The following is a 134,130-nucleotide window of genomic DNA, read 5'->3' on the forward strand; positions in this document are numbered from 1 at the left end:
TTAAAAAAAAAACAGCTTTGTGGTTTGAGTACGCCAAGTTTTAAGTATTTAGATTCAACTTCTACCAAAAATAGAACCATTCATTTTCTGAGGGCCACGGGGGTTCAAATGATTTTTAACTTGTAAGCACCCAGGTCAGTACGCAGGAGAGAGTTACCAACGATTGCAGTGATTATGACTGCCACCAGTATGACCTTAGGACAAATACGGTCTGGAGCGGGTGTGACCTTTTTTTTTTTCTCTAGACTTTGTTGACCTTGGCTAGTAATTAGAACAGAAAATTACTTTGGACACTGACCTTGTTAATAAATATAGACTTAACGAGCTTGAGTTGAAACTGTTGGCTTTTGTATATCATAATTTTCTTTTTATTTTCATAGATTTTAATCTGTTTTCTTTCTCTTTCACTTTATCTCTCCCTATTTATCTCTCTTTCCATTTATCTCTCTGAAACTCTCTCTAGATTTATCTCTTTCCATTTGTGTCTTTCTCACTTTATCTCTCTCTCCTTTATCTCTGTCTATCCTTCTATATCTCACTTTATATCTGGCTTTATATTTCTCTCTAATTATCCTGAGTCAAGGTCTAGATATGGTCTGCGTCTAGGTCCGGATATTGTCCGTGGCGTCAAGGTCCGGACATCATCAGCGCTAGAGACCACAAGGTCTGAAAGGGGAACTTTACTTTTTTTTTCCCCTTTGTGTATCACGTGATACGAGTAGACACTTAGATCCACCAGTGCAGTTTTTTCTTTGGAGTCACCAGCGATGTTTGATGCCTCTTCTCGTCTGCCGTCAGCTGGTTTTCAGGTCCCCACGATGATGCGACCATTGCAGAGGATTCGAAACAGGATTCACAACGGTCGTCAGAACAGGCGAAGACCTGCTGACCACTGTACAGAAACGCAAACTAAAACTTTATGGCCACATCACAAGGTCCTCACTGCTCGTAAAGACCTTCCTGCAGGGAACAGTACCAGGAAAAATAAGAGGGAGACAGAGAAAGCGATGGGAAAATAGCAAAAAAATTGACGGGCAGGTCATTGAAAGAGATTCAAGGCATGAGACAGAGAAGAAATGGGGCAAGATGGCCGACAAATGAGTTGTTGTGCCGAAACGTCTCTTCAGACTAAGACAGTGGTTCCCAAACTTTTTCCTTAACGCACCCCTTCGCACATTCTGATTATTTAGCGGAACACTTCGCACATTCTGATTATTTAGCGGAACACTTCACATATTCTGATTATTTAGCGGAACACTTCACACATTCTGATTATTTAGCGGAACACTTCGCACATTCTGATTATTTAGCGGAACATTTTACACATTCTGATTATTTAGCGGAACACTTCGCACATTCTGATTATTTAGCGGAACACTTCGCACATTCTGATTATTCAGCGGAACACTTCGCACATTCTGATTAATTAGCGGAGCACTTTGCTTATTCTTTTCAACGAGAATGATTCACGCAGTGGTCTACTAGTTGATTATTCCAGATGCTCGTGGAATACATATTCAGGCCTCGAGGAGCACTAGGGTCCCACGGAACACAGTTTGGGAAGCATCGGACTGATGAATAGCTGAAGGTGAAGGTAATGAAGGCACCATGTTCATGAAGACTGCCCGATTCAAGCTCTCCGTGCCAGGACATCTATGAGAGAAAAAAAAATTATAGATCTAGTAAAAGTTATAGGAAAGATGAAAGTTTAAAAAAAAAAAGAAGAAAATGCGTTTTAAAAGAAATGAGAATTTTTTTTTTGTAACCTAATTTTTTTGTTATCACGTCTGGACGTCTGGCTAGTTCTAAGTTTATTTGAGTCTTTTTTTTTTATTTCGTATTTCTGTTAGTCTCAACTGCAACAAAAAAAAACAAAAAAAAAATGTTGGCCAGATTTTTCGTTAAAATGAAACCAAAAAAAAAAACGAGGTTGAAAGTTTGTTTTAATCTTCATTCCTCGTCGTCACAGTTCTGGCTCGAAAACTTAAAGATTTTAATAACCTGGAGAAATACTTCAAAGCGAAGTGTGCCTTCAAGAACCTCCACCACCCCCCGTCTTTTCCCCCCAGTGCCCCCCCCCCAACCCTGCAACAACAAACCACGCTCATGTACTTGAATAGAAATCTTGGTGAATACTCTCCAGTCACAAAGACTCCACTCATTTCGTGTACTCACCCTCCCCTCAGGATACAACCACCTCTGTACTACCTCCCTCAACCAAAGCCTCCCCCTGTATCTACCCCTCCCCCCCCCCCCAAGATACAACCACCTCTGCACTCACCCCTTTAACTACAATCTCCCACTGAAACTTCCACCCCCTCCGAAAGATACAATCTCTACTCGCCCTTTCAACTAGTATCCCCCTGTACTCACCCCTCTAAGATACGACCTCCTCCGGACTAGTCCTCCTCATCTACCCCCCCCCCTACTCCTCTCACCCCCCCCCCTCAAATACTGCCTCCCACTGTCCTGTCCTCACGCCCACTTGTAGTTTGCGTCACAGCGCGCGCTGTCTCTCTCTCTACCTCTCGACAACTTGACACTACAGCCATCCACAGAAGATGTTGGGGTTTTTTTTTCATCATGTTGGGTTTTTTTTGCCATCGTGTTTCATCACTGTGCGGATTCCTAAGGGCAGGCAATCAGCCACGAGACTTTCTAACGGTTTGAACCTATGTCCTCTAGACTATGTATTCTGGCTCTAGTGGGGAAGTGAAGCATAAATTCAAAATGACCCTTCAGGACATAGAGGAGCAGCTTATGAAGGTCAGTGCCAGAAAATTTTACAACTTCTCGGTATCTTCTGTCTTTGAAGTTTTGGATTAAGACTTTCAATATTTGAGGTTTTGTATTCTTTGCATTAGAGAGTTTCAATATTTGAGGTTTTGTATTCTTTGCTATTAGAGAGTTTCAATATTTGAGGTTTTGTATTCTTTGCCATTAGAGAGTTTCAATATTTGAGGTTTTGTATTCTTTACCATTAGAGAGTTAATAAAAAAACATTTTTACAGTAGATCTGACAGCGAAATTATTATCTAAACTAAGCTAAGGAATTTAATGCGATGGGAGGGAGCCTGGTTTCTTTATCGGAAGGGTCAGGAGTTCGAATCCCTGTGATTGTAAAATGTTTCTGGAGATCTGAAATTATTTGGGATAATAATAATAATAATAGTAATAATCTTTATTATCCATAAGGAAATTTTTCTTATAATTTGTGCATTACACCAAACAAAGCATTATAACTACAGAAAATCAAAATGTACATTCACACCAGACCCACTCGAAATTTACATATGAAAGGGGGTTGGTCGTTGTGCCGGCCACGTGACACCCTCGTTAACCATCGAACATAGTAGCAGATAGGCATAAGATTATCTCACCCTGGGACCACAAGAGTCTCTGTTTTTAGTAGAAAATAAACTTCTCGAGTTAAATTTACTTTTAAATATAGTTTACACATGCTATATAGGTATGTGAAACCTTATTATAAACGCTAAAACGCTAAATGACCATTATGATAAGTAACGTATAAGAGAGGCGAATAAGATAAGCGCAGAATAAAGCAATAGGCTATCCGGAAACAAAATTACCATAAACTGTAGGATGTATGGTTAAGCATGATACACTGCTTAGCTACCGAGAGAGGCGTGAGTTTGAATCCAGTGTAGACTGGGATTTTTAGGGGTGTCAGCACACTCACCTCCCGACACACACACACACTCATGACTGATCTAAACTATTTGATATGATAAATAATAACACTTAATCTAAGGAGTGTATTTTTTTATTGCAATTTTTTATGGTAATTCCGTTTACCGTTTATAATTTTGAATGGCGTCTAATTCTAATGATGCGGATATTCATCTTTAAACAGGTGTGCCTAAACGTACAAATGCAAAAAAAAAAACATTGAAAAGACGAATAGGACGGATGCCGCTAAATTTCCTTGTAGCATGCATCTTGAAATAGCCAGGAAAGCCAATGACTTAGCAAAGTGTAAGCCTAGAATTAACATGTAAGACTAGATTAGCACGTGAATACATGGATGGCGTTATTATCTTCTCTTTGGAGGGAAACTTATCTTATCTTATATAATACAGACGTTACTTTAAAAAAAAGAAGATGATTACGTTTTACACGTCATGCATTCAGTCATGCATATTAACCAATGACTTAAATTCTGCCAAGTCACTGGTTTTCCTGGCTAAACTGTAATTTATAAGACATAAAACTTTTTTTCCGATCGTCTGCTCAAGATTACCTTCATTCTTATGGTGTTCATTTTTTTAAATACAACTTTTTAAAGCTCCCGTGTAAATCTAGATATAGTCATGTGCTGTGTCAAAAGTCCCACGTGACCTTTTCTGTGCAAGCAGAAGTAAGATGGCGTCTAGGCTAGTCTTTGAAGAAATTCTTTTATAGAAGTTGTTTTTATTTTACAGCTTTAATACTGTATACAAACAGTGGCGTAACTAAGGGGGGGGGAGGGGGGGGGAGAAATTTAAAATCCCCCCGGGCCCCCACCTAGGGGGGGCCCCCAAATGGGTGTCCGAAATTTATTTGTAAATACATAAATTAATATATTTGATTGACAAATAGTGTCAACGGGTGTCTTTTTTTTCAACATTTATGGATTTAAAATTTATCACAAAGACTAAATCTAGATCTAGGTCTATCAGTACGTTGACTTTGTTGACATTTTAAAAATATTTTTTCCCACAGAGATCAAAGTTTTTTTTTAAAGTTAGTTTTACATTTTTAACTTTGTTGCCACGAATAAAACTGCATGATATACAGCGAATTCCAGGTATCTTGTTACCTTTACTAATAATAGATCTAAATGGCGAGTATTTTATGGCTATACTAATTAACCTTGAAGCAAAATTTACAGAATCGAGTAGCCTATAACAGATCCAAAAGTTATTCTTAATAATGCTAGAATAGTCCATTATTCGGGTTTGGTGTCTATAATTTCAGAATTAAACTTCACACTCGAGTTATTACCCCTCTATTCATCTTTCCTCAATCCAATGGAAACTCTATTTTTATTTCCATCTAATCCTTTTGCTTTCGCACAAAACATAAACAACAAACAATAACGTAATATCATATAATATTAGCACATCCTTCCTTTTGAAGTTATTATCACGCCCTTCCTTTTAAAGTTCTTAAGAGTGATATCTACCATTTGCGGGGCCCTATGCAAAGCGGAGCGCGCGGGGCCTAGTCTGGGTAGGGATGAGCATAATGTCAATATTATTTTTTTTTAATTAGAAAATAGGCCTACTTTCGTCTTTGCAATATATTTTTATCAAATGAAAGCTCGCAATGCCACTTTTTATTTATTGGCACCCCAAAATGTAAATTTCGTCTATTCTTCAGGAGATTTGAATAAATTCAAAAAAAGTTCAGGACTTTATCGTATATTTTGCCTTTTTATGAGATTTCCTGGAGGCCCTGGAAAATCAGGAGGTCACGAAAACCCTGTTATTTTATATACGTTATAATGGTTTAATTTAATAATGTACACTTAGAATTAGCGCGTGTCCTATGAAAGCGCGGGGCCCACTGCGACCGCATAGGCTGCAGTGGCCTAAGGCCGGCCCTGTCTACTAGGAACTTTAACAATTCGTCCACTTCTGGTTGTCTTGACTGGCACAACAAGTTCTCTAGACGTTGGTCTATAACTGTCTGTTTCGTTTGTTCCAACAGTTTGCAGTTCATTGTCTCCATCGGTATCATAGTACCCAGAGATGCCTTCATCGAAACTCTTATTCAAAAAGCGTTGATTTCTTCTGTATGTTTTTCCGTTTGTCTTTATGATGTAAAATCTGGGTGCTGAATGTTTTTTATAACTGCTTTCTGCCATGTTTGACCTAGACGAACTCTCCGACAGAATTATCTTTAGGTAGTCTTGCTTTTGCATTGTATTTCACTTTGCTTTTCATCTGTCGTTCGTTGAGTAATGTCTCTGCATTTTCAGCTACCGATGGTTTCAATAGTTTGGGATCAGTTCGAATGATTCCCTGAGTCTTCTACTCGTCACCAGTTGTGATGGTGAATACGGCAGTCCACTTATCGGAGTATTTCTATACTCGAGCATAACGAGATATGGATCTTTCCCACTTTTGTATGCTCTGAATCCTTTTGCTTGCGCACAAAACATAAACGTAGTACCATATAATATTAGGACAGAATCTTCTTCATGCAGTGGAAAATTAAGAATTTTTTGCCTATCTGAAATTCTGGTCAAAGCTCTTGCTCCCAATTAATATAGTTCGGAAGAAACTACAAAAGTCTGGACTGCATATACGGAAAGCTGCTAAAGAAATTAAAACCCTTTCATGCTTTCTGCAAAATGATGAGAAACTGACAAAAACCCAATCCATCAAAAAAGCAAAAGAAGGTAGTGAATACTATGGATTCCGTGTAATCCCTGTGGGAAGCGTGGTTGAGAGGCTAAGTGCGCTTGAACTTGGCTTGTCTTGGCTACCTAGAAGGGGACTCGAGGTTCGACACCCGACTCGGGCAGAGTTGCGTTTACTGAGCGCCTAAAGGCAGAACGGAAAATTCCTAGATTGGACCAAAGCGCTCTGAGCATGCTATAAGCATGAAAGTAACGCTATATAAAAGCTATAATAATAATAATCAAAACAACCAGAAGAAAGAAAAGACTTGATGGGAAGTTGAGTTCTAATGTAGGACTGTCAATAGAACTGGAATTCAAACGTGTTGCGACAGAAGTGCTGGACAGATTTCATATGGAGATGAAGGGCAGATTTCAAAGGCTGGAAAGAAAATGGATACCTTTGGGTTTCTTCTTGAACCAAGACACCTGTTAGATGAAGACCCGCTTATGACAAACTGTGCTACTTTTCCTGTTTGTATGATGAAATAAATGGAAAATCGCTTTTTCAATGATGTCATTGATGCACGAGCACTTTTCATCAACAAACCAGTAATACAATCACCAATAGACATATTGAGGAAACAGGCTTCATATGGTAATTACGTGTGCTCAAACTTTGCAACCTCCTCCGAATACTGCTAGCTCAGGCCACTTCCATTCATTCATGTGAGAGATCATTCTCAAAGCTCAAGTTCATCAAAAGCTATCTCAGGAGCACAATGACACAAGAAAGGCTTATCATGGCTTTAATGTCAGTGAAGTCACAAATACTAGAAAGTATCGATGTAGTTGATGTTATAGATGTCTTTGCTGCACAGAATGCACGACGTGAAGCGATATCAATTGAGATTTGTCACTTGTGCATTATTTAACTAATAAACAAAGCTTTTATTCATTAAAAGAGTCTTGATTACTTTTTGTTAAGTTTACTGATATACTGAACCAATTTGATTTGGGGCTTATATATTTTTGCGTACATTAGTCCATGTCATATGTCGAATGTCAAAATGCAAGGGGCCCCCAAAGAGGTCAATCCCCCCGGGCCCCCAAATCCCTAGTTACGCCCCTGTATACAAATGAGGCCTATATGATATTATATGATAAATTAGGGGCAGAGTTTGACGCTCTTAGGTTAGGCTAATCTCGGTGAAGTAAAATCGGGTTATCAGTAAACCCTTAAAGTGCTGAGCTGTTTTAGAATGAGTGCATACAAAATGAAATTACAATTCTGATGTTTAGCGGCTAAACTACCACCAGCGTTTTAAGGGTTAATCATTTAATCAATCTGATCAGTCAAACTATGCCTAAGTAATGAACTTAAAAATAAAATTGATTTGGAACAGAGTTGATGAACTTTTTAGAGGTAGTTCATGTAGACCATTGTGGGGAGTGGTGGTTGAGTGCTATAGCGCTTGGCTTCCGAACCGAGGGGTCCGGGTTTCGAACCCTGATGATGACTGAACTTTTTAACTTCGGGATCATTAGGGCACCTACGAGTCCGCCTGGCTCTAATAGGTACCGGAAATTATTTGGAGAAACGTGAAAGCGGTAGGTCATTGTGCTGGCCACATGACACCCTCGTTAACCGTGAGCCACAGGAGCTAATAGCCTTTACATCATCTGCCCTAAAGATCGCAATTTCTGAAAAAGGGAACTTTACTTTTTTAACATGTGGACTGACCATCACCTTGTTTGTAATGTTGCCGCACACAAAATGGGTGAAAAGGTCACCGCTGTTACCTGGCCATCGATCGCTAGTGAGTGGACTTCAATCGTGATTGATGGGAATATTGATTCTAAACATCGTCATGGATAGAATGGAAGGTCAAGGTTGCTTTTGTCTGCCGGAACATCGGATTTACCTCAGGGATTTTTCGTTTCATCAAAGTAAAGAGAATATTTTTTTTAACGTTAGCATGTGTACTGTGTCAGGTGTGTACTGTGTAAGGTGTGTACTGTGTAAGGTGTGTACTTTGTCAAAGTGTGTACTGTGTAAAATGTGTACTGTGTAAGGTGGCTACTGTGTAAGTTGTGTACTGTGTCAAAGTGTACTCTATGTGTAAATTGTGCACTATGTAAAGTATGTACTGTGTAAAGTGTGTACTGTGTAAAGTGTACACTATGTGAAAGTATGTATTGTGTAAAATGTGTACTGTGTAAGGTGTATACTGCGTAAATTGTGTACTGTGTAAAGTGTACACCATGTGTAAATTGGGCACTGTTTAAAGTGTGTACTGTGTAAAGTGTGTACTGTGTAAATTGAGCGTCGCGTAAAGTGTGTACTGTGTAAAGTGTACACTATGTGTAAATTGTGCACTATGTAAAGTGTGTACTGTGTAAAGTGTGTACTGTGTAAATTGAGCGTCGCGTAAAGTATGTACTGTGTAAAGTGTGCACTATGTGTAAAGTGTGCACTATGTGTAAAGTGTGTACTGTCCAGTATAATCTTAAAGTTTAGAATCATGATGATACACTTGTAAAACGTTTACAATAATATGTCACATATATTATATCTTACCAAAAGCACCGATGTGATTATTTTCAATTAGTTTGCAGACAGTTTATCTGTTAGAGTTGAGTTCAATCACCATAAAATCCTTTAGCTCTATTATTGTAGAATTTAATTTGATTTTTCGGTCCATTGCTATCACTGCTGTATGTATATGCCTATGGCAGAAGCCAATAAGAATTAGGCGTCTGCATGGTCACCAGGAAGTTAGCGTTACTTTTATGGTGTGGGAAATGTTTATCTAGGAGCTTGATCAATGTCGGCTTTTTTCTGGCAAGCCAAGATCCGATACACCCTAGACCAGCGGTTCTCAACCTTTTAGTCTCGGTCGGCGACCACTTTTGAACCCCCCCCCCCCCACTCTGCCTCGACCCCCCCCCCGCACACACACACACAGCAATAGAAGAGTAGACAATAACAATCCATTTTTCGAGAGCCTTAGGCGACCCCTGGCAAATCGCCAATTGACCCCCAAAGAGGTCGCGACCCACAGGTTGAGAACCCCTGCCCTAGACTGAACATGCTTAATGGTACTGGTAATCCCACTTCTGCTAGTGTAGGACTACTGTGTTTACGAAACCGCTTTAAACCGGATTTGACCATTCGGGACTTTCACAATAAAATTATTTAAGTAATCTCTTTCAAATCTCTCGGTAATCTCTTTGTCCTGTTTTCCATTTTTGTAAGATCTTGTTTACATGCTTTAAGCAATGTGACACAGTGACAGAAAAAGAAGAGAAAGAGATGTAGGTAAATGTGGGGGCGAAACACTGCTGATGCCAAATAAATAATGTAAAATCGTTTACGCTTCAAGAGAAAGAGATGAGATATTTTTTACAGAGCTGAAAATATTTTTACAAAATTTAAGTTACCTTTTAAAATTCACCAGAAATATATCTAACCATATAGAGTTATGGTCTATAGTTGTAATTCTTTAATATTGACGAACAATAAAAAGAAACATTTTAAAGAAACTAGAACAGACACAAAAGACGCCTATTGTGGACGTGAGATTTATAACAAGTAAAATATTCATATTGGACTAGAGTAAATTCATTAGTTAAATCACTAAATTTAGAGAAACTTCAGGACAGAAAACTACAAAGCAAAGTGGCAATACTACATAAAATACTAAACTATAACTTACAAATACATTAACACAACCTGATAAAATATTCAGAAATGTATGTAAATTAACACAACCTAATAAAATATTCAGAAATGTATGTTAGCCTCCTTCAGACGTAGAACAACCATGACTCACAAATCGTTTACTCTCATGTGACTGTGGGGCCCTATTTTAACACTTTTTCATGTGACCGTAGGGCCCTATTTTAACACTTTTTCATGTGACTGTGGGGCCCTATTTAAACAATTTTTCATGTGACTGTGGGGCCCTATTTTAACACTTTTTCATGTGACTGTGGGGCCCTATTTTAACACTTTTTCATGTGACTGTGGGGCCCTATTTTAACACTTTTTCATGTGACTGTGGGGCCCTATTTTAACACTTTTTCATGTGACTGTGGGGCCCTATTTTAACACTTTTTCATGTGACTGTGGGGCCCTATTTTAACAATTTTTCATGTGACTGTGGGGCCCTATTTTAACACTTTTTCATGTGACTGTGGGGCCCTATTTTAACACTTTTCCATGTGACTGTGGGGCCCTACTTTGAAGAGACACTCCCGTCCACATATATCGCTGGATATGCTGGCTTTCGCTTTGGTGGTAGATGAACCAACCATATTTCGTTTGGCACGCTTTTCTTCCACAGCTTTTATTGCTGTCCATATTTTTCTTGGACACCATCACGTGGTCTAGGACTATGTCTTCTCAGTGGTCATCATTGATGTCCACTGCTTTGAGGTCCTGTTTGATTACATCCACTTATTGGAGGTGGTGACGACCAGTATATTTTTTAGCCAGTCAAGAGTTGACCATAAAGTATGACTTTCAGGATACCATTCCGCTCCATACGTCCGACTTGACCAAATCTCTCTCTCTCTCTCTATCTCTCTCTATCTCTCTCTCACTCCATCTCTCTATCTATCTCTCTCTCTATCTCTTTCTCTCTCTATCTCTCTCTATATCTCTATCTCTCTTTCTATCTATCTCTATCTCTATCTCTCTCTATCTCTTTCTCTCTCTATCTCTCTCTCTCTCTCTCTCTATCTCTCTCTATATCTCTATCTCTCTTTCTATCTATCTCTATCTCTCTCTATCTCTCTTTCTATCTCTCTCTATCTCTCTCTCTTTATATCTCTCTCTGTCTCTATCTCTCTCTCTATCTTTCTATCTCTCTCTCTCTCTCGCCATGTGATTTTCAAGATCCTGCGGAGACAACGCAAAAGGAATGAACTTGGTCATTTGCTTTGCGTAGGTAGTCCATGCTTCACTGCCTTGCAGTAGCGTGCTTAAAACAAATACAGTGTACACCTCCATTTTTTATCATTGTTGTAAGCTTTCAGTTTTCCCAAACACTAGGCCTGAGTCTAGCGAAGGTCGTGGCAGACTTCCCTATTCTTTTTTTTTATCTTTCTTTCTAGGGACAGGAGGCGCGGTGGCTGAGCGATAAAGCTCTTGGATTCTGAACTGGGGTTCACGGATTCGAATCCTGTTGAAGATTCGGGTTTTTAATCCTGAGATCTTTGCTGGCCTCTGAGTCCCCCCAGCTCTATTGGGTACCTGACATTAGTTGGGGAAAAGTAAAGGCGGTTGGTCGTTGTGCTGGCCACATGACACCCTCGTTAACCGTAGGCAACAGAAACAGATGACCTTTACATCATCTGTCCTATAGATCACAAGGTCTGAAAGGGGAACTTTACTTTTTTTTTTCCCTCTAGGGACAAGTCGTCATGAATTGTGGATTTTTGAAAAAATACTCAGAAAAACACAAAGATAAAGGTGCGTTTCTTTTATCTTATTGTTACGATCTTCTCAACCAGGCCTTCTGCAAACACTACTTAACAACACAACAGCACATCTAACACAAGAACTTGACAACAAGAGCTTCAAAGTGGCGGTTTAATGACAATTACATCAAATTCTTTCTTGAACTTAACAGAACTGCCTAAGTAAACATTACTAGTCTCTCTAGCTCGTACAGCTACATTTTCGAGGACTCAAAAGTACCACAAGTCCTTACGCCTTGCTGTTCTGGACTCAACTGTCTCTTGTTACACACTGTCGCTAGTCCGTGAAGGCTCTCGATCACATGACCACAACAGGATGGCTGCCTGGTCGTGTGGTTTGCACGCAAGACTCTCGTTCAGATTCATCGATGGTCCCGGGTTCAAACCCTGCCCGCTCCCATCCCCCGTCGTCCTGCGGGAGGTTTTGACTAGGAAGTAAACTATCTTCAACTCTGAAGGAACATCCGAAAATTATAAAACATTTTACAAACAAACATGGTGGAGTGATCGTTAAATGAACTTGTGTGTTACCCGTGCTTGTAATCGTGCTAGTATTTGTAATCGTGTTCGCATTATCGTAGTCTGTGAATCGTGACCAGTCTGTACTGTGTTATTGTGTGTATCAGTCGTGTTTTATTGAAATAAAGCCTTGTTTCTAAGGTTATGAATTGACTTAGTATATTACAATTTATTTCAATATTACCATTCTTAAATGGACAAGTTTTTGCGTCCCAATAGACTGGATGCTGATCCTAGTTCAACTAATGCTTCAGTTACATGGAAACATTGGATTTCTCGTTTTGACAGATTCGCAATGAAGGTAGGGGCTAGTGAAAGCGAACAGTTTGACCTGCTATGCAACTTTGTGTCTCCATCCTTATATCAGTATATTTCTACCTGTTCTAAATACTCAGAAGCAAAATCTATTCTTGAGAATTTATTTGTGAAGGCCCCTAATGAAACATTGGCCAGACATTTGCTTGCAACTTGCAAACAAGAAGTCGATCAAAGTCTTGATCAATTTGTACACAAGCTGAGAGTGATGGCCAGAGATTGTCAGTTCCGAGCTGTCAGTGCTGACAAAAATGAAGAGGACGCCATTCGTGATGCCTTTGTTAGCGGCATGCGTTCGAGTGTAATTAGACAGAGGCTACTTGAGAAAAGATCCCTTGACTTGAAAATGGCTTTAGATATTGCCAAGACACTCGACATGGCCCAAAAAGAATCCAGTTCGTTTAGTATTCCTTCTCAATTGGTAGAGTCATCTCTTTCGTCATCGGCAATCTTAACCGAAGAAATGGTGGACTCAGAAACAATCGCAACAGTGAATACTAAATGTTTCTTTTGCGGAGTGTGATGTTGCTTATTCAGGCTGTCTTGAAGTCAACCAATTACTCTGCAGGCGTTTGGGTGTAATTGTTCGGGTGTATTCCGTGTAGTTGAACAACAGTACATACAGAATAAAACAACACCTGTTTTAACAAGTGAAGAGATGTAGTCAACACTGATGAACAAGTTTACATGGATTTATTCTGATAAAAGGCCACAGTAGAAGTCTCTGTCACTAAACACGTCGTTACCCTGGAGTGTTCTATCGCTAACTGATTTTCCGGTCTCTAACCCAACATATCCCAAACGTCACTAGTCCCGTTCAATATGCGTCTTCTATGGTGCGTCGCTAAATAACTAACCTATATAAATAAGGTGTCTAACAGATTCCTCCCCCCCTTGAAAAAAAAAAATGTCAATATTTTTCCACTACTGTCAAGTCTTACAAGGGCATTTTCAATTTAAGGGGAAGACAACAAACATAAAATCTTGACATCTTCATCTTGACTTGACAGTTCCTCATATTCATGTCAATGTTCATAACAGTTCATAACATTCCAGAATCATCTTCATTAGTACACAGTTCATCATGGAGGAAAATGTGGCATCTTATGGGCATGTCATACACTCACAAATGTTCTTCACTGGCAGTAATCTGATAAAATACAATATTTCAAAAAACAATTATAGACTTTATTTACACATTCAATAAATTTTTATTTTTTTCTTACCACCCTTTTATGCGCTTTTGTCCATTTTTCTTTTATACTCACCCTTTTCCATAGAACTAACTTTCGTCAATGATATATGAAATGATTCACACAAAAAAAAAAAATATCCATACTTACTTTCAAATGCTTAACATCAAATTTACTTATCTCCCTTTTCTATAACATATAAATTGTGCCAATATATTAATATATATTACATAATCAATATAATCATAGTTTATTTACAAAATTATTTCATTTCAATGTCATTCTAGACAATAGATCAGCTACAATATTCACAGATCCACTAATAGCTTTCACTTCAAATTTATACTCATGTAGTGCTAAGAACCATCTATAAACACGACTGTTTTTCATGCTCTTTTGCTGTATATACTGAATAGGTTTATGATCAGTTAATAGAATGAATTTCCTTCCTATTAGATAGCTCTCTAGCTTAGTAATTACCCATATTACAGCTAAGGCTTCTCTTTCAATGACACTATATTTTTTCTCTGCCTCTGACAATTTTCTACTTACATATAATATAGGATGTAAGGTATCATAGTTCTGCATTAAACAACCACCAATAGCATTACCAGATGCATCAGTTGTGACATAAAATATTTTGTCTTTATCGGGTAGTCTTAATATTAATTCATGACTAAAAACATCTTTAATTCTGTCAATAGCTTTCACACATTCCTCATTACAGACTACTTTTTGAGGTTTTCCTTTTTTAAGTAAGTCATTTAGTGGATTCACTATTTCTGCTAAATTCTTTATGAACTTTCTGTAATAATTTACTATTCCCAATATACTTTTAATTTGTCTTTTTGTTGTAGGTATTTCAATATTAAGTACTTTCTTTATGTTATCTTCAATAGGGCTAATCATGTTGTTATTTACTTTATGTCCTAAGAAAATTATTTCCTCCAATCCTATTTCTACTTTTTCTGCTTGAATTGTAAGTCCACTTTCTTTTATTATTTTGAATACTTCTTTTACATCTACCAAATGTTCCTCCCAACTATTATTAAAAATACATATGTCATCCAAATAGCAAATAACATTTTCTTTGTTTCCAATTATCATGTTCATCATTCTATTAAATGTGGCAGGTGCATTTACTAATCCAAAACTCATATAATTCCATTGAAAAATACCATATGGTGTTACAAATGCTGTGTAAGGTTTTGCATTTTCCGTTAAAGGTATTTGCCAATAACCTTTAGTTAAATCCAATTTAGTAAAAAATTTTGCTCCATTTAATTTATGTAAAATATCCTCTATATTTGGCACTGGATATGGGTCAAATTCTGTGATGTTGTTAAGTTTCCTATAATCAATACATAAACGTATATCTCCATTCTTCTTTTTGGCTATCACAATTGGTGAAGCATAAGGAGATGTTGATGGTTCAATTATACCTGATTCTAGTAAATTGTCTATTTCTTTCTTTACTTTGTCTTGTAAATGTAGCGGTATTCTATATGGCTTAAGCTTGATAGGTTTTGGGTCTGTTACTTTAATGTCATGTTTAATAATATTTGTTTTTCCTGGTATGCTGGAAAAAATTTCTTTGTATTCCTGTATTATTTTAGTTATATCTTTTGACTTTTCCTTAGTTAAATTATTAAGATTAATCTTTTGCCAAGTTTGATTCTCTTTTGTTTCTATTACAGGTATTTCCTTAATATCATTTTCATTATGATTTTCATTTGTTATTATCATCAAGCATTCTTCTCTTTCTGAAAATGTATTTTCTATTTCCTCCTGAATGTTTTGTATCAACTCATCTTTTCTATCATGATATAGTTTCAAATTATTTATGTGATATGTTTTAATTTTCCCATTTATTTCAATTTGATAATTCACATCATTAATTTGTTTTATCACTTTAAATGGACCTTTCCATTGTTTACCAATTTTATTTTTCAGGTCATTTATCAATATTAATACATTGTTTCCTACTTCTAGTGTTTTCAATTGTCTTTTCTTATTTAGATTCTCATGAGTACTTTGTTTGTACTTCTTATTGTTGTTATATGCTTGAGTCCATATTTCTTTCAATTCTGTTGTGATTGTTGTTTCACTGTCATTATTTAATTTATTCTCATTGTCTATTAGATTTTCTTTAAAAACATCTAATTCATCTCTGGGTTTTCTTCCATGTATTATTTCATATGGTGAAAATTGTGTTGCTTCATGGATGTTGTTTCTATGAGCAAATAGTACATAGTTAATGTAATGATCCCACTTGTTCTGATTATTCTGAATTATTTTTGTTAGTGATCTTTTTAATGAACCACCATATCGTTCACATAAACCGTTACTCTCTGAAGAGTATATGTGTTGTATATTGTATTGTTTAGTCCATTTCTTAAATTGTTCTGACTTAAACTGAGATCCCTGATCACTCAATATAATTTTAGGTATACCATGTCTTGTAATTACTTTTTGAGTTATGGCATTAATGATATTTTCTGCACTTGTATTTGATAATGGGATTGCCTCTGGGTATCTACTAAACATGTCTATTACTGTTAGAATGTATTTGTTATTATTTTCAGTTTGAATTAAAGGACCTATTAAATCAATAGATACTTTCTGAAATGGTTTTGTAGGTTCATCCATTTCTTGAATAGGTGCTTTATTCACTAGGCTTTTGTTAGATCTCTTTTGACATATGTCACATGAGTTTATGTATTTGTTTATTGTTGCTTTCATTTTGGGCCAAAATACTTGTTTTGACAAATTCCTATAACATTTCTTTATTCCCCTATGTGCTGCTAAATTATTATCATGTGTCATGATTAAAACATCTTTCCAATATTTCTGTGGTAAGACAAGTTGTTTTATTTTCTTGTTATCATTACTTGTTTGTCTAAATAGTATTTTATTCTCTATACAAAATTTCTCCATTGGATTATTATTGTTTTTATCTGATATTCTTGAATATATTTTCCCAATAATATTGTCATTCATTTGTTCTAATGCAAATTTGGGTATTGTTTCTTTTTCACTTTGAGATATTTGTGTTTCAAGACTATTTTGTGTTTCATTTTCTATCTCTCTTTCCTTAACATCTGTATTTTCTATTTGTATTACATTACTGGTTTCTTTTTCTTTATCATTACTTATTACATTTATTGTATTTTCCTGTTTCTCATCTTGTTTATCCATTGATCTTGTTATTATCATACTTGTTATATTTTGTGTTTCTATGTTTTCATGATTTTGTCTTATGTTTTTGTATTTGTTTTGCCAGTCTTCTAATTCTTTTCTTGAACATTCTTTAACTCCTTTTATGTTTCCTACTAACATATCATATCTCATTTCTGGTATTGCAATGCCATCACAATAACCAGTGAAAAATGGAGTTTCAATGTATACCCTTATAGCTTTAAATTCCCTTACGGTGCCATCTGCTAATTCTACTTTCTTAGTAAACCCTTTATACCAATGAGGTTTGACAAATTTAGTTTTTACTGCCAAAGTGTTACAACCTGAATCCCTGATTAATTCCACCGGAATTCTATCTACAAACCCTGGATACACTGCAAAATTGTTCCTATTTCCTTCCATGAAATATACCCTATCTGTACCTTTATTTTTGTATTCCCTACTGTAACTCCTATTTCTATAATTTCCCCTGTCATTCCTATCTCTACTCCTATATCTACTGTTATTTTGTTCATTGTATCTATTTCTACTTCCAGACCTACTATTCCCTCTTCTACAGTTAGCTGCTATATGACCTTTTCCTTGACATTTAAAACAGGTTATTTCACTATATTTTCTATTTCCACTATTTGATCTGCTTCTATTTTTACTTCTATCAACATTTTCTTTGGTGTATCCTATTAAATCTACTTTGCTCTTATCCCTATCAGAAAATGGTTTATTTGGATATGCATTTTTGTATACTCTCATTATCTCTGTTATTTCATCTATAGTTTTTGGGTTTCTTTCTCTAATAAAAGATTGTAATTGAGGATCACATTTATTTACAAAGTTGTCCACTAGAATAAAATTTTTTAATCCCTCATAAGAGTTATTCACTTTTTCTAATTTTACCCACTTATTGAAAAAATCCTTTTCCATATTAATGGTAGTTTGAGGTTCTATTTCTACTGATGGTATATTGTCAAAATATTTCTTTCTGAAAGTTGTAGCATTATGACCATATACATTCAATAACTCTCTTTTTAAAACCTGATAGCTATCATCAATATGATGGTCATGATTTTGGCATATTGTTAGAGCTTGACCATGAACAAAGTCTATCAGTATTTCAGACCATTCTTCTTCAGGCATATTAAATGTAGACATTTTTGCCTCATATCTTTTCAGAAAATCACCAATGTCATCCTTCTGTTCATCAAAACTTTGTATTTTTCTCTTTAGCCATGTTTGTGAATTAGGATTGTCTCTTTGAGTGGCATAATTATTTGAGTTATTTGTGTTATTTCCTTGTTCAGTTTGGGCTCTGGCTTGTGCTGCATCCAATCTCATCTTCTCCATTTTAGCTTCATGTTCTCTAATTTTTTCTCTCTCTTTGTCTTGCCTTTCTTGGTCCTCTTTTCTGATCCTTTCTTGTCTTTCTATCTCTTGTCTTTTTTCGTCTTTCTGTCTCTCCATTTCTTCCCTCACAACTTGCTGTACATAAGCTGCTAAGTCCTTTCCTTTTAACTCCATGGCCTTTCCATCCTGCATAGCTGCTTCCTTAACCTCCTTAAGGTCCACATATGATGATGTAGCCATTGTGTTTTATATTTTATATATATTTTTACTTAGCCTATATTGGTTATGGCTATACTTTAAACTTATTTTATATTTAAGTTTTTACAAACTTTTATACAAGTTTTAAGTGTTATGTCTCTATCTATAGATTTAGTAAATGTGTAAATCTAGTCTGAGTTATTATGGTTATATTCAAATCTGTATATTAGGTCTAGTATCACACAAATTTAAATCTAGTATATTATAGTATATATAATAATACTATTTAGATCTATAGTTATCAAGAGCACTATGACTATTAGTATGAATAACTATGATCACTTTTAAAATTTTGGTATGACTGAAGTGTCTAGAGTAAATTCAAAGACTGTCTAGAGTCTAGATCTAGAGTAGATTATGGTTCTATTTAACCATATGAAACAAATATGTTTATACAATGTCAAATATATCTTCAACAAGATATATATATCTAGAATGTACTACCTTCATTCATCTTTCAATTAATAATATTTCAAATTAGAGTCTAGATGATTTAATTGTACCAAAGAGATGTACAAAATTTGTAGATCTATATTTAGCCAGACGACAGTGTTTGACTACATAGCCAGTTTCGGCATTATTCTCATGGCAAAATCATATTTGATTTTAACCGCTCAAACTAAAATTATTTTAGTCTGATTCACAGTAAAAGAATCCTACCTGCACTTTCTATCATTAAGTGAAAAAAAATACAGATCTAATTAAATTAATAAAAATAAATAATTTAAAATAATATAAACAAATGAAATAATTAAATGAGACTATCGCTATGGGTTGGGATATGACAATATGGCACACAATGATAACGTCACGAAGTAACTAGGCAACAACGGATATGACGTTTACACAAACAAAACAAATTACAATCCTAAATGTATAATATAGCTTTTCATCTAAATTATGTCTTCTTCCCCGAACGGGTTTAAGGCTTCAGCACCACCTGAATTTACTCAGGCTAACATACCAAATTTAGACAAAATCTATTTCTAAGGGCAATCTAAACATATACTAATAAGAAAAATGGCACTTAGCTTTTGATAAGAAAGATCCCTTTGTTCGGACTCCCGAATATGTTAGATCACAACAAATTCCACTGCCCCTCTTCCAGTTCTGACTCTGTTCTCCGGTGCTACCAGTATCCCACGTAATGCCACAGATGTCCTGATATGCCACAGCAAAATGTTCTAGTTTCTTCGACGACTGTTGATGACTGTATGTGTAGTTCCGACGACTTTGTGTACACAGTTACTGACGAATAGGTTAACGGTTCTTCTGGCGATGACTTGACTTGTGTAGACGACTACTGACAAATAACAGTCTCTTGACGGCAACTTGATCTGGACGACTGACGAATAACGAATTTCTTGACGATGACTTGATCTGGGCTGACGAATAACGACTTTCTTGACGATGACTTGATCTGGGCTGACGAATAACGGTTCTCTAAAATAGTTCACTGCTTCTGCTGCTACTCTGGTAGTACGACGAAGTTTGCTGTTGTACGTTGCTTCACTAGACCAAACTGTCCAATGTAGACTAGGTGAAACCAAGGTCACCTCCGACGACGTTCCGTTATACGATTAACGGTTTTCTACGAAATTAAGTGGATGTAGCTGTTTCCACGATTTCAATATCAGCAAGTCTAGATATCGTCTAGACCAACGAATACTAAATATCAATGTTCAGTACTGATAAATATTACTTCACTAACCTTCCAAAGGTTAAACACAGTGACCGTTATAAAAGTGGCAAGCAACCGGTTCGATGAGCAAACTGCTCCACAAGAATCTCTCAAAGGGTAAGACGACAGAGCGATTTAGTTAGCTACCAAACTTGTAGTACTCACAATACTTCTGACAGCGGGCAAACTGTCCTTCTCGAAACTGACGAGGTAAAACTTGATACTCGATGTGGCTCCTATGACGAAGAAAAAATATGTCCAACAGGTTCACCAACGATCTCTCACCCGTTATGAACGAACGGTTTCTCTGGTTGTAGGTCGATTCAGCATATGACGATCAGGCGTTGCGATGATTACGGTCCTGACGAAGGTCACCCTGAGTTAACGGCTCGTTGAACGTGCGATCAAACAGGCGACGACTGCTTGTAGATCCAGAACAAAGTCACTCTGCGATGATGCTGTGTTCAGCCGTACTCCGATGAAACTTTATAACTTCGAGTGTACGACCCTCACCTGAGTAAACGTTCAGCTTCGATGTCCGGTACGATGTTCGGTTCAATGTTCGGCTTCGAGGTTCGGGGTCCGGCTTCGAGGTTCGGGCTTCGAGGTTCGGGGTCGCCACTGTGATGTTGCTTATTCAGGCTGTCTTGAAGTCAACCAATTACTCTGCAGGCGTTTGGGTGTAATTGTTCGGGTGTATTCCGTGTAGTTGAACAACAGTACATACAGAATAAAACAACACCTGTTTTAACAAGTGAAGAGATGTAGTCAACACTGATGAACAAGTTTACATGGATTTATTCTGATAAAAGGCCACAGTAGAAGTCTCTGTCACTAAACACGTCGTTACCCTGGAGTGTTCTATCGCTAACTGATTTTCCGGTCTCTAACCCAACATATCCCAAACGTCACTAGTCCCGTTCAATATGCGTCTTCTATGGTGCGTCGCTAAATAACTAACCTATATAAATAAGGTGTCTAACAGGAGGTAGTCGGCATCTCAGAGCGAAATGCCCTGCCAAAGACTGCATGTGTCATTCGTGCGGGAAAAATGGACATTTTTCGAAGGTTTGCAGGTCTCGCAACACTCCTATAACCAAAACAAAAGTCAAAACATCTCCTAGCCACTAGATTAAAAGACAATCTTGTAAAGATTGTAGCTGCATTAAGGACTCTACACATCTAACATCACTAATTGCTACTTCGTCGGTACCTGGTTTAACTAAATCAACAGTACACATCTCTGTAAATGGCGTGAACCTAAAAGCCCTAATTGATACAGGTAGCGGGGAAAGCTACATTTCTTCAAACATACCAAGAGAGTACGATTGGTCAGTGACACGTTCAAAGCACAAAATTTCTATGGCGTCATCTCAACTGTCAAGCGTCACAAGAGGCCACATGCTTGCATCGCTAAAATACAAAGGGGAAGTTTACAATCAATTCAAACTTTCGTTACTAGATGAACTTTGCACTGATGTAGTGCTTGGGTTAGATTTCCTCGCATTACACAAAGAACTGATAATTCCATTCAACGGTGGTCGACCTGCATTTCATGTTTGCTCGCTCAATGCTGTGAAGGTAGAGGCAGCACAATTGTTTGCAAATTTATCCCCTGATTGCAGACCTATTGCTACTAAATCTCGTCGTTACTCCTTCCAAGACACACAATTTATTAAAGCTGAAGTTGAAAAATTGATACGAAACGGTATCATTGAACCTTCCAAATCACCTTGGAGAGCTCAAGTCCTTGTCACGACCAATGAGAGGCACAAAAAGCGAATGGTCGTTGATTATAGCCAAACTATAAATAGATTTACTTACCTGGACGCTTACCCCATGCCTAGAGTGGATGAAATGGTGGAGAAAATTTCCAGGTATGAAATCTTTAGCACATTGGATCTGGAGAGTGCTTATCACCAAATACCTATCCAACAGAGCGAAAAGAAATACACAGCCTTCGAAGCTTGTGGTAAACTCTACCAGTTTTGCAGAATACCCTTTGGGGTCACTAACGGTGTAGCTTGCTTCCAGAAAACCATAGACACTATTATAGAAAAAGAAAAGTTGTCTGACACGTTTGCCTATGTCGACAATGTAACAATATGTGGTACAGATGTAGACTCCCATAACAAAAATCTGTTGCATTTTCAGAAGGTAGCTCTGGAATACGGAATAACTTTCAACGAAAGTAAAAGTGTATTTGCTACTAAGAAGGTAAAGCTGCTTGGATATGAAATATCCAAAGGGCATTTGAAGCCGGACCCTGATAGATTTCAAGCTCTGCGAGATTTGCCACCTCCAAAAGATCTGAAGTCTCAGAAAAGGATTGTAGGACTTTTGGCATATTATGCTAACTGGATATCAAATTTCTCCGACAAAATGTATCCTATAATGAAAAATCTAATTTTTCCTGTACCTACAGAAGTAAAAACAGCGTTGGAAGACTTGAAAGAAGAATTGCAGAAAGCAGCAATTTTCACCATAAAGTATGACCATCCTCTAATGGTGGAAACTGACGCTTCTGACATCGCAGTAGCTGCCACTTTAAATCAGGATGGAAGACCTATTGCATTCTTCTCTAGAACTCTTTCACCTAGTGAAAGGCATCAATCTGCCATAGAGAAAGAAGCAACTGCAATAATTGAAGCTATACGCAAATGGAAGCATTATTTGTGTGGCAATTATTTTACCCTTATTACGGACCAGCGGTCTATTTCATACATATTTAAAGACACTCATGACAAGAAAATTAAAAACGATAAGATACAAAGGTGGAAATTGGAACTGGCAAGCTTCAAGTTTGATATACAGTATAGACCTGGGAACGCCAACACAGCAGCAGACACCTTGTCTAGAGGGCACTGTGCAACCATGACGAAACAAAGTAGCCTGAAGACGTACCATGACTACCTGTGTCATCCAGGTGTCACTAGACTTCTACATTATGTCAGGTCAAAGAACTTACCCTTCTCGGTTGAAGAGGTCAGGCAGACCATTCAACAATGCAGAACCTGCAATAGAATTAAACCGCAATTCTATAAGGAATTTGCAGGTACGCTCATCAAGGCCACACAGCCGTTTGAAAGAATAAGTGTTGACTTTAAAGGTCCTTTGCCATCAGCTACTCGCAACAAGTACTTGTTAACAATGATTGACGAATATTCGCGGTTTCCATTCGCTTTTCCCTGTCCTGATATGACATCTAAGACAGTAATAAAGTGCTTCGACCAGTTATTTTTCCTCTTTGGAACACCCAGTTACATCCACTCTGATCGTGGCTCATCATTTATGTCCACAGAAACTACAGAATATCTACATTCTAAGGGCATAGCCACTAGCAGGACAACGTCCTATAACGCAAAAGGAAATGGTCAAATAGAAAAGCTGAATAAAACATTGTGGCAGGCTATTTTATTAGCATTGGACTCAGGGAAGTTGGAACTATCACAGTGGGAATCTGTGTTGCCCCAGGCACTTCACTCCATTCGATCATTACTGTGTACTTCTACTAATGAAACTCCACACGAACGGATCTTCAAATTCAACAGAAGATCGCCAACGGGAACATCCTTGCCTACTTGGCTACAGAACCCAGGCAAAGTATTACTAAAATCACCTGTAAGATCTTCAAAATTTGACCCATTGGTACAAGAGGTTGAACTTATTAGCTGCAACCCACAGTACGCCCATATACGATTTCCAAATGGCCGGGAGGAGACAGTGTCGCTTAGGCAGCTGGCGCCGAAGGAAAGTTTTTCGAACGACTATTTCGAACCAGAGAACGGTATTCTGCCTCAAGAGGTCGGTGACTCTTTGGATCTCTCACCAGGGAGTCGCTACGTGCCTGAAACTATCAGTAATTCACAGAGTCCCACCCCAATGATGTACAACCAGCCAGAAGTCATCAGTGACTCACAGGGGAGCCACCCAATGCCAGAGGCTAATATTGACTCGAGTCCCGTACAGGACAGTTACGACTTGCAAGGAGAAAAGTCTACGCCAGAGATACCTCCGGATCCTTCCCTTCATACGCATGGCTATAACCTAAGACCCAGAAAGAAATGAAGGAGGGGTGAATGGAGTGATCGTTAAATGAACTTGTGTGTTACCCGTGCTTGTAATCGTGCTAGTATTTGTAATCGTGTTCGCATTATCGTAGTCTGTGAATCGTGACCAGTCTGTACTGTGTTATTGTGTGTATCAGTCGTGTTTTATTGAAATAAAGCCTTGTTTCTAAGGTTATGAATTGACTTAGTATATTACACATGGGTCATATTTGCGTGAACTAGCAGTACTGTCCCTTGTCTATCGACAGCCGTTGACCCCTTGACCTGTGTGATTGGCCTGAGTGATGTGTATCAGTAGGCCGCGCACATATTAACCCTCTCAGTCCGCCACTGGAGTTACAACAATATTCTAGAAAAAAATTCTTGCAAGAGCTTCTTGTTCCATAATGCTATTAGAGCATGGAATGGGTTGCTCGAGTCAGCCAGGAAAACAAACGACATAGCAGAGTTGAAAACACTGGTTAAGATGTATGACTTGACACATGAAATGCGTAGGACGTAATTATCTTCTCTTTTTTGAAGGAACTTCTGTAACTTATAAGATAGGAAGAAAAGAAAAAGTTAGTTTTGAAATAAAAAATTCTCTATCTATCGAAGTGCGCGCGGCGACATTATAAACTTTTTATGTTGTAGTTTTATTAAGTGCAATATGGCCTCTTTCTGAAAACGAGGCTTGTCCTAAAACTAATCACCATATTTAATAAAAATGTGCATAAACTCAATTCTGCTCCACAAAGAGTAAATCAAATCTTGTTGGCAAAGCAAAGCCAAACAAAGCCCAAGCAATTATTGACCTTTAAATAAACATCTTTTATTTCAATCCTTATTCATTTCATTCTCACAAATACTTGCTCACACACACTCACACAACTACAAACTATAAACAATATTTTAATCTTTAATGTCGTATCTCCATTTCAACGGTTAAAAAAATGAAATGGATTGAAATTCCAGTCTTCGCTTCTGCTTCGTGACGCATTAGCGTCACGTGATCTCATTAACCAATCGTTGCAGCTACTAAATAATATCGCATGTACTCTACAGGATGTGACATCAGAAAACTAAGAGACTCTAGGGATTTCTGGGTAGAAATTGCGACACGATTGAAGTGACTTGTGTAAAATGCCTTTATTAAAAAAAATGTAATTATCTCGGCATCCACAAAAAATGTATTTGCTTACATTGTGGTAGCCTGAATTTTTAAATCAATCTCTGAGTGCTGATTCTTTTGTAGTGCAGGTACTTTTTCAAGCTGGACAATTACTTTATGACTAAACTACACTACTACACATAGAACTAATTACTATTCCAATCTAAATTTCGTAATTAAAGAAGCAGACACATTCCCGTTTGTGAACATTATTCATAGGGTTGATCGGCGGTGGCTAAACGGTAAAGCGCTTGGCTTTCGAATCAGAGGTCCCGGGTTCGAATCCTGGTGAAGACTGGGATTTTTAATTTCGGGATCTTCGGGCGCCTCTGAGTCCACCCAGCTCTAATGGGTACCTGACATTAGTTTGGGGAAAAGTAAAGGCGGTTGGTCGTTGTGCTGGCCACATGACACCCTCGTTAACCGTAGGCCACAGAAACAGATGACCTTTGCATCATCTGCACTAAAGACCACAAGGTTTGAAAGGGGAACTTTGATCGCCTGGTTATAAAATAGAAGGGTGCGCGACGTTTTTGTCGCAGATGGTTTGGTGCAGACGTTTTTGACCAATTAGATAATCGATGATTTGAACTGAATTATTTTGTTTGGTATCGAAAAAGGGAAATAAATGCTACTTATTGAGATAGGAGTTTGTATATTTAGAGTTATTCCTTGTTTTTAATGCAATGGCCACGTTTTTTCTTCCACATCCCATTCTTGGATCAAGTTAAAAGCTTGCATGTTAATTCATAGTCGATGACAATACAGGAATCAATGAAAAAAATTAAACAATTAGTTCGGCAATTAGTGTTAATTATGATTATGGTTTACATTGGAAAAAGGGAGCTAATTCATGCTGTTTTGATATATACGGCTATGATTTTGCGATTCTTCCCATTAAATGCGCCATTTAATTTTTTTAATCAAAAAGATTTTTTTTATCTGCATGTTCAGTTATAGATTTTAACAGGAAGAGTTGTTTTTTTTTTAAAAATGATTATTTGGTTGTCGTTAAGATTTTACTGACTTTTCTATGTTCTAAAGATCTATCTCTTTTAAAAGAGATCATCTGGTAGAGATATAACATCCTAAAGCATCTATACTACATAGTATTGACACCTCTTGACTTTATTGGGGTTTTAAAGAAGCATGACCCTAAGCTTCAAATAAATTCAACAATCGTAAGTACATTCTAAAAGTTTGGATACTGTGACTGCATTCAATCTTAAGGCTTTTAAAAATCAATAGCTCACTTTCTGAAAGCAGTTATCTACCGTGGCTCTCAAAAAAAAAAAAAATTTAAATATTTTTAATGGAGCGAAATGAGCGTCCATATTGAAGTCTGTTCCTATCATTCTTGAGTCTGTAGTCAACCGTGATGTAAAAGGCATTAAAAAAAATTGGTAAGGGAAAGTAGAAAAAAGTAGCATTTATCGTATTCAGTAGCTGGAGAGAATATTAAAATCGTCCGAACTTCTGAAAACCTCGGACAACGAAGATTAAAGGGAAACTCCGATGGTTTTGACAATTTTTGATATAATGCGTGTTTTGATTTACAGATAATGAATATATATTCTTTTTTTTTTCTTTGCAATTATAACTTAGTAATTGATGTTTTTCCGACGTAATTTTTCTGCGCATTCAAAACAGTCAGACTTTGACCTGGTTTCTATGTGACTTCACAAACGCGTTTTAATCTATTGACTTATTGTATAATAGGAGACCATACAGCAAAGTTTACATTCGCGTAAAAGAAATATATCTTGGTCTATGCAGTTAGATCTAGATCTTGTAAGCAAAGAAAAAATGCGTATTAAAAGTAGATTTACATGCTTGACTAACCACGGCAGTGTGTATTTTCTCACCTGACCACTCAACACACAACAAACACTATCGCTTGGTTGTCTTGTCATGACCGACTACACGTAGTCTCGACTAGCCTTACACTGACCAGTTTGTTCAAATCAGTCAGACCTGCGATCTATTTTCTTCTTGGGACAGGGAGGGGCTTAGATGAAAATGTTACTTTTTTTCTCGAGTTAATTATCCTAATGCTTTTAGATCTATCTATACATGTATATATATAACTGCATCATAGCTCTGGACTAGGCCGTCACTAAGCCTAACAGCCTAACATCTACTGTAAGAATGAAGCGATACGATTGGTCAAATCTAGTTTCTCTTTCAGTATTGTTGAGGGGAAGTGACGTATGAACTAGCTTAAAACAAAATCTCATAGAACCCCGTTTTTTTTTTTTAGATGTGAAGAATTTACTGACTAATTTATTAAATATAAATGTTTCTAAACATTTAAATAAAAAATGGTAAAATGTTTACTATTACAACTTTTTACGCAGAATTTAAATATGTCAATAACTCAAATTTGAAAAACCATCGGAGTTTCCCTTTAAGGTTACGTGAGAAAAGCAAAAAAAAACAAAAAAAAAACACATTTACAACATTGTTTTTTTGCTTTGTTTTTTTGCTTTGTTTTTTTGCTTTGTTTTTTTGCTTTGTTTTTTTGCTTTGTTATTTTTATTTTTATTTTTTTTTTTGTAGTTTGTAGACAATATCTCCTTTATACAGTTTATAGAGCGATTTCTTTTCTCTTAATAATAAGGGTTGTCTTCCAGTTCGAAGATCAATGAGGAATGCAGTATTTCCCGTGGCAACGCAGCCCCAGCTGTGGCCTACATATTTTGCCACAATCAAGCAAGCATAACCTTTGTCCGACTGTGGTCGATTAAGATTTTATTTTCGCCGTCTGCGTCTGTCCTCGGCAGCGGATTTTCTTTTGGTCTCAAATGTGTATCCTGCGGCCTTTGTGAGTGACCTCCAGCTGTCTCGTTCTGAGGCCGCATGCAACCAGGTTCTCTCTGCTATGTCAGCTAAGGCAAGTTGGCGCCTAAGCTGGTCTTTAAAGCGTTTTCGTGGGGCACCTCTGTTACGTCGACCACCTTTTAGCTCACCAAAAAGAACTGCTTTTGGCATACCTTCCTCCCCCTTACCGGATACGTGCCCTGTCCAGCGTCACTGTCGGACCATACGAAGTTTCATACAGAAAGCAACTGAGACTACTTGAGCGCTTTCACCAAAGATGCTTGCGCTCCATCATGGACACACGGTGGCAGGACCGCACTACAACCGCGATATCCTTGCGAACTTCGTATTGCACAGTATAGAGCAGCGGTTCTCAACCTTTTAAGCTCGTCGACCCCTTTTTACAATCCCCCACTCTGACGCGACCCTCCTCCCACACACAGATACAGCAATATAGGAATAGACAATACAAATCCATAGTTTCGATGGTCTTAGGCGACCCCTGGCAAATCTTCAATCGAACCCTTAGGGGGTCGCGACCCACAGGTTGAGAACCCCTAGTATAGAGGGACTTCTTTCCATTAATAAATAATGAATATTAGGTTATTTTAAAATTCAACCTTTTTTTACCCAGTGCCACTAGTAATTCTTTTCCCAACTATAATCAGCAGTCCAATTTCAACGAAAATCGTTAGAGCCGTTGTCGAGACACGTTTCCACCGACCCTTTGCACAGGTTCCAAGAAGTAGAGATTTAAAACAGAAGTATACCACTAAAAAAAAAACGCTTAACAATGTTTTATCAAGTTTACAACTGTAGCATTTGAGCTTTGAACATCACTGTCTTGTTCGCTCCAGTGTTATCCGACAATTTCAAGGTGACCTTCCCAACGTAGTCTGTTCTTTTTTTTTATTTCAGTCACTATCGGTGGGTCTTCATACAATTGATATATCTCATGGTTAGTGCGTGTCCTCCACCCTGTTTCATCTTGTATGGCACCATAGATTTTCCTAAGAATTTTTCGTTCCCCAGTATTTAGTAGATTGTCAGTTGTTTTTATCAGTGTCAAGGTCTCACTTGCATACATTGCTGCTGTTTTTACGCTTATGTAAATAAACCTGTACGACATTGACGCCTGCAGACGTGTGACGTAACAAACACTTTTCCCGCCATGTTCTGAAAACATGAAGTCATCATATTTTAACGTTTACTCGTTACGTGAAATTTCTTGGCCCTAATTTTAGCCGATGACATTTCAGCGGAGACGTCCAGGGGCAGACGACCGTGTTAGTGTATGCTCAAAAGTTCGACGGCCAGTTTGGACATCATAATTAGAGTAAATTACTTGGTCTCTCGTGCTCGGGGCCATTTCAACTAGCTAGACTGCAGCCAGACAGGAAACGACTCGGTCAATAGTAACAGAAACATAATACTAGTTCTCTCCCTTTGAGACGTCGGCAAATCTTTGAGCTTCTTACAATTTTTTTTTCAAGGGAAGTAATTTTTTAATGGGGAAAAAAATAATCTCTGAAATAACAAAATAAGTAACGATGTTGGGTGTAGCTTCTTTAGAGAAACGGCGATAAAAATGTTACCTCTAAACAACTTTATTCATAATATTGTCACCTATTTTAAACCTGTAAGATCATAAAATAATTCATCATCATTGAGCAATCTTTTCAGTTTCAAAATTTTGCAATTATAAAGTAAAACATATGAATAAATGAAAGACTCTTGCATTCGGAGGAACTCATACATAATCAGTACACGTAACTACAACAGAACAATACAGCCAAGATGTGTAGAGAATAGGATAACCAATGAACAATGATCTAATTCTGGGGAAGCATGATATCACTTGTCGTGAGAGACCATGAAATTTGTTATTTTTTTGTTTTTGAAAATGTAAAACCTTTTGAACTACTGTAAAAAAAAAAAGTTCCCCTTTCAGACCTTGTGGTCTATAGGGATGATGATTCTGTGGCCTACGGTTAACGAGGGTGTCATGTGGCCAGCACAACGACCACGACCGGCCTTTACTTTTCCCCAACTAATGTCAGGTACACCCATTAGAGCTGGGTGGACTCAGAGGCGCCTAAGGATTCCGAAATAAAAACCCCAGTCTTCACCAGGATTCGAACCCGGGACCACCGGTTCAGAAGCCAAGCGCTTTACCGCCCAGCCACCGCTGAATTTAACTGAATTAAAAAACAACAACAAAAGCAAGTGATCACATTCATAATCGGGCGACAACATACGACATTTCAAGACATAATACCTACTACCTGGAAATCAATATGGGCAACGCTCAAATGGCATACAATACCAATATATTACTTACAATCAATTACGTTTCGCAAAGGCCGTAGAAGTCTGCATAATGTATACTCTAGAGAACTCTATCATGATACTTATCACAAGCCTCGCCCACAGCTTATCTGGAACATTAACACCTTTGACTATTGAATTCTCGGACATCTTATCTTATCTTATCAAAGGTTTGGAACTCACTCCCCATTGATCTCAGACAGACAACACGCTACACCACTTTTGAGAAGAACATTAAGACCTATCTGTTTAAAACTTTTTTTTAGATTAATTGTCAGTTTAGTTATCATGTTTATGTTTGTAAACCCTAACCCTATCACAGCGCCTTGAGCCTACATTTTGTTTGTTAACAGCGCTTTATAACTAAAATGATTATTATTATTATCTTATCTTATAAAATACAGACGTTAAAAGATCGGTTCGTTTTGTTTGCCATGTTGTGTGTATAGGTCTACATCTTATGATCTTTCATCTTGGTACGTGCTTTGACCCCGGGAGGGGGGGGGCGGGGGCAAGCAGGACGGAGGTGAAGGGATTATTCCATTCTGTTTCTGTAGGGGTGCAAGCCTACACGTTTAGAAGGACGAGCAGATATTTAGAGCATCAGATTAGAACCCATGATGACCTGCTAACTACTGTTTTGTTTTACATGTTTCGGATATTCCTTCAGAGTTGAAGATAGTTTACTTCCTAGTCCAAACCTCCCGCAGGACGACGGGGGATGGGAGCGGGCAGGGTTTGAACCCGGGACTATCGATAAATCCAAAGGACAGTCCAGCGCGCAAACCGCACCACCAGGCAGCCATCTGTTACTGTCAAAACAACGCAAACTCAAACTCTGTGGCCATATCACAAGGTCTTCAAGTCTCGCAAAAACGTTTCTACAAGAGACAGTACCAGGAAAAAGAAGAAGACAGACGTAGGAAGACAACATAAAAAAAAAGAATGGACAGACCTGTCATTGAACGAGGCTCTATCCAAGTCAAAGGACAGAGAGGAATAGAGAAAGACGCTCGACAAATCGTGTGTGGTGCCCCAACTTTCCAACAGACTTAAGGATAGTTGAAGTCGAAGGTTATAGACTTTGATGAAGTTGAATCACTGGTGCCTAACCATAAGGGATTACTTTACACGAGTATGTGTATTGTCTAGAAATATGAATGCTGCTTATTTTTTTTACAATACCTCTAATCAAATCAGAATTTCATGGAAGAACGTTGGTTCGTGGAACCTGGGTGGACACGGATATCAAAAACGACTCTAACGGTTTTCCTATACATTTATAGTCCATGTATATTGTTGGAAAAAAAAAATTCAAGCTCGTTAGCCAAAACGTAAAATTATTTAGACTTTTATCACTTTTCAAAGTATACATATAAATACATTTTAATTTGTTTTTTTGAACTAGGTCTAGAACTAGATCCAACATCGGTTTTCAAAGAACTATCGCGTTCGGGAATTTCCAAATGTATGGCACTATTGATTCTACAGTGTAAATCATGCAACTAATAAATTCAAGAATAATTTTACGCACTGTGACAAGAGGGACAATAAGGGTGGCTACCTTTATTTTTTTTAAATTAGAGTTAGTCCCCTTTAAGTCCATGTTTACTGTGAACAATGGCCACTTCCTCTTTGAGTCTTTGAGCTGACCACTGTATATTATTGTGAACTAAATCTCCATAATGTTTATATAATAGTTTTGTTGTTCTGCTGTAACTGTGTTAATCAAGAGGAGTGTGCCACTTTATGGGAATGTATCTTTCAATAACGAGCTAAGTAGACTTTATTTATTTGTTGTTACTAAGTTGGTTGATGTAAATATTATGTCTACTTAGTCTCTTATCCTTTCCTGTATGTGTTTTTTTTTTATAAAGACCAGATTTTTGGTTCGTATAGTATGTAAAAGACCAACTTTTGTCTTGATACGAGACAGTTGTGTGTCTCATGGACTGTTAGGACCTGTATTATATCATTGTAATCCATTGTTTGTTTTGAGCTGAGACACTCTTGTGCCTCTGTGATGGCAGTTCTATGATTATGTTGAACTGAACCGGCCCTACTATTTTGATTTTTTTTTTCATTATTTGACTTGCCTTTGTTGGCCATTTTCTTTTAATGATCTTTTTCTTTTGTTCCTTAATAAACTCTTTATTAGTTGTACTGAAATCTCAAAGTTATTATTTGTATGTCTTAGTAAGTTATATATCTAGAGGTTATAATTAATAGCCTGGGTAGTGTAATTTGGGACCAGAAAATATCACTAGACTAACTTGCCAGTACAGCAGGGGTCACTGGTCTTATGACCTATCCTAATATTGGGTCACACGCACCGTCTGCTAATGAGCATCAAATTTTGATGACTCAATATGCCCCTTTTCCAAAGTACAATACATATGTAAACATAACAACTCAATGTTGACGTTCTGCTCTATAAGTTGCGCTTATCATTAATTTTCAAATTACAATCAGATAAGTTGCGCTTATCATTACTGTGCGTTGTATGTATCCAAAATAATTTTTTAAAATGCTTTTCTTTAAAAAATTAATGTTTTGCGGTAGGTTTGCAGCATTTCCCTAATGAGCTCTTTGAAACGAAATGCTTCACTTCAAATGAGATGGAACCTAAGGACTTAGTTGCCTAGTACTTTCTTTCACTCTTTCTCTCCTAACTGACGATACCAGCGTTGATTCCACCAGAATGTGGTCAATAATTACGGAGAGAAAGAGTTAAAGAGTTTGTCACTTTAATTCTCTTGTTGCTTTTTTCTATTACTTTATCACTTTAAGCCAAAATTATTTTTAAATACTTATAAGGGTCGAACTAGAGTTTTTCCCAGTTTCTATGTCTGTCACGTGATTGCCTTAAGCCAACATTGTTTATTAACAGCGCTAAGTAAGTAAACTAAAATGTTTGTAAAATGTTTTACATTGTTTCGGATGTTCCTTCAGAGTTGAAGATAGTTTACTTCCTAGTCCAAACCTCCCGCAGGACGACGGGGGATGGGAGCGGGCAGGGTTTGAACCCTCGACCGTCGATAAATCCGAACGACAGTCCAGCGCGCAAACCGCACGACCAGGCAGCCATCCAACTATTACGGGATTATTCGTCCATAAATGGGGAAATTTCATTTAAAAGAAACTGTGTGTGTTCATTAAGATTGACCAGTCAAAGAAAGATGAATAAAGACACTAAGGCTTAGAACTTCACTTTGGATTGATTCACAACACGTGAACCGTGGCACACATCTTCATCGCATTGTTAAAGAAAGTAAAAGATTAAAATCTCATAGCTTTTATTTTTATTCACACAATAAACATCTTTGAAAAAAGGTATATGTGACGTCACTTATTAGCGTGGGCGTTGAGGTTTAGACGTGTGGGCTGGGGTGAGGCCGGAGAAATGGGAATGGCGCCTCCTCACCAGACGTCTTTGTTGGTCTGAACGAACGAAAAGATGATGATGATGCGACGCTATGATTGGTCAGAATTTGAGCCTGCCAATTTTTTACGGCTCAACTGTCTAGGGCTTTGGCTAGTCACAGAATTATTTGCTATTTAGTCTGAATACTTATGGCAGTGTTTCTCAAATATTTTGCTGGTAACGCTGAAGCCCATCACCCCTTTTAGTCACTTAAGAGGCATTGGAAGATGGTAGTTATCATCCCCAATGAGGTCCGAGTCAGAGCCCCAACACCAAGCGTTTTCATGCATTCTGAGTTTGTGATTTGTATTCTTTTTGTGTCTCCAAAGAATGTCACGCCATTGTTTGTTAGATATTTTGACATGAACTAGTCGGGAAGCACGGAGTACACTTTTTATTGTGTTTATGGCGTTTCACGAGAAAGTGAAACCTAATGGGGAATTATGGGTAAAAAGTCTCGTTTTGAGAGCGGACCACATGGTCAGAAATCAGTAGACACCAAGTTCTTAGAACAGTACAGACGTGTTAATACAGCATTATGTGTTGAGTTCTTGCTATATCTACAATAAATGCTATTATGGATTTTGTGAGATGAAACTTGTATTTCTTTATGACTGGACTTGCCAATATATTGTGAATTGTTATTTATACGTAATAAATTTTGGGTCTGCGTTAGTTTATGAAGTCGACATGTTTGTGGTGATATTACTCAGTAGATCTAGTAGACATGCGCAACAACAAATTTGGCGCGAAGAACGTCTAGTGGCGGGTCTGTTTTGTTCACGCAAAAGACGCCAACAGAACGAGGTCTCGGCACTAAGGAGAAAGCTGGCCGCTGCGCTGTAAGAAAGAGAAAACTTAGAGCAATTCTTCTTTGAGTGAACAATTCCCCATTCATTGTTCTCTTCCAGACGGCTCTCACGAGCACAGCATAGGACTGTAAAAAGAAAGATGAGACGACGCCCCACAGTTTGAGAAACGCTGACACACATAAACAGTTACTAACATAACATATGGAATATTGGAATGGTGAGAACGGTGTTCACGTGATAGGTACAAAGGGCCAAATGATTGGTGCCGTAAAAACATGATGGCTACTTGGTCGTGTGGCATGCCATCTGGACTCTCGTCTCGATGGTCCCGGGTTCAAGCCTCTCCCGGCGTTATATCTCTCCTTCTAGCCGGAGGTTTGGGCTTTAATGTTAAATAAACATCCGAAACATGTCAAACAAAACTAAAGATTGATTTCACGTTTCGCTACACATCGTTCTTACTCATTTTTATTATATTTTAATCAATTTGATTAAATCTTTCTTTGTATTCAATACACTTTTCACTTTTTTTGTTCCCTTAAAAAATGCATTAAAACATATTTCAAAAAATCTTTTTCCATAGCATCATCACACTAGACAATAAAGGATATGGATTGATCTAGTTGTGAAAAAAATGGACTATGAATTCATAATTGATGAACAGCAGTGGGTATAGTACAATGAACAGTGTAAATGATAACCTTGACTGCTCACCAGTATTATATGGTCGGTACGTGGATGCGTTGACCTATTTGTCTGTGTGCCCTTTGTAAGTGAAAGTATAATCTGAATAAACCACAAAAACGTTCATTACAAAATTGGTCTGATAAACAATGAATAAATAAGTAGAATCTAGAAAAAAAAGGACTGATTTATTATATAGGCAGAGTTATAGCCAAATCTATCACGATTATCTACTCAAAGTTCAACTCTGTAGTCTGTTAGTTATCAGCTTTTTTGTTTTGATGGTTGAACAGCTGATTAGTTTAACGTCGTCTTTGTCTGCGGCCCATCAGGCGTGATCTGATTGATGGAGCTGGCTATGACCTTCACCTTCCATCTTTTGTTCAGTTTTTTATTTCCTGAAACTTGTTTCAGTTCTTTTAGCGTTACCTTGAACCTATTTAACTTAACTGGTTTTTTTTCAATTTGGATAAACCCAGTTAAACCAAGATAAACCCAGAAAAGACCAAGAAAACATAGATAAACTATTCGCGGATTATTTATATTGCTTTGTTGTGGGAAAAGTTTATTTTTAGTTATTAGGTCATGTGATTTCAAAAGTTCGGCACGGGAGGGGGGGAGAGGTGGAAAGTAAGAGAAGACAAGAGAAAAAAGAAAAGAGCAGATTTAGAGAGGAGAAAGAGGAAAGAGGGAGAGGGAGTTAGAAAAGAGGAAGGGGGAAGAGGGAGGGAGATTTAGAGAGGAGAAATAGAGAAGAAGAGGAGAGAGAACAGAAAGAGAAAACGAGAGACATTTTAAAAAGAGAAAGGGAGAGAGCGTTAGAGAAGAGATTTTAGAGAAGATGGAAAGAGCTTGAGAGAAATAAAGAGTGACAGAAAAGAACGAGAGAAAGAGTGAAAGAAGAGAAAGACAAGTTAGCAGAGACGCCTCTAATGGTACGGCTTGGTTTAATGTGTCTAGTTTCATATTTTGTAATTTAATTAAACTGAAGTAGTTATCTTTCAACAACATTCTCTTTACAAGAAAAACTAAAAACTTACTAATACAGTGTTTTCACTTTTCTGTGGCACGAGGCTTACTGTGGTATTGTGTGGCCGCCACAATGCCTTTAAGTCACCCAGAAAAAAATCTCAAAGTCTCTATGGAGTAGAATAAAATTAAGGACTTAACGAATTTCTGTTCGAATTAGGATCACAGATAATATCTTGTCAAAAGTAATAACCGAATATTACGGTATGGGCACCAACGTGACACACTTTGTTAGAGTCTCGTGGTATGCGCGTCAAGGTCTCAAGAGAAGTGTAAACAAGAAGTCTACTAACACAATGGCTTCTCAAAAAGTCAGGATTCTACATAATAAAAAGTGGCTATGTCTTCTATCCCGAAAATAATAATAATAATAATAATAGTAATAATAATCTTTATTGTCCGTAAGGAAATTTGTCTTACAATTTGTGCATTACACCAAACAAAAAACATTATAACTATAAGAAACCAAAGTGTGCATTCACATCAGACTCACTCAAAATGAAGTATGAATGAGTGTTTCCCATAGCTACTCAAAGCCCAGTTCTGAACCGAATATTTTCCCAAATCTGATGCAGACAAAGCCGTTGTCCGCTCGGAGTCTAGTTTAGTTTTCTTTACGTCTTCTGCGCCTGTCTTCTACAAGGGCTTTCCTCTGGACCCCTCATATGTGTGTCTCACGGTCTTCGTAAAATCTCTCAACCATGTTCTGCTGGAGGCTGGTGTGGACAGTATAGAAGCACTACTGACCATTCGACACTTGTACTGAGTCGGACACTTACCACCCACACGGGGGAACGTACGCATGCGTGAAGCGATTTTTTTTTGGTCAAGCCTAAGGGAGGGCAACAGAAGTTCCCCACCCCCGTAAGCGTTATAAAGATCAACTCAGTGTCATTCTGCCCTCGCTAGCATAGAGGAAAGTAGCTGGAAGCAGATGGCCTCTGAAAGAGGCAGTTGGAGAGCTACACTAATTAGTAAACATGTTAAGGGAGTTAATTAGAAATTTAAAAAAAATCATATTATTTCCGCTGCAAGAACTTTCGGTTTGAAAACAAGCTTGTTTCGGGGTCCACAAACTGTTGAGCTCATAAGTAGCTCCAAGTCTACCCCTATCCCTGCGGCAAAAGTCAAGGGGCAGATAACGCTGGTAATCTAGTTTGAGTTGGATCTTTACGAGATTTCTAATTGGAAAATTGAAGAGTTTAATTTTGTAGCAAGGAATTCCGTTCACTTAAATGTGGGTGTCGTGTTGAGTTAGGAACTTGTGTTGTTGACCTTCAGTCCCTCAAGTCACTGCAGAGAGTAACCATTGAAATTAAGTTATATCGTGTGCTGATAGTGTGTGTTGATAATGTGTGTAAAAGTCTTTGTTGATAATGTAGGTTGATAAGATAAGATAAGATAATTGTATTGATCCAATCAAATGGAAATTCAGTTTGACTACGATTGACAACCTCAGCATAACTACTTTACAAAAACAATATGGATGAAAAAATTCGAACAGCAATCACTCTCGAAACACATACACAGTCACAACCAGCGCTTTATGAATTTGACTTCTATGTACTTCTCGATGACGACAGCTGATCTTGTAACACTCTGACCGATAGTGGGATAAAGGAGTTTTTAAATCTTTCTGTTTTAGTTCTAATGGAAAGGAGACGACCACTTCGTTCAGATCTGATCTAACAGTGGTTTAATGGGTGCAGGTTGTCTTTAAGAATCGTAAGTGTTTTGGAAAGGCATCTTTCTTGAAAAAGCTCTTCAAGAGAATGTGTGTTGATAATGTGTGTTGATTTTGTGTGTTGATATTGTTTGTTGATAGTGGGTGTTGATATTGTGTCTTGATAGTGTGTCTTGATAGTGTGTTTTGATAGTGTGTTGATATTGTGTGTTGATAGTGTGTTAATATTGTGTGTTGATAGTGTGTTGATATTGTGTGTTGAAAGTGGGTGTTAATATTGTGTCTTGATAGTGTGTCTTGATAGTGTGTTGATAGTGGCTGTTAATATTGTGTCTTGATAGTGTGTCTTGATATTTTGTGTCTTGATAGCGTGTGTTGATACTGTGTTGATATTGTGTGTTGATGGTTGGTGTTAATATTGTGTCTTGATAGTGTGTCTTGATAGTGTGTCTTGATAGTGTGTCTTGATAGTGTGTGTTCAATCTTTTTGTGATTTCCCTTTGGGGTATTAATCTATTGTATTATTTCGCGAAGAAGAACTCTTGTTATTTTTCCCCTGTACATGTTTCTCTGGCGACAGAGTTGGATTGAGGTCGTGAGAATAGTTTCTGATAATCAGGGCCGGCCTTAGGCCACTGCAGTCTATGCGGTCGCAGTGGGCCCCGCGCTTTCATAGGCCCCGCGCTAATTATAAGTGTACATTATTAAATTAAACCATTGTAACGTATATAAAATAACAGGGTTTTCGTGACTTGATTTTCCAGGGCCTCCAGAAAATCTCATGAAAAGGCAAAATATACGATAAAGTCCTGAACTTTTTTTGAATTTATTCAAATCTCCTGAAGAATAGACGAAATTGACATTTTGGGGTGCCAATAAATAAAAAGTGGCATTGCGAGCTTTCATTTGATAAAAATTTATTGCAAAGACGAAAATAATTTTGACATTATGCTTATCACAACCTGGGTGCTTGCCACAACGCGTGATACGCCACTGCTACCCAAAGAAAACTGGTTACCAGACAAATCGGTTCGTCAACTAATTGCGTTCAACGGTGATAGATTGCACTTGCCGTTGAGTCAGATGAATCAACTCAGTAAAGATACCTTTGATGTGTATAGATCTAGATTCTAGTAGCTAGGTAATGAATCAATTAATCCAAGTCACACGATGTGTTACACACCCCCTGCAAGGGAGCTAACACTCTCAATGATTTCGTTTCATTAATTTTCCAATAATTAAATATCAATTAATCTTGTCGACTCATTTCCAAGTATTGATCTGTACCTTAAGCTGGGGCGTGGTTTCTGGAGTGGTAAGGCGCTTTGCTTCCAAGCCGAGGGGCTCGGGTTCGTATCACGGGAAACAGTTCGATTTTGAATTTTAGGGTCTTTCAGAACGCCGCAGACTTAAAATTCACCTTCACCTATCTCTTAGTGAACATTCTGGGCAGCACGCAAGATCTGTCGACCGTCTTTCTCCCTTCGTTCTTGTCTATTACCTTGAATAGAATCTCTTTCGATGACAGACCTGTCCATTCTTTTGTCTTCCCATCGCTTTTCTGTCTGCCTCTTCTTCTTTTTCTTGGTACTGTTCCTCGAAGGAAGGTCTTTGCAAGCCCTGAGGACCTTTCTGATATGGCCATAAAGTTTAAATTTACAATTTTTGACAATGGTTAGCAGGTCACCCTGAAATCCCCAAACTCTAATGCAGGGGTTCTCAACCTGTGGGTCACGACCCCTTTTGGGGTCCATTGACGATTTGCCAGGGGTCGCCTAAGACCATCGAAAAAATGAATTGTTTTTGTCCATTTTTCTATTGATGTGTGTGTATACGGAAGGGGGGGGGGGGGTCGCGGCAGAGTTGGGGTTGTAAAAAGGGGTCGCCGAGCCTAAAAGGTTGAGAACCGCTGCTCTAATGGATATCTGTCAGACGGGGAAGGCAAAGACGGTCGGTCGTTGTGCTGGCCGCATGACTCCCATGTTAAACGTCTGCCATAGATACAGGTGACCTTTACACCATCGCAAAGGTCTAAAAGGGGTACTTTACCGAAGCCTGACTGCAGACATTTTGTCTTCAAAGACTTGGTCTATCAGAGTGATTTCTACAATCAACCGAGAGTGACCTGTCCACATCAACACCAGCAGACAGACGCGAGTCATTTTATTGAGTGCGAAGGGGCGCTCACTCTAAATCTCGAGTGCACTTGTCGGTAGACAGATCAGGGAGAGAAGGGACATTAACTCTTGTTTCTCTGATGTATATGGTTTATACACTTATGTCCCTTTAATCTCAATACTGTTCATGTCAAAGAAAAAAAAAAAAAAGCAATTTCGTCATTTAGGAAGTTTCCGATTCTAGCTCACAGCAAATGACTTATAATTAGGTGACCTGGCATATATACGTAGACAAAACGAAAGTAAAAGGAACTCCAACCTAGAAAGATTACGTAATTCTTACAATTACATAAAGTTGATTAACAACATGACAGGTGGTGTCAGATTCAAACTAGAAGCCAACACTGGCGATGCCAAGAGTTAGATTGGTATGAGCTGTCATGTTTTTTTTTGTTACAAAGCTTATATCAACTCTGTCTGTCTGTCTGTCTGTCTGGCTGGCTGGATGGATGGAATCTTGTACACGTTATTTCTCAAAATTTCAAGCCATGGGTCAAGTTGAAACCCCAAACAGATAATGAGTGAAACAAAAAAATTGACCAATTATTTCATCAATTTGTCTTCATTAATTTCGTGTTATATAGAGACAGTATTAGCTAAGGGTAGAATAACTGTGTGTATAGATTAAGGTATTCGCCTAAAAATTTGAAACTAACAATAGATAATACCTTCTATTTTCATAAGCACTTGGCTAGCTCAGTGGTTAGTGTGTGGGCTTGAGGAGGTTTGAGCCCTCAAATTTGAATTCTAGTAGAACACCTTTTTTAAATTGCTTTTAAAAAGCCATCTTCTCCAACATACACCATCTTCCCCCCACCGCCAACAGCTGATCCACACAAGTGAATGTACCGTAGACCATTGAGATAGAATTTGCTAATAAAGACAGAATGAGCTAATAGAGACAAAATGTGCTGATAGAGACAGCGTGTCAAAATAAACAAGGTTACAAAGACAAAATCGGCCCCCGAAGTGGTCCAGCCAGGCAGGTAAAAAGGCAGGTTTCAATATTTTCAGAAAGAATATCAGAATGAAATTCTATCAAAGATAAATGACAAGATTGACAGATTCTGTGCGGTGCCCCAACGGTCCAGCAGACCAAGGGAAAAGTGAAAGTGAATGTGAAGTTAGATGTGAACCTGGCCTAACTGATGTCTTATCATCATCATCTTTCCTTTGAGTTTCTCATGTAACATAGGGCCTCAGTAAAAACACGCCACTCTCCACGGTCTCTTGCGAGTTTTTTTTATGGCGTCCCAGCTCTTTCCGGTCTTCTCGGCTTCCTCTAGCACACTGAGTCGCCATGTTCATTTTGGTCTTCCTCTACGTCTTGTTCCCTGGGGGTTCCACTCTAAGGCCTGCCAAGCTCTGTTGTTGGTATCTTTTCTAAAGGTGTGACCAATCCATCGCCACTTCCTCTCTAAGATCTGCACCTCTATATTTTTCTGTCCACTCATCTCCCACAGTTTGGTGTTTTCTACTTTGACTCCAGTGTATTTTTAAGATATTTCTCAGACATTTGATGAAGGTCTTTACTTTTTTTGTTGTGGCTTCAGTTGTTCTCCATGTTTCAGAACCACACAGTAACTGATGTCCTAAAACCATTGGCATAAATATGTTACAAAATGATTAGTTCTATTTGTGTACCAAAAAGAAGCAGCCCATATTTGTAATTATTAATGATACATAGATGTAAAAGTGGTGTATTTTTATGAAAAAAACTTCTTGCATAATTGATTTTCAAAATTAGATTTTTAGCTTTCAGAAAAGAAAAACGTAGCCGTTGCATCAGAACTTTGAATGGTCTAAAATATTGTGATGTCGGATTTTCACTATCTTTTCTAGTTTACGAGATCTAAACGGGACGGACGGACGGACAGACATTCCACACAAAACTGATAGCGTCTTTTATCCTTTCGGGGGCCGCTTAAGAATATATGAAGTTAATTGTTACATATTTTTTTTATTGTCTTCTAGATCTATGTTACAGTGACTTCGAATTCCGAATTGTAATCTGCATATTTCGCAACATCCGCTATGGTCTTCTTTTTCGTTCTATTATTATTTTTTTGTTCGATTTTTTTTGGGGGGAGAGGGGGGGGAACTCAAATGTGTGTACCACGTCATAGTTCAAATGTCTCTATTAGAGATCGGCTGCTGCCAGCTGATTTTCCCTATTCCAGAGAGGGCATTTTGGCACCTGAGTTGATCTTTAAAGCACTTCAGGAGGACAGCCATTTTCCTTTTAAAATTTCAATAAAAAAATCGTAATTAGTTAATAATAAAAAAAAACTTGTGTGCTAATTGGTCACTTGATGTTTGTACTCATTCTTAATGTGTCTGCTCCTCCGGACCCCCCCCCCCCCCAATCGTGTCCTCAATTGAAAGCTTCAGTTCACGTCTAGAAAGTCCAAATAGATTTTAAAATCATTTGTAAATAAATTTGATGATTGGGAGGGGGGGGGGTGAATTTCTGGGCCTCTTTCCTGGGGGGGCTCCATGTCAGGGCTTTATGTTGGATGCAGGCTTTCGAAGATTGTGACCCATCCATCTCCAGCGTCTCAGAAGGATATCTACTTCAATAGTCTTTGTTCTTTGCCACAATCCCTCGAGATCTTGTCTGGCCGGCGGGTCAAAACAGTCTGCCTGTAGCAGGCAATTACGAAAGTTTGGATTATTAACGTGGTGGTGACAGTGGTTTTCTAGGTCTCTGCTCTAAGCAGTCTTCAGAGGAACACCGTTTGATCAGACAGCTGTATTACATTATGGTAAGACAATATTTTATGTAATTCCATTGAAACTGAATTTATCGCAGGAATGTGAAAATTTGTATTAAAATATATTCGTCTTAAAACCGATTCCAACTCATGGAATAAATCCTAGAAAAATTTTTAACATTTTACTAAATGAATTGAAAAATGTCTGTTGGCATATTTCTCAGTATTAAATGACAACTCCATCTTTCCGTTCTACATTTTAGAAAATCAAAACCTCATCAACTTGTTTTTGTGTGCTAAAGATATGTTTATTTACCCTCAAGGGCCATAACTCGACCTGAGCAATGACTTATGATTATTGCCCATTAATAGTCAATCGATTCCAGAAGACAAGGAAAAAATGGACGTCTCTATTAATTATTCCCAACATTTCGCCATCTTGATATGTCCCAGTGACAACGAGGTTATGTAGATTTTATGGGAAATAAGTTTTTATATACGCATTTTTTTTGGAGTGGGGATTTATTGTCTTCAGAGACACGAAGCGAATTATCTACCCTTGTCTCTGGGATTTCCATCTAGGGCATCAGTTGAGAAATCCAAATAAATCACACCTCGTCACGTGATACAAAGCCGTTACCACCAAATCGTGGACTCACCCGTAGACCATAACGGTCAACTAGAATCAAATCTAGGAGGCTGGACACGACAGAGTTTTGAATTCTGAAGCGAAGTTATTAATCCACGTACACTGTAGATAAAGAATTAAATCTACAGACGCAAACAAAACAACAGACACACAACAGAAAATAAAACAAACACACAACAGGGGCGGGCTGGCTATATGGGATTTCGGACAAATGTCCGGGTGGCCGGTACCCAAATGGGCCAGTAGGGCCACCAAAAAGACCACATATGTCACTATAACACGTATTAAATTGTTATTTATGATATTCTCTTATAAAAGTGGCCCTCTGAACGTCGTGTGTAAAGAAATCTTTCACAGACTTTCAGTGCAATACTAAATATTATTATTATTATAGCTTTTATATAGCGCTACTTTCATGCTTATAGCATGCTCAGAGCGCTTTGGTCCAATCTCATTTGTGGACCAGTGGGGGGGGAGGGGGTATCTAGGAGTTGGTTTTCCGTGCTGCCTTTAGGCGCTCAGTAAACACAACTCTGCCGGAGTCGGGTGTCGAACCTCGAGCCCCCTTCTAGGTAGCCAAGCCAAGCCAAGTTCAAGCGCATTTGGCCTCTCGACTACGCTACCCACGCTTGATTTAATCCAACACATTTTCAGAAATAATGTAATAGTCTACATCCAAAGACGTTGCTACTAGTAGGCTTCATCCTTTTAGGGTCTACACACTGAGGGATTCCAAAGCAACACAAAGCCTATAGTCCTTATAAAGATATAGAATATGCGTAAAGTTTTCGATTTCAAACTTAACATAATGATTATGATAACAGGTAGGCCTCTAGAATCGGATACCCCCATCAAATGATATACAACTTATCTTATCTTATCTTATATGATACAGACGTTACTTCCAAAAAGAAGATGATTACGTCCTACGCGTCATGGATTCAGTCATGTATATTAACCAAGTCACTGGTTTTCCTGGCTAGCTCAGGCAACCCATTCCATGCTCTAATAGCACTAGGGGCCGGATGGCATAGAAATGCCCGGGGCCGATTTTGGCACCCAGTCCGCACCTGCACACACACACACAGCATGAAACCACACACTGAACCAGCGGTTGGTCAATTGGCCTCCTATGTATTTATCGGGGACAAGTGATTTGAAACAAAAATACTCAAAGGTTTTAAGTCTCTCTGTTCTAGCCTTAATGGAAAGGAGCCGACCACCTCTCCCAGGTCTGATGTAACAGTGGTGTGATGGGTGGTAATTGTCTTTTAGTTGCAAAAGCTTTCGACTGTGTCACGTTGGCCTTTGATTACGTCACGGTTCGATGACCTGGTCGAGTTTCTCTCGTACGTAAAATAAAATGGTGTGATTGCAGTAAGTACATCAAGTCCTAGGGGAGAGAATAATGTAGCTGAACATCTTTAAGTTACCTTCCATGACAATGTTAAATATTTTTCGCTCCTGATGCGCACCTGGTCGAGTGGTACGGGCTTGTCGTCTGTATGATCGAATACACCTTACCGTCAGCGACTCAGCCTCTACCGTCTGGAAAGAGATTTGAACCAACACTTAACATGTAGACTATAGACTGTCTATCTGATTGAACGTACGAAAAATAAAAAAAAAATGTAATTGTTGTTTAAGTTACAAAGTACTCCCTGTTTCTCTCTCTCCATCTATCTATCAATCGAGCTCTCTCTCTCTCTCTCTCTCTCCATCTATCTATCAATCGAGCTCTCTCTCTATCTCTCCATCTATCTATCAATCTAGCTCTCTCTCTCTCTCTCTCTCTCCATCTATCTCTCTCTCTCTCTCTCTCTCTATCTATCTGTCTGTCTATCACTCTCTCTTTCTCTCTCTCTCTCTCTATTAGTATATGGTTCTTTCTCTCTCCCTCTTTCTCTCTCTTTCTCTCTACTTCTTTCTCTCTCTATCTATTTCTTCCTCTCTATCTCTCTAATTATCTCTCTCTCTATTTCTCTCTCTCTTCTAGCTTTTTCTTTCGTTTTTTAGCTCTATTTTTTTCTCTCTCTCTCTCTGTCTTGTTCTCTCTATCTCTCTTATTTCTCTCTCTTTCTCTCTCTCTAGCTATGTTTTTTTTTGTTTCTCCCTCGCTCTCTTACACTCTTTCTTACACACACACACACACACACACACTCACACACACACTCACACACACAAATACATTTCAATCTGTTGCTGTTGTTTTTCCATCAAGTAATTACTTCCCACGGATAAGTTTTAAATGTGAACAAGACAATCTCTCTGGCTATTAGATCTACACCACATTCTAGATCAGCGGTTCTCAACCTTTTAAGCTCGGCGACCCCTTTTTACAATCCCCACTCAGCGGCGACCCCCATCCACACAGCAATAGAAGAATAGACAAAAACAATCCATATTTTTGATGGTCTTAGGCGACCCCTGGCTAATCGTCACTCGACCCCTAAAGGGGTCGCGACCCACAGGTTGAGAACCCCTGTTCTAGATCTTCCTATGATCTGCTATTAGACCAGACTAAGACTAATTAATTTACATAACCCATTCCATTATTAAAAAAAAAAAGTAAAGTTTTCCCTTTCAGACCTTGTGGTCTATAGGGCAGATGATGTAAAGGTCATTATCTTCTTCTTCGTTCTCATTGTTATGTTGGAGCGTTCAGATGACTAGACCAATACATGAGATGAACTGCGCAGTGGTTTCCAAATCAGCGAGCTCTCCATATAATACCCCTTTCAGACCTTGCAATGGTGTAAAGGTCATCTGATTCTGTGGCCTACGGTTAACGAGGGTGTCATGTGGCCAGCACAACGGGTTAGGGTACATAGTGTTTGTTTTTTTTACAACGCTTATATTAGCATTGTCTGTCTGGTACAAATCTTGTACACGCTATTTCTCCCACTTCCCATTCTCGGATCAAGTTGAAACTTTGTAGAATTATTCATTGTCATTGACATCACATGAATAATTTAAAAAAAAAACTATTACTTAATTAATTTGTGGTAATTTTTTTATTTTTTGGTTTAAATAGAAAAAGGGAAATTCATCTTTCAGTACTTAGAGATTGGCGGTAAATGTGCAGCACTTTTCCATATAAAAGCCTTGTTTAAAAAAAAAAATGTTTTTGTTTTTGTATTTTTCCTTTTTCTTTGATAATGTACTCTGCCCAGACCAAACCGAAAGTTGGGACAAGCTTCCGGATTTATTTTTTTTTTTAAGTTTCAATACGATTCAGGAGTTTGTGTACTTCATAAAACTCTATCGTTAAACAAATACTTGGCCGTGACATGTTCTTGTCAATTTTGGTAAAATGTGTATTGAACAACGTGACTGTTAAAGTCAACATTTGTACAAAGCTTATATCGACTCACTCTGTCTGTCTTTCTGTCTGTCTGTCTTTCTGTCTGTCTGTCTGTCTGTCTGACCAAAGGTTAGTAAACGTTATTTCTCCGACACCCAATCTCGGATCAAGCTGAAATAACCAATTAGTTAATGAACTATTGGTAATAAATTATTTCTTTGGTATCCCAAGCAAGGGAAAGAAGTAGCACTTGACTAAAAAGGATGGTATAAGCTGAATTAGTCCCATTTTCAAGGGAAAGAAATAGTACTTGACTGAAGTGGTGGTATAAGCTGAATTAGTCCCCTTGATAGAATGTCATCTGAGGCTTATTACAAATTTAATTACATAACTGATTCAAACTAAATGATACACTTAAAATAAGCTTTGTAAAGTTTTTTTTTTTATTTGGCTTGTTAAGAATTATAGTCATAGAACGTAGGACACCATTTTTTCTTCCTTATTCCATCGCCGTGTGTCCTACATCCGGGCTTTTTAATGCTTTATACAATTTGAGATAAAACTACAGTCCAGAAGTAACTCAACCAGATTTATGTGAATTGTAGTTTTCGATAGAAAAAAAAGTCATTAAGCAATTAAATAGCCAGGAGAATGAGTGTATTGATTTTGTTTTACTTGAAGGTTGGTCTAAATAAAAGAATTGTCAAGCCTCCTTCCCGTCCCCGCCCTTTTTTTTTTTTAATGTAAATATTGAATTGAATTCACCAATACCTTGACTCGCCATATTGTCACGTCTGTCGTCTGCTTCCGGTCTACGAAAGTGTACATTGGTGACGTCACGAGTTTGGTTGTAAGTTCGCATGCATGGCTTCTTGACCTCGGAACGTTTCCCTCCAATGAGAGTCGTGCTTCCAGGCACGTGATCAACATCCGAACATAGCTAAAAATAGATTTTTCACGTTTCCATAAATTGTGGCTGAAATTATTTTACGCTATTTTAAACAAACACATTTCTAAAGCTTGAGTAATCAACAGGACATGGAATTGTCAGAATTGAAAACTTTCTTTACACTAGAAGAACTGAGCAATTCTAGTTAAGAAACATTCTATTTGTTTTTGTTTTTTAACCTGTATAGGCTTTTATAGTACAAAATGATCGTAAATTTTATGTTGATGTATTTAGATACTTTCCTAAACTGGGAATGTCTATCGAATGTTTATCGAATGTTTTCAAATTAGTCATTAGGATTAAGTAAAGTCTACCTTGAGATCTATAGGGCAGATGATGTTAAGATCATCTTTTTAATTGGTCTAATGTTAACGAGGGTGTCATGTGACCAGCACAACGACCAACCTTCTTTACTTTTCCCCAACTAATGTCAGGTATCCACTAGAGCTGGCTGGATTCAGAGGTGCTATTAAGATTTCGAAAGTAAAAATCCCAGAAACAACATTAAGTTTCCGACAGGAGTTAAAAATAAGCAATGATCTTCTCAGCCCAAGATTCTCTTTCCAGTCCATTAAAAAAAGTTATACAAAAGAAGAAAATAAAGGAAATCAGTCAATAAGTTTTCAGCTTGGTGTTGAATCTACTTTTGTGAAGTTACCACTAAAATTAAATTACCGATGCATTATGTGCTAATGGTGTGTGCTTAATGTGCTTAATGTGTTGAATCTTTTTATCTTTTATTTCTTTTTATATTCTTCTTGACTGATGAAAGTGTTTTCTTTTTTTTTTAAAGAGGTAGTCCGTATTGACGTCACTTAAACAACAAAATTAATAACAATTGGACTTCGGGTCATTAGATGTAACTTTTGAGGACCATTGGACGTACTAACCATCATTCCTGGCAGTCTATAGTTACAGTGTTCATGAGTTGATTTTGTGTGATGTGGAGGATCTGTTGCAGTTCCAACATCCTTCCTTTTTTTAGAGATTACTATTATCATTAGCAAAGTCACGTGACACGTGTAATTAAATAAATAAGCTGAATGTATCAATAGTTCAGGTATCGATCTCACTCCATGATGTATGTATCAATAGTTCAGGTATTGATCTCACTCCATGATGTATATATCAATAGTTCAGGTATCGATCTCCTTCCATGATGTATGTATTAATAAAGTCAATAGTTCAAGTATCGATCTCCTTCCATGATGTATGTATCAATAGTTCAGGTATCGATCTCACACCATGATGTATGTATCAATAGTTCAGGTATCGATCTCCCTCCATGATGTATGTATCAATAGTTCAGGTATCGATCTCACTCCATGATGTATGTATCATGTTATGGTAGAAATGCTGAGGTGGGCACTTGTAGTCAAACTGAATTCCCATTTCGTTCGACCATTTAAATTAAGTTATCTTATCGATAGTTCAAGTATCGATCTAATTATATACTGCACGTATCAATAGTTCAAGTATCGATCTAATTATATACTGCACGTATCAATAGTTCAAGTATCGATCTAATTATATACTGCACGTATCAATAGCTCAAGTATTGATCTAATTATATACTGCACGTATCAATAGTTCAAGTATCGATCTAATTATATACTGCATGTATCAATAGTTCAAGTATCGATCTAATTATATACTGCACGTATCAATAGTTCAAGTATCGATCTAATTATATACTGCATGTATCAATAGCTCAAGTATCGATCTAATTATATGCTGCATGTATCGATAGTTTAAGTATTGATCTAATTTTATGCTGCATGTATCAATAGTTCACGTATTGATATAATTATATACTGCATGTATCAATAGTTCAAGTATTGATCTAATTATATACTGCATGTATCAATAGTTCAAGTATTGATCTAATTATATGCTGCATGTATCGATAGTTCAAGTATTGATCTAATTATATACTGCATGTATCAATAGTTCAAGTATTAATCTAATTATATGCTGCACGTATCAATAGTTCAAGTATTGATCTAATTATATACTGCATGTATCAATAGTTCAAGTATTGATCTAATTATATGCTGCATGTATCGATAGTTCAAGTATTGATCTAATTATATGCTGCACGTACCAATAGCTCAAGTATTAATCTAATTATATGCTGCACGTATCAATAGTTTAAATATCAATCTTAATACATGATTCCCGTATCAATAATTGAAGTATTGATCTAAATACTTGCACTAATTTATCTATGAATTACATTTTTTTTCATTTTAATTTCGTTGCAAGTGGATTCGTTTCTCAAAGCAGTCGAGTCCCCCCCTCCCCCCCCCCCCACACACACACCACCCCATATATCTTTACTCTGGCTACTCCCCTGAATGTACTCTAGCCACCAGACTTTAATTGAGACCTCCAATTAAGCAGCTGACACCAACAAGTTGCTCATGTTTTTGTCCAGTCTGTTCACTTTGTGGTTGCAGGGACCAATCGATAGTCTGACCATTAGACTGTGTTGGTAGCACTTTTAGTCTGTTGGTCATAGTTGTCTCACTAAATAGTTTAACTGACTGGCAAATGACCAGGTCCAGACGAGAGTCACAAACAACCTGAAAAAGAAGATCCCAACATTTTTTTACTAGTTTGTAACATTTAAGAAAATTTTGCGAAAAAAAATTTCTGGTCAATTATAGTGAACAGACAGAATGTCGTCAATAATTTGGCAAATTCCAGTAGACTACTGGAATTTTTTTTAGTCTTAGAGTTCTTTGTATAATTGCTTTGTACTTTTCTGCAACAGTCTCTTTGTTTGTTTGTTCTTTTATTATATCTATCTTCAGAATCTCTTCTTCATTTCTTTCTTTTTCCTTTCTTTCGCAAAATATATTTTATTCACTTACTTCTCTACCTCTTTTTTTTCGTTCAAGATTATGTCTCAGCTTTTTGTTCCCGGAGATCATCTCTGGTATGAAATGAAATAAAGATTGGTTTCTTTATCAAGGACTAGTTTAATACCCTGTGAAAGTTTAGTCATTTTAGCCGCTTTGCTCCCTAAGCCACCTTGGAGCAATATTTTTAACCATCTTGCACATTCAGTCACCAACAAGCACCATTTAGAACCCTCTAGCACATTCAGTCACCAACAAGCACCATTTAGAACCATCTGGCACATTCATTCACCAACAAGCACCATTTAGAACCATCTAGCACATTCAGTCACCAACAAGCACCATTTAGAACCATCTAGCACATTCAGTCACCAACAAGCACCATTTAGAACCATCTAGCACTATTTAGTGCCCTCTAGCACAGTACCATCGACCAGACATGAAGTTGACACTATCTTACTGAACTTACTATTGAACCCTTTGATAAATGAGCGCATCAAAGGGCCGTAAGTCATTTTATATTTATGTTAGAGATGATCTCCCCTTGAGTATCGCTTCCCCCCCCCTCCCTCGCCCCTGTTCTCGTTAGCTATTAAAACATTTTCTTCCTATTTTCTCTCTCGACACTATAATAGTTTGATTGATGGAGATTCTTACCCAGACTCTTTGTCAAGGATTCTCAACTTTTGTAACAGCACCCCAGACAATCCTAACGTAACGTGTTCTTTAAAAAATTTCTTGTAACAGATTTAATGTACAAAAACCGCCAACACAATTCGGAAATCCAAATTGAAAACAATCATAATAAAAAAACATATTTGGTGAACAAAGCTTGTACATTTACACAAAGAATACATTTACACAAAGCTTGTACATTTACACAAAGAATACATTTACACAAAGCTTGTACATTTACACAAAGAATACATTTACACAAAGCTTGTACATTTACACAAAGAATACATTTACACAAAGCTTGTACATTTACACAGAGAATACATTTAAACAAAGCTTGTACATTTACACAAAGAATAAATTTACACAAAGCTTGTACATTTACACAAAGAATACATTTACACAAAGCTTGTACATTTACACAAAGAATACATTTACACAAAGCTTGTACATTTACACAAAGAATACATTTGCACAAAGCTTGTACATTTACACAAAGAATACACTTACACAAAGTTTGTACATTTACACAAAGAATACATTTACACAAAGCTTGTACATTTACACAAAGAATAAATTTACACAAAGCTTGTACATTTACACAAAGAATAAATTTACACAAAGCTTGTACATTTACACAAAGAATAAATTTACACAAAGCTTGTACATTTACACAAATAATACATTTACACAAAGCTTGTACATTTACACAAAGAATACATTTACACAAAGCTTGTACATTTACACAAAGAATACATTTACACAAAGCTTGTACATTTACACAAAGAATACAATTACACAGAGCTTGTACATTTACACAAAGAATACATTTACACAAAGCTTGTACATTTACACAAAGAATACATTTATAATACTCTGAATGTAGAAGAATGCTGGACCAGGTGTTTCCATCTTTCCTCCAGGGCTCCTTGGCTGGCAACGGTGGCACGTACGGGGGGTCTATTGGAAGTGACTAGTAAAAGAAACACTGACCATCACCTTTGTAGGATAATGCATAAATATGTATATAGAGTATACCCGTTTTGAGCCACTCATTAGACTAGCTATTAAGATAGTTCCAAATGTGGTGATGGTGGTAAACATAAAAATAAACATTAATGATAAATGCATCTATAGCAGGGGTTCTCAATCTGTGGGTCGCGACCCCCTTGGGGGGCAATTAACGATTATCCAGGGGTCGCCAAAGACCATCGAAAAAATGGATTGTTATTGTCTATGCATCTATTGCTGTATGTGTGTGGGGGGGAGGGGTCGCGGCAGAGTGGTGGATTGTAAAAAGGGGTCGCCGAGCATAAAAGGTTGAGAACCGCTGATCTATAGTAATGTAAAGTTCCCCTTTCAGACATATGGGGTAAATGTCATCGGTTTCTATGACCAGCACAACGACAAACCGACTTTAATTTTCCCTAACTAATGTCAGGTACCCATTAGATCTTCTGGACTCAAGGGCGCCCCTAACCTCCCCCACCCCGAAAAAAAATCTCAGACAAACAACACGCTTCACTACATTGAAAAAGAACAATGCCGATCTGTTCAGAACTTTTAAAGATTTGTTTAACTGGCATGTTATCGAGGTTCCTTCTGTCGATATCAATGACAATATGCTTGCTATATAAGGTCAACCATTATTACTATACTTATATAAATCATATATGTCTGGCCTTTATATGCATATGTCTGCCATATGAGATGCTTCAGTCTACCCTAATGTTTGGACTCGCAGAGAAGTCTTGGTGTTATGTAGGTCAGGTCAGCCTAATGTATTTGCATGTATTATCACTTTCCCTTCACATGCAAGTCACGTGTCTGTGAATTCTGTCGCTGTACATTATACATGAGTTATGTCCCTGAAATGTATGTATATGTCTTTAAACATCGGATTATTCTTTTAAATATCACTTCTTGTTGTTTACTAAAGATGTTCCTCTAATCAAATGTGAATATCCGTTTGTTATAAATCTCACATCTCTTTTAAATTCCAAAGCTTATATTAACTCTTTCCGTCTGCCTGTCTATCTGTCTGTCCGTGTTGGTGGATTCTTGTACACGTTTTTTTCTCCCACTATCTATTCTCGGATCAAGTTGAAATTTCGCACAATTATTCAAAATGGACATCAATCAATCAATCAATCAATCAATCAGTCGATAAAAAAGTAACCAACTAGTTAATCGTTAATCAATTAGTGGGAATTAACTTTAATATATATAGGAAAGGTGGAGTTAAACCTTGCAGTATTGAGATATATGGCATTGATTTTGCGGTTCTTCTCCTTTGATAAGCTTTGATATCTAAAACAAATATGTGTAAATATTCGGATTGTTTTCTATGTGTAATTTCTATTGTAATTTTGGTTCTTATTATCATGCATTATGTCACACACCGGATTGAAACTTTCACTGGACCTGTAGTTGACCTCGTTGCTCGTAGTTTTCCTAGCTCTGCTTTATAACTATTATGTTATTATAGTTCGTCCATCGTGGTTCGATGATGACCACTTTTGTCATCCGGGGTCTGAGGGCCTTGCACTAGGGTTTTAGGCCACCTCATGTGGCTGGTGAGACCTATGTGAGCCCGGAATGTTCGGCTGCACACTGAGCAGGTTATTCCAGCTTGAGCTAGTGTTAATGGCCTTGCTTTTCTTCTCTGGCGCTTTTCTTCTGCCAGCGTTGTTCTCTTTTCCTCAGCAACCTGTGCGCCAGTTTACACAGCGCGACGCCATGATGCTCTGTTATGTGCCTCTATCTCTGAGGTGGCTGTGTCTATGCTGAACACCTACAGAGAAGCTTTGAGGGCGTCCCTGAATCGTTTTATTTGACCGCCTTGTGAGCGCTTTCCTTCCCTTAATTGGCCATACAGGAGTCGTTTAGGGATGCATCAGGACTGCCACAATCGTCCATCTATACAAGCGAAAAGGAAACCGCCAGATCTGCGACAACCACAGAGGAATATCTCTGCTCTCTATTGCTGGGAAAATCCTTGCACGCATCCTACTAAATCGGCTCATGCAACACCAAGAACATGGTCCACTACCAGAAAGCAATTGCGGCTTCAGAAAAGAGCGTGGAGCCATCGACATGTTCTTTGCGTCAAGGCAGCTCCAGGAAAAATGCCAAGAACAAAATGCTGACCTCTTCTCAATATATATGTCGACCTAGCAAAAGCATTCGACACTGTTAGCAGAGAAGGACTCTGGAAGATTATGTCAAAATATGGTTGTCCACAAAAATTCATATCAATGGTGAGACTATTTCATGATGGCATGAAGGCTCGTGTCCAAGAAAGTGGAGAACCACCAGAGCCCTTCAATGTATCTAACGGCGTAAAACAAGGCTGTGTCCTAGCACCCCGACAGTTCAGTCTCATTTTCTCTGCATATAAGTACTGGTTCATCGGACTTTTTTTTTTTTTTGGGGGGGGGGGGGGGCGGGGCTAATATTTAGCAATCACTTAATTTAGAAGTCGTCATCTATTGACGTATGTTTTCATATAAATATATCCTAGCCTACACCTTCTGCAGGACGGCAGGGCAGTGGGCAGTGTTGAGCTATCCGGATGACAGTTCCAGTTGCATACTACACTAGCGTGTGGTCATTACTGAGCAGAGATCTCATTCTAAGTGTCCAGAAATGAAAACAAAACTTCAGGCAAGGTCAACTTTTAGCCACGGTTTACGATCTGAAATAGCCGCGCCCACTTTCAAGTCTAGTCCGACATTTTATCAATCCTGTGACTGTCACGTGACTCACGTCCCCCCCCCTTTTATTAGTCTCACGTCTGCCAGGTCCCCGCGTAAATGTGCCACTTCGATAGAGACTTTCAAACTGGATTAGAGTTTCTGTAGAGTTGTGTCCCTTAGATGTATTACGTATTCTGTAGAACTATGTCCCTTCTTGACAATATTTTTTATTTATTTATGGTACAATCGTGTCTTTTTAGCACTCAAGTTCCTCACAGCGAGTCCCGGATAAAAAAAAAGAAAAAAATATGATTTATACTTAATGGGGAAACAGCATTAAAGCTACGTCCTGTCAGCGGTTCTCGGGTTTTTAATCTATAACTTTGCCTTAGCCTTACCTTAAGCCCATCTCCAAGTACCATTCCGGTATTTGAGAATAGAATTTATTACAGAAGAGAGAAGAATCGTATGCATTAATTGGTATTTGTTGTAATTAAGAAGACCGTCCTATAATGTTTTGTATGAGGACGGCCTATTATCTTTGTGAGAACCTCCCCAGAGAGGATCTCCTGAATCACTCTTGGACTCCTCCAACAGAAAAGAACTCTAAATGAATTACAAGTATATGACTAGCTATCGGTCCCGTCGTTCCAATGGGATTGTGATAACTTCCAAATGACGCACAACTTTATTGCATTACGGAACTCTTTTTTGGACCGAGAGAATAAAAATTGTGTTCACTGACCTGAATTTCATTCATGGTGTAACGCTCTAAGGTAACTTCGTTAACTGGTGGGGGCCCTGTTCCCAGAGAATAGACAACTTGAAAGCGAATTAAGATTAATGTCTTTTTATTGCCTTGCCGTTAATTAGTTCATGTGAATTTCATTTTTTATTTATGTTACATTGAAATGCAATTTTTTAACATTTTAAAACTTGGAAGCGATGTTTGTAGATTAATGCAAGGGCGGGAATTAAAAAGACTTTTTATTGGATCAACAACGGCGCATGCGCAATTAAAATGTCTTGGAATTTAAATGGAAGTTGTTTAGAGAAATAGCAATAAAATAATTAAAAACTGGGTGCGCGGTGGCTTGAGTGGTTTAGCGTTTGGCTTCCGAACCTAGGGTCCTGGGTTCGAATCTCGATAAACACTGGGATTTATAAATTCGCGATTTTTAGGGCGCCCCTGAGTCCACCCGTGATCTCCGTCGAAGGGGTCGGTCCACGCAGCTCTAATGGGTACCTGACTTTAGCCGGGGAAAGTAAAAGCGTTTGGCCGTTTTGCTGGCCACGTGATACCCAGAGAAACAGATGATCTTAACAGCATCTGCCCCATATATCGCTAGGTCTGAAAGGGGAACATTTTTTTCTTTATTTTACTTTAAAACCTAAAAATAAAATGCATTTTGAAGGATACATTAATGATGGACCGACACATTTAAGCAACATACCTGGGAAAGAATATGAAAAAAACGGAATAACAATTAAAAATTAAAATTAAAATAGAAAACCGGAGAGTGAAAACTGAAACTGGATTAAGGAAAATAAATATTAAGGCATTGTGGGATGCACTTTCCATTTTGACCACAACTATAATAGCTCAAAGTTTGTTATGGTCTCTAAATGATTCAAAGTTTGTTAACCAATGTTTAGATCTGTTTGTTAGATTAAATCTGCTAGAAAACCATTGGTTCTTCCATTTGGATAGAGCTAAAATAAAAATCGGTTTTACTACTGACCCCTCTGTGACCCTTAACGACCTGAATATTTTGTCACAAGTTTTGCATAAGAAGCATATGAACTTTGGGTCTTTCTATGTTTAACATTATAAAAGTATGAAAAGAGTAAAAAAGAGGATCGGAAAGTTCTTCCGAAACATTTCATAATTAAGTCTTTACTTATTCAATTTTTAACTATAAAACTATATTATCTCATGTATACAGACGTTACTTCAAAAAAGAAGATGATTACGTCCTACGCGTCATGCATTCAGTCATGCATATTAACCAATGACTTAAATTCTGCCAAGTCACTGGTTTTCCTGGCTAGCTCAGGCAACCCATTCCATGCTCTAATAGCACTAGGGAAGAAGGAGTATTTGTACAAATTTGTCCTAGCATATGGGACGAGGAATGTGCCTTTATCTTTGTGTCTTTCAGAGTATTTTATTAAATTTTTGTTTTTGTATTTGAAGATTATGGTTCAGTGTTTTATGTATAATTGCTACTTTACTTTTGAATCTTCTATCCTGAAGGCTTTCTAAATTTAGTGATTTTACTAAAGGTGTTACTCTAGTCAAATGTGAATATTCAATTGTTATGAATCTCACTGCTCTATTTTGTGTCTGTTCCAGTTTCTTAATGTTTTCTTGAGTTGAGGGCTACAATATTGTACCTGGATTTTTTTTCCAACGATTAAATTGTATGCAATCAAATTATTCAATATTCTAAACTGGGATGAATTTGCGTTAATATTAAATTGTGAATGTGCCTGAATAAGAAAATTCTATGTCACTGTGACATGCATTTTTTTTCGCGAACTTTCAAAAGTAAAAGATACTAGAGAGCGAGTGAAAAATTTTTCTTAAAAAAAAAAAAACAACAACAAAAAACACAATAGTTTGTTGTAAAATTCCATCTCGTCTAATATTCTTGACGAAACAAAATTCAATTTGAGTTTCTGTTGTTTCATTTCTTTCAAATGAGAACACTTTTTGTTTCTGCTTTCACTTTGAAGTAGCAGAAGACAGGCAATGACGTCATAGGCGGGATTTAGTACTTGCTAGATTTCGACATTTTTGTTAGCGCTCATTTGGTTCAGTATCGAAACATTTGTTTCAGTATCGATATATATGGTTCAGTGTCGAAACATTTGGTTCAGTATCGAAACATTTGGTTCAGTATCGACACATTTGGTTCAGTATCGAAACATTTGGTTCAGTATCGAAACATTTGGTTCAGTATCGACACATTTGGTTCGGTATCGAAACATTTGGTTCAGTATCGAAACATTTGGTTCAGTATCGAAACATTTGGTTCAGTATCGACACATTTGGTTCGGTATCGAAACATTTGGTTCAGTATCGAAACATTTGGTTCAGTATCGAAACATTTGGTTCAGTATCGAAACATTTGGTTCAGTATCGATATATTCGGTTCTGTATCGACACATTTGGTTTAGTGAATATTGTAATGACTTGCCGAGCAGGTCACCTCTATGTACCTAAATAATCGACCACATAATCGAGTTATGGTCAGTCTCTGTTGAGCTACGCTCCATTCGAGCATTAGTACCATTTCTAATAGTCTGTCCCTTCATGCTCCTTGTCATATTGGTCTCTAAGCGGATTTTCAAAGTTTTGGGAAAAAAAAGGGGGGGGGGGTGGAGAGGTCAGTGCGCACTTACTGATGACGTAAATAGTATAAATATTTATTTTTTAAAGTCTAGCCGGGAAATAATGTTTGTAACAAACTGTACGAAGATCAATGACAAGGTAGCTGTGTAGGTGGAGTTATATACTATGCTTGAGATATACGCTGTCTGTATTGTTATATTGTTATTGTTATATAGTTATGCTGGAGTGGACAATTGTAGTCAAACTGAATTTCCATATGTCGGGACGAATAAAATCCTCCTATGTTATCTCTTTGATTGAAAGACTTTAACATAGCTTTGACACTAGACATCTCTCTCTCTCTCTCTCTCTCTCTCTCTCTCTCTATATATATATATATATATATATATATATATATATATATATATATATATATATATATATATATATATATATATATATATATATATATATATATATAAAGGATAGGATTAACTCCTTTATCCCACTTTCGGTCAGAGTGTTACAAGATCAGCTGTCGTCATCGAGAAGTAGGCCTACATAGAAGTCAAACTCATAAAGCGCTGGTTGTGAGTGTGTATGTGTTTCGTGTGTGAATGTTGTTCGAATTTTTTCATCTATACTGTTATTGTAACAGTAGTTACGTCTAGTTTGTCAATTGTGGTCAAACTGAATTTCCATTTGATTGGATCAATAAAATTATCTTATCTTATCTTATCTTTTATATATATATATTAGTTAAAAGTTAGGCAATCCATCACTGACTACCGGCACCTATTTTTTTTTTGCAAAAAAAGCTTCAGACATTGGCAGTAACAGATCTTTGTGGAGACAGCTTGCCTCCAAATATAAGAGAGAGAGAGAGAGAAAGAGAGAGAGAGAGAGTTATTTAGCTACTTTCAATTTGATCTATATGTTTTTCTCTATTTGAAAGACATTTAGAGAAGTTATAAACTAAATAGCTATCCTTCTCTTTCTCTCTCTCTTTTTCTCTCTGTGTCTTTCTATCTTATCCCCCCTCTGTCTATCTCTCTTTTTCTCTCTTCTCTTTCATTCACTCCCTCTCACTCTGGTTCAATATTAAGTTCAAGACAAGTATGAAATTAGACACGCTGAATCTCTCTCTCTCTCTCTCTCTCTCTCTCTCTCTCTCTCTCAGAAATATAGAAAATTATCTCCCCTTTATTTTTAATAACCTTGTGTCCTATTATTATCTCTAAAACGTAGGCGACGTACATATTTTATACACATTTTTGTATGATATTGTGTCGGTTCTTTCATCTTATGTTTTTTATCTGCACTAAGCTCAGGGTCAATACATCGCTTTTCAAAAGAAAGCAAAAATTCCAATTTTGTTCAAGCCACAATTAGATCAGTGGGTCGTATGGTCGAGTTTTAGATCTCGATCTAGTTGGATATAGGATAGGTTTGGGTTTCTATCCGAATCTAATTTTAAAATTTTAAATGCGCCAAGGTGACTGGTTCAAGGCTGATCATTTGCAGACGCCTTCATCCTGGGTCTTGGTCTCATCTTCATCATGTGCACTCTCTAATTCAACATGAGACACTGCTTTGGGAATGTGTCGGTTGTCGTGTGTGTCCTCGAGTTAATTAGAGCGCGCATTTATCGGTGTGTCCTTTATTAAATTGTTTTTTTGTGATAGTGTGTCTAAGTTTGTCCTAGAGTTCTTGTGTGTGACTAAGTTTGTCCTAGAGTTATTGTGTGTGTCTCAATTAGTCCTAGAGTTATTGTATGTGTCAATTTGAACTAGAGTTCTTGTATGTGACTAAGTTTGTCCTAGAGATATTGTATGTGTCTCAATTTGTTCTAGAATTATTGTGTGTGTCTCGGTGTGTCCTTAGTGTGTGTGCGTGTGTCTCAATGTAACCTAGAGCTAGTGTGTGTGTCTCAATATAACCTAGAGTTAGTGTGTGTGTCTCAATGTAACCTAGAGTTAGTGTGTGTGTCTCAGTTTGTTCTAGAGTTATTGTATGTGTCTCAATTTGTCCTAGAGTTATTGTATGTGTCTCAATTTGTTCTAGAGTTAGTGTGTGTGTCTCAGTTTGTTCTAGAGTTATTGTATGTGTCAATTTGCCCTAGAGTTCTTGTATGTGACTAAGTTTGTCCTAGAGATATTGTATGTGTCTCAATTTGTTCTAGAATTATTGTGTGTGTCTCGGTGTGTCCTTAGTGTGTGTGTGTCTCAATGTAACCTAGAGCTAGTGTGTGTGTCTCAATGTAACCTAGAGTTAGTGTGTGTGTCTCAATGTAACCTTGAGTTACTGTGTGTGTCTCAATGTAACCTAGAGTTAGTGTGTGTGTCTCAGTTTGTTCTAGAGTTATTGTATGTGTCTCAATTTGTCCTAGAGTTATTGTATGTGTCTCAATTTGTTCTAGAGTTAGTGTGTGTGTCTCAGTTTGTTCTAGAGTTATTGTATGTGTCAATTTGCCCTAGAGTTCTTGTATGTGACTAAGTTTGTCCTAGAGTTATTGTATGTGTCTCAATTTGTCCTAGAGTTATTGCATGTGTCTCAATTTGTTCTAGAGTTAGTGTGTGTGACTAAGTTTGTCCTAGAGTTATTGTATGTGTCTCAGTTTGTTCTAGAATTATTGTGTGTGTCTCGGTGTGTCCTTAGTATGTGTCTCAATGTAACCTAGAGTTAGTGTGTGTGTGTCTCAGTGTGTTCTTAAGCTGTTCTATGTGTCTCGATGTTATTGTTTGTGTCTTATTGTGTCCTAGAATTATTGTGTCTGTTTCACTTTAATCTAGAGTTTGTGTGTGTGTGTCTTGTTGTATTCTATAATTATTATGTGTGCTTCACTGTGTCCAAAATGGTGTGTGTGTCTCAGTGTGTCGTTAAGTTATTGTGTGTGTCTAAGTGTGTCAGTGTGTGATAATTGTAAGTAATCAAATGTTAGCTGCAAAGTCTAGACTGTGACCTTTAAACTACGTAATCAGTATAAAATATGTATAATTAATTTTTTATAGTTTGTGAAATGTAATCCCTGGGTTGACGCACTGCCATACATTTAGATCAACATTTATATATTACTTACTTACTAAGTTACTTAAGTCCTCCAGAGCCTTTCGGCGCATTGGGCGGCAAGCTGTCTCCATAAAGATCTGTCATAGGCAATGTCTGAAGCCTCCTCCCACCTGGTGTTCACTGTTCTGAGGTCCTTCATGAAGGTGTGTCGCCAAGTAATACGAGGACGTCCCTGTTTGCGCTTTCCTCGTATTGGCCTCCATGTCATCGCAACTCTTGGTGTGCGTAATTCATTTCGTCGTAGAGCATGTCCCGCAAACCTTATGCGACGCTCTGTCACAACCTCACAACTCCGCCGGTCCCAAGCCCGGGTGAGAAAGGAGGAAGGTTTGGCGTGGGGCTAGCGACCCCACCCTGTAGAACCACAATCGCTGCAGAAACGGCTTGACACATTTACATATTAGGAGCCCGCTTTGAGCAGATACATCTACAACACGATAGTTTCGTCAATCGAAAGATTTAAAGTATAATCAGTAAAAGTGTGAATAAAATATCAATAATCTTTGAGCCGCCAAAATTCGGATATTTTTTATCATCTCTTTTGGCCCCTCTCTTGTGGAGTCCCCGGGGCAATAACCCCGGCCGCCCTCCCTTAGATCCGGCCTTGAAGCGAAATAAGAAACTTAAGATAGTCAAACTCTCAGCAGGGATCCCAGGAGCTTGTGTTGTCTTTCACAACTTCTACTGAAGATAAGCCGAGAATTATGCGAGACACATTTTGTTATTCCATCCATAAGTTTTACTAAATGCGTCCATCGCTGTCTTTAAATCAAGCAATGTAGACCTACTCTTAAAAAGAATTGAGGCGCGGTGGCTGAGCGGTAAAGCGCTAGGAATCCGAATCGAGGTCCTGAGTTCGAATCCTGGTGAAGATGGGGGATTTTAATTTCGGGATCTTCGGCGCGTCTCTGAGCCCACCCAGCTCTGGGTGGGTAACTGACATTTTGTTGAGAAAAGTAAAAGCGATTGGTCGTTGTGCTGGCCACATAACAAGCGTGGTCAAGAGGCCAAGTGCGGTGGAACTTGGCTTGGCTTGGCTACCTAGAAGGGGGCTCGAGGTTCGACACCCGACTCGGGCAGAGTTGTGTTTACTGAGCGCCTAAAGGCAGCACGGAAAACCAACTCCTAGATACCCCCTCCCCCCCACCGGTCCACAAATGAGATTGGACCAAAAGCGCTCTGAGCATGCTATAAGCATGAAAGTAGCGCTATATAAAAGCTATAATAATAATAATAATAATAACACCCTCGTTAACCGTGGGCCACAGAAACAGATGACCTTTACATCATCTGCCCTATAGATCGCAATGTTTGAAAAGAGAACTTTACTTTACTTAGAGATGAATTACATGTAAAGTGGTTATTTTTAGAATGCGTAGGCAGACATCTTTCTGATTGTGTAGATGTGTTTTATTTTCAATTATCTTAAAGCTCAAGAAGGTGCTTATATTTCAAAGATATCCACGCACACAAAATGTCTTATATCAAGGAAACAATATCTCGATCAATTATGAGACACACAAACCTTGACCTTTAATGAATTTAGATACGACATAACTGATGTATTAAAGGTGTATAGGGCAATGAATATTCTTTTGACATAGAGTTCTTTAAAGAGAAATAAAGGAAGCAGCGAAAGACGATATGGGTTGAAACATTGAGAGAGAAAGTGTCAAAGAGCTGATTGGGTATAACCTCTGCTACCTGGCTGTCAGGTGGTGCGGTATGCGCGATGAGATTGGCGTTCGGTCATCTCGACGGTCGCGGGTTCGTACCCTTCCCCGTCGTCCTGCGGGAGGTTTGAACTAGGATATAGCTCATCTTCAGCTCTGAAGGAAATATGTCAAACATTTTACAAACATTTACTTAGCCTGTGTTGGGAATGAAAGTGTGTTGTGAGCGTATCTGGGGTTCACTCTTTAAGGTATTTAGCGTCCAGTGATTGAAGTAGGTCAGTGTGTACGTGTGTGTGTGGGTGTGTCGATGAAGGGGTAGAGACCTGGAGTTCGAGAGAGAGAGAGAGTGAAAGCGAGAGACAGGCAGGTTAGGCCGAACAGTTTGTGTAGTTTTTGGTATAAAGCAGTGATGCCCAAAATACGGCTCGCGGGCCACATCCGCCCGCGACGTGGCTTCATCCGGCCCGCCGAAACATTGACAAAAAAGTGTAGAAAATCCCTTCTCATAAAAAGAAAATTTAAAAAAAATAGTATCTTTTTCAACATTAGAGTAAATGGATTGGTACCAATAATTAGCCACCATATTTTGTTTTATAAAGATAGAGTGGCTCTTTTAAAAGAAATTACTAGCTATGTGAAACAAAACACATAATTAAATGAATCGGCATTTTTTTATTTGAGTCGTGATTGCTAGATTTCAACTTGAAATTAGGATTGATGAGAATATTTACCAAAAAAGAATGCATAAAAAAAGTGTTCGCTAGCAATGGGGGAAGAACTGTGTTCTTAGAAGGCGCTGTCTACCCTTCTCTTGACAATACAAGGCGAGAGAAAGTTATGGGGGGTAGATGTCTCCATTCAAATATAGCAGACAAATCAGATTTCGAAATGTTTTCTAATGCCGCTGATGAGTCTATCGACAGTTCTGAAACCGCTAAAAAAAAAACAAAGCGTCGCAATCGTTACTTTTATGGTGGTATACTTTTTGAATACCAACACAATATGCTTGAATAAACTTTGGTTTCAAAGCAATGATTCTCAGCATTTTCCTACCCAGAGGCCACTTGGCACAATATCTTTCAATCTATTAGAAACTATTCTCTAGGTTTTCTTTATGTACTGCCCGGGCAGACATTTCTTGGGCGGATATGACCGGGGTTGAATTTGTCTCGTTGGCCTTGGTTCTAACATCACTGATTTGCGTTAACAACAGTGCTCAAACAAATAGTTTCCGCTCATCATATGGTGTCATCCCTTTCCCCTATTTAGTGCTACTAGAGCGTGGAACGGGTTGCATGAGTCAGCCAGGATAAATAAATGTTGATGCACTACTAGGCCGTAATGAGCTTCTCCTCTCCGTAATCGTTTGTAACATACAAAATAATATATTTATGTATTTAGGTCAACACCTTTTTTTCATACGTTGACACATCTATTTGAAATTTTTACACTTAAAGTAAATCTAGACCAAACAGAATCCACTTACACTTTAATTGTTTAACTACCATTTGCTCTCTTTAAATAATAATATTCAGAAAGAGAGAAAAAAGAAAAGAAAGCGATGTGAAGAAACTGATGGCGATATAATGGAACCGTTATACGAAATAAATAAGGAAAATAAACAATGCCAAGGACATCATATTGAAAGTGAATAAGAACTAAATAACAACATTTAGAAAGAGATTAGAAATCCGATTGTACCACTCCGAAAAATGCATGAATGTACACTTTTGGTTTCTTATAGTTATAATGTTTTTTGTTTGGTGTAATGCACAAATTGTAAGACAAATTTCTGTACGGATAATAAAGATTATTATTATTATTATTATTATTATACATGTATATATATGGTTTAGTAGGCCTTCAAGAATTCGTTCATCGATACTCCCGTATACTATACACCTGATACACCAAATATTTTAATATTTATGTATTTGTCTCAATGCATGAAAATGAATCACACATAAATCTATACATCGGATAACTCAACAGGTATTTTTAAAAATCTCTTTTTTTTTTTTAACTTTTGTTGGTTGCTTAACTTTTTTTTATTATACAAATGTGTATCTTATCTTTTTCTTTTTTTAATTGGGTCAAATATTGTTCAATAAATGAATTCTAGCTTGAAGGATAACATATGCAACGCAAGTGTGTTTACTTTTATCACTGGTCCACCCCAATGTTACGCCTGCTGCAGCCTCCACAGACTGGAAATAGACCTACAAGGACAGCGTGACAGCAAAAGGCTTTTAAAACGAGCCCCCCCCCCCCTCCAGGTCCCTTCCCCAGTTGCTCACGTAGTTTGTTTCCTTGTGTGGAAGAGTGTCGCGCGGAGTGTGCTATCCAATCTGATTATTTCCCTTGTTCCCTAGACAACTGGTCAACACCCCTGGTTATCTGCCCTAAACCGGATGCAGCCGAAGGTCCGCTGAAGTTTGCTTGATTTCTCCACTTCATGACGGCTACATTTTGAGAATGTAACCCGTTTAGGAATGCTAGTACTTCTCGGTAGAGGCAATGTTTGCAGTATAAATGGTCTCTACTCTCTACCTCTACAGAGAAGTGGGGGGGGGGGGGGAGAGTGAGTCGTTTTATTTTCTACTTGAGACTATATGGAAAGTTTTTCTACGACGATGGTCTGAGATGTTTCCGACCCAAGTATGGAGAAAGCCAAGAGCGAGTATTTAGACTATGAAATAGATGTTTACTAAGGGGATGGTATCATCTCTGTCTTCTGATAACAACTTTTAGGTTAGAGCTGAGCCTGTACAGCCTTACTATTTAGATCGGTTGGGCGTGGTTGGCAGAAGTGGTGGAAGAAGTGTGGTGAAAGAGGTAGTTGGAGAGATGTTTGGGGGTGGTTGGAGAGATGGTTGGTAAGGTTGCTGGGGAGGTGAAGTCAGAAGTGTTGAACGAGGTGGTTGGAGAAATGGATGTAGAGATGGTTGGGGGTGGTTGGAGAAGTGAAGACAGAAGTGTTGAAAGAAGTGTGGTGAAATAAGTAGTTGGGGAGCTAGTTGGTGGTTGGAGAGATGGTTGTGAAGGTGGTTGGAGAGAAGGTTGGTGGTTGGAGAGGTGGTTGTGAAGGTGGTTGGAGAGAAGGTTGGTGGTTGGAGAGGTGGTTGTGAAGGTGGTTGGAGAGAAGGTTGGTGGTTGGAGAGGAGAGAGGTGGTTGTGAAGGTGGTTGGAGAGGAGGTTGGTGGTTGGAGATGTGGTTGTGAAGGTGGTTGGAGAGAAGGTTGGTGGTTGGAGAGGTGGTTGTGAAGGTGGTTGGAGAGAAGGTTGGTGGTTGGAGAGGAGAGAGGTGGTTGTGAAGGTGGTTGGAGAGGAGGTTGGTGGTTGGAGATGTGGTTGTGAAGGTGGTTGTGAAGGTGGTTGGAGAGAAGGTTGGTGGTTGGAGAGGAGAGAGGTGGTTGTGAAGGTGGTTGGAGAGGAGGTTGGTGGTTGTAGAGGTGGTTGTGACTGTGGTAGTGCTAGGCATACTCCATGTTGGACGTTTTATTTTGTTACTATAGATAGATATGTGTAACAAAACAAGTAAAGAATGAAATGAATATTGTAGTTTTGTACCAAAAGTTTTTGTAAACTGTGTGTGAATAGGGGGGAAGTAAGCTGTTGGGAATGTTGGTACGTGTGTGTGTTTGTGTGTGTGTTTGTGTGTGTCGTAGTGTGTGTGTTCACACTTAAGTTGTGTGCATGTCCAGTGGTCGAATAGATCAGTGTGTGTATGTGTTTGTGTTCACTTTTAAGTTGTGTGCATGTCCAGTGGTCGAATAGATCAGTGTGTGTGTGTGTTTGTGTTCCCTTTTAAGTTGTGTGCATGTCCAGTGGTCGAATAGATCAGTGTGTGTGTGTGTTTGTGTTCACTTTTAAGTTGTGTGCATGTCCAGTGGTCGAATAGATCAGTGTGTGTGTGTGTTTGTGTTCACTTTTAAGTTGTGTGCATGTCCAGTGGTCGAATAGATCAGTGTGTGTGTGTGTTTGTGTTCACTTTTAAGTTGTGTGCATGTCCAGTGGTCGAATAGATCAGTGTGTTTGAGTCGTGGAGGTAGAACTGAGAGACTGAAGGGAAGAGGTTTGTTGTTTGAGCCTCTGGTTTCTTCAATAAAGTGATCTACTCTTCTAAGAGACCTTGATGGGTTATTACGCTGCCTGAGACGCATAATGGGCATCTCTTGGAGGTACCATGTCTCCAATCAGGAAGTTTTGAGATTGGCCAATATGAACAGCATGTATGCTCTCCTGACACAAAGAAGATTACTCTGGCTCGGACATGCCACCCGCATGGTAGAATCCCGAAAGATATCTTATATGCTGAGCTTGTGGAAGGAGTCAGACCCAAGGGCCGCCCAAGACTAACATATAGAGATGTCTGCAAGCGAGTTACGAGAGCCACAGGCATCAGCCAAAGTATGTGGGGAAACATAGCCAAAGACCGGAGTGCATGGAGACAGACTGTGCGTGCTGGGACAACCCTCGCTGAGAACAAAAGAATTGAAGCGGCCTTAATCAAGAGGGGAAAAAAAGAAAGCTGCCCTGTCCGCTAGCCCTGAATCAGAGGCATACACATGTATGAATTGTGGCAAAGTCTGCCGTTCTAGAATTGGCTTGATTAGCCACACCAGATTCTGCCCCGTCTCAAGATTAAACCAAAACCAGTGACTCATTCGGGCGCATCCGTTGCCTTTCGAGACAAAAGGAGCCATATTATATAGCAAGTGATCTTTATCTTATCTTGTAAAATACAGACGTTACTTGAGAGGCAGCGCCCAACTTTTGTTTGGTTCAACGTCGGCATCAACATTTTAGTTAATTCAAAAGAAACATTCAAAGAAATTATGTTTACATTCCTTTTCTTATCTTATCTTATATATTACAGACGTTACTTCAAAAAAGAAGATAATTACGTCCTACGTATTTCATGTGTCAATCTAGTCATGCATGTCAATCTGCTTAGTCGTTGGTTTTCCTGGCTGATTCAGGCAAGCCATTCCATTCTCTAATAGCACTAGGGAAGAAGGAGCACTTGTACACATTTTTTTTAATCTTTATAATCGCACTGAATTTAAATCCAAAAGAACCCTAATAAATTATATAAAATTATTTTTAAAAAAACTGTTGGATCAAATTATATTTACTTTGCATAACATCAGACATTAATTCCAGACCAAATTATATCTATCTTTGAAATTTTAGTCCAAATTATATTTATTTCACAAAGTTACAACAATTAGTATCTGATTTATATTCGTTATTTCCTTTCATTTCAAGATATACACTCACAAGGTTGTCCAGATTTAAAAAGCAACCCAAATAAATGCTGTCTGTGAATTCATAGGAATTAGAAAAAGTCACGTGATTGTTAAATTGCAAAATAAATACAGCAAACTAGGAAAAGATCATTCCATGTTCAATATCTGCAGAAGTGACGCTTTTAGAAATAAACTCAATATCTACTTTGAAGCAGAGCATCATTTATTTACCTTTTACCTTTACCTATCCCTTAGTCTGTTGGACCGTTGGGGCACCAGGCAAGATTTGTCGACCGTCTTTCTCCATTCCTCCCTTTTTTTTTGCCTTGTTTAGAGCGTCTCTCAATGGCAGGCCTGTCCATTCTTTAATGTTGTCCTCCCATCGCTTTTTCTGTCTGCCTCTTCTTCTTTTTCCTGGCACTGTTCCCTGAAGGAAGGTCTTTGCGAGCCCCGTAGATCTTGTAATGTGGCCAAAGGTTTTAAGCTTTCGTCTTTTCACAATAGTTAGCAGGTCGTCATGGGCTCCGATCGCTACAGTAACCCTGTCTCTGATTTCTTGGTTTGTGATGCGGTCTTTGAATGTGATGCCTAGGATCCTTCTGTAGCATCTCAATTCCATTGCTAGGATCCTCCTCTCAAGCTCTGCATTCAACGTCCACGACTCGCAAGCATATAAAACTGTGGCCATGACCAGAGAGCGCATCGGTCTGATTTTTGGTGCCGAGGGCTAAGCCCTTATCTTTCCATATTATTTTAAGTTTTGAAAGGGCTGCTGTGGACTGTGCTATTCGGGCCAATAATTCGGGTTTTGTTCCCTCATCTGAGACAATAGCTCCGAGGTATTTGAAGCTGTTAACACTAGTTAGCTTTTCACCTCAGCATTTATGCAGACAAGAAAGGCATTTTTAAAAACATATTTTTTTAACCATCTAAAATAAACATCCATCATTAAACTTGAAATGTAATAAAAATAATTGTATAAATTTTGGGTTCCATACGGGTATCGATGCCGTGACACCGTCAGCTGCATAAAAAACTGTGCATTTTCTGATTCGGATAGCAATTTGAACGATTATATATTGGTATGTTCATTATATGGACATCTATATCTAACACTAGACTTAAAGTTCTGATTTAGAACTCTTAAGATCTAGTCTAGATCTATTTGTATATCTAGATACTAGATGTAATCTATATTAGGTTTACTGGTGTGACAATAGCAATTATTGAAAGTGTTGATTAACGGTAGACAACTTGATAGCATCTAGAGATCTATGTTTTACATGTTTCAGATGTTCCTTGATATTTGAAAATTATTAGATCGTAGTCCAAGCCTCCCGCTGGACGTCGGAGGATGGCAGTGGGCAGGGTTCGTACCTGTGACCAGGGAAATGACAGCCCCGAGAGCATACCACACGACCAGGTCGCCTTCAATTTTAATTGGATAGTAGACTTCACTATAGTCGACTTTGATAGTAACCGACGACTGCGTATGTTAGATCAGCAACATGTAGATTAGGGAAAGGTTATATACTCTTTGGAGTCTCATTTGAACAGTAACAATAACCATCTAAAAATAAGTATGAGATAATGTCTTCTTTAAGCTTTAGATATTTGAAAGAAAAAAGGTGGCAAAGTTTATTTTTAAATAAGCCCCTCTCTTCTCTTTGATTAAAACATTTCTGGTGCCCTTGTCTCCTGGTGATGTCCGTGTTAACTCCCTTTGTCCGACATCCAGAGAAGTGCTTGAAAGAAATGACTCTTCACTTTAAAAGATTCAGGTCAAGCGATATCTAAAAATAGCATCTTTGTTGCGTCATACTAATGATAGCATTTCGTGGAATAAAAAGATAAATATTTTTATGCAACACTTTGTCACAAAAGAAAAAAAAAAACATCATGGTACGTTAGAAAATTAGATTATAATAAGATCTGAACGAAGCGGTCGTCTGCTTTCCATTAGACCTAAAACAGAAAGATTTAAAAACTCCTTCATCCCACTTTCGGTCAGAGTGTTACAAGACCATCTGTCGTCATCAAGAAGTACACAGAAGTCGAATTCATAAAGCGCTGGTTGTGAGTGTGTATGTGTTTTCGTGTGTGAATGTTGTTCGTATTTGCATCTATATTGTTATTGTTACAATAGTTACGCTGAGGTTGTCAATTGTAATCGAACTGAATTTCCATTGGATTGAATCAATAAAAAATTATCTTATCTTATCTTATAAATAATGAATATGTTGTCTGCTTACAATTGAGGCTCTGTTCGGGTAGAGTTCGTCTCATTGCGTCATAATGAATATTGATATTATATATTTTTGCCTTATGTTGCAATCTAAAAGTAGCACAATAAAATGTCCAAAATGTGATTTCAAAAAAGGGTAAACATTATTTGAATATCAACGTTTTAGTTCTAAAGTCATTTACTTGCTATACAAATTTAAAAGTAAAGTTCCCCTTTCCACTTGCGATCACGGCGCCTCCTCGCAAGTAACATACATTGGCCTGTCATTGCTACACATTGACCTGTCATTGCTACGCATTGGCCTGTCATTGCTACACATTGACCCGTTATTGCGACACATTGGCCCGTCATTGCTACACATTGACCCGTCATTGCTACACATTGACCCGTCATTGCGACACATTGGCCCGTCATTGCTACACATTGGCCCGTCATTGCTACACATTGACCTGTCATTGCTATACATTGGCCTGTCATTGCTACACATTGACCTGTCATTGCTACACATTGGCCTGTCATTGCTACACATTGACCTGTCATTGCTACACATTGACCTGTCATTGCTACACATTGGCCCGTCATTGCTACACATTGACCCGTCATTGCTACACATTGGCCTGTCATTGCTATACATTGGCCTGTCATTGCTACGCATTGGCCTGTCATTGCTACACATGGACCCGTCATTGCGACACATTGGCCCGTCATTGCTACACATTGACCCGTCATTGCTACACATTGGCCTGTCATTGCTATACATTGGCCTGTCATTGCTACACATTGACCTGTCATTGCTATACATTGGCCTGTCATTGCTACCCATTGACCTGTCATTGCTACACATTGGCCTGTCATTGCTACACATTGACCCGTCATTGCTACACATTGGCCTGTCATTGCTACACATTGGCCTGTCATTGATACACATTAGCCTGTCATTGCTACACATTGGCCCGTCATTGCGACACATTGGCCCATCATTGCTACACATTGACCCGTCATTGCTACATATTGGCCTGTCATGGCTACACATTGGCCTGTCATTGCTACACATTGACCCGTCATTGCTACACATTGACCCGTCATTTATACACATTGGCCTGTCATTGCTACACATTGGCTCGTCATTGCTACACATTGACCTGTCATTTATACACATTGGCCTGTCATTGCTACACATTGACCCGTCATTGCTACACATTGACCTGTCATTGCTACACATTGACCCGTCATTGCTACACATTGGCCTATCATTGCTACACATAGACCTATCATTGCTACACATAGACCTGTCATTGCTACATATGACCTGTCATTTCAACACATTGACTTGCTACGGACACAACGTGACCAGTCATTGAGATACACTGCCTTATCATTGCTACACGGAGAGTTTGTTTTAACATTTGCAGAAGCTAGAAGGATGATACTTGTAGGCGTGGCTTTCACCTGTCAATCAAATGAAAGCAAGGGGAGTCGGGACACAGTCAAACTGTATAAAGCACAGAGTTAAGTTTTTGATTCTCTTTGACCAAAGAGTTACACGATGGTTCTGCGTTGCCAGTACAAAAACCAAATGTTGTCATGCAATATAAACACCTGCACAATAACAGGCCTATGTCCTACATACTAAGATGATAAACTTTGTGTTAATAAAATGTCCTACCTTGTCCTATTTAAAACATGCATTTTATACTGACATCTCAAACATTGTCCAACATGCATACGTCTTTCATTGACTTATTTACTCAAATGTCCTAGATTTTCCTATATACTAATTTTGTACATTATATATAACCTAAAATGTCCTATAGTGTCTGTCACGACTTTATTATTAAGTACAACGTGACTATGGTCGGACATCATCGAGTGCGCGTAGCGATCCTGTGTGTAGGGCCGTGTTCAGATCCTCTTCGTGCAAGACAAAAACAACTGTGTCTAATTTACAACGATATACTAAGGCTTGTCCTCGAGTCCGAAGATTAGTGAGGAGTGCAGTATTTCCCGTGGTTGCGCAGCCCCAGCTGTGACTTACATAAATCTGCAACATCCACGGCAAGCATAACCATGGTCCGTAGGTGGTCGATTAAGATTTTATTATCGCCGTCTGCGTTTGTCCTCGGCAGCGGGTTTTCTTTTGGTCTCAAAGGTGTATCCCGTGGCCTTCGTGAGTGACCTCCAGCTGTCTCGTTCTGAGACCGCATGCAACCAGGTGCTCTCTTCCATGTCAGACAAGGAAAGTTGACGCCTAAGCTGGTCTTTGAAGCGTTTCCGTGGGGCGCCTCTGTTACGTCGACCACCTTCGAAGCAGGACGTTTTGGCGCCGCCGTTTTGGCGCCGCCGTTTTGGCGCGAAGGTCGTTTTGGCGCGAACCGTTTTGGCGACGGGACGTTTTGGCGCGAAATACATTATGTACGTTTATTGTATTATTTCTTTTAAAAGAATTACTCATATCTATGTTTTGCATGAGTGTTTGTGTTAAAACATATTTTTCACGTACTAAATGTAAATGTGTTTGTTTTTCACATCATTTTCTTTAATAAACATTTTGGCTTGTGTATGTGTGTTTATTAAGAGGCACACTTTTATTTTCAAAAACGTTTTTAAGATATTACTTTAAAATTAAAAACAAAATGAAACTATGATAGACTAAAAATTGATGCATTTATTTGTTTACATTAACATTGGTTTGTTTAATGACTGTATGGTATCTCCAGCTATACATACCAAACACTTGCTAATAATAAGTAAAAAAATAATACATGTACCATGTTTCTCAAAATATTTTAAGTTAAGTATACATAGACACCATGGTTATTTGCCTAAGTCGCTGGAATTCAAGGGTTCATTAAAAAAAAGCTACGTGCTTATTAAATTATCGTCAAATGATATCTCGCGCCAAAACGTCCCGTCGCCAAAACGGCTCGCGCCAAAACGTCCCGTCGCCAAAACGGCTCGCGCCAAAACGTCCCGTCGCCAAAACGGCGGCGCCAAAACGGCGGCGCCAAAACGTCACGTACCGGACCACCTTTTAGCTCACCGATATAGTCCCATATTAACAGACATGAAGTTTATTGCACGAAAAAACATTAAGTAAGATTATACGACTCTCCAGCTGTCCTCGTTCGATGCGTATAATGAACTCGTGAAGTAGTACACTAGTCCAAAGCAGTCATTAGTACTTTGAAAGAACGGAAATCAAGTAAAAATCTGGCGATGTAACAAGTCGACTCAAAACATGCGTCTATTTCCCAACCAGGACTTCAGAGAAACTCACTTTTAAAAGTCTTCCCATCAACCCCTTACATCAGCACATCACGTGTCCTAATGGAGCAGCGTAGCTATGGTTAGGTGGAATGGTGTGGAGAATTAGAAAATCTCCCCGGGCCCTCACTTGAGGGGGGCCCCCACTTGAGGGGAGGCCCCAAATGAGTGTTCGAGATTTTTTTTTACATTAAATATTAACTATTACGCCATTATCTCATGTCATGACGTCGACTGTCAAAATGCAGGGGCCGCCAAAGAGGTCAAGTCTCAGGGCCCCAAAATGATGCAAATTCCTAGCTACGTCACTGCCCTAATGTATCATCTTGACATTTACTCTCCTGTCACAAATGAGGCTGTCACAGTGCCATACATCCTATTACATGATTTACAAAGTCCACCGGTCCATCATAGACTGAATAGTTCTGCAAATTAACATGTCCAAAGTGTCCTTAGTAATGTCCTAGACCAGGGGTTCTCAACCTGTGGTTCGCAACCCCCTTGGGGGTCGAGACCCGATTTGCCAGGGGTCGCCTAAGACCATCGAAAATATGGATTGTTATTGTCTATTCTTCTATTGCTGTATGTGTGTGTGTGTGCGGGGGTCGCGGAAGAGTGGGGGATTGTAAAAAGGGGTCGCCGAGCATAAAAGGTTGAGAACCGCTGTCCTAGACGCTAACCAGTGACATTTATATTTCAGTTCCCGGAGTCAGAGATGAGAAAGATGCTCTACCTGTATGTTCCCCCTGTCCTCATCATCATAGGAACATTAGGGAACACGTTCTCTTTCATCATCCTCAGAAGGAAGCAAATGTTGAAAGTATCTTCTTACTTGTATCTAGGTAAGTGATGTCTTAACTTGTATCTAGGTAAGTGATGTCTTAACTTGTTTCTAGGTAAGTGATGCCCTACTTGTATCTAGTTAAGCGTACAAATCAACGGGCGTAGCCGGTGGTGTAATTGTAGTATAAATATAAAAATAAGGAGTTTAGAATTTGTATCATCGCTTAAATCTTTTCTTTGATTTTGGACAAAAATTATCTGACATTGAAATGACATTGAAATGACAGTGGGTCTATAGGTCATGGACAGGAAAGAGACGATAATATATTCATAAATATTGGGTCAACATAGGATGGACTGACTCATGATAAACAATATATAGTTAGGGATCTATTCAACGGGCGTAGCCGGTGGTGTAATTCTAGTATAAATATCATAAGAAGTTTAGAATTTATATTATCGCTTAAATTTTTTCTTTGAGTTTGGACAAAAAAATAATCTGACCTTGAAATGACATTGAAATGACATTGGGTCAATAGGTCATGGGCTGGAACGAGAGACGATAATATATTCATAAATATTGGGTCAACATAGGATGGACTGACGAAATAACTAATAGAGGAATTTCCATATCTCTGCATTCACTCTCTCTCTCTCTATTTCTCTCTCTTTCTCTCTCTCACACACACAGACACGCACACTAGAGAAAGACGAGAAAAAGGGGAGAGAAAAAAATTATGGGATATTTTTTTTAAAGAGACGATTAAGGCAACCCCCGGATGAGTTGCGGGAGGTTGTATTTAGCTGGGAGCGGTGGAAGAATGGAGTTACTTGGTGGATCACAAGAGATGCAATAATCTCTGGAACAGCTGAAGAGAAAATATTTCTTTAACTCTAATAGATCAAACGATCAATGCTCGGTTTGTGCTGCGCTTCTTTTTTTAGCCTGTGTAGTTTGTAAATCTTTGTAGCGATATTTCTTTTCGTTTTCCATCATAATTTACTTTTTTATTGATTCCTTTTTTTTTTCTTCCTTGTTTCATTTTTTGATTATTTTAAGTTTCGTTTCGTTGTTTTTCCTCAAGATTCTTTTTTTTTTTATATTTAGACTTTCTAATCCTCAATCATTTTATAGTTTTCATTTTTAAGAATAAAATTTTTTTAGAATCTAGTGGGAGTAAAGAGTGAGACAGAGAGAAAGACAGAGAGAGAGAGAGAGACAGAGACATTGAGAGACAGAGAGAGAGACACACACACAGAGACACACGTAGAGAGAGAAAGACGTAGATAGAGAGAGAGAGACACACACACACACATGGAGAGAGAGACAGGGAGAGAGACACAAGAGAGACAGAGATAAAAGTAAACAATTAGAGATTGATTGTAAGATAAGATAAGATAATGACAGAAAAAGATAGAGAGAAGGTGAAAAAAAAAAGATACAAGACAGAGAGAAAAAGAGAAAAAAATGCAAGACGATACCTTCACATATATTTATCTTACATAGGTTAGGTTTAGTATAAGATAAGGGTTAGTATAAGGTTTTTTTTCAACAATGGTTTTACAGAAGCTTCTTCTGCACACACAATTTCACACTGAGACAAAACTACAAACACAATTGCACACAAACAACTACACACACGAGTGCACACACACACACACACACATACACGCACAACTACAAAAACACACGTATTCATACACTCACACACCTACACACACAAGTGTAATAGCCCAAGACTGATACTTTAATCTTAACATTACTGAAGTTCAATAAGCAACGCCTCTGTAAGATCAACATGTAACTTTACATATCTCAAGCAACGCCTCTGTAAGATCAACATGTATCTTTACAACGCCTCTGTAAAACCAACATGTATCTTTACAACGCCTCTGTAAGATCAACATGTAACTTTAAAGATCCCAAGCAACGCCTCTGTAAGATCAACATGTATCTTTACAACGCCTCTGTAAGATCAACATGTATCTTTACAACGCCTCTGTAAGATCAACATGTATCTTTACAACGCCTCTGTAAGATCAACATGTATCTTTACAACGCCTCTGTAAGATCAACATGTATCTTTACAACGCCTCTGTAAGGTCAACATGTATCTTTACAACGCCTCTGTAAGATCAACATGTATCTTTACAACGCCTCTGTAAGGTCAACATGTATCTTTACAACGCCTCTGTAAGATCAACATGTATCTTTACAACGCCTCTGTAAGATCAACATGTATCTTTACAACGCCTCTGTAAGATCAACATGTATCTTTACAACGCCTCTGTAAGATCAACATGTATCTTTACAACGCCTCTGTAAGATCAACATGTATCTTTACAACGCCTCTGTAAGATCAACATGTATCTTTACAACGCCTCTGTAAGATCAACATGTATCTTTACAACGCCTCTGTAAGATCAACATGTATCTTTACAACGCCTCTGTAAGATCAACATGTAACTTTAAAGATCCCAAGCAACGCCTCTGTAAGATCAACATGTATCTTTACAACGCCTCTGTAAGATCAACATGTATCTTTACAACGCCTCTGTAAGATCAACATGTAACTTTAAAGATCCCAAGCAACGCCTCTGTAAGATCAACATGTATCTTTACAACGCCTCTGTAAGATCAACATGTATCTTTACAACGCCTCTGTAAGATCAACATGTATCTTTACAACGCCTCTGTAAGATCAACATGTATCTTTACAACGCCTCTGTAAGATCAACATGTATCTTTACAACGCCTCTGTAAGATCAACATGTATCTTTACAACGCCTCTGTAAGATCAACATGTATCTTTACAACGCCTCTGTAAGGTCAACATGTATCTTTACAACGCCTCTGTAAGATCAACATGTATCTTTACAACGCCTCTGTAAGATCAACATGTATCTTTACAACGCCTCTGTAAGATCAACATGTATCTTTACAACGCCTCTGTAAGATCAACATGTATCTTTACAACGCCTCTGTAAGATCAACATGTATCTTTACAACGCCTCTGTAAGATCAACATGTATCTTTACAACGCCTCTGTAAAACCAACATGTAACTTTAAAGATCCCAAGCAACGCCTCTGTAAGATCAACATGTATCTTTAAAACGCCTCTGTAAGATCAACATGTAACTTTACAGGTCTCAAGCAAACGCCTCTGTAAAATCAACATGTAACTTTACAGATCTCAAGCAAACCCCTCTTTAAAATAACGTTTATTAATTCAAACAATATTTCTAAAATACCTGCTCAGCAAATATTGTTTCGTTCGCGCAATGTTCAAATTTAAAGAATCCAGTTTTTTTATTTGTTTCAATTAATTTGCTACGAGATCAAAAAATGAAAAGGTTTCCCTGTTGTAATATGTTACATTTGGTCTGAAATGTCTCGTGTTTAACCCTTAAAATGCTGAGCTGTTTTAGAAGGAGTGCATACAAAATGGAATTACAATTCTGATGTTTACAGGCCAAACTACCACACGCGTTTTAAGGGTTAAAAGTTTGACTAGAGTCTTCTTCAGCTTTGCAGTCTATGCCTGCGCTTGTTCCAAGCGTCTAATCATCACCTCTCTTATTCTAAGCATGATCAACAGAATCAAATTTCACGTCTTAAAATAAATTTACAACAGATGTAGAGTTCAAGGACATCCGGAGAAGACATCGACCGCCATTTTTATTCTATTTTCCCCCCTCTTTTTTTTTTAATTGGGTTGTCCAAAAAATGAGTTTATATAACACACTACACAGAGTCTTACAGTAATCCAGGTACATTTCCGTAAGACAAACATCTCATGCGAATTGGACACTAGACGTGCACAGATTACTGTAAAACTGCAATTCTTCTCGTGTTTTGGAAAGCTTCTCCAAAATCATAACTCAAACAAAATTGATCCTAATTTTTTTAGGCGCTGTCTGATCGTCTGTTCTTACTCAGGCTAAAGCTTTTAGATCTGCTTTTAATGTACAGAGAGTTCTCTTTCCTTTTTTTTTTTATCTTTTAAATCTAATGTTTGCTGGCGAATAGGAAACTTTATAAAGACAGGGGGAAATAAGAAGTGAAAAGGGGAGAAAACTCTATGATATTTGTACACAACGGAGTAAAAAAAATAATGTATAGACGAAAAAAACATTCTTAATAACTAAAATCAATTAAGTTTTTTTGTCCTTAATTTATTTTATAAATATTTTTACCTTTTTTTTTTAAGTTTATGTAGGGTTTTTGTGTGTGTGTGTTTCTTAAAAGAAAAAGTAAAGCATATGTACATTATAGCAAGAGTGGGATACTTGTAACCTGCCACGTAATCGATATGTGAAATTAGTAATATAGTTTCTGATCAATAATGATCATGGTTAACGAGGGTGCCATGTGGCCAGCACAACGACCAACCGATTTTATTTTTTTCCAAGTCATGTCAGGTACCCATTAGAGCTGGGTGGACTCAGAGGCGCCCTAAGGATCCCGAATTAAAAAATCCCGGTTTTCATTTGAACCCAGAACCCACGGTTCGAAAGACAAGTGTTTTACCTCTCAGCCACTGCGCCTCCAGAGTGTTTTAGGCAGCGTATCAAATTCTTAGCGTCAAACGTGAAATAAACGTGAACAGACTTTTAAAAAACAAAATGGAATGTAAGTTTGTATGAACAAATCTATACGGATGTCAACTTCATTGTAGATGTATGAAGAAACACGATCAATCATTTTTACAATTTAAACAAATTACAACTCACTCGAAAAATTACTAATTTCACGATTGTCTACCCTTTCTTAAAGTTCCACTGTTCTATTTATAAAGAGTACTACATCAGACTATTTAAAATCAGTGTCTATATACAGCATAACCAAACAAGTGATTCGTCCAGGACGTTTGGGCTAGGACGTAATAACCTTATTTCTGAAGAATCGTCCGAAATGTATAGAACAAACTGTCAAACGTCACATTGATTTTAGTCACACTGGACTTCGTCAAATCAAACTAAATCACACTTGACAAAGTCACATCGATTTAAGTCACCCTGGAGTATGCCACATCGATTTTCGTCACACTCGACTAAGTCACATCAAACTACGTCACATCGAACTTAGTCACACTGGACTACGTCACATCAAACTAAGTCACACTGGACTACGTCACATCAAAATAAGTCACACTGGACTACGTCACATCAAACTAAGTCACACTGGACTACGTCACATCAAAATAAGTCACACTGGACTACGTCACATCAAACTAAGTCACACTGGACTACGTCACATCAAAATAAGTCACTATGGACTAAGTCACATCAAAATAAGTCACACTGGACTACGGCACATCAAACTAAGTCACGCTGGACTACGTCACATCAAAATAAGTCACTATGGACTAAGTCACATCAAAATAAGTCACACTGGACTACGGCACATCAAACTAAGTCACGCTGGACTAAGTCACATCAAAGTCACACTAGACTATGTCACATCAAACTGTCACACTAGACTACGTAACATCAAAGTCACACTAGACTACGTCACATCAAACTAAGTCACAATAGACTACGTCACATCAAAGTCACACTAGACTACGTCACATCAAACTAAATCACGCTGGACTAAGTCACATCAAAGTCACAATGGACTACGTCACTTCAAACTAAGTCACGCTGGACTAAGTCACATCAAAGTCACACTAGACTATGTCACATCAAACTAAGTCACACTAGACTACGTAACATCAAAGTCACACTAGACTACGTCACATCAAACTAAGTCACAATAGACTACGTCACATCAAAGTCACACTAGACTACGTCACATCAAACTAAATCACGCTGGACTAAGTCACATCAAAGTCACAATGGACTACGTCACATCAAACTAAGTCACACTAAACTACGTCACATCAAACTAAGTCACACTAGACTGCGTCACATCAAACTAAATCACACTGGACTATGTCACATCTAAGTCACACTAGACTAGGTCACATCAAAGTCACACTGGACTACGTCACATCAAACTAAGTCATACTGGACTAGGTCACATCAAACTTGGTCACAATAGACTACGTCACATCAAACTAAGTCACACTGGACTAAGTCACATCAAACTAAGTCACGGAGTTACTTCTTGGTGTCGCTGGTTTGAGTCACTGGCTTGTGTTACTAGTTATTTTCCTTTGTTAGAGTCACTGGTTTGTATTGGTGATGTTTTATAGCGTTTATATAGAGCGTAGCTGTAAAGCTAGATCAAGCTCTGAGTTCTAGGGCCCAATCTCGTTTGTGTACTAGCGAAGGGGAGGCCCGGGGAGTTGGTATCTGTGCTGGCTTTAGGCAGCTCAGTAAACACAGGTCGTGTCGAGTCGGGTGTCGAACTTTGAGCCTCCTAAATAGGTAGCCAAGCCAAGGCTTAGGCTCTCGGCAGCGTTGGTTAGAGTCATTGGTTTGTATAGCTTTTTTTTTTTGTTGTTGGTTAGAGTCACTGGTCAATTTATTTTTTCTAATAGATTTGTCGATTTGCCTAAAAGACCGTATCCATGGCAGCGTCAGTATATGTCAGGACTGGGTTCTGGTCAGCCTGGGTCTCCTGTTTACTGTAGAGGAGAAGGGGGGCAATTCAGGTGGTTGATTTCAAAACTGTTATTGTTTTGGGTTGTTTTTATTTGGTGAGATGTTTTGTTGAACATAATGTAACTCATGATAAGGCAGTGTGTTTTTGTTCCTAGTCCAGGACAGTTGGACTTTTTGGATATATATAGTCTAAGTGTAGACTCTAACTATTTTTCTGTATTATAGTGAAAATAATGTAATTAAACATGTTATATGTCGGTAAAGTGGCATTCTGAATCTTATTTTGTCATTGTACGTGTCATTATGGTATTGTCCAGGACTTGGGTACATTTAGCATGACACATACATATATTAGTGGAAGAAGATCTTGACAGTATATAAATAGCTACCAATAAAAATCTTGGGATTAATTACCTCCTGTTGATGGAATATATGTCTTAAATGCATTTACTCTGGAAGATCAAATTCTTGAAATAAAAATATAGAATTCGTGTAAGCCAAGTTCACCAGTAATTTATTTTTAATTAAAGATTCTCTATTTCTTTATTTATTTTTTATTACATGGATCTGATTACTTACACTGGCTCTCATCTAGAGTCTTGATTATCTCTAGAAACATAAAGGAATTTTAATAAGGGAGAGAGAGAGAGACGTAGACAAAGAATGAGAGAGAGAGAGAGAGAGAGAGGCATAGGCAAAGAGAGAATGAGGGAGGGAGAGAGAAAGATAGACAAAGAATGAGAGAGAGAGACATAGAGAGAATGAGAGAGGGAGAGAGAAAGATAGACAAAGAATGAGAGAGAGAGACATAGAGAGAATGAGAGAGGGAGAGAGAAAGATAGACAAAGAATGAGAGAGAGAGAGAGAGAGAGAGAGGCATAGGCAAAGAGAGAATGAGGGAGGGAGAGAGAAAGATAGACAAAGAATGAGAGAGAGAGACATAGAGAGAATGAGAGAGGGAGAGAGAAAGATAGACAAAGAATGAGAGAGAGAGAAAGAGAGAATGAGAGAGGGAGAGAGTAAGATAGACAAAGAATGAAAGAGAGAGACATAGAGAGAATGAGAGAGGGAGAAAGAGAAAGATAGACAAAGAATGAGAGAGAGAGACAAAGAGAGAATGAGAGAGAAAGAGAAAGATAGACAAAGAATGAGAGAGAGAGAGAGAAAGAGACAAAGAGAGAATGAGAAAAAGAGAAACATAGACAAAAAATGAGAGAGAGAGAGACAAAGAGAGAATGAGAGAGAAAGATAGACAAAGAATGAGAGAGAGAGAAACAAAGAGAGAATGAGAGAAAGAGAAAGATAGACAAAGAATGAGAGAGAGAGAGAAACAAAGAGAGAATGAGAGAGAAAGATAGACAAAGAATGAGAGAGACAAAGAGAGAATGAGAAAGAGAGAAACATAGACAAAGAATGAGAGAGAGAGAGAGACAAAGAGAGAATGAGAAAGAGAGAAACATAGACAAAGAATGAGAGAGAGAGACAAAGAGAGAATGAGAAAGAGAGAAACATAGACAAAGAATGAGAGAGAGAGACAAAGAGAGAATGAGAAAGAGAGAAACATAGACAAAGAATGAGAGAGAGAGAGAGACAAAGAGAGAATGAGAGAGGGAGAGAGAAAGATAGACAAAGAATGAGAGAGAGAGAGAGAGAGAGAAAGAGACAAAGAGAGAATGAGAAAAAGAGAAACATAGACAAAAAATGAGAGAGAGAGAGACAAAGAGAGAATGAGAGAGAGAGAGACAAAGAGAGAATGAGAGAGGGAGAGAGAAAGATAGACTCACGAATGAAAGAAAGAAGAAGAAAAAAAACATAAATAAAATAAAACGCACACACTAAAAACTGCTCCTCTAAGGAGACAAAGATCTCCACAAATAAAATCCAGCCCTGATCATAAACACTTTACGACAAGCATCACCATTAAATGCATTGACATAACAAAATGGAGAAAGTTAACAACATAAAAAAACATAATCTCTAATCATAGACATAAATAAATATAGACTGGCCGATTAAAGAGTTTTATGAAACGAAAATTTGTAACTCGCAATTTTGTGTACTTTATTATACAGCATTTATGAGCAGTATAAAAGTGAAGTATTCATATCTATTTCAGCCACACACCTATATATATTGTAAATAAGGAGGCAGTGTAGTTTTGTTTAATCTCTAAGAATGAAGATCATACAATTTTTCATAGTTTTCGGAAATCCGAATACAATAGATATACATGTTTTCAAGTTACATGAAGTTACTTCCTTCGGCCAGTCTATATTTATTTATGTCTATGGTTCTAATTTGGTCAGAACAAAAGCAACAAAATAAAACTCTTCAATTTGTCCGCGAGTCTCATTTTTCTTCTTCCTGAACGTCAAGTTTTAATAAAACTGGAGACTGTAGACGAGCTTTGAGTTCACTATACACCTACGCTTCCTTGTTATTAGATCTAGACTGTAATAAACACATTTGTAACCTTATAATGTACTGAAACACCATAAGGGAATATATATATATATATATATATATATATATATATATATATATATATATATATATATATATATATATATAATATTGTTACGATTCTCTCTCTCCTATTCAGGCCTTCTGTAAACAACTGCTCAACACACAAGACATCAGTGATGGATTGCTTAACTTTTAACTACTAATTATAATAATAATAAATTAAACCTAAACGTAGTTAAAATACAATAAAAGTATACATTTTTACCCATATATATATATATTGCTGTCAGGCTTGCTCAGTGCGCTATGGTCCAATCTCTTTTGTGGACCAGAGGGTGGAGAGGGCTACCTTGATGAAGGATCCCGTGCTGCCTTTAGGCGCTCAGCGATCACGTTCGAGTCGGGATTCGAGCTCCAGCCCCTGGTTATGTAGCCAAGCTGTTTCGGCCTCTAAGCCACACATTTCACACATGTATATATATAGGCAAGACCTTATTCGGGGGTTCTGAACTGTATTCCCACGGGGTGCTCCGCAAAATAAAGGGAATAAAACTACTATTCATAGTTAAGTGAGAAAGGCATAAACATACATAAATAATTAAATATTACTATTATCATTTTATTGTTCCCTGTCTGTAAATGATACTCGGTGTGTAGTCGGCACCTAAGACTAAGACTAACACTGCTTTATTGATCCTTACGGAAATTTGTTGTGATTACAAGGACTCTTTTCTCATATAAAGACAACACAACATTAAAATACACATAAATACAACAGACAACATAAAGAGTTCATTCAGCGACTACACACAGGTATCTTGGTGCATTTCATGTTCCCTGATCAATGAGTGGCGGTGATAGAGTCTGACCGAGTGAGGTACGAACGAGTTTTTGTACCGCTCCGTTCTTGTTTTGATTGACAGCAGTCGCCCACTTCGCGACGACCTGGCGTAGTTCTGATGGAGCGGGTGGCCGTTGTCTTCCAAGATTTTTTCGATTTTTCTTAGGCACGTTTGTTCAAAAAGTTCCTTTAAATGTGGTAATGTTGTGAGTGTAATTTTTGATGCTTTTTTAATGATGTTTTCTAGACGTCGCAACTTTTTAGATGAGGCGTTGCCTTGCCAACAACTTATTCCGTATGTTAGCAGATCCGATTCTACCGTGAGAAAACGTCTAGTCAATGTAGAGTCAATCTGTTTCTAGAGCAACCATCTGATCAGCCTAACGGACAATAACATTTCTTTTCCTTCAGTCAAACCTTGCGTGCAGACGTTGCTATGTATTGGGGAAGTAAATACAGAACCCTTTTTATTACGCAACTGCATTTAAATGATACAGTAAATTTCCTGACTTTTATTAGCGGCCCCCGAAAGAGAAATAGACGCTGTTAGTTTTGAGTGGTCTGTCCGTCCGTCCGTCCGTCCGTCCGTCCCGTTTAGATCTCGTAAACTAGAAAAGATAGTGAAAATCCGACATCATATTTTAGACCTTTCAAAGTTCTTTAAGCGAAAAATTTAATTTTTAAAATCAACTATGCAAGCAGTTTTTTTCATTAAAATACACCACTTTTACAACTGCACAAATAACTCAAGGGATTTTTGGATTTGTTTTATTCTTGAGGCTTTGAATAAGAGATTGGCTTTTTACAATACAATTAGGTCAGTTAGATAATCATTACATGACATCAATTAGGCCAGGTTCACATATAACTTCACATTCACTTTCACCTATCCCTTGGTCTGCTGGACCGCTGGGGCACCACACAAGATCTGTCAACCTTCTTTCTCCATTCTTCTTTGTCATTTGCCTTTGATAGAATTTCATTCTGATTTTTTTTTCTGAAAACATCGAAACCTGCCCTTTTGCCTGCTTGGGTGGACCACTTCAGGGGCCGATTTTGAGTTTCTATATGGCTTCTCTCTGCAACCTTGTTATTTTTTAAATGCGTAATGTACGACTGCAGTGGGATATTTTTTTGGTAACACAAATATGCATATATTTGTATGTCTTCTTTTTTATAACGCTTTATATAGCGCAACTTTCATGCATAAATATAGCAATCTCAAAGTACCATGTTCCAGTATCGTACTTAAACTAGTGGGGGGGGGGGGGGGGTAGTGGGAATCTGGAAGAAAGTTATAGGTACTGCCTGAAGGCGCTCAGTAAACACAAGTCTGCTCGAGTCGGGGATTGAACTTCGGACCCTCTAGATGGGTAGACAAGTCCAATCGTATTTAGCCTCTCGCACACAAATAACAGTATATGTGTATTATTTGTTTTACAAAGCTTGTATCAACTCACTCTGTCTGTCCGTCTGTCTGGTAAAAACATATTTTTTCTCCCATTTCCCATTCTCGGATAACATTAAAATGTGCACAGTTGTATTCATTAGACCTGACAAGACAAGACAAGACAAGACATTAACAGTTAGTTAATTAGTTATTTTGGGATTAATAATTTGTTTGATTTAAAAAGAAGAGGCATAAATGCTACTCAATGAGAGATGTATGTATTATTACGTTGCTCACTATCCAGGCTCTCTGCAAACTGCACCACACGACACAACCAATCTAAAAAACTTGACAACTCTGGGCTCCAAAGTGACAGTAGCAGTTTAATTTCAAAAACAACACATTCAATACTGTACAATTGGCAATAACATTAACACTGACTGTACAAAAACCTGGCCTCTGTTCCGGACTGTCTACACACACCATGCTGGTTCTGACTTCGCCTTGTACTAGTCACATTGCGAGGTAACGTGAAGTCCTTTGACTCCCACACATTCGCTCTTATATAGGGTTCATTCAGGCCTTTTAAAACCGGATGGAACGTCTCTTGACCACTCTGGTTGATCACATTCGCCTTGACCTGCGTACGTAATATTTACACCACAGGTCATTCTCAAACTGAAGTGTACTGTCACTCGTCACGGTTGACCGCTCGTCTAGCGCTGGACTGAGGCGATAGGCGTAGTCTAAAACACACGCAGCACTGCCCCCATCTGTGTTACCACCAGGTTTATAACAATGTGTTTATATGCATGTGGCTTCAGTCCCCTGTTTACGTTTCGACATGTTTCTTTCTCCCACTTCCCATTCTCAGATTTAGTTAAAATTGTGCATAATTATTTATAGTCGATAACAATATACGAATCAATCCCAAACATTAACCATTTAGTTAATCATTTAATACTTGTTAATAAATTTTGTTTTTATATAGCAAAAAGGGAGCTAAAGCCTGTAATTATCAGATAATTGTCAGTAATTAGCGGTTCTTTCCCTTAGATAAGCTTTGTTGTTGTTTTTTAAAGTATTCTTCTGCTTGTTGTGGCTTCGGGTGTATCAACTAATAACAGATAACAGAAAACTTTTATCTTTATTTAAAAAAATATTCTTGTACATTACCACAATTAAATCTCTCTTTATAAGCATGCTATTATAATCTGTTCCTTTTTCTTGTGTCCTTTCTCTATTCAGCAGAAAGTTCTCACTTTTTCTTTATTTCAACGGTTATATTAACTCACTCTGTCTGTCTGTTTGTCTGTCTGTCTGGTACAAATCGTATACACGTTATTTTCTCCCACTTCCAATTCTCGGAATAAGTTGAAAACAAGTAGGCCTATTTATTGTTGAAGACAATGCACGAATAAATCAAAAATATTAACCAATTAGTTAATTAAGTAACGGTTATGAGTTGTTGTTTTTTTTTAAAGGAGATAAATCTTGCAGTATTGAGATATGACAGTAGCTGTGCGTTTATTTCCCTTCGTTTTAAAAATACTGTTTATAGTTTGCTTGTTTTAAATTTGTCAAGTCTTTGGACCTTGCGATTCGGTTCCAACTATGTGCTAAGTATTGGTCATTTTATCATAGATGTTTGGTTAGTAGATGGTCACTCTATGACAGTGATGCCCAACTGGTGGGGGTCACACACACGCGTTACGGGCCTCACAATATCGTCCAGTCCAACGGATTCATTATGTTGCGTGGTCGAAGCATCTAAGGCTGGACCGTGTCATGGACCGGATACTTCCCGCGGGCCATAAGTTGGGCGTCACATCTGATTCTATTGTGTCTTTCTTTCCCCTCAGCCTCGCTGGCCGTCATTGACACCTTTGTTCTGTATAACGGACTGCTGGTCATCTGGGTCCAGGAGCTAGGCTACCACATGAGGAACTGGAGCGATTGGCTGTGCAAGCCACTGGTCACTTTGGGCTACGTGGCCTCAGACTTCTCTGTTTGGCTCATCATAGCAGTGACTGTTGAAAGGTAATAGCTGTTAGCTGTGCCTTCATTAAGTACTGTAGAAAGATAATAGCTGTTAGCTGTGTCTTTATTAGATTCTAGAGTAGGTAATAACTGTTAAATTGATCTTTATTAGATTCTGTAGGAGGTAATATCTGTAAGCTGTTTCTTTATTAGATTGAGTTAGATGTGCTTAGAGTTAAATGTCAAAATGTCATAAATATATAATTATAATAAAAAATTGTTGAACGTGACGATATTGAGTTTTATATTCTCTCTCTCTGTGTGTCTCTCTCTTTTTCTATTTCAACTTCTCTCTCTCTCTCTCTCTCTCAACCACACTCTCTCTAACTCTCTCTCCCAGTCTCTCTCTCTCTCTCTCTTTCTCTCCAATTCTCTCTCTTTCTCTCCAATTCTCTCTCTTTCTCTCCAATTCTCTCTTTCAGACTTTCTCTCAACTTCTTTCTCATTCTCTCTCTCTCTCTCTATCTCTCTTTCTCTGTCTCTCTATCTATCTATCTATCTATCTATCTATCTATCTATCTATCTATCTATCTATCTATCTATCTATCTATATCTATATCTATATCAATATCTATCTATCTATCTATCTATCTATCTATCTATCTATCTATCTCTATCTATCTATCTATCTATCTATCTATTTCTTTATCTCTATCTATCTCTATCTCTCTATCTATCTATCTATCTATCTATCTATCTCTGTCTCTATCTATCTATCTCTATCTATCTATCTATCTATCTATATATTTCTTTATCTCTCTCTATCTATCTATCTCTCTCTATCTATCTATCTCTCTCTATATCTATCTATCTATCTATCTATCTATCTATTTCTTTATCTCTCTATCTATTTCTTTATCTCTCTATCTATCTCTCTCTCTCTCTCTCTCTCTCTCTCTATCTATCTATCTATCTATCTATCTATCTCTATCTATCTATCTATCTATCTATCTATCTATCTATCTATCTATCTATCTATCTATTTCTTTATCTCTCTATCTTTATCTCTCTATCTCTCTCTATCTATCTATCTATCTATCTATCTATCTCTATCTCTCTCTCTATCTATCTATCTCTCTATCTCTTTATCTCTCTACCTATCTATCTATCTGTCTGTCTGTCTGTCAGTTTATCTCTCTAACCCAAGTGGTTTCTAGTTCTCTTTAAATTTTCTCTTTCCTCTCACCCAGTTTCTTGGGTTTATTTTTTCACTTTCCAATTTTTTCCCTAAATTATTTTTTGTCTTCCCTTCGTATCTCAAAACTCCAAGGTCAAGGTCTTGGTCTAAATTTAACGTCCCAGTGCGCATGTCTATATTGATTTTTGCTACGTGAAGAATTTCATCAGTTGTTCTCCTTTTAATATATATTTTTTTTAAATTGCCTTATAAACTAAAAAGTGGAAATGAGAAATATAAGTGAACAATCAATAGTTAAAACGCTAACATTTCTTAAAAACTTAGCATGAGAAACATTTTAAGAAAACAATAAAGATTTTAAAGTAGGACATACAATAAAGCACAGATTTTAAAGTAGGACATACAATAAAACACAGATTTTAAAGTAGGACATACAATAAAACACAGATTTTAAAGTAGGACATACAATAAAGCACAGATTTTAAAGTAGGACATACAATAAAACACAGATTTTAAAGTAGGACATACAATAAAGCACAGATTTTAAAGTAGGACATACAAAAAGCACAGATTTTAAAGTAGGCCATACAATAAAACACAGATTTTAAAGTAGGACATACAATAAAACACAGATTTTAAAGTAGGACATACAATAAAACACAGATTTTAAAGTAGGACATACAATAAAGCACAGATTTTAAAGTAGGACATACAATAAAGCACAAATTTTAAAGTAGGACATACAATAAAGCACAGATTTTAAAGTAGGACATACAATAAAGCACAGATTTTAAAATTACATTACATTTTCAAATTCAGAAAGTTCGTTTCATAGAAACTGTGTCACATGACTTCGTCCTATTTTTGAAATGCGCCATCATCAGCGCTTAGTTTCGTTTTACCCGCCGTTCTGTTCGTGTCCGACTTAATGTGACGTCAAGTGACATACCTTGGTGACCAACCGTGTTACTTTAATCTCAGCATGCAAAGTTATAGTACCAGAAAATTAGCTATTGTCAAAAAAGTTATATCCCACAAAGTGATCAAGTTATAGCCCACTAAAATATTAATATGTAGCCACAAAGTGATCAAGCTATAGCCAACTAAAATATTGATATGTAGCCACAAAGTGATCAAGTTATAGCCCACAAACATATTGATTTGTAGCCACAAAGTGATCAAGTTATAGCCCACAAACATATTGATTTGTAGCCACAAAGTGATTAAGTTATAGCCCACAAACATATTGATTTGTAGCCACAAAGTCATCAAGTTATAGCCCACTAAAATATTGATTTGTAGCCACAAAGTGATCAAGTTATATCCCACTAAAATATTGATATGTAGCCACAAAGTGATCATGTTTTAGCCAACTAAAATATTGATATGTAGCCACAAAGTGATCAAGTGGAAACGGCCATACGAGAGTCCACCCATTGCACGGGCGGGGTTGTAATAAAGTCCCCACAAACATGTCACCAATCCATGCGCTGTTCCTCGAAGGGACCGCTACATAAATGGCGGATCCCGCACAGTTAGCTTGGTACATTGAAGGAAAATGGCAGAAGTCCCCGGTGCATTCTCGGCCTTCGGCCGTGTCTCTAGCCCACGTGTCGGGGTCGAACGCATCGGTCAACAGCAATGCCTTACATAGACATTGTCTAGGGTCTCTCACAAACAGAACTGTGTGTTCACACAGGTTTGTTTGTTTTTTACTGTTTGGCGTCCAAACAGGTTTTTTTTCAAACTTAGAGCTCGAAGAGCCTTCGGCTCAGCTCTTAGACATCAACAAGTTATAGCCCACTAAAATATTGATATGTAGCCACAAAGTGATCATGTTTTAGCCCACTAAAATATTGATATGTAGCCACAAAGTGATCATGTTTTAGTCCACAAAAATATTGATTTGTAGCCACAAAGTGATCAAGTTATAGCCTACAAATTGGATCAAGTGGTATAGTAATTAGTAATCGTGTATAAATTTGGTAAAACTAGGACCAAAGAACGGATGGTTTTCATGTTCGGTTTGCAGTTACTCCCATGTCCACTATACAGCTATAATAGTTCACCTTTCAGAAATTTTGATATATAGGGTAGATGATGTTAAGGTCAACTGTTTTCTTAGCCAACGGTTAAATACTAGGGTGTCATGAGGCCAGCACAACGACCAACCACATTTACTTTGCCCATTACAGCTAAATGAACTCTGGGGCGCCTCCTAAAGATTTTAACATTCATGATCACAGTCTTCACCGAGATTTGAACCTAGGTCCCCAGGGTCGGAAGCCAAGCGCTTAACTACTCAGCCACCGCGCACCTATTCAGCAATAATACTTATCTAAAACTTTTCGGAGAAAAAATTTAGACCTTTCGGTCGATGACTTGGTTACACAAAACCCTTATTAACCGTTGACTTTAAGAACATGTAGACTTTACATTATAAGTCTGTCTTAATCTCATAACCAGGTTTAGAAGAGAACTAGACTTAATAATTTAACGCTTAATGGTCCAGGAAGAGTTAGTGTCCTTGAATATATCATACTAGCCGAATATGACCCGCAGCCTGCGGGCCTTAGCTTGGGTATTATCTTATAAAATACAGAAGCTACTTCAAAAAAGAAAATGATTACGTCATACGTGTGTTCCTATTACATGTGCTGATCTAGTTGACCGGATTTAGATCTTTTTCAAACATGGCGATTGTTCCATTATCAATTTTTTAATATATTTTTCCACAAAAATGAAAGTAGAGTATGAAAATGGGTTTACCCGTTTAGACGAAATATTGATATCAAATATAAAATACTGTGAAAACGGGTTTACCCGATTTGTTCAAATGTTTTGTCTTTTAGCAGGATATATTTAGGTTGATTATTTTTTATATTTAAGGTCCTTCCAGTTGTGGGTGGGGCATTAAACATACACTACGGTCACCGCCATGATCTAAGGAACATTTATGTTAAGTTTTATGAATATTGGTCAAACTTTTTTATTTCTATGCGGAACATACATACATACATACATACATACATACATACATACATACATACGCCTTACTTTCTACTTTATATATTAGATAACATTGAAGTGACCACTGACCACTGTTGACCAAGTCTTGACTCTCTTCAGGTACATTGTCGTTTGTTTCCCCTTCCAAGCCAGCTCCATGTGTAATTTGTCCAGAGCCAAGAAGGTCATCGTGGGCATCTTCTTCATCATGCTGGCCCTCAACTTTCATTTCTTCTGGACAGTGGAGATTGATACGGTCAGTAGAGGCCTTTTTAATTTACATATTTCGGATGTTTTTTCAGATTTAAAAATTAGTACTTTCTGACCAAAAACTAAATCTAATTCTCTTTCTGAGTATTTTATTATTTTTTGTTTTTATATTATCTTTTTATCTTATATAATACAGACGTTACTTCAAAAAAGAAGATGATTACGTCCTACGCGTCATGCATTTAGTCATGCATATTAACCAATGACTTAAGTTCTGCCAAGTCACTGGTTTTCCTGGCTGGCTCAGGCAACCCATTCCATGCTCTAATAGCACTAGGGAAGAAGGAGTATTTGTACAAATTTGTCCTAGCATATGGGACGAGGAATGTGCCTTTATCTTTGTGTCTTTCAGAGTATTTTATTAAATTGTGTTTTTGTATTTGAAGATTATGGTTCAGTGTTTTATGTATGATTGCTACTTTACTTTTGAGCCTTCTGTCCTGAAGGCTTTCTAAATTTAGTGATTTTACTAAAGGTGTTACTCTAGTCAAATGTGAATATTCGTTTGTTATGAATCTCACTGCTCTATTTAGTGTCTGTTCCAGTTTCTTAATGTTTTCTTGAGCTGAGGGGTCCCAAACAGAGGATGCATATTCTATTATTGGCCTAACCAAGGTTAAATAACATGTTAGTTTTATGTTCTTATTTGATTTATAGAAATTTCTTTTAATTAGTTAGCAGGTAATTGGCAGGGAGTCAGCAGGTAGTTAGTAGGTAGTAGGGGTGTACAGCTATGCTGCCTCCCTTATTCTGAAACCAATAATACTGGTGCTGAAAATTTTAAATATTTCAAATAAGATGAAAGTAGGCCTAGATCTCCATATCTAGCATCTATGCATCAATCCAGTAATTGTGACTCATCTATCTATCTGTCCAGTAATTGTGACTCATCTATCTATCTGTCCAGTAATTGTGACTCATCTATCTATCTGTCCAGTAATTGTGACTCATCTATCTATCTGTCCAGTAATTGTGACTCATCTATCTATCTGTCCAGTAATTGTGACTCATCTATCTATCTGTCCAGTAATTGTGACTCATCTATCTATCTGTCCAGTAATTGTGACTCATCTATCTATCTGTCCAGTAATTGTGACTCATCTATCTATCTGTCCAGTAATTGTGACTCATCTATCTGTCCAGTAATTGTGACTCATCTATCTATCTGTCCAGTAATTGTGACTCATCTATCTATCTGTCCAGTAATTGTGACTCATCTATATATCTGTCCAGTAATTGTGACTCATCTATCTATCTGTCCAGTAATTGTGACTCATTTATCTGTCCAGTAATTGTGACTCATCTATCTATCTGTCCAGTAATTGTGACTCATCTTTGTATCTATCCAGTAATTCTTAAACATTTATCTAGCGTCCAGATATTCTGACCCAACTATCTAGCAGTCCAGTTATTCTGACACATCTAGATGTCCAGTAATTGAGACTCATGTATCTAGCAGTCCAATAATTCTGACACATCTATCTAGCAGTTTCATAATTTAAGACCCATCTATTAAAAAAAAAACAGTATTGTGACCCATCTATTTAAAAAAAAAGGATTGTGACCCATCAATTAAAAAAAAAAACAGGATTGTGACCCATCTATTACAATAAATAGGATTGTTACTCGTGACTCATCTATTTAAAAAAAAACAGGATTGTGACCCATCTATTTAAAAAAAAAACAGGATTGTGACCCATCTATTTAAAAAAAAACAGGATTGTGACCCATCTATTTAAAAAAAAAAACAGGATTGTGACCCATCTATTTAAAAAAAAAAACAGGATTGTGACCCATCTATTACAATAAATAGGATTGTGACTCGTGACTCATCTATTAAAAAAAAAACAGGATTGTGAATCATCTAGCAGTCTTGTGAACTTGTCCCGCTTCGCCCGTGCTTACGTCAGATGATATATTCAGTTTAACATTTCTTATAAGGTATCTCCCTGGCTAAACTCTCCTCCCTGCCCCCTCCCCCCCCCCCCCGGCCACACCAGAAAAATCCATCGCCCTCCTTTCCACTCCCCTCAAAAAAAAGGGATACGGTTTTTTTATTGTGCATGTGTAAAACCTGTTTTGTTTTTCTTACTTGATCTTACCTTCACTTTTGTATCTGTTATATTCAATATTAATGTTCTACCATGTACAGTGTATGGGCTATTCATTGTGTATTGAGTATTGCATTTTATAGAATGTCTGTCCAAGGTCAAGTCATTTGTTTAAAATGGTAATCTAGACCTTGTTCATTACCTCATCCATCACATAGTTCTCTTTATAATATACATGCAGTCTGTGATATTATCTTTACATCAACATGCAGTCTGTGATATTATCTTTACATCAACATGCAGTCTGTGATATTATCTTTACATCAACATGCAGTCTGTGATATTATCTTTACATCAACATACAATCTTTGATATTATTTTTACATCAACAAACAGTCTTTGATATTATCTTTACACCAGACTACAGTCTGTGATATTATCTTTACATCAACATACAGTCTGTGATATTATCTTTACATCAACATACAGTCTTTGATATTATCTTTACATCAACATACAGTCTTTGATATTATCTTTACATCAACATACAGTCTTTGATATTATCTTTACATCAACATACAGTCTTTGATATTATCTTTACATCAACATACAGTCTTTGATATTATCTTTACATCAACATACAGTCTTTGATATTATCTTTACATCAACATACAGTCTTTGATATTATCTTTACACCAGCATACAGTCTTTGATATTATCTTTACATCAACATACAGTCTTTGATATTATCTTTACATCAACATACAGTCTTTGATATTATCTTTACATCAACATACAGTCTTTGATATTATCTTTACACCAAGATACAGTCTTTGATATTATCTTTACACCAAGATACAGTCTTTGATATTATCTTTACATCAACATAGTCTTTGATATTATCTTTACATCAGCATACACTCTTTGATATTATCTTCACACTAAGATACAGTCTTTGATATTATCTTTACACCAACATACAGTCTTTGATATTATCTTTACACCAACATACAGTCTTTGATATTATCTTTACACCAACATACTGTCTTTGATATTATCTTTACACCAACATAAGTCTTTAATATTATCTTTACATCAACATACAGTCTTTGATATTATCTTTACACCAAGATACAGTCTTTAATATTATCTTTACATCAACATACAGTCTTTAATATTATCTTTACATCAACATACAGTCTTTAATATTATCAGCCCATTAATTATTTCGTTTGCTCTAGCCATCTTTCAATACCAATTACCTAATTCTCTGCACAAGGCTTACCTCCCCTTGGCTAAGTACATGTTTTTTAAAGATATAAAACTAAATTAATTGATTACAACTTATTGATTAACTAATTCGTTGATTTTTTTTTATTGATTCATGTGTTGTCTTCGAGCATGAGCTTGAATGCACAAATTTGATGACGATTGGATGAGTTGAAAGTTCGTTTGCAAAAAAAAAAAAAAAGAAACATACGAGAAAGATAAAAATATAAGAGCTACAGAGTGAGTTAATGTAAATAATATAATAAATAATAATAAAATATAAGAGCTACAGAGTGAGCTAATATAAATAATATAATAAATAATAATAAAAATATAAGAGCTACAGAGTGAGCTAATATAAATAATATAATAAATAATAATAAAATATAAGAGCTACAGAGTGAATTAATATAAGCTTTGGAAAAATACACGTTATTTCACACATACACACACACACACACACACGCACACACACACACTCGCTTATCTTCTTATCTTATAAGTTACAGACGTTCCTTCAGAAAAGATAATTATATCCGACTACGTGTATCCATGCATTTATCCATGCATTTATCCATGTATTTATCTATGTATTTATCTGCATGTTAATTGGCTCATGCAGCCTGTTCAATAATCTAATGCAGCGTTTCCCAAACTGTGTTCCGCGGAACCCCCAGTGTTCCGCGAGGTCTAAATAGGTGTTGTTTTTTTTGTTGTTGTTTTTTTTTGTTGTTGTTTTTTTTTGTTGTTGTTTTTTTTGTTATTGTTTTTTTTTTGTTGTTGTTTTTTTTGTTGTTTTTTTTTTGTTGTTGTTTTTTTTGTTGTTGTTTTTTTTTGTTGTTGTTTTTTTTTGTTGTTGTTGTTTTTTGTTGTTGTTTTTGTTGTTGTTGTTTTTTTTTTGTTGTTGTTGTTTTTTTGTTGTTGTTGTTTTTTGTTGTTGTTTTTTTTTGTTGTTGTTTTTTTTTTGTTGTTGTTGTTTTTTTTGTTGTTGTTTTTTTTTGTTGTTGTTTTTTTTGTTGTTGTTTTTTTTTGTTGTTGTTTTTGTTGTTGTTGTTTTTTTTTTTTGTTGTTGTTGTTTTTTTTTTTGTTGTTGTTGTTGTTTTGTTTTTTTTTTTTGTTGTTGTTGTTTTTTTTTGTTGTTTTTTTTTTGTTGTTGTTTTTTTGTTGTTGTTGTTTTTTTTTTGTTGTTTTTTTTTTTGTTGTTGTTTTTTTTGTTGTTTTTTTTTTGTTGTTTTTTTTGTTGTTGTTTTTTTTGTTGTTGTTGTTTTTTTGTTGTTGTTGTTGTTTTTTTTGTTGTTGTTGTTTTTGTTGTTTTTTTTTTTTTGTTGTTGTTGTTTTTTTTGTTGTTGTTGTTTTTTTTGTAGTTGTTGTTTTTTTTTTGTTGTTTTTTTTTGTTTTTGTTGTTGTTTTTTTTTTGTTGTTGTTTTGTTGTTGTTGTTGTTTTTTTGTTGTTGTTTTGTTGTTGTTGTTGTTGTTTTTTTGTTGTTGTTGTTGTTTTTGCTATTTCTGCTGCTATAGTCTGTCTTCTATCCTGAGTGTCTCTAATTTTGTGATTTTATTAATTAGACACTTAATTATTTTGTTCAATACCAACAAGGGAAACTAATCCTTCAGTATTCACAGATATGGCTAAATTATTTGGGGTTTAATCCCCTTAATTACTTGTTAACGCTATTTCTCCCACACTTTGATACTTTAAACAATTATTTATTGTACCTAACAAAACATGAATCAATAAACAAAAATACTCAATTAGTCAATTAATAACTTATTAATTTAAATTTTTTTTATTTTTGTTTGATATCGACTAAGGGAAATAACGTGTACATAACTGGTAGTATTAGGTAGATATTAGTCACAGAATCAGATGACCTTTACATCATCTGCCCTATAGACCACAAGGTCTGAGAGTGGAACTATACAAAAAAAATGTTTACTCTAGTCTTAAAGATGTAGTTCTACACTTGCAGTTGCGTTGTTTGTTGTTTTTTTGTTCTAAAATTACACTCATGATACTGAGCATGATTTTATTTTTAAGGATTTTTATACTTTGCTTGTTAGTGTTTGTAACTGGTTTATAAACTATGCATAAGAAAAGTATTTTTATTTGTTTTAGATTTTTAGTTGCTCTTTATAATTGGAAGCAAGATGGCAAGACGCAATTCCCCTAACTCTGACACACACACACACTGACACACGAAGTCACATACGCCCACACCTTTTAGTATGAGTTGGGTTTTTTTTTTTGTAAGTTATTATTAAGATTCTCTTGTCCCAATGTTAGGATTCTGACCTGTTGACCAACTGAAGTGCCAACTTCCGCTTCGGCTCTCGTGCGGTGAAATCAAACATCGCGAAGGTCACAGTTGTCTGCCCATAATTCCCGAGTGGGGAATTTTAATGAATCCAGAAACAAATCAGCGTTGGCGGACTGAGCAGGGGTAAAGGGTGGGGGAGGGGGATTTCTGGGTTTAGCTGGGTGTCAGTTGGAATGTCTTGAAACCCAGAAACTTGTGACCAGACTAATTAGTTTTAATTGCTCTCGACATTACATTCATTTATTGTCCGAGGCGAGAAGACACAATTGATGTTGGAAGCCTCCGACCATTAGCAGACGACTCGAGAAATCTGGCAATATGCCAGTTGGAATTATTTCAGCAAGTGGGCCATTTTTTACTTCTCAGAGTGAAATATTTAATGGGCAGACGTAAAGATGAAAATATTCATGTTTGTGTGTTTTGCTTATAGATCTAGTTTTTGTTTTCATGCATGGTCTTATAAAAAATTAGTTAGAAATTTTTAAAGGTGCGTTGGTTATAGACATCGCTAAATGATAAAGTTAAGTATCCCTTTCAGGCCTTGCCAACTATATACATGCAGATGATGTTAAGGTCATCTATTTTTATGGCTAGGGTAAACGACGATGTCATGTGGACAGCAGAATGACCATGGCATTTATTTTCCATATCAGGAACCCATCAGATTTGGGTGAACTCAGAGGCGTCATTAAAATCCCAACATTCAAAATCCCAGTTTTTATCGAGATTCGAACACCCGACCCCTTTTTTTTTATAAGAAACCTCAGAATTTGCGCTATTTAATTTTAGCTTTATCATCATAGGAATCCTTGGGGGCCTTAAGCCTCTTTTCTTTGCCTCTTCTTTGGGCTTTATGTGCCTCTTTTGTGGGCTTTTTTTTTTTATAGGTTTTTAGTTGTAATTTCTAATAATTCATAAGTATTAAATCATAAATAATTTCGGTATATGCCACTAGAGCGAAATAGAATGTAACTATATTTAAGAATGAATCGATTCAAAAACAGTTTCCTAGAAGCAGCATAGAATTAGATCGCAATCGCTTGCAAGAGCTAACTTTGTCTGGGATGTCTGTTCGCCTGGAATTGGCTTTCCCGGTCATTGCTTCTAAGTCTCTACATTAGTCTACATGGTGGCCAGGTAGAAACGGACATTAGATAAGATGATAAGGCATGTTAAACACTGCGTTCGGGGGCCGCATGCGGCCGGCGACAACTTTGCATGCGGTCCGCTTGACCACCTAAAAAATGTTAAACTATTACGCTGGAAAATAAGAGATGACAAGCTACTTGAATTGATAGATTGCGTTAAACTGAACAACGAGAGTGAGTCTGCAGTGAAAGCCAGATACATTTTGTCAAACTTAATTGCAAGCCATAGCAAATCATTTAGTAAATGTGATTTTATGAAGGAGTGTGTCGTTAAAGCTGTCGAAGTAATTTGTCCAAAAAGGGTGAAAGCATTCAGAGAAATAGCGTTAACTAGAAACACTGTGGCAGATAGAATAAATGACTTGTCAGTCAGATTGCGTGAACAGTTAAGCGAAAATAAGAGATGCTAATTTTAAATTTGCTCATTTTCAGTGCATCATTTACCAATAAACATTCTGCGCAAACTATAATAATAATAATAATAATCTTTATTGTCCGTATGGAAATTTGTCTTACAATTTGTGCATTATAATGGGAGTTTCCGTTGGTTGATAGAGTGAAATTGGTAGTTAGTTGTATTATGTTCCTGGACTTGGTTCCTGTGGCTCGATAGGAGCTTGATAATTGTTATACAATTAGGAACAATTACTACTAAATATATTTAACTCCAACTCGAGAATAACACTAATTCCATGGAATAATAATGATACTTTACTACTTAGAAATCAAAAAGAGCACAAATAGTGACATCAAACTTCAGTGTATAATTTATACATACAACACCAGTCCAGGAACAGAATATAACTAACTACCAATTTCACTCTATCAACCAACGGGAAACTCCCATTCAAAAAACATCACGTGTATACTGTTCACATTCATGCCTTGGGGGGGGGGGGGTAGACGAAATAAACAAAGGGATATAACTCTTTCATACTTAAGTAGTACAAAGAAATAACCAGCATGAAAGTAACCTGCGTTAAAGATGTAATACTAAATAAAAAGGATTAGTAAGATATGTTATAATAATGTTGATCTGAGCCAGAAGACAAATTAACACAGAGGTCCTCTCCCTGGTACCCACCCATCCCCATGTATCCAGCAAAGAGACAGGACCAAAGCGTACTGACCAGGCTCTCTAGGAGCAATACACTATTGCTAAAATTATACGCCCACCTTGTACTAGCCGTGGACCGCTATAATAATGTTATAATAATGTTGATCTGAGCAAGAAGACAAATTAACACAGAGGCCTTCTCCCTGGTACCCACCCATCCCCATGTATCCAGCAAAGAGACAGGACCAAAGCGTACTGACCAGGCTCTCTAGGACCAATACACTATTGCTAAAATTATACGCCCACCTTGTACTAGCGGAGTACCGTCGGTACTTGGGATGCATTCATGAAATGGTTCAAGGCCGCACTAGTGCAAACACTAAACTGGTTATCGTTGCTCTGACTGGTAAGGAGCTCTTCCTTGTGAAGGGAGGTAATCTGCTTTGGTCTTGAGTTAATGAGTTCAATCAATGGATACAGAGATTTCTTTCATCTTCGACCATCATAAGAAAAAAAAACAAAAAAAAAAACTTCAGGTTTCGCTAAGCTCATTAGAGAGCTCAGGACAGAAATATCAATTACTTGCAAAGTTCAACATGTATGAATAGGCGATTTTCATACATGGCGGCAAATCCATGTAGCAGTCTATTTGGTGTATCCGGTGTAAAGAACACGGAAGTATTGACAGGCTAGGTACGTTAACTCTTTGTCTCCGTAATTATTTACTACATTCTGGTGGAATCAACGCTGGTATCGTCAGTTAGGAGAGAAAGAGTTAATAAGCTAATCTCTTTCACTTTTTCAAATTTCTGAGATCTTTTGCGTGTAGAACTAAAGCAAAGTAGAGTTTCCCTTTCAGACCTTGCGATCTATAGGGCATCTGTTTCTGCGACAAAACGGTTAAAGAGCAGGGCGTCATGTGGCCAGCACAACGACCAACCGCCTTTACTATCCCCCCCCCCCCCAACTAAAATCAGGTACCCACTAGAGTTGGGTTGGACTCATGGACGATCTAAAAATCGCAGTCTTCATCGAGATTTTAACCCAGGACCCCAGGTTTGGAATTCAAGCTCCTAATCAACCACCACGCCCCCCCCCCCCCCACCTTGTAGAATTAAGCAATTTTGATTATATAGATGGCAACATTGATCTTTTGAGAGTGCAACCTTGACCTTGCTTATTTAGTCTTTTCGTTTTACTTACGTTATTCTTCCATTATATTGCCAACACATTTCTCCATATTTCTTGTTCATCATTTTCTTTCTTACTGAACTATTATAATTATTATCCTTACACTGTCCTGTCTGTTACAATCAGTCAGACACACGATCTATTTACTTTTTGGGATAGGGAGGGGTGGAGATGAAAATGTTACATTTTTTCTCGAGTTTTGTTATCTTTATGCTTTAAGATATATATTGTTACGATTCTCTCTCACTCCTGATTACTCCATATGTCCCCCAGAGAGCCCTGCGCTCAATGGACTCAACGCTTTTAGTAGTGCCACGTTTCTCCCTCAAAAGCTACGGTCTGCGGGCTTTTTCAGTTCACGGACCAAAGGTTTGAAACTCACTCCCCATTGATCTCAGACAGACATGCTACACCACTTTTAAGAATAACATTAAGACCTTTCTGTTTAAAACTTTTTTTAGATTAACTGTCATTTTAGTTGTCGTGTCTGTGTTTGTAATGTTATTAAAGCGCCTTGAGCCTACATTTTGTTTGTTAACAGCGCTTTATAAATAAAATTATTATTATTATTATTAAAAATTATATATTAAAAATTATTATCAGGCGTTCTGTAAAACAACTGCTCAACACACAACAAATCAATACATCAAGAACTTGATAACAAAGAGTTCCAAATAATCTGGTACTTTAATAATGAGTGAATAAGTAGAAGACAGCCAATACTAGACTATGGGTAACACATCAACCACTAACAATGCTACACTGTACATCACAGTACTACTACTGTCTCTATCTCTTCCTGGGCTCGTACATTCACTTGAGGATTCCGACAGGACCGACTTCATGGCCGACTCACAGTCCCGGTCCCCTCGCTCTCCTGTCTCTCGTCCGTGAAGGATTTCGATCACATGACCATAACACGGGTCATATTTGCGTGTACTAGCAGTACTGTCCCTTGTCCATCGACAGCCGTTGACCTGAGTGATTTGCCTGAGTTCGCGTGTGCCAGCTGAACCTACAGTTAACCCTATCGCGCCGCCAATAGGTTTATAACAATATATAACTGTACCATACCTATGGACTAGGCCAACACTAAGCATAACAGCCACTGTAAAAATGAAGCGATTTGATTGGTTAGATCTAGATTCGCTTTTTGTATTGTTGATGGAAGTGACGTATGCCTAACCTAAAAATAAAATCTCTAAGAACCCGTTATTTTTTAAGATGTCAAGAATTTACGTCTAATTTATTAAATATAAATGTTTCTAAGCATAAAAAAAAAAAAAAGGTTACAAAGACAGTTTGTGTGGGGCACCACACAAGATCTGTCAACCTTCTTTCTCCATTCTTCTCTGTCTTTGATAGAATTTCATTCTGATATTCTTTCTGAAAATATTGAAACCTGCCTTTTTACCTGCCTGGGTGGACCACTTCGGGGGCCGATTTTGAGTTTGTGTTTCCACAAACTGTCTTTGTAGCCTTGTGAGGTTTATACGTGGTAGAATGGTCGATGGTATTTCAACCCATGAAAAGTTCGATAGTAAGGATTACGACTTATTCTCAATGCTGTATCATTGCCATTAATAACTTCGAATATGAATACAAGATGTGTAAGTGTGGTTGTGTAGCATAAGCCGCTGGGCTAAACAGGGGAGCTAGAGGTCGAATCCCTATGCTGACTTGAAGTAATTGTGATTTGACTCTAGCTGAGCTCGAATACCTTCTCCCAGATACCCGCCCCCCTTTCCCCCAGACTTGTCCACACAAGATATCGGATCAGAGAACATAGATCATGCTGTAGTAGTCTCATAGACGTTCTGTATTCTAGACACCCATAGACTTTCTGTACTATAGACACAGACGTTCTGTACTCTAGACACTCAAAGACGTTCTGTATTATAGATACAGACGTTCTGTACTCTAGACACTCATAGACGTTCTGTACTCTAGACAGTTTATAATACAGTTTTAATGACCAGCATTGATTAATTTTTATGCAAATTGTATTTCATTATGTCTCAGCGAGCCCCGCCAAAAGTCCGCGTGGTCGAGCGTAGCCTATCTCGGAGTGGTTGTCTGGACCAGTACACGAGGACACAGCGCCCTCTACTTTCTAAGGGCAATAATCCAAGGAGACACGCGCAGACGTACAGAAAAATCTTGAGCAGATGTGAGTTCTTCCCCCTGATTTCACCTATCTTGAACGTGTCAGCTAATGGTCAAACTCTCCAATGACCAGCCTAAGGCCAAATGAAATTAAGATGTGGGGGTGGAGAAATGAAACCGGTCAACAGACTGAAACACACTGAGGGTAGATTAAAGACATTCTGACGTGTTTGGACACTGCATCGGGTACTTTATCCTTCCGGTTTACCAGAAACTTGTCGTGGGGAGATGTAACAGCCTGTTTGTTGCCGAGTTTGATGTTTGACAAATTTGAGAGACTGACTTTGATTAAGGTTTCTTTGACTCTGTGACACTGTAAACTTGTCTTCGTGTGGCCTGTCGACTTATTGTGTCTGCCCTCTGAAGTTACCTTGTCGCCTTATTGTGTCTGTTCTCTGAAGTTACCTTGTCGCCTTATTGTGCCTGTTCTCTGAAGTTACCTTGTCGCCTTATTGTGTCTGTCCTCTGAAGTTACCTTGTCGACTTATTGTGTCTGCCCTCTGAAGTTACCTTGTCGCCTTATTGTGTCTGTTCTCTGAAGTTACCTTGTCGCCTTATTGTGCCTGTTCTCTGAAGTTACCTTGTCGCCTTATTGTGTCTGTCCTCTGAAGTTACCTTGTCGCCTTATTGTGTCTGTTCTCTGAAGTTACCTTGTCGCCTTATTGTGTCTGTTCTCTGAAGCTACCTTGTCGCCTTAATGTGTCTGTTATCTGAAGTTACCTTGTCGCCTTATTGTGTCTGTTCTCTGAAGTTACCTTGTCGCCTTATTGTGTCTGTTCTCTGAAGTTACCGTGTCGCCTTATTGTGTCTGTTATCTGAAGTTACCTTGTCGCCTTATTGTGTCTGTTCTCTGAAGTTACCGTGTCGCCTTATTGTGTCTGTTATCTGAAGTTACCTTGTCGCCCTATAGTGTCTAAGCAACATTCCTAGCACAAGCAGCATTTTTATTTGATCAGTCTCTTTCGCTCTCTCTCTCTCTCTTTCTGTGGCATTTTACGTCCGAGAGACGACCTCTTCCCTTGCAAATTCTTGTGTGACTAAAGAGGCCAATCTCTGATACACAGCTGCTGTCACAGGTTTGGCATCTGTAATCACCAGGCGCCGCTGCATTTTCACCCTTGTTTCTGCTACTGTTGTGTATATTATCTGCACTCCGAGACCTTTCCTTTATGCTCTCTCTCCATGTAGATCTATACAGTGCCTCTTTTTCCCAGCAGCCAGTGTCGATTTTGAAGAGCTTCATGTCGCTTTTGCATACATCCATAAGCCGTAGAAGAGGGCGACCAGCGGCTCTCATGCCTTCGATTTGATCAGTACTTGGTGGTATAATCAAGTGAATCGAGTTCTATTATTCAAGGATACTGGGACCAATAGCTCGTTGCCACGTCGTATACACCTGTGAGCTATTGGTCTCCACTGCCCACAGGTTTTGACGTTGCAGGCCTTCAATAACAATTGGTCTCGGTACAACCAAGTAGTAGATATTTGCTAACAAAGTAAAAGGTCATTGTGCTGGCTTCGCGGCGCTCTCGTCGGTCAGACAATAGACACCGTTTACCAAAAGCATTGACCGGACCGGAAGTGTACTGACCGATTGTATTGGTTTGTACTCCAACAGCTCCACGACAGATGCATGCCTGCCAAGCAGCACATCCGACTGGTCACTGAGATCTGGCCCTGGGTGGACACTCTGATCTACAGCCTCATCCCGTTCCTGACGATTACAGTCCTGAATATCTTCATCATCAAAGAGGTAAGTAGGTCACGTGATACGTCACGATTACAGTCCTAAATATCTTCATCATCAAAGAGGTAAGTAGGTCACGAGATAGGCCACGTGATAGCTTATGTGGTAGGTCACGTGGGAGTTTGCAGTTGGGGAGATAGCTTAATGTGAAACTGACGTATGAAGATGCTCTGTTCTAGAAAGACCGCATAATTAGAATGAAGCGGGACTCGGGTCTGGATCTGACACGTTAATCTATATAGGAATACAATAACCAAAGGATGAGAAGCACCTTTCTACATAACTAATAAATATATTTTCATTTCAGAAAAAAGACTTCGTTTAATAAGCATAATTCATATGACATATAAGATTCAGGCGATATTCTTATGCGAGAGATAGAGGAGATAAATGATATGCATCAGAAATGTGCTGCCTTTTAGCCGATAATGATGGGGCAATGGAGAGAGGCAAATCGTTCCAATAGGCCTCAAAATTGCCCCGCGATATCGCAACCTATGGGCACTAGACCAACAGCTTGTTGCCCCCGTTGAGGCCTTCTTTGATCGGTCTCGAATTGGCTCGGCATGTGAATTGTGACGTCTATTTGAGATTTGATCTCTGAATGTTTGGCGACAGACTGTTCATGCATTGGCGCTGGTTCCTGTGTCAATACCCATCTGGTTTCTTGCTGCTTTTCTGTCATGTTTTTTTTTGTTATGACATGCAGTAAAAAAAAATGAGATAAAAATTTAGAGAAGCGGGAAATAATGAGGCGATATAAAAAAAACAACAACAGGCATGATGTAAGCAAGATACAGATGCAGGAAAGAAAGATGTAGTAATTTCCCTTTCATGAAAGGACCATGTTTCTGAGGCCCACGGTTAACAAAGTATGTCATGTGACCAGCATTACTACCAAACGCGATTACTTTTCCCCAACTAATATCAGGCACGCATTAGACCTGGGTGAACTTAGAGGCCCCCTAAAGATCTCAATATAAAAAAATCTCAGTCTTTACCAAGATTCGTCCATTTTTTATCGCTTTATGTGTCTGCTTCTTCTTTTTTTCTTCCTGGTACTGTTCCCTGAATGAAGGTCTTTGCAAGCCCGAAGATCTTGTAATATGGACTTAGATTTTTAGCAAGCGTTTTTTTACGATAGTTAGCAGGTCATCATGGGGTTCAATCGCTGCAGTAACCCTGTCTCTAATCTCTTGGTTTGCGATGCGGTCTTTGAATGTCACATTTGGACGTAGATATAGCCACCCAGAAACTATGGTTCATTGAAACATTGCTACCTAGAAACATTGCTAAATAAAAACATCGCTACATAGAAACATAGCACGTTAGGAGCATTGTTATCTAGAAACATTGCTACCTGGGGAAAAAAAGAAAATATCTTGAAACAAAAATTCCACCAGACCAATTGAAAAAGTTGAACTTTCTATTTACTATGTTTTTTAGTTAGTTAAAATATTTGGGTTACCACGTGACGTGCTCTTGAAAACGAGGCTATTAAAATCTAAGACAATATTCAAACACTATTACAATTAGGATTTCGGTAAGTTTCAATCGAGTGTTCAAATTTTTTAATAAAGTTGATCTTTCACCAGGTAGCCGGAGCCAGGTCAAACAGGATGCTTCTCTCTGGCTCCGAGAATGATAACTACATCCTGGCAACCAATCACCGGAACAGCAATGTGGCCAATCAGAGGCGGAGCAACCAGAATGAGGGGTCCCGCCTTACAGCCCTCCTCCTGACAGTGTCGTTTACATTTCTGGTCCTGACCTTGCCCTTCAATATTGTCATGATCATAACTAGGCTATGGAATGACACTTCCGGTAAGAATAACGTAAGTAGCCGCCATCTTGATATCACATGCAGACGACATTGTTCAATTGTAAAGTTTGCTATTTATATCATGCGCTACCAACCCTGGAATTTCGACCCATGTAAATTCTTTATTACAAACGGATTTATTTTCCGGATGTTTGACAATTGTAAATTATGCAATGTATCAAGTGCTGCCAATTCTGGATATCATATCATCTCAACGGACAAAACTCCACATATTTAGCCATATCTCTCTAAACTGAAGTATAAATTTCCCTTGTTGTCTTGAAACAAAATAGTTGACCGCTAATAGTCAATTGACTAATGGGTTAATGTTTTTATTGATTCATGTCTTGTCTATGTCAATAAATAATTGAGCAAAGTTTGCACTTGATCCGAGAATGCGTGTGGGAGAAATAACGCGTTCAAATTTTTACCAGACAGAAAGACAGTGAGTTGGTATAAGGTTTTAGTTTTAATTTTTTTCTTACAAAGCTTATCTAAGGGAAGCAACTCTACATTTACACCCATATATCTCAATGCTGTAAGACTCATTTCCCGTTTCCGCTAACTAAAAAAAAAAATTAAGGTTTCGCTTAACAGTCGGATTTATATTCCTGATGACCTGATGTTATCGCAAAATGTTCTGAGTTTATTTTACCCACCGTGACCAATAAAGTAAAAAGTACACCGTAAATAAGTGGGTTAAATACTGACTTTGAATTTCACCCCCCCCCCCCCTATTTAATTTGACCTTATCAAACTAAGTTGACCTGAACAATTTAAGTTGACCGTTACAATTTAATTTGACCTTAACATTTTTAGTTGACCTTAAAAAACTATATTGACTTAACAATTTAAGTTGATCTTAACAATTTAAGTTGACCTTAACAATTTAAGTTGACCTCAACAAACTAAATTGACCACTTTAACTCTTTCTCTCCGTAATTATTTTTCCATGTTTTGGCGTATTCTTCAAGCTTCTCATTACTATTTCACTACTCTGTTATGATTAAGCTTTAGAAACTTTTTCATTTGTAATCAGAAAATGTTGTATTTGGTATAGAATTAAAGGGAAATGCATGCTCTTTTTATAAAACACACAGTAAAGTTTATAAAATCAAACATTGATTTAATTTATTGAGGTCGAATCAACGATGGTGCTGTCAATTAGGAGAGAAAGAGTTAACAAACTAAATTGACCATAACATACTAAATTGACTTTAATCATTTAAGTTGACATTAACTATTTAACTGGACCTTAACAATTTAATTTGACCTTAACAAACCAAATAGACCTTAACAATTTGAGTTGGCCTTTAACAATTTGAGTTGAGCTTAATAAAGTAAGTTGATCTTAGGAAACTTAGAGTACTTCTTTTATCATGTTTTGTCTGTGGTGTCTTGTTTCTAGACATTGAGTTGATGCTAACATTTTGACTTTCTCTCTGAGCAGGAGCTCCAGAGTATGGCCCAGTTTCAGCTCATCCAGGCCATCACAGAACTCCTCATGTACACCAACCACTCCGTCAACTTTTTCCTCTACTGCGCCACGGGCCACAAGTTCCGGCAGCAGATCCTCGACCTCTTCCGCTGCTTGTACCGGCGCCAGGCCAGGGGCTCCAACAACACCACACTGACCAACGCCCAGTCCATCAGGCGGAACTCTCAGTCGGTCATCAGCGGGGGAGGGGAGGTGATGGTGGTCCTGCGGTCGGACCAAAGCCGAGGCAGCAGCCTGAGCCTCAACGTGAAAGATGACCTCAACGAAACTGACCATGACGCTGGTCACGTGTCCTCGGTCAAGTCATGCTCAGGGAAAAGTTATTCCTCGCGAGGATCGCTTTTTAAATCAGACAGCAGTCTGAATTCGTCCGCCTATTCGAACCCATGCAACGGAAAGTCACGAACGTTCGTCGGAAATAGCCGGAATTCGGAAACATTTTTCTCAAAACGAGACAGCTCCATGCGAGCATGCTACGGATTTTACCGAAGTCAAAGCAGCCAAGAACAGCAGAAACACGATACTGTCCAGAACGGCACGCATAAGCGAGTGCCCAAATCCAACAACAACGCTTCCTGTAAGATCTTCTACAGCAGCAAAAAGCACAAACCATCGCCTTTAACCTTGTCTCGGAGTAGCTTCGGTTCTCTGGAAGACTGCAGTCTTAAAGACAGGGAGTACATCGTGCTCCAGCCTACTATAAGATGGTGCGAAGCCTCGGTCCAGTCGTGATGGAGGATTGTGAATTAGAATGTTTATCCAATATTTGTTATCTTAACGTGCCATAGTTCCATTCTGATGCATCCAACTCTTCGGCGAGTCTCGCACGCAAGAAAAGATTGGAGAGTTTTTTTCCGTTATGCATCGCATTTTTGGCTCTTAGAGTTGCGCACCTTTGCAAGATAGCCAGCGGGTTGTATTATTGCGCACCACTGGGAGATAACTAACGGGTTTTTCAACTGTGCATCAAATTAAGGTTGAAGGATTGTAGCTCGAACTGTCTCGCCTTGAAGTATACAATGGTCAGGTACAGCCTTTGCGCGTAGATCCAGAACTTGTCAAAAAAAAAATTATGATTTCGTAAATGGTTTTGGATTCTGATTCATTCACTCTTTCTTCCCAGACACTCTTGGTTTAGTATTTCTAGGATCGTCAGATACAGCCTTTGTGCGTAGATCCAGAACTTGTGAAAAAAAAATTATGATTTCGTAAATAGTTTTGGATTCTGATTCATTCACTTTTTCTTCCCAGACACTCTTGGTTTAGTATTTCTAGGATTATAAACACTGATGTTAATTGTGTCATTTTGTGTGCTCGGGGTAAAACTTGATTCTTGAAATGAGAAAAGTCAAACGCAGCCAAGAAGTGGGATTTAAAGTTGATAGCACAGCGTCATTTCAGCAGACGTGATGGCGTGTTTATATTTCTTGACCTACTTCAAGTTGGATTTAAATGCGAAAAAAAACAACACGGATTATCAAAACAGCAACTGCATTCCACCCCCTCTCCAGTTTTAGTCCTATATGTGTGATCTATGTTTAACATTTGTCTTATATTCATCCTATATGTCCTCTTTTTGTCCTGTATCTCCTATATGCCCTATATTTATTTATATATTTTCTATTCCATCTGTTGTCCTACTGCCCTATTTGTCTTGCCTTCTTATATGTGTCATAATTTGTCCTACATTTGTCCTATACCGTATAGATTTGTCCTACTTGTATTATATTCCTCCTTTTATCTCCTATCTTCATCCTACATGTCCCATAATTGTCCATTATTTGTCCTATATCTGTCGTTTCTGTCCTATATTTGTCCTATCTGTCCTATATTTCTCCTATATTTTCCTTACATGATTATATCTGTTCTGTGTCCTCAACTCTATCACAATGAAACGTACGTAAAGTATCAATGAAGATTTGTCTATAAATCAAAAGATTGCTACCTAGATACATGAACGTAAGATTGCTACCTAGATACATGAACATAAGATTGCTACCTAGATCCATGAACATAGGATTGCTACCTAGATACATGAATGTAAGATTGCTACCTAAATGCATGAATGTAAGATTTCTACCTAGATAAATGACCGTAAGATTGCTACCTATATACCTGAACGTAAGATTGCTACCTAGATACATGACCATAAGATAAATAAATGAATGTAAGATTTCTACCTAGATACATGAATATAACATTGCTACCTAGTTACATGAACATAGGATTGCTACCTAGATATATGAACGTAAGATTTCTACCTAGATACATAAAGATAAGACTGGTACCTAGATACATGAATATAAGATTGCTACCTAGATACATGAACATAAGATTACTACCTAGATAAATGAACGTAAGATTGCTACCTAGATACATGAATATAAGATTGCTACCTAGATACATGAACGCAAGGGGAGATAATTGTCTTGCTTTTCTTTATAATCACAATGTTTACTTAAAGACATCTGTCAACACACATTAAAGAGTGTAGCTGTGTTGATGAGTTTGCCATGATGTTTCACGGCCACCGTTAACACACCCAACGGCGTCAGTTCAAACAGTTTTTGACCAAATCAATGACCAAAGTGTATAGACTTTAGTTAAGTACTCGTGACCTAATCGATGACCAGTGTACAGGGACTACGAGAAAGCTAACATTTACATTCGGACCTTCATTAGGGGACTATTGTAAGTAATGTTTCAATTTTATTGCATCATTAAAGATTCCCACGCGTACGGTGTGTATTGTCCCAACTAAATACTGTTACAAGTATATTTGTCATAAACAAATTATGTTACATACAAATACTGACTCGAACAAATACTACCTCATTCAAATACTGCCACATACAGTCATATTTAAATATTGTCACATATTAAAATGCCTCATAAAAATTCTGCCACACATAAATACTACCGGGAGGCAAGGTGGCTGATTGGTGAAGCACTTGGCTTCCGAACTGAGGGGGTCCTGGGTTCGAATCTCGGTTTTAAAAAAATGAGATCTTTACATCGTTTCTGAGTTCACCCAGCGGTTCGACTTTGTGCGGGCCACATGACACCCTCGTTAACCGTGGGCCACATAAACAGATGACATTATCTGCCACCCATAAGCCGTAAGGTAGCTTTACTTTTACTTACTGTAGATGCAACCACACACTAATACTGTCACATACAAATACTCTCGCATAAAAATACTCTCACATACAAATACTCTCGCATAAAAATAATCTCACATACAAATACTTTCGCATTAATATACTCTCACATACAAATACTCTCACATACAAATACGTTCGCATAAATATACTCTCACATACAAACACTCTCACAGACAAATACTCTCGCATAAATATACTCTCACATACAAACACTCTCACATACAAATACTTTCGCATAAATATACTCTCAGATACAAACACTCTCACATACAAATACTCTCACATACAAATACTCTCACATACAAATACTCTCACATACAAACACTGCAACACCTACATAGTTGAAAGGTAATCTCGCTAAGAAATGCACAATTTACCTCATTCACCAATCGTAAATAAACACATTTAGCCACGTCATAATACTGATAAAACAATGAAAAATACGTATCACGTGACAGCCACTATGGATTGCATAATTTGTATAGAAGATATATAGAATCACGTGGCTAAATGTTTGTTTGTTTACGAAGGGTGAATGAGGTCCATTCCGCGACTTTGAGCCTTAAAACTTTAAACCCAGCATGTGTCCCAGCGTGTGTCTCAGCGTGTGTCTCAGCATGTGTCCCAGCGTGTGTCTCAGCATGTGTCCCAGCATGTCTCTAAGCGTGTGTCTCAGCATGTGTCCCAGCATGTGTCTCAGCATGTGTCCCAGCGTGTGTCTCAGAATGTGTCTCAGCGTGTGTCTCAGCATGTGTCTCAGCATGTGTCTCAGCATGTGTCTCAGCATGTGTCTTGTAAACTCAAAGGCATAGTACATTGAGGAAAGTGTTCACTAGTGACTATACGATGACTTTCCCATTCTTTGCTAATGTGTGGTCAAAACTTTACGTGTTCACGTCAGTGTTTCTCAAACTTTTACTAGTGACGCCTCCCTAGAGCTAAATATTGAAGCCCGCTATCCACTTAACAAGTTAAACGTTCTCCGCCCCTGCGACAAGGTTGTTGTTTGTTTTGTTTTTATTTATATATATATTTGTTTTTATAATATGGCTTAGAAATTCAATCTCCTGGCATCTACAACGCATTATTTTGCCGAGTGAGATGTGCACAGGTCAAATAAAAAATTAAATTGGGAAAAATGGGAAAAAAATATTATAAAATGCTGTACTTGTCTCTGATGTTCCTTCAGAGTTGAAGATAATGTACTTCTTACCCAAGTCTCCCGCAGGAAGATGGGGGATGGCAGCGGGCAGAGTGTAACCCGTGGCCATCGAGACTACCAAGCGACATAGTGCGCATATCGCACGACCAAGCTGCCAGGGTAATAGGGACCAATTCTTATCTGATAGACATTGGGAGCACAAGATCTTGAGCATCTACGATTGTATTGGGCTAAATGGTCGTATTATTATCTCCATATTGGGCAAGCTGTCTAGTTGTGGGCCCAGGCTGTCTAGTTGTGGGCTCAAGCTGTCTAGTTGTGGGCCAATGCTGTCTAGTTGTGGGTCCAAGCAGTCTAGTTGTGGGCCCAGGCTGTCTAGCTGTGGGCTCAGGCTGTCTAGCTGTGGGCCCAAGATGTCTAGTTGTGGGCCCAAGTTGTCTAGTTGTGGGCCCAAGATATCTAGTTGTGGGCCTGTTTTGATCATGCAATAGACGTCAACAGAACGATTGACCGTCACTCGTTAAAAATTTGGCGTAAAAAAAAAGACGATAGATTCTAAAATCTCATTACCAAAATTGAAACTAAAAATGTTTTTAATAAATGGAATTCCTTTAAAAAATAAATGTGCGGAAGAGTAACAATACGGACGCCTCTGGCAAAGGCAGTTTTAATGGTCCTGCTCTGAAGATGATACGAGGTCAGTTAACTTAATGATTTAAATTTTAAAACTTTGGATATGACGTCATTTTACTTGGTAAATTCACAAACTGTAATTCTGCAATGAAAATGCAACGTATTTTGATTTTCATAAATGAAGGAATGATAATCCATCCTAGAGAAAAAAGAGAGAGGAATGGAGAAAGACGGTCAGTGGATCTTGTGTGGTGCCCCAACGGTTCAACAGACTAAGGGATAGGTGAAAGTAAAAAAAAAAAGACCACCTTTGAACCCAAACCCATTTGTCAGAAAGTCGCGCCCCGTAGGGAGCGCGCACCATAGTTTGAGAAACACTGGTTTATGTCATCGCTGTTTCATGCAGTGTTCAAGGGTCAAATGTCACAGGTCACTGATCATTCATTATCTTGCGGAGTCTGATCTTAAGACCAATGGGGTTATAACTCTAATAAATTGTGACTGTTTTTTGGAGACACTATCGGCTGTCTTCCTCTAGACATGTCTCTTAAGATCATTTCACATCCAATTTCTCTTCCATAGCAGCCCGAGACTTCAGATTTTTTTTGATTTTTTATCATTGACATGATCTTAATGATATAAGGCATGCATTGTTCTATTGAATTCATCTGTTTCTAGTCTCTCATATTGACATTTACATTGTATAATGTTCATAGCTGTAAATCTACTATAACTCTCTCTCTCTCTCTCTCTCTCTACTTCTCTCTTTTTATCTCTGTACCCCCTCTCTCGCGCTCTATATTTAGTCCCTATCTTCTCTCTCTCTCTCTCTTTCTATTTTGTTTCTGTTGACCAGGTTTATAGCATATGACTTGTTTTTTTCTTGTATATTATTTGACAACTTGCTAAAACAAATAAATTGAAATTTCTACAACGTGAAGTTTTGTGTCTATTGCTTTGAGTCCAGTATTTGTATTTGTCTTCAAAGTGACTGCCTCATTCCATGAAAAACTTTCCCATTTGTAATTCAAAAACTATATTGTAAGCGCGAAATATATAAGATAAGATAAGAAATACCACTGACCACATTTATGTATCAGGAGAATTAGCAACTGCCGTACGGATCCGAATGACATTTAATTTGCAGGTTCCTTTTTTCACCTCTGAGGTACTTGGTAAGAAATGGTTTTTACAAATTCGCAGCCTGAATGTCGCAATTAGCAAAAAAACAACGCAAGTTTTCAATTAAACCTTTGCATTTTATTACAGGTATTTCCCCAATAAGCTAGATTCTATACATACTACGTCATCGGAGTCTGGACCATGTCCCCAAGTTAGGTCTATGTTCATCCTGCCGCCTTTGACTGGTCTTTTCCATTAGCCCGATTGGTCATCGGAAATGATTTCTCCCGATAGTCAGGCGTGGACAGATAACTCTTCCCTCCCTGCCCTGTCTGAGGGTTCCACCATACCATCGACCGAAACGCTAACTGTACCGGCCGTGATATGTACATAGTGCACAGCCAGCGGAAAGACCCGCTCGCGGCCGAAGAAGACCGGATAATTTCCTCAAATTTACATTCACCAACACAAAATACCGTAAAGAACCTCCAATCCAGCGGGAATGCTATGACGGCCCACTGTGGTGAACTGCGTGGCAAAATTTTTGGACTGGGTTACCGTGCTATTAGTTTCATAATATATGATTTGGGGGAAATTGTCCAAAACAGATTAAAGTTAGTTTGTTTTTCATTAGATTTTAAAAATAGGCCTATGACATTATAATTAAATTCGAAGTTCAGCTATCAATAACTCAGGGAAAGTGTCCACTAGAAACACGCTCACACACACACACACGTGGAAGTGGGTGAACTTGAAAATTAGAATAAACCACAGACCTATATATTTAGACAAGTCAAGGTTTGTATTTTATTAATCGCGAACTTATGGCACTTCGGAGCCGAGAAGTTTTCAAAAATATTCCGTTGACTTGTAAGGGTTACGGAACCGAAGAGTAGGGTAGCTGAAAACTTCTGATTACCAAAGGTTCAAAGGTTAGTTGTACTTAATAACAATGATAGTAATAATAATTCAAAAAAATTAAAACCGTTTCACCTTCACCTATTCCTTAGTCTGTTGGACCGTTGGGGTACCACACAAGATTCTTCAACCGTATTTCTCCATTCCTCTCTATCTTTTGCCTTGGATAAAGCCTCTTTCGAAGTCAGGCCTCTACATTATTTTATGTTGTCTTCCATCGATTTCTCTGCCTCTTCTTCTTTTTCCTGGTACTGTTCCCTGAAGGAAGGTCTTTGCGAGCCCCGAAGACCTTGTAATATGGCCTTTTTAAGAAACGTAAATATTAGCGCGTCTTTAAATTGTCAAACCAGTCTTTAAAAAACTTTTTTTTTCGTAATTTCGCGATTTTACAAAAATGTGTTTTCTCTTTTAAAATGCCTCCAGAAGCCTGATCTGTTTCTTCCCTGTTTAGCCTAACATAAGGTAACAGTCTTCCTCAACTTGGGGATATTCTCTCAATTTATGGGTATTTATTTATGTCTTTAATAGATTTTACAAAATGCGCTATTATCTCCCAAATTTTTTTCATAATGTCTTAAACGGTCGTCCGATGCCAGAAATCGAAGAAACGGTGAAAGGGAATTTCCCCACGGCTGTACCTCTTAGTAATTTCCCATTTTTAAGGAAGAATTCCTAATTTATCGTTGTGTTGGCCATTTTTACTCTCAATTACACAAGACGTAATGAGACTTCAGCACTCATAAACAAGGGGACATAAACTGTCTATAGTCGTCACTAAAAGACACATTAAGGGGAAACTCTCATGCTTTTTTTAAATTTGATATATCCACATATTTAAATTCTGCGTAAAAAGTTGTAATAGTAAACATTTTGCCATTTTTTATATGAATGCTTAGAAACATTTATATTTAATAATTTAGAGACGAATATTCACATTTGACGAGAGTAACACCTTTAGTAAAATCACTAAATTTAGAAAGCCTTCAGGATAGAACACCCACACATGATGTTGCAGTGCAACATAAAATACTGAACCATAATCTTCAAATACAAAAACAAAATTTAATAAAATACTCAGAAAGACAGAAAGACAAAGGCACATTCCTCTTCCCATATGCTAAGACAAATTTGTACAAATACTCCTTCTTCCCTAGTGCTATTAGAGCATGGAATGGGTTGCCTGAGCTAGCCAGGAAAACCAGTGACTTGGCAGAATTTAAGTCATTGGTTAATATGCATGACTAAATGCATGACGCGTAGGACGTAATCATCTTTTTTTGAAGTAACGTCTGTAATCTCTGTATCATATAAGATAAGATAAGATAAGACACTTACTTCTTGACATATAAAAAAAAAAGGTGTTCTTTGAATATTTTATTTTTAGGTTAGGCATACGTCACTTCCCTCAACAACACTGAAAGTGAATTTAGACCTAACCAACTGTATCACTTCATTCTTATAGTAGCTGTAAGTAGGCTAAATGACGGCCTAGTCCACAGCTATGGTACAGTTATATATATATATATAAATATATATATATATATATATATATATATATATATATATATGTATGTATGTATGTATGTATGTATGTATGTGTGTGTGTATGTGTGTGTTTATATAATATTTAAAAGCATTGGATAATCAACTCGAGAAAAAGAGTAACATTTTCATCTAAGCCTCTCCCTGTCCCAAAAAGTTAATAGATCGTGTGTCTGACTGATTCGAACAAACTGGTCAGTGTAAGGCTAGTCTAGACTACGTGTAGTCGGTCATGACAAGACAACCAAGCGATAGTGTTTGTTGTGTGTTGAGTGGTCAGGTGAGAAAATACGCACTGCCGTGGTTAGTCAAGCATGTAGATCTACTCTTAACAAATATTTTTTCTTTGCTTACAAGATCTAGATCTAATAGCATAAACCTAGATCCAGTGGCGTAGCATCCATAGCGCGAAGGGGTTCAATGAACCCGGGCCCACGACCATTAGGGGCCCACTGCGCTTGGGCCCATGACGCTTAACTAGTTGAGAACTTTGGGGTGACACCAAAATGAAAAAATAAATACACTTTTGTAAAGACCGATAAGAAAATAGAATTTAACACCAAAATGAAAAAATAAATACACTTTTGTAAAGACCGATAAGAAAATAGAATTTAAAAAACTCCCTCAAAATATCCTAAACTTTGTCCCAGGATTTATATAAACTTATAAACCGGTGTTTTAAGCTTTAATGTAAGGATTTGCTTTACATCAGGTTTTGTAAATTGTAATGGTGACTAACCCTAATCGTGCGTTTGAGGTGACAATCGTTTCCATATCCTCCCATTCTTATTTTTCCTTATCTATTCATAAACTTATTAGTAGTATTACAGGAAATGGGGAAAGTTTGGTTGAGAAGTAGGGATAGTCCTGATTGTCATTAACTAAAATTTCGATAAATCTGCAAATTATTCAATTTTCTCAAAGCTTAATATGTTTTTATACATTTCATATTTCAAGTATGTAAATTCAAGTTATTTTATTACCACTAATATTGTTACAATGTCCTGGGATGACGATTCAGTGTCGGTAACTGTTAAGTCAGTTTCTGTGAGTATTTCTACAGCTAACCTCTTACCAACATTTGAGTTCCGTAACAGGACCCGACGACCGCATAGGAAATATTTTCACGATAGGCACGTCTCGGAATTTTTCCAGCCTTGGGAGATTGAGCTGCTGAATGAACCATTTGTGATCCAGTCTTCAGAGCTCCTCACACGTGACCAAAACGTGTTGAAAGAAGTAGTCCAATGTGAGGTCATCCAAGAGTCGGGCGAGATTGAGACTATTGAGCTGGTCGATGAAACTTTCAACCGCGCAGACGATAAACCTAAGGCAAGAATTTTTACTACCGAGTCTGGAAACCAGTTAAAATCTATCTTGACTAGAAAGCAACAAAATTCTCATATTTCGGATCCAAAAATGATCACTGTTTCTGACGCTGTTAGCTTCGCTTATCACGAAACTTCAGAAGAGTGTGAGCCGGAGGTATTGAAGAAAGTGAAATTCGATATGGTGTCATGCGTCTCTCAGTCCAATGACGGAACATCTTTTGTAAATCAGCCTGAGTCGCTTCAAGTTGAATCCCAGAAAGAAGACGCTTCCGAAGACCTTCGATGAAGTCCAGTAGGGAATCGGCGCCGAAGGCGCCATTATCCCGTTGATGGTTAGAAAGGCTTTTATCCAACCACCAGGCCTGGACATGGGGTTCTTCACCCCAGTCCTGTCTGAGGGCACCCAACGGTAGGCGGCCATATTGGTTGACTGACTGGTAAAACCGGGCCGTGCCGTGTACACAGCGCACCGTCCCCGAGTCTTAAGTCACCCGCTATAAGTGTCAGGGACGGCGCTAACTGCGGGGAGCTTGTCTCATATTCCTATACTGTAACCGCCACTGTTCCGTGCAAGGGCCGCCAATCCAGCAATCCGGAACTGATGACGACCCCCTTTGTGGAACGGCGTGGCGGACTTTTTGGACTGGGTTGCAGGTTACTTGTTCCATCCCCACCCCGAGTGAGATAAAAAAAACAAAAGCTCACCCAGGGAGACCTGCTAGAAGGCCTGGTTCGCTACTCGTTCTTAGCCTGTCCAGATCCACCTCTGGATGTTTCCACCGGAGGGCCACGCTGAGGCGACGGGTAGCTGGAAATCCTCCGGGCTTCCGAAGACCAGAAAGCGAAAGCAAAACGAGAACCAATCGAAGTTAGAATCCGGAGATTTTTCTGGTCCTGTCTAAGCTTAAGCAAATGATTTGAACCACAAATTGAGGGACTTAACAATACTTCTAGAATACCTTTAACCAGTAATTGAAAATGCGAGTCAGCGTTTATTTAAAAGGACTTAAAATTACTTGTAAACTTATGTTGGACTAAACTGAGAACACTGACAAATATATACACATATTTAGAACAGTATGTATTGTTAGTTAATTTTCTGAATATACATTGTATTCATAAAAAAAAATACTAACAGAACACCAGGACCTCTATGTGTCAACTGGTGAATATTAGTTGAGGTTTTATTGGTGGTAAAATTATCGCCAGACCTGACACACTTGTATTCATAATCTACTAGTCCATTAAATTCCTCATTATCTCACAGCAATGCTGTTTGGCTTCCATTTTGGTTAGATGACAGGCTTGTTTTGACAATGTGAAATCTTTTGAAATGCTAAATTAAAAAAAAACAACAGAAGACAGGTTAACATCTGGAAGCCGGTGCAGCTCTGCCAACTTGTGGAGGTTTCTGCGATGGTGATGTGGAGAAACGGTCAGACTAATTAAGTTCCTTTGGATCTGTATACAATGGCGCCGAACACACATTATTATCTAGTTTGTTGATTTATCATGAAAAATATTTCTGAATCATTAGTTACGTTTGTTAACCTTAAAAGGCGAAATCTTTTATGCAGAACAATTACAAGACAGTGTGTAATTAGTGAAAGGCCAATAGTACTGTACCTACATAAGGTTCTGTATTAAGAAGTAAGGCCTACAGCGTTAGTGAGGGACGAACCCGTTAGCGCGATGGGTTACAGTATACGTAGCCTTAGAGCCCCGTGTTACGAGCAGATGGGACTCTTAATCATACACCAAACAGACTCGTAGATATAGTATATAATGAGGACTTTAATCTTGCTACAACAAGTGATAATATATGTGAATTAGATCTTCGTTTACATTACTACAATCCTCAATCCTCTCTCTAACTCTTTCAACACGCATGCGCAACATCCCACATTCACACTATGCTGCGCACGTAACACCCCGAATATGACAATCGCAATGCGCTAAGGCCGCCTCAGACCCCAGTAAGGGCGACACATGGGTGTTTACCCCAATAAGGCAGAAACATGGTTGTTTACCCCAATAAGGGCGACACATGGATGTTTACCCCAATAAGGGCGACACATGGATGTTTACTCCAATAAGGGCGACACATGGATGTTTACTCCAATAAGGGCGACACATGTATGTTTACTCCAATAAGGGCGACACATGGATGTTTACTCCAATAAGGGCGACACATGGATGTTTACCCCAATAAGGGCGACACATGGATGTTTACTCCAATAAGGGCGACACATGGATGTTTACTCCAATAAGGGCGACACATGGATGTTTACTCCAATAAGGGCGACACATGGATGTTTACCCCAATAAGGGCGACACATGGATGTTTACTCCAATAAGGGCGACACATGGATGTTTACTCCAATAAGGGCGACACATGGATGTTTACCCCAATAAGGGCGACACATGGATGTTTACTCCAATAATGGCGACACATGGTTATTTACCCCAATAAGGGCGACACATGGATGTTTACTCCAATAAGGACGACACATGGATGTTTACTCCAATAAGGAAGAAACATGGATGTTTACCCCAATAAGGGCGACACATGGTTGTTTACCCCAATAAGGGCGACACATGGTTGTTTACCCCAATAAGGGCGACACATGGTTGTTTACCCAATAAGGGCGACACATGGTTGTTTACCCCATTAGGAAGAAACATTGATGTTTACCCCAATTAGGACGAGACATGTATAAAGAAACCCTATAAACGTGTGGGGTGGGGTCTGTTCAGTGTAGTCTATTATCACCGGAAACTGTTCTGCTAATTTCGTACACTATTTTCCTCTACCCTGAAGCCCCATCTCCAGTCTCGCTAACTTAACAACAGTATTGTGTCTACAGAACAATAAACCCGAAGCCCCGTCTTGAAGACATCAGCACGGCACAGACACTGGAGGGGCCCTACAAACTAACGGTTGTCAAGCGTAATTGGAGTCGTGAACACCTGAAGCTATTTTGTGTTAAGTAATTGGACCATCTGACCGAGATTTCAACTGCCTGACACCCAGGCACTGTGGCGCGCAGTGGTTCTAAAACTGATTGTGATACGTCGCCCTGAGCAGTTTTGGTGATTAGTACTGCCGTACTGAGACACGCGACCAGATGGCTGTTAAAAACTTGTTAGTTCAGTGCTGCTGTACCTTAATTCCCACAAGATGTCTGCCTGGTCGTGCGGTTAGCGCGCTGGACTGTCGTTCGGATTTATCGACGGTCGAGGGTTCAAACCCTGCCCGCTGCCATCCCCCGTCGTCCTGCGGGAGGTTTGGACTAGGAAGTAAACTATCTTCAACTCTGAAGGAACATCCGAAACATGTAAAACATTTTACAAAACAAACATTTTACAAGAACTTGTAAAGTACAAATGACATAGGTACCTATCTCAGGCCTATCTAAAGGACAGTTGATATAAAACTAAACTGTTTGTATGATAAGGTGAACGAGAAGGTCAAGTGGCCAGCACAACAACTAGTCACCTTTACTTTCCCAATATCAGGTAGCCATCAGAGTTAGGTAGTCCTAAAAACCCCTCCAAGACTTCACCGGGACCCAACGCTTCCCTCGGTCCGGAGGCCGGAGTGTTATCTTATCTTATTATTCTTAGTGTTTAAACACTCATGCAAACACAACACCAAGATGACTAGTGTTTTGAGGATGTGAAGTCTTTTACCAGCTGCTATGCTTTTTTTACTGGTTTTTTTTTTCAGTCCGTCGTCCATATTTCGGCCTTGTTTCTCCCACTATCTAATGTGATATTGCCTGTCTGTCTTGTAGTTAATTGATGCCTGTCTGATTACGCCAAATTACGCTGGAGATGTCTGGGTTTTTCTTGTGCGGGTGTATTTCAATGCAATTAACAAACAAGCAAACAGACAACATCTAATTTTAACATGTAAGGAGACGAGTCCAAACGCCGCTGAACAGTTCAAATGAAAGGTTTAATCCAATAAAAGGGCCACAGTCGATGTCTCTGTCAAAAAATACGCCCTACCCTTATGAAATCCTATCACCAACTGAGTTTCTGTCTCAAAGTAGCCTCTAACTTAAGTCATAGCGTCACTAGTCGCGTTCAAAATCCGTCCATTATGGTGCGTCTCTACATAAACTAATAATACTAAGTGTCTAACACTAAACAGGAAAGAAGCGAACAAAAATAAGTATAAGAACTATTGACTTAAATTATTTCTATAAGGAAGGAAAGAATGAGTTAATAATGTGTGTGTGTATTTATTGTGTGTGTGTGTGTTTTTTAACTGATTTCTGTGTGGGCCCCTACCCTCTGCTAGCGTTCTCTATGGCAATGTCTCCCAAACTGTGTTCCGCGTAACCCTAGTGTTCCGCCCTAAATAGGTGTCGTCCCACGAACTACTGAAATAATTAACTAGTTGGCCACCACGTGAATTAAGCTCTCTAAAACAAATAAGCAAAGTGTTCCGCTAAATACTCAGAATGTGCGAAGTGTTCCGCTAAATACTCAAAATGTGCGAAGTGTTCCGTTAAGGAAAAGGTTTAGGAAAAACTTCTCTATGGTATTGTACATCTCTTGGGATCAGGGCCGGTCCTACAGATTAGAGGGCCCTATGCGAAACGGATTGCGCAGGGGCATATCTGGGTAGGGATAAGGATAATATGTGAAAATTGTAAGATTTTGTATTAGAAAATACATTCGTCTTTGCATTTTATTTATATTTTACTAAGTACAAAATCACGGTCACATTAACTTTACGAGCCATCTACAGTAGATAGTAGTATTCCAACAAAAAGCCGATAAACATTCAGATCTGCCTTTTAGATTTACCATTCGACTAGCAAAATAATCGCTTTTGATTTTTTTTCAAGAGGTCGAGATAGATTTAGATCTATATTTGTATGCCAGTGACTATTAAGGTAAATTAACTTCCTATTACGTTTAAAATTCGCCTTATTGTTAATTTTGTATTCGATAAATGCTGAGAAAACCGGTTTTGTTTTTATCGCGAGTAGGATTGGCGTTTTCCATATTGAATGACAACCCGAAATGACAATTTTGTCTATTTTTAGAAGATTAGTATGAGTTTTCAGAAGATTTTAATAATTTCAGAAGATTTTCATTACTTTTTCGTATATTTGCAATTTCAAGAGATTTCCCGGCCGCGGTAACCCTTTAATAATAAGTTAAAATGGTTTAATTTAATAATTTACACCTAGCGCGGGGCCTACAAAAGTGTGAAGCCCACGAGCGTATAAGTTGCAGTGGCCTAAGGCCGACCCTGCATGGGATAATATCTTCCCTTAGCAACGTATCATATGACTAAAGTGGCCAATCCTTGATACACAGCTTCTGGACATCTGTAGGTTCCAGACACCCGCAACATTTTCACCTGTCTTTCTACTTCCCGTGTGTTGAATGTGAGGTTAATTAATCTAAAACCTGGATATATTTATGAATCAACTAGAATAGTTTTCAAATTTGATATAATTTCCATTATTCTTTTTCCTTTGCATAATTTGCTAAAATGTTTTTATTTTTGAAATGAGGATGCCCCCATTGAGATCAAGGCCCCCATTGGGATTGAGGCCCCCATTAAGACTAAAGTCCCATTAAGACCGTGGCCTCCACTAAAGCCGAGCCTTTATTAAGGCTGAGGTCCTGCGCGGTTGCACTGTCTTGCATTATTGTAAATCCAAATCCACGTATGTGTGCTGAGATTGTGTGTGTGTGTGTGTGTGTGTGTTTGTGTGTGTGTGTGTTTGTGTGTGTGTGTGTGCGTGTGTGCGTTTTCTCTCTTCTTCTTCTCTACTTCTCAAGACTAAATAGCTCTGCACTTTTAATTCAATTCATTTGAATCAAACAAGAAACTTCATTCAGATGTTAAATTTTTTATTTTTTTTACACTTTTCTTTTGTTTGGCATCCATTTTGTACTCGATAAATGGGCTTTAAAAGAATAGACTTGCCCTCCCCCCCCCCCCCGGGGCCTCTCTACCCCCCCCCCCCCTCACTGGTCCAGCCAGTTCAGTTGATTCCCTCTAGTCTATTGTCTAACAGTTCGGTGGGACGGCGAATGGATTCAATCAATGATAAATCACTCTGACTTCACAGAAAAGTTTGAACAAAACAAATCTGATCTGTGATTCGATCAATAGTTTGAGTTTCACTTCTTCATCATGTGCCTTTTTTCCGATTCTGTTTTTCCCATTTTTTAATTTCAGTTAACGGTCATTTTCGTTTTAGTTAACGAATTTTTCTTCTTCTTCGTTCTCATTGTTATGTTGGAGTGTTCAGATGACTAGACCAATACATGAGATGAACTGCGCAGTGGTTTCCAAATCAGGGAGCTCTCCATATAGTTTTCTTTCTATTGGGGTGTTTTGGGGCCAGTGTCTTGTACGGGCCTCTTGGTAAAGAGAGCAGTTTTAGAGGACGTGGTCGGCATTCTCTGGTGATACTCCACATGGGCAGATTTCACTGGTTCCAATTTTGAGCTTCCGGTACATGTGTTGTCGCATTCTGTTGTGTCCGGTCCTGAGTCGAAGGATTAGACGTTGGTCTTGTCGGGATAGCTTATCTTCTTCTTCTTCTTCTTCTAGCCAACTTTATTGCTCTTTTCCAGCCTACACTAAATGTCGGGATAGCTTATAGAAGGCATCATCTTTCTTGTGATTTGGATGAGAGCTCGTCCATTGGTCATTTATTTTATTTACAATTAGTTTCTTCATTTCTTCCGCATAGAGTGCAGTGATCAATGGACCTCATTCACCAATCGTAAACTATGATGACACTGATCAGTCTGGTAAAAAAGTTCATGACCTGTGCAATTCTACTAACCTTTTTCTTTTGCAAAGTAAACACTCTCCTCCTACTCTCTACTCTCCTCCTACTCTCTACTCTCCTCTTCTCTCTACTCTCCTCCTACTCTCTACTCTCCTCCTACTCCTGCCAAGTCGTTGGTTTTCCTAGCTGATTCAGACAACTCATTCCAATAGCACTAGAGTAGAAGAATCACTTGTACCAATTTGTCCTTGCATATGGAATAAGAAATGAAGTCTAAATAAGTTAAGACTATGTGGTCTGTTGCAACTTTATGGGGATCAAGTTTCAGGCTTTAAATGTACTAAAAACAACCGCAAACTATAAACAAAGGCAGATAAATCAAAGTAAAGCAACAAAAATAAAGGTTGGATAACTCGCAAACAAAACAGAAAACCCATCAACAACTCACATAATTGAATGACACCGAGCGAACTTTGAACCGCGATAATTTGTTTATTTGGCACAGCCTTTAAAACATATCGATTTGTTAATTAGGATGAGCTCAGCCTTTCTTTGACCTGTTGTAATTGTAAGCTAGAGTATCCTCCCTTTTCTAACCAAATATCTGGTCTACAACATTAATAATTGATGAATATCAGATTACAGTCGCGACGTGGATTTCTCCTAGATGTATTTCTTAGCGAAATTTTTAGAAATTTATGAGTACACTTCCCTTTACAAGATAATAAATTTATAGTTTGTTTTTTTTTTATTTGGAGGATATTTATTTCTGAGTTCAAGTGTACTAGATTTGAAAGTTTAGAAGTGATTTGTGTGTGTGTGTGTGTGTCTAAATACAAAATAAAAGCTAAAAGAAAATTTGTAAAAATACTTTATAAAAAAACAAAGCTTAGCTCTGCATGTATTTTAGCGTATGTGAACTGTCCTTGCGTGTTCTCGGCGACTTTCCAGTTGTCTTCCTAGACATTTCAATTTGGCTATGTAGTTAGGGTCTGCTCTTAATTTTATACTGGGATCTGAAATTATCCATCAGTAAAGAAAAAAAGGGGAGGCGCGGTGGCTTAGCGGTAAAGCGCTTGGCTTCCGAACCGGGGGGTCAGGGTTCAAATCCAGGTGAAGACTGTGATTTTTAATTTCGGGATCACCTTGCGCCTCTGAGTCCACCCAGCTGTAATGGGTAGCTGACATTAGTTGGGTAAAAGTAAAGACGGTTGGTCGTTGTGCTGGCCACATGACACCCTCGTTGACCTTTACATCATCTGCCCTATAAACCGCAAGGACTAAAATGGAAACTGTACCCTATTTTAAATTCTAGCTTTAGCGTTGTTTCTCTGGGAATATGTGCATAAATACATATATGTCTGAAAAAGTAACTAAAATCACAATTGACTTAGTGAATAATTGAAAGTTAGATTGACTGAGAAAAAGAATTTTTTTTTAATTAAAAAAAAAACATATTTTAGAAAAGGAACTACACAATTATTGATATATCTCATAATACTGTCAAATGTATCTCCCCTTTTCTATACAAACCAAAATTAATTTATTATCACTAATTAATTAACTAATTGGGGGTGCGGTGGCTGAGTGGTTAAGCTCTTGGCTTCCGAACCTGGGGTCCTGGGTTCGAATCTCGGTGAAGACTGGGCTTTTCAGTTTGGGGTTTTAGGGCGCCCTTGAGTTCACCCAACTCTAATGCGTACCTGACTTTAGTTGGGGGAAAGTAAAGGTGGTTTGTCGTTGTGCTGGCCACATAACACCCTCCTCTTTAACTTTTATCCAAAGAAACTGATGACCTTAACATCATCTGCCCCATAGATTGCACGATCTGAAAGGGGAAACTTTTTTTGTTTAATTAACTAATTGGTTAATTTTTTTTATTGATTCATGTGTTGTCATGGACGATGAATAACTGTGCAAAGTTTCAAGTTAATCCGAGAATGGGAAGTGGGAGAAATAACGTGAGCAAGATTGGTCCCAGACAGACAAAAAAGACAGACAGCTGTTCAAAGTTGTCCAAAAGAAAAAAAAAGTAAATGGGGTCGAAAGTTATAATCCGAGAAAAGGGGGGGGGGGCTATACCGGTTGTTCTTTCTAGCGCACATTATGACACCGCAAGAAGAAATACAGGCATCGGTCAAGATGTACAAACAAGTCAGTGACCGGCCAATGGTGAACGCCGAGGTTTTTGGAAGAGAAGTGTTGAGATGGCAAGAGACATAACAAGACACATAACAAGACACAGCGGCAGACGAAAACCTGGCATTACGCAACAAGCATCTGAAAATACGGATTAAACAGGAGAGGGGTGAGGGCCAGCTGATGTCGACTAGATTGCAGTGTTGGTTGGTAAGAATTTGCTAGACTCTTATTACACACCGTTTCTTTGTAGCCAATCGTATCCGGGACACTCTATACCAGCGGTTCTCAACCTTTTAAATTCGGTGACCCCCTTTTACAATCCCCCAATCTGCCGCGACCCCCACTCACTCACACACACACAGCAATAGAAGAATTGACAAAAACAATCCATATTTTCGATGGTATTAGGCGACCCCTGGCAAATCGTCAATCGACCCCCAAGGGGGTCGCGACCCACAGTTTGAGAACCCCTGCTCTATACGCCCTTAGTGCAAAAGACTCGTTTGACCTTTAACCTTTTATCCCCCTAGTAGCGTAGACCGTAGTAGTTCCTGGTGAACACGTCACATGACATCCATGGACTTACACCATACTTACGTTGGTTGGTCATTTCACTATTTTGGGATCTCGGTAGTTTTATCCTGGATCTGATTTAGTCTTGATATGTTTGACAAATGTTTTGTTTGTAAATGTTTTGTTTGTAAATGTTTTGTTTGTAGAATGTTTTGTTTGTAAAATATTTTGTTTGTCAAATGTTTTGTTTGTAAATGTTTTGTTTGTAAATGTTTTGTTTGTAAATGTTTTGTTTGTAAATGTTTTGTTTGTAAATGTTTTGTTTGTAAATGTTTTGTTTGTAAATGTTTTGTTTGTAAAATGTTTTGTTTGTCAAATGTTTTGTTTGTAAATGTTTTGTTTGTAAAATGTTTTGTTTGTAAATGTTTTGTTTGTAAAATGTTTTGTTTGTAAATGTTTTGTTTGTAAAATGTTTTGTTTGTAAAATGATATGTTTGTAAATGTTTTGTTTGTAAAATGATATGTTTGTAAATGTTTTGTTTGTAAAATGTTTTGTTTGTAAATGTTTTGTTTGTAAATTTTTTGTTTGTCAAATGTTTTGTTTGTAAATGTTTTGTTTGTAAATGTTTTGTTTGTAAATGTTTTGTTTGTAAATGTTTTGTTTGTCAAATGTTTTGTTTGTAAATGTTTTGTTTGTAAAATGTTTTCCATGTTTCGGATGTTCCTTCAGAGTGGAAGATAGTTTACTTTCTAGTCCAAACCTCCCACAGGACGACGGGGGATGGGAGCAGGCAGGGTTTGAACCAACGATGTCCGAACGACAGTCCAGTGCGCAAACCGCACGACCAGACAGCCCAAATCTAATTGAGATTCGGGGCCACTGGTAATCAACATAAGGCCATTCGTCTTTTCCTCTTTCTTCAAAATCATTGGCCGACCATGAGGACTGGGTCTCAGTTCTCTGTAACCATGCTTTATCGAAACATGAACGTCAAATTGAAACCCTAGCTGGAAGTTGAACAAATATTCGTGTCATTTTAATGGACCTCATCCACCAATCGAAAACAAACATTTAGCCACGTGGGTTCTCTATTTCTTCTATACAAATTACGTAATTCATAAAGGTTGTCACGTGATACATTTTTTTCCATTGTTTTATCAATACTATCACGTGGCTAAATGTTTGTTTAAGATTGGTGAATGAGGTTCATTCTGAAACGTGAATTGAAAACTTGTTTTTTTTTTATCTTGTTGATTTAGTCGGTCTTTTATTTTAATCTCAGTAGAGTGTCCGTGTTTAGCATACTTAGTTCAGATTAACTCTACTAACAAAGGATTTAACTCTAGTCTACTTTTTCTACATCATGGATTTGTTCAGTCTGGTATTCAAAACAAACACCCAAGGACTAGACTTGTATAAACTTACTTAGTACAAATGTCATACCAAGAAAAACCCAGACGATGTAAATTAAAAAGTTGAAGTTAAAAAGACAAATCTTGGTGAACTTAACGAAACAAACTAGGTATTCCGCGACACGTTCTTGCGATTCTCGCATCTTTGAGGGCGGGTATGGACGCTACTAGTGATCGATCGCCTACTGAAAAGGGGGGGATACCCTGGCCCGCTAACGATCTTTCTGCCAATCCGACTTCCCGATGCACAAGTTGCTCAGAGGATTTGGTTTAATGAGGGCCGGACAGCTTGGTGGAGGCTACTCAGCATGAATAAATGACTCGGCACAGGCCAGTGTACAGTAGTTGAGAAAGATTGGTTTCTTCCGCGAGCCCTAAAACAAATATGTTAATGTTTGCATTTCTTAGGTCGACCTTTTTCTTTCGGTAGTGATGGCGATAGTTCCTTTTATCTGTTTGTTTAATTTTTTTTTTTTGTATAGTTTTATTCATTTCCTTTTTGTTTTCAGTTTTTTGTTCTGGACTTTTAAAAAATACGAGAAAAATATGTGGAAGAAAAGAGAGAAAGGGGAAATGGCTTATAAGATTGTGCAGATTTATAGTTTCATAAATGGACACAGAGAGTGTGCTGGTACCCATTGATTAAGAGTTTGTTGTTGTTTTTTTGTTGTTGTTGTTGTTGTTGATTGAAATGATTAGGATGATTAAAACGACTGAGTGACCAAATGATTGAAGTGACCAAATGATTGAAGTGACCAAATGATTGAAGTGACCAAATGATTTAAGTGACCAAATGATTGAAGTGACTGAGATGTTTGAAGTGACTGAGATGATTGAAGTGACCAAATGATTGAAGTGACCAAATGATTGAAGTGACCAAAATGATTGAAGTGACCAAATGATTGAATGGACTGAGATGATTGAAGTGACCAAATGATTGAAGTGACTAAATGATTGAAGTGACCAAATGATTGAAGTGACCAACTGATTGAAGTGACCAAATGATTGAAGTGACCAAATGATTGAAGTGACCAAATGATTGAAGTGACCAAATGATTGAAGTGACTGAGATGATTGAAGTGACCAAATGATTGAAGTGACCAAATGATTGAATGGACTGAGATGATTGAAGTGACCAAATGATTGAAGTGACCAAATGATTGAAGTGACCAAATGATTGAAGTGACCAAATGATTGGATGGACTGAGATGATTGAATGGACTGAGATGATTGAAGTGACCAAATGATTGAAGTGACCAAATGATTGAAGTGACCAAATGATTGAAGTGACCAAATAATTGAATGGACTGAGATGATTGAAGTGACCAAATGATTGAATGGACTGAGATGATTGATACTGAAATTTTAAAAGATAATTAGATGAATAACAAAAAATGGGAATCAAATGGAATCTTTCCACCGAGAAAAAAATGTCAATTATTTAGAGTTACAACAAAAAACTACAAATCTTATTCAATGCAAATCAGTTACACAGACTAAAAAGTCAAACTATCTGGGTGTTTAATAAATAAAATGTCATCATAGTTTTATCTTGAAAAAAAAATATTTTAAAGCTCATATAGTTTTGTGGATGTATTTAAATGAAATTTTACAAATAAAAAAATGAAATGCTATTCAACTCTTTTCAAGTACACGTTCTCTGATTATTTTTATTTGGGACCCGTCAACAAAGCATAAAGAAAGTAGAATTGATACAAATTTAGAACCGTGAAACTATAACAAACAAATATTCACATTGGACTAAAGTAACATTATTAGTAACATTATTACATATAAAAACATTTAAGGATAGAAAACTGAATGTAAAGTAGCAATAGTCAATAAAAGACTGAGCCATAATCTACAAATGCAAACATAAAACCTTTTTTTGACTTCCAAAAAGAAGATTACTACGCCCTGTTCAGAAATACCCAGAAAAACACAAAGATAAAGGCACCAGATGCTAGGACAAATCTGTACAAATGCTCCTTATTCACTAGTGCTATTAGAGCATGGAATGGGCTGCCTGAGTCAGCCAGGAAAACCAACGACTTGGCAGAATTTAAGTTTTACACATATAGGAATGCATAAGTTGAATTAATCTCCCCTTTCGAAGTAACGTCTGTAATTTATAAGAGAAAGAATTGAACTTGACGCGTAGGACGCAATCATCTTCTTTTTTGAAGTAACGTCTGTATTATATAAGATAAGATAGTTGTGATAATGGATAGGGTTAAGATGGTGAATTTTTGTAAAAAAAAAATAAAAAATTAAAGTTTGCTGGGGGAAAAAAGGAATATAAATAGCATAATAGCATAGCTATAAATAGAATACCAACATTTCACTACCCCCCCCCCATTTTATTTTTTTACACTTGACCTTTGCCCTAAATCAGACACCTGTTTGTCATCAAGGTTTCAATAAAAGCTCACTCGACCTTCAAGCCCAGAGATCAGTAGAGTTGTTGTTCCTTAGTTAGTACTTTATGACGTCACATATTGACCTAGTTCAACTTCAGGACGCACAAACAACATTTGACAGACCATTGTTTTGTTCTTTCAATGTTCTAGTTTTGTTCTTTTGATGTTCTAGTTTGGTTCTTTTTCGTTCGAGTTTTGTTTTTGTTTTTTGAGCATGGCCACTCTGACCACTCTCAGCTGGCCACTCTCATTTACTGGGGGCCCTACGTTCTGTCATGCTGGTCACTCTCATTTACTGGGGGCCCTACGTTATATCATGCTGGTCACTCTCATTTGCTGGGGGCCCTACGTTCAATCATGCTGGTCACTCTCGTTTGCTGGGGGCCCTACGTTCTATCATGCTGGTCACTCTCATTTGCTGGGGGCCCTACGTTCAATCATGCTGGCCACTCTCATTTGCTGGGGGCCCTACGTTCTATCATGCTGGCCACTCTCATTTGCTGGGGGCCCTACGTTCTATCATGCTGGTCACTCTCATTTGCTGGGGGCCCTACGTTCTATCATGCTGGTCACTCTAATTTGCTGGGGGCCCTACGTTCTATCATGCTGGTCACTCTCATTTGCTGGGGGCCCTACGTTCTATCATGCTGGTCACTCTCATTTGCTGGGGGCCCTACGTTCTATCATGCTGGCCACTCTCATTTGCTGGGGGCCCTACGTTCAATCATGCTGGCCACTCTCATTTGCTGGGAGCCCTACGTTCTATCATGCTGGCCACTCTCATTTGCTGGGGGCCCTACGTTCTATCATGCTGGCCACTCTCATTTGCTGGGGGCCCTACGTTCTATCATGCTGGCCACTCTCATTTGCTGGGGGCCCTACGTTCTATCATGCTGGCCACTCTTATTTACAGGGGGCCCTACGTTCTATCATGCTGGCCACTCTCATTTGCTGGGGGCCCTACGTTCAATCATGCTGGCCACTCTCATTTGCTGGGGGCCCTACGTTCTATCATGCTGGCCACTCTCATTTGCTGGGGGCCCTACGTTCTATCATGCTGGCCACTCTCATTTGCTGGGGGCCCTACGTTCTATCATGCTGGCCACTCTCATTTGCTGGGGGCCCTACGTTCTATCATGCTGGCCACTCTCATTTGCTGGGGGCCCTACGTTCTATCATGCTGGCCACTCTCATTTGCTGGGGGCCCTTCGTTCTATCATGCTGGCCACTCTCATTTGCTGGGGGCCCTACGTTCTATCATGCTGGCCACTCTCATTTACTGGGGGCCCTACGTTCTATCATGCTGGCCACTCTCATTTACTGGGGGCCCTACGTTCAATCATGCTGGCCACTCTCATTTGCTGGGGGCCCTACGTTCTATCATGCTGACCACTCTCATTTGCTGGGGGCCCTACGTTCTATCATGCTGACCACTCTCATTTGCTGGGGGCCCTACGTTCTATCATGCTGACCACTCTCATTTGCTGGGGGCCCTACGTTCTATCATGCTGGCCACTCTCATTTGCTGGGGGCCCTACGTTCTATCATGCTGGCCACTCTCATTTGCTGGGGGCCCTACGTTCTATCATGCTGGCCACTCTCATTTGCTGGGGGCCCTACGTTCTATCATGCTGACCACTCTCATTTGCTGGGGGCCCTACGTTCTATCATGCTGGTCACTCTCATTTGCTGGGGGCCCTACGTTCTATCATGCTGGCCCCTCTCATTTGCTGGGGCCCTACGTTCTATTATGCTGGCCACTCTCATTTGCTGGGGGCCCTACGTTCTATCATGCTGGCCACTCTCATTTGCTGGGGGCCCTACGTTCTATCATGCTGGCCACTCTCATTTGCTGGGGGCCCTACGTTCTATCATGCTGGCCACTCTCATTTGCTGGGGGCCCTACGTTCTATCATGCTGGCCACTCTCATTTGCTGGGGGCCCTACGTTCTATCATGCTGGTCACTCTCATTTGCTGGGGGCCCTACGTTCTATCATGCTGGCCACTCTCATTTGCTGGGGGCC

The 134,130-nt window shown here is 38.1% G+C and overlaps 1 protein-coding gene across 2 annotated transcripts; it reads left to right on the plus strand.

The window, feature by feature from the left end:
- Positions 1–2,597: 2,597 nt before the first annotated feature.
- Positions 2,598–115,115, plus strand: LOC106060506 (probable G-protein coupled receptor B0563.6). 2 transcript variants are annotated; one of them, XM_056036495.1, is made up of 7 exons: positions 2,598–2,766; positions 74,913–75,054; positions 88,108–88,285; positions 92,553–92,688; positions 105,521–105,655; positions 107,245–107,484; positions 108,922–115,115. In XM_056036495.1, exons 1-7 carry the CDS (start codon positions 2,689–2,691, stop codon positions 109,699–109,701), a joined length of 1,689 nt encoding a protein of 562 aa, XP_055892470.1. In that variant the 5' UTR covers positions 2,598–2,688; the 3' UTR covers positions 109,702–115,115. The 2 variants fall into 2 exon arrangements, with proteins under 2 accessions (XP_055892470.1, XP_055892471.1); XM_056036496.1 differs by having other exon boundaries at positions 107,245–107,473; positions 108,922–109,353.
- Positions 115,116–134,130: the final 19,015 nt, after the last annotated feature.

This window comes from Biomphalaria glabrata, chromosome 7 (genome assembly GCF_947242115.1).
Source record: "Biomphalaria glabrata chromosome 7, xgBioGlab47.1, whole genome shotgun sequence".
NCBI classification, from domain to species: domain Eukaryota; kingdom Metazoa; phylum Mollusca; class Gastropoda; family Planorbidae; genus Biomphalaria; species Biomphalaria glabrata.

Bases quoted from the DNA above. Each gene is read 5' to 3' on its own strand.
- LOC106060506 (XM_056036495.1), top strand. From the start codon at position 2,689: ATGTATTCTGGCTCTAGTGGGGAAGTGAAGCATAAATTCAAAATGACC. The intron at 105,656-107,244 runs GTAAGTAGGTCA...ATCTTTCACCAG, and splicing joins ATATCTTCATCATCAAAGAG to GTAGCCGGAGCCAGGTCAAA. The intron at 107,485-108,921 runs GTAAGTAGCCGC...CTCTCTGAGCAG, and splicing joins ACACTTCCGGTAAGAATAAC to GAGCTCCAGAGTATGGCCCA.